At 40.6% G+C, this 109,555-nt stretch overlaps 14 protein-coding genes across 14 annotated transcripts; 12 read left to right on the top strand and 2 right to left on the bottom strand.

The window, feature by feature from the left end:
* Positions 1-4,394: 4,394 nt before the first annotated feature.
* Positions 4,395-8,889, bottom strand: LOC118783053 (extracellular calcium-sensing receptor). The gene is made up of 6 exons (XM_036536723.1): positions 8,741-8,889; positions 8,005-8,290; positions 6,431-7,267; positions 6,076-6,303; positions 5,817-5,940; positions 4,395-5,302 (listed from the first exon to the last, which is right to left on the bottom strand). Exons 1-6 carry the CDS (start codon positions 8,815-8,817, stop codon positions 4,395-4,397), a joined length of 2,460 nt encoding a protein of 819 aa, XP_036392616.1. The 5' UTR covers positions 8,818-8,889.
* A 4,464-nt stretch (positions 8,890-13,353) lies between these two features.
* LOC118783052 (extracellular calcium-sensing receptor-like) lies at positions 13,354-17,386 on the bottom strand. The gene is made up of 6 exons (XM_036536722.1): positions 17,211-17,386; positions 16,695-16,980; positions 15,592-16,401; positions 15,257-15,481; positions 14,476-14,599; positions 13,354-14,270 (listed from the first exon to the last, which is right to left on the bottom strand). Exons 1-6 carry the CDS (start codon positions 17,264-17,266, stop codon positions 13,354-13,356), a joined length of 2,418 nt encoding a protein of 805 aa, XP_036392615.1. The 5' UTR covers positions 17,267-17,386.
* A 9,044-nt stretch (positions 17,387-26,430) lies between these two features.
* Positions 26,431-29,904, top strand: LOC118783054 (extracellular calcium-sensing receptor-like). Its single transcript, XM_036536724.1, has 6 exons — positions 26,431-26,609; positions 26,918-27,206; positions 27,299-28,096; positions 28,213-28,437; positions 28,696-28,819; positions 28,994-29,904. The coding sequence occupies exons 1-6, from the start codon at positions 26,458-26,460 to the stop codon at positions 29,902-29,904; spliced, it is 2,499 nt and encodes an 832-aa protein (XP_036392617.1). The 5' UTR covers positions 26,431-26,457.
* A 1,139-nt stretch (positions 29,905-31,043) lies between these two features.
* On the top strand, positions 31,044-35,412 carry LOC118782693 (extracellular calcium-sensing receptor-like). Its single transcript, XM_036536167.1, has 6 exons — positions 31,044-31,195; positions 31,478-31,769; positions 32,544-33,338; positions 33,437-33,664; positions 34,204-34,327; positions 34,499-35,412. The coding sequence occupies exons 2-6, from the start codon at positions 31,512-31,514 to the stop codon at positions 35,410-35,412; spliced, it is 2,319 nt and encodes a 772-aa protein (XP_036392060.1). The 5' UTR covers positions 31,044-31,195; positions 31,478-31,511.
* A 3,961-nt stretch (positions 35,413-39,373) lies between these two features.
* LOC118782696 (extracellular calcium-sensing receptor-like) lies at positions 39,374-43,116 on the top strand. The gene is made up of 5 exons (XM_036536170.1): positions 39,374-39,658; positions 40,406-41,200; positions 41,299-41,526; positions 41,919-42,042; positions 42,203-43,116. Exons 1-5 carry the CDS (start codon positions 39,401-39,403, stop codon positions 43,114-43,116), a joined length of 2,319 nt encoding a protein of 772 aa, XP_036392063.1. The 5' UTR covers positions 39,374-39,400.
* A 4,146-nt stretch (positions 43,117-47,262) lies between these two features.
* On the top strand, positions 47,263-51,803 carry LOC118782694 (extracellular calcium-sensing receptor-like). Its single transcript, XM_036536168.1, has 6 exons — positions 47,263-47,399; positions 47,687-47,978; positions 48,594-49,388; positions 49,487-49,714; positions 50,576-50,699; positions 50,890-51,803. The coding sequence occupies exons 1-6, from the start codon at positions 47,374-47,376 to the stop codon at positions 51,801-51,803; spliced, it is 2,379 nt and encodes a 792-aa protein (XP_036392061.1). The 5' UTR covers positions 47,263-47,373.
* Positions 51,804-55,180: 3,377 nt separating this feature from the next.
* On the top strand, positions 55,181-59,602 carry LOC118782695 (extracellular calcium-sensing receptor-like). Its single transcript, XM_036536169.1, has 6 exons — positions 55,181-55,317; positions 55,566-55,857; positions 56,538-57,332; positions 57,431-57,658; positions 58,405-58,528; positions 58,689-59,602. The coding sequence occupies exons 1-6, from the start codon at positions 55,292-55,294 to the stop codon at positions 59,600-59,602; spliced, it is 2,379 nt and encodes a 792-aa protein (XP_036392062.1). The 5' UTR covers positions 55,181-55,291.
* A 1,503-nt stretch (positions 59,603-61,105) lies between these two features.
* Positions 61,106-65,649, top strand: LOC118782675 (extracellular calcium-sensing receptor-like). The gene is made up of 6 exons (XM_036536120.1): positions 61,106-61,266; positions 61,553-61,844; positions 62,541-63,335; positions 63,434-63,661; positions 64,464-64,587; positions 64,736-65,649. The coding sequence occupies exons 1-6, from the start codon at positions 61,241-61,243 to the stop codon at positions 65,647-65,649; spliced, it is 2,379 nt and encodes a 792-aa protein (XP_036392013.1). The 5' UTR covers positions 61,106-61,240.
* A 3,463-nt stretch (positions 65,650-69,112) lies between these two features.
* On the top strand, positions 69,113-73,545 carry LOC118782674 (extracellular calcium-sensing receptor-like). The gene is made up of 6 exons (XM_036536119.1): positions 69,113-69,273; positions 69,518-69,809; positions 70,484-71,278; positions 71,377-71,604; positions 72,348-72,471; positions 72,632-73,545. Exons 1-6 carry the CDS (start codon positions 69,248-69,250, stop codon positions 73,543-73,545), a joined length of 2,379 nt encoding a protein of 792 aa, XP_036392012.1. The 5' UTR covers positions 69,113-69,247.
* Positions 73,546-76,217: 2,672 nt separating this feature from the next.
* Positions 76,218-81,286, top strand: LOC118782676 (extracellular calcium-sensing receptor-like). Its single transcript, XM_036536121.1, has 6 exons — positions 76,218-76,354; positions 76,642-76,933; positions 77,849-78,643; positions 78,742-78,969; positions 80,089-80,212; positions 80,373-81,286. Exons 1-6 carry the CDS (start codon positions 76,329-76,331, stop codon positions 81,284-81,286), a joined length of 2,379 nt encoding a protein of 792 aa, XP_036392014.1. The 5' UTR covers positions 76,218-76,328.
* A 2,937-nt stretch (positions 81,287-84,223) lies between these two features.
* On the top strand, positions 84,224-88,609 carry LOC118782677 (extracellular calcium-sensing receptor-like). Its single transcript, XM_036536122.1, has 6 exons — positions 84,224-84,360; positions 84,588-84,879; positions 85,527-86,321; positions 86,420-86,647; positions 87,418-87,541; positions 87,696-88,609. The coding sequence occupies exons 2-6, from the start codon at positions 84,622-84,624 to the stop codon at positions 88,607-88,609; spliced, it is 2,319 nt and encodes a 772-aa protein (XP_036392015.1). The 5' UTR covers positions 84,224-84,360; positions 84,588-84,621.
* A 2,709-nt stretch (positions 88,610-91,318) lies between these two features.
* Positions 91,319-95,170, top strand: LOC118782575 (extracellular calcium-sensing receptor-like). Its single transcript, XM_036535929.1, has 6 exons — positions 91,319-91,521; positions 91,933-92,218; positions 92,459-93,271; positions 93,413-93,643; positions 94,057-94,180; positions 94,269-95,170. The coding sequence occupies exons 1-6, from the start codon at positions 91,319-91,321 to the stop codon at positions 95,168-95,170; spliced, it is 2,559 nt and encodes an 852-aa protein (XP_036391822.1).
* A 1,679-nt stretch (positions 95,171-96,849) lies between these two features.
* LOC118782576 (extracellular calcium-sensing receptor-like) lies at positions 96,850-101,955 on the top strand. Its single transcript, XM_036535930.1, has 6 exons — positions 96,850-96,974; positions 97,203-97,494; positions 97,664-98,473; positions 98,558-98,767; positions 100,759-100,882; positions 101,042-101,955. The coding sequence occupies exons 2-6, from the start codon at positions 97,237-97,239 to the stop codon at positions 101,953-101,955; spliced, it is 2,316 nt and encodes a 771-aa protein (XP_036391823.1). The 5' UTR covers positions 96,850-96,974; positions 97,203-97,236.
* A 3,673-nt stretch (positions 101,956-105,628) lies between these two features.
* LOC118782762 (extracellular calcium-sensing receptor-like) lies at positions 105,629-109,161 on the top strand. The gene is made up of 6 exons (XM_036536308.1): positions 105,629-105,810; positions 105,941-106,232; positions 106,448-107,260; positions 107,383-107,610; positions 107,952-108,075; positions 108,248-109,161. The coding sequence occupies exons 1-6, from the start codon at positions 105,635-105,637 to the stop codon at positions 109,159-109,161; spliced, it is 2,547 nt and encodes an 848-aa protein (XP_036392201.1). The 5' UTR covers positions 105,629-105,634.
* Positions 109,162-109,555: the final 394 nt, after the last annotated feature.

Genomic DNA, 109,555 nt, shown 5'->3' with positions numbered 1-109,555 from the left:
GTCGCCATGAGGACACAACACATCCCCTTGTCTCCGTCTGTGGTTCCCATTTCTGTCTCTTAATGGACGTTATATGATAGAATTACCACTCTGTAGGCTCCAGAAAGAGCGAGCTTGAGTTATCAGCAGCCCTGAGCATTGTCCTGGGGCCTTGCTGACTTTCATCACAGTATCATCCCTGGAGGGGACACAATCGCTCCACTGAGTAGCCCTGAAATGCCCCATTGTCAGCCTCGGCTGCCCTGTCTGGTGAAGCTGCACAGACAGAGAGTGAGCAGCGCCACTCCTCTGCCTGGGCTTTTTGAGACAGGACATGAACAGAGGAAAGAAAGAAAGCTGAGGAGGTGAGAAGCAAGGAAAGAACTGAGGGGAGAAAAGAGAGGTACTGGATATTATCGTCAGGGTGATTTTTAAGCAGGGCGTGAGACAAACTAAAAAGTGCCCCCCCCCCCCCCCCCCCGGGTAATTATTCAATATATTAATTTTGTTAAGCCATTAATTGTCCTAAAATAATTGAAAATAATTGTTAAAAAATGATGTGATGAGATGTGATGTGGTAGCCCTGCGGAGCACATGAACTCAATTTGTTTTCTTGTCATATTGGAACAAAAAAATGAACAAGCTCTTGATTTTTAATATACCAATCCATAAGTTTGTTTTTGATCCAGAAGTTTTTAATTTGCATCTGAGAGGAAAAAAAAAGGAAATATTGAAAGATTATTTAATTGCTCTTGCTTGCGATAAGAAAGTTTTCTCATGCAGTAAAATGATAAGGTTGCATTCTGGAACAAGGTCTGAGAGAAGTAAGCCAAAACTGAATAAAAAGAATATCCTACAGCTATAGAGCACATCTGGGGAGAGACAGACTGGAACCCAGGTCATCCACACCTGACAGGACAGGAACCAGCTGCTGTGTGTACCATGTTATCAGACCATTGTGGACAATACTATAAGGTATACATTGTGGAAGGACACAGGTGTATGAGTATGTGTGTGCTTGCGTACATGTGAAGGTGAACATTTGCGTGTGCCTGTGTACGTGTGTATGAGTGTATGTGTGTTTGTGTCTGTGTGTGTATTTGTGCACGCATCTGTGTATGTATGTGTGTACATTGAGATGTGTGTGAGTATGTGTTTCCATTGAGAAATTATACAAGCTGTCAAGACTTTTTGTGAGCCTCTTGTCTCAGTTTTGATAAACTCTGTTGTATGTTTGTTTTTTAATGTCACATTTATGAGACATTAGCAGGCCAGGCCTATCTTTGCAACGTGGTATGGGGGAAGTCTCAGCCTGTGACTGGTGTCATCTGCTCTTTCCATAGGCCAATGTGCTGCTTTTGAGCGGGGACTGGGAATGCCTCACACTAGGTAGTCAGGAGAAACCAGACCTTTTGTGATTCTTTCGTCTGAGGAGAGGAAGTACAAATCAAGTCTGACAGTCTGAAAAAAATGACCTTGACTTCGTTCACAACAATTGTGACAAGCCCTGTCCTAAGCAACCGTAGTAGGGGGTGTTCAGCCTGGGGTCCTGGTCAAAATGTGAACTACCAATCTAATCATCCCCCCTACAGTTGATTGGCGATGCAGTCACTTGCATTAATGAGTGAGCTTGATTATCTAGATCCCCACTACGGAATAGAATTGAGTTCTAAGTTGACCTTCCTGGTTAAATGAATGTTGAAAAACTGAAAGTGTGATGTAAAGATTTAACAAGGACAAAAAGTTAAAGGTCTATCAATGCCAGTGTGAGAGATTTTTTCAGATGAAAAAATATATAAAATCATTTTGAGTTCTTCCTTTCCCTGCTATGTAAACATGTGATGTTGATCTTTAAGCCTTCCATGTACATTTGAGTGACTGCCTGAACCCTCTCACACTCTATCAATAGACTGCACAAATGGAGTCCATTTATTGCACACATCTGGTCAATGCTGGCACATGGTGACAAGCAAACTCTCAAAACAACAGGCATATAAATAATGTATTTCCACAATGAAGAAAAAGTGCAAGCATTGAAACTGTTTGTTTTTCCCCTGATGGCTTCCGCTGTGCTATGGTAAGCAGTAAGAACAGACATGTTCATGGAGGGTAATGAACATAAAAGTTATTGTGTCCCATTAGCTGAGAATTCATGAGCTGTATCCCCTAAGGCTATTTACAGCTTAACAGCAGTTACTCTGGTACATTACAAATGTGTAAAGGCTGTTGCCTTTCCTCTTTTTTTTCAATTAATACCAAGCCAGCATGTCACCACTGAAGACTTATTTCCATTATTACAATCCATGGAGTCTGATATGTGACACCACCCACTCAGAAAAGCAACGGATGTGCGGAGTGGTAGTATGACATCATTCTGGTGGGCAGGGCCCAGTGTATGTTGTTGTGAGTTGCTAAGAGACAGTGTCTCCTGCAGGTCTGGGCAAGGTCGGCCCGTGAATCATTTTGAGAGTTCTACGGATGAATGTACTGCTGGGGGACAGCTGTGACTATGCCGAGAGCCTCATGGGAGTGTTCCCATCCCAAAGCCACTGAATGGAGGGATGTCCTCTCACTACAGATACTGGCCTCAACTGGGCCTCAAAAAGTGGGCCTCAACTGGAAATCTCTCCCTCCTACAGTCCATAAGAAAGAAAAATGGGGTTTCAGGGGGGTACACCTCTACAGTCACATTCCTGAATGAGTCCTTTTTCAAGGAGGCATATATGATCCCCCTTTTCCTTTACCCTTGGAGTGACCCCAGCTATAAGGGTTGACTGTCAGCTCCCTGCCAAATGTCTGCCTCAGAAATACATTTGCTGCTGGGTGTTATCTCTGTCCTCAAAATCAAACAAAGAATATTATCAAAACAAGCCTGTCTATCCTTCTAAGATGAAAACTGTGACACTAAGTTCATAAATGTATCGTGAAACTTCAGGGGAAAAAGAAGTGCCTTAAGTCAATTCTGCTTGAATAAACAGTGGCCTCTTGAAGGAAAGAAATGATGGATAACTTAGAGAGCAGAGAGTAGAGAGACAGCCTAATCTGTAAAGGTAAAAAAGACATGTATTATTGGATATTTAACTTTCTGTTCATTGGAGGTTCAGCTTTCAACTTTATGTGTATTGGAGGTTCAACTTTCTGTATTATGATCAGACAGCATGTCTGGATGCCATCCTGGTGAAACATTGACATTTTGTTGAACTTCTCCCAAATAGAAAATGCAAGCTTTTTCTCAATATGTCACCTCAGAAAGAACTAATGCACATTCTGAATTTCAAACTGAGATTGAACCCTTGCTTTAACAGTAACAATTGGAAAACATGCACAGCCAGCACACACAGCCAGTGGAAACAAACAACAATGAAAAAAAAAGCAATCGAGTATGCTAGTCATTTCTCGATCATAAACCAGTCAGCGAGCCCATTTTTTCACTTTGTTCATGTAAGACAAATAAACATGTCAAAGGGAATAGTGACATTATGGGGTCAACATTAGAAAGGATGGAATGGGACTGACAGCAGAAGCTACAGCCCTGGACAGAACAGGAACAATATGCATGTCTGATCCCATTCCTGGTGAGAAGCCAGCAAAATAATTTTCATAGATAACAGCTGGAACTAGCAGACCAGCTTATCAAGTGTGGTTAGATAGGCTTGTTTCTGTTTCAGATGCAGACTGTTTTGTAAAGCTTGCTGGCTGGCAAGGAACTGCTAAATATTGAGAGCTAGATAAGGGGTCTCAGATGTTGTGCTGTCCTAGTGAATAGAAAGCATAGTGGTTTCCTTGTAATATCATTCAAATATTACAAAATGTAGGTTTTTATGTTTTGTAAAACAGCATTACATGGCTACTTATCTGAATCCACTATATATATTTTTTTAATGAAAGGGGAGGTTGTGGTAACACAGATATACTTATACAGATATTACACATGTCATGGTACAGAAAGTAGTGAAACAGTCAATAATTTCAGATTATCCTGAGATATACAGCCATGAATGGCAAGGGGAAGTGGAATTCACGCCTAGCCCAAAGTGGCAAAACGTATTGGGTCAATGGTCTGTCACTGTTCTTCTTTCAATGACGGCTCACTGGTGCAACAGTACACCCTGGTGGTAAAACTGTATTAATGCATCTGTAGGCAAATCAGCCTGGTATTGTTGAATTTTTATTTCAAATCTCTGCATATAGCCTCAAATATACTCAGGCATGATGGTGAAAGTACAATAAAATAGTGCAGAAAGTTTAAATTAGCCCTAACTCCTACCTGTATGTTCTTTGAAGTGAAAGGGGTACTCAAAGTGCACACTAGCATTTAGTAATGATCATAATGTGCATCCCTGCCTCATTTTCTTATACTTTATTGGCTTATCATCTGTACTCTCACTGACAATTGAAAATCTTAGACTTGTGAATCACCTTGTTGGCCTTTGGGAGAGGAGGTATTTTTTAGAATTCTTCTCAGGTTGGAAGATGATAATGTAACACTTTGGAGCGAATATACAGAGGAGGACACCAAAACTGGAAGCTAAAATTGCAAATATTTCCACAGCTACAGTGAACTTTCCAGGTGAGCTGACATATGCCGGTACAAAAGTGATCCAGACTGCACAGAATATGAGCATGCTGAATGTGATGAATTTGGCCTCGTTGAAGTTATCGGGCAGTTTCCTGGCCAAGAAGGCGAGGAAAAAGCAGAAGCCGGCCAGGCAGCCGATATACCCCAGCACGCAGCCGAACAGAACCACCGACCCCAGATGGCACTCCAGGATGATTCTGTCCCTGTAGAGCCAGGTGTTCTTCACAGGGTAGGGCGGGGCCCTGGCGAGCCACACCGCGCATACGCCCGCCTGCAGGGCCGCGCAGACGAACACGCCCAGCCGCTGCTGGGTGGGACCGAACCAGCGCGCCACGTTGTTGCCAGGCAGCGTGGCCCGGAAGGCCATCAGCACCACGAGGGTCTTGCTAAGCAGGCAGGAGAGGCAGAGGGCGAAGCTGATGCCGAAGGAGGTGCGGCGCAGCCGGCAGCTCCAGTGCAAGGGCCGGCCCAGGAAGGTGAGTGCGCACAGGAAGCAGAAGGCCAGGGACAGCAGCAGCAGGAAGCTCAGCTCCGAGTTGTTGGCGCGCACGATCGGGGTGTGCCTGTACCTCAGGAAGATGCCTGCCACCGCTGCAGTGCTGACTGCACCTAGGATCGCCATGGCAGCCAGCACCATACCGAACGCCTCGGTGTAGGACAGGAACTCTATCTCCTTGATGATGCAGGTGTCCCGGTTTGCATTAGACCAGAAGTCCTCTGGGCAGGGAATGCACTCCGGCTGGTCTAAGGACAGAGAAGACAGTGTAGAAAAGGCAGATTGACAGATTGACCTCTTAAAAGGCACATTCTATAATTCTGTTGAATTAATATTAATGCAAAGTGATTGGTTAGATATACCATACAGTTTAAAATTAGTCCTGTATGAGCAATAACCAGTTCGTGCATGCTTGGTAAAACCAAATAAACAACATTATTTTCAATTAAGTCAACAATTATATTTTCAAATAGCTCTTGGGTTTTTGCAGAAACTAAAATTAATCATCCCGTCTACAGTGAGAGATGTTAAATAACCGTAAACTACTAATGATTTTTCAGTGAACTCTTGGTGCCCTTTAAGGCAGCAAAAGTAATTCACTGATATACGCTACAGTGCAGCATCCTTATTAAGAATAAACTCAGTGTTCATGTCTGAATATGAGAGTAACAGGAACAGATAGAGGATGATATGTACTAGTATTCTTAGAGGGGACATTTCTGTACCTGTACTCTCAGTGGGTATGTGCGTGACTGCATTTACCTGTGCTGTTGCTGATGGTGCCCTCAGCACAGGGAACACAGTCATAGCAGCACACAGGCTGTCCTGGGCGAGATGCCTTCCTGTAGCCCGTGGGGCAACTATCTGAGCACACCGACACAGGAACCTGCAATAAACCAGGATAGTTGGATCACTGGTCAAAAGTGTACTAACATGCAATGGACTGAGATTTGTACTGTTAAATCACATTGATACAGTGCACTCCTGCAGTTGGACCCTCATCCCCACTTTATACTCTTACCTTTCTGTGCCCCCCATGCCAAACAATGTCCTCCTGGCTAAACTCCAGCTGGTGAAGGGGTGGCAGGGAGGAATCAAAGCGGCCCACTGTCACATACTTCACTGACCCCACTCCATCCTTCTGCCAGTTGATTATGTCATAGGATCCAACCGGGTCACCATTCTCATCAAACTGAACCACGTCACCAAATGTATTGGTGTAGCTCACCTCCTTCAGGTACTGTACAATCTAGAGAAGTGACACAGAAGGTCTGCCACATCACAGCAAAAACCTGCCATCTCTGCCAGCTTATATATATCCAAAGTGTGTATACACACAATATCAGCATTTATTCCTATGCACAGTATGGCATTACCTGCCAGGGCTGCAGGCTGTGTATGTCTGCACAGCTCCTGTTGAGGTGGGTTCCGCTTCCGTTCTGACAGGTCAGCAGGTTATGCAGGGCATGGGCCACAGCATACACAGCCTTGTGCATGTTGTAGGTGACCCTGAGCTGCGACACGTCATTATAGATGCTGACAGTGTCCTGGATCACCTCTGCACCTGTGCAGCTCTTATTGTAAATGGTGAGTTCAGAGGTAGAGGCAGCCGGTGCCGTCGTGTTCAGGGAACACGTAAATTGCAATTCCCAAAATTCTCTGGCAAAGGGGTTGTGGGGCTCGGCCAGTGGTTTGAGGCTTTCGAGGAAGCGCTTCAGCTCTGGCATCTCCGCCCTGCGGATGGCAAAGCCGATGGTGCCGTCCAGGAAGGGGAGGTTCTCCTGGGTGGAAATAAGGGTGGAGGTGACCCAGGCTTCACTGGCCACCCACTGCTTCCCCGTCACGTTCTGACGAGCAATCTCCTGCATGACAGGTTGAATGTCCTCCTCAATAGCGAAGGCGACGATCACGCGGGCGGTGGAGGAGCGTATGGTTTCCACAATCTCCCGCAGCCTGGCACTGGAGGGCAGCTTGGGTATGATCACCCGAAAAGCCACGCACACCCCCAGTTTGATCACCTCAGCTGTGAACATGTCGATGCCCATGCGCCCGTAGTCATCGTCCGCCCCCACGGTGCCCACCCAGGTCCAGCCGAAGTGCCGCACCAGACGGGCCAGGGCGCCAGCCTGGTTCACGTCACTCGGGATTGTGCGGAAGAAATATGGGAACTTACGCTTGTCACTCAGACAGGCGCAGGAAGCAAAATAACTCACCTGCAGCAGGAAGGACAGAAAGCAAATGCACTTTTACAAATCATTTTTGTGGTCAGACATTTCGTAGGTCTCACAAGTATGACATGACAGGTATAAATTCAACAACATTCAACATGAACAAACCAAAAGGGAGAGAGAAACATAAACTGAAAACATATACAGGAAAAACATGGTCACAAAGACAGTCAAAGCAGTATAAAAACTCCTGGAATTATAAATAGAATAATACACCGCAAAAAAGTGCTGCACAGTTTTAGGAAAAAATTCACTCAGAGCTGGAGTGATCCCCAGCTATGCCTGTACTGAAGAAACTCAAGACATTTTAGAATCTTCAAAAAAATTATCTGAAAATTAATGAGGTTAATATTTGCTGGAATATTTGGAGTTTTTTTTTCTTTTAGCAGCTGTTATGCAAGTAAACAACAACTTTTTATGAAAAGACACAAAATCTTGAGACAGAAACATTTTTGTAGATTTTTACATCAATTTCATGTGAATGAAATCCATTAAAAATGAATATAAAGACTTCATGTTCATGACTGGCTTCATGACTTGTCTGAATGACTCATTTGATAATCTAAATAACTTGTTCAGCAAAAGAAAAAGAAAACAAATCTCATTAGCTGTGAATCACAGAGAGCCACAACACAGAGCCACAGGTACAGTCCAGATGTTGCAGTGGGCGCGCTTTTGTATTTTGTCTGTGCCTTGTATGGGTGGTTATTGCATGTTCTCACCAGAGGGACTCTGTAGAGATTGAGCAGGCGGGAGATGGCCATAGACAGCGTGGAGCCGGAGTCCCCGATGATGAGTGGGATGCTGGGAGATACGCACCCCTCTTGGCCTCTCTTCAGGGGCTGAGAGACGACTGACAGGGCCGTCCTCACTGACAGCTGCTCAATCCCACACGTGTCGTACAGCCTGTAGCCCAGTGTAATGTTTGGGAGGAGGGTGGGGTTCCTGTTAATCTCCTCAATGAAGAATATCATAGCCTGGGACCACCGGAACACACGGAGGTTAAACCTGGAAAGAATTTACTGTGCTTTACTTCCACATTTTAGAATAATAATAAAGACATAAAAACTATGAAACAAAACCAAAGGAATTACACAGTCACCAAAAAAATTGTGAAAGAAATCAAAACCATCTCATACTTTAGTAGCTTTTTTTTTGGAGAGACATTCATACATAGGCATCAACTTCTCTATTAATATTTGTCTAAGAAACAAATTTAAGCGAAGTCTTTAGGTCAAAATGTCTTTGAATGCATGTTCCCATTATCTTAATCAGCTCTGTCCAAACTTGACTGGCGCTGTATATCTAGAGTTTTTCCAGCAGTTCTGTCCCATGCACCTCTGGTCACCATTCAGCGCCCAGAGCACTATGCAGCTCTCCACGCTGCAGCACTCACACTGAAACAGCTCTGTGTAAGTGATCTCTCCCCAGTACCATCAGCGGAAGAGATTGTATTACCCTCTGCACTTCCTTGTCCCGGGCCTCTGCTCATATGTGTGCTGCTCCTCCACTCCTTTGGAGTGAATGGGGAACATCCCTGCCAAAACCACGTGGCCGTCCTTGTGGAACACGGCGGTGTCCAGGTCATCCCAGCGCTCGCAGCGCTCCGTCGCAGCGGTCGCTGCCAGGAGCGCGGCACACAAACCGAGCAGCAAGGCGACACCAGGAGGGAAATCCATCTAAACTGGCCCACCTCCCGACTCCAACTCCACATCACGGTCTCATCAGCGGGACTTTATAGGGACTGATTAATGAGAATTCTACCTTCAGGGAAATTAAAACATGAGGGTACACATTGCATACACACACCGCATTGCACATGCACACAGGCACACGTGTACGCACATGCGCACAGGAACACATACACACATACACACATACACACATTCACTTCATTGCAGTTGCACCTGGGCATAAGCACACTTGCACACACACACACACACACACACACACACACACACACACACACACACGCACACAAACATGTGCACATGTGCACAGACACACAGAGACCTTCACTGCCCAGTAAACAGATGGCAGAAAAAAGAACAGGTTGAGAAAAATTGTTGTGTGCAAAATGGAGGCAGAATGCATGGCAGTCTGACTGACTGTGCAGTTTGATCAAAGGATCGAGTTCAGAAGGACAAAACAAGTGTATTTTAATACAATCCAGACAGCACTTGGACTATTTTCGCTTACACATCATGCCATAATTCACATTAATTTTATGAACAGATCATCTAACCTTGAAATGACATTTTCATGTATAGACCTTAGCCTATCAATACTGAGTGGTAAAATGCACTCCTTGGAACTGATTTATTTTTATTCCATTAGAACATAAAGTGGAAAATTAATGACTCTTTTCCTTTTCTCCGCTCAAAAAATTCAAATTCCTGAATACATAAATGCCTCGAGTGCAAACGAATTCCTTGTAAACAATCAAAAACAGTCTATCATTGTGTCAAACATTATTTGTTTTCCATGTATTCACACTTTCACACGCTGAAAGTCTGCAGGTCATTTTTCAATAAAGGCAGTGTTGGCCAGACAGTCACATATCCAGTTTCTCATTTCCTGGCCTCTTTTGGGTTTGTTGGGCAGGCAAACAAATCGTTAAAAACATAGGGCCAGTGGACGTGAGGCTGCAGCGGCACCTTGCTTGGCGCTTTTACGAGTCCCTGCTATTTTCCAGCACATTCACAAGGCCCTGGGCTTTCTTCACACTTACTGAGCCTCACATATTTTTCTCCAAGTCAGAGACAGCCACGACTGTTTAGAGCTGTGCCATGTGTGGCATAATTAGGATATGCCATTATGTGTCATTACATGACATTAGCTCGCTGCTATTGGGCTCAGGCCCTCGGGCTATCTGTTTTTCACTCAACTCTCAGAGGCTCCCGAGGTGCAAAGCCATCACTTTTTTTTCCTCTTTATCCGCAACCAACATTATGAGATGACAAACAACCACGAATAATTCAGCATCGCCTAATAAATCACAAGCGACATGGGGAAAGGGTGGAAAAAGTGGCAGGGTTGTTTGTTGTTGTGGCTCACTGCGGTGGGAAGGAAAGTGTGACACATTGTTTTCATGTGGCGAGACTCTTGGGGCTGAGGTTTTAATTAACAAACGACAGCTGGGCTTTCGGGCTAACCCAGGGGGACCCGATCCTTGCTCCCTCGCTCAGTGAAAGACGCCTGACTTCTGACAGGAGAGACATCAGGGATTCACAGAGCAGGAGAGGACTGAGCCTGCCAAAAGGGGCCCTGCTACTGACCCTGCTACTGACCCTGACCGTTTTTGAGCAGATAAGGACAAAAATATTCATCATTTCATATCAATGCCCATGCCTCTTAGCTGCTGAGAGTGTGCTCACATTGTGAGTGGTGGTAGGGATTGGGCACCCATTTCAACAAGGATAGCAACCTGGTTATAAAATATTGAATAAAGTTTACAAACTGACAGGTGTAAAAAGCCTTATGATATGAGTCAAGTTCACAACATATTAAGCACCATGCTGTAGGGTACAGCTGTAGTGCTTGACCTGGGACTTTCTGGCTAGAAATCCAGTGTCACATCATATCACAGTTCTGTCCATAAATATCATAGTGGATGTGGCTTTACTGCCATCAGCACTAGCTGCATACGTTTTGTCAAGCCAGCAGTGACTCCGCATCACTGGTCACTTTTCAAGGACTCAGCACCTTAGACAATACCTCAGTTTGTCCTTTTTTGGTCATTTACTGGTTTGAAGTGCACATTTAGCTTGCACGCATTAATATTATCAGCTGTTTATTTGCCGAGGCCATTATCACATTCTGTAAACCATCCATGCAGACAGCTGGATCTTTATTGAAGCTAATCACAGTATTTATCTTGTTTAAGGGTTCAGCAGTTGTACCCGCAAAGCTCTTCAAACCCACAATCTCCCAGTCACATGGTCCAGCCCCCTCCACTATGCCATATTGAAGCCACAGGCAAATTAATCACACTCTTTAAGTGATTAGGAATTACAATTGCTACTGACTAACAATTAGAAATATGTGCTGCACTTTATTGGTTTATGTATTTTCTGCTCTAGATGTGGACCTGGAAAGTGTCTGTCAAATATATGTCAATGGAATTTGCGAAGAAAGTTCAGTAAAAGAGTTTTTTTTTCATTCTACATAAAAACCAAGCATATCTTCACCTTTCTGTGTATCCTCCTCCCTACCTCTGCTTATCAGTTTTCAGTTTTCTAGTCCATGAGATCTGTGGGGAAACATGTTCCAGCTGTGACCCCTACTCCAGACTCCCAGCCAAAGACATCAGTATGTTCAGCCCAGTGGCAGCTGAGCTACAACTGAGCTACAAATATGACAAAATATACAAATATAAGGCAGAGAGATTACTCTCATTTCACATTCATCTTGAACCTGTTTTCTCTAGTGTTGCATGGACCTCACATTTACAGCTCATTCCTTTTTCATTGCATATCTTCTAGCCCCCGCTTTGTGCATTTCAGTTAGACCACACATTTTAATTTCTGTGTTACACTTAAAATCATTCTTACTGTCTTATTATTAGTATGACCTGTGTCCATCATAATGAAATGCATTTAATGTGAAAAACTCAGCCTTAACACTATCAGAGACAAGACAAAAGTAAAGAAACATCTGATGATGGGTAGTCCTTGCTATAGCAGGTAAGTTTCATAGTTTAAAGTTAAAAGCACAGTGAGGATTAAATAGCTAGCTGTGTCTCCATGCTGGGCAATTTGTGTCTTATCCACTTATGGTAAGGCTCTCACCTCTTTATAAAAGAAGTTCCTAAAATTCCCATTTGTGCCATTTTAACATTGCGTCCCTCTTAACAATGTGTGAGCAGTATGTATATCATAAACAGACACAAATAACATAATTCAGTAATGAATGGCTGTTATGTAAGTGCACAGTTTGCAGAAAAGACTCAGGGCTGCGCCTAGGGGAAGGTGGAAGGTAAGGTTTGATCAGATGACCTTAGTGATCACAGGTAGGACCACATGTCATTGTAACACATAGTTCTGTCAAGACAATATAATATAGCTTATTCTATTCTACTTCAGACAGAAGTGAGACACAGTTTTTATCTCTGTTTAATTGGATTCAGGACAACTGTGCCCTCCTGTGGTCCAATGGTAGGAATGCAGGGTATGAGAGAACTACTGGTGTTATCCTGCTCCAAATTTATTCCAGCTTTCAAGGAAATTCAAAACTACAGTACCATTGAAGGACATGCATGCTTCTATGACATTTGACAGTGTATTTGCTGAACACCATGTTCAGAGAACCAGATGGTGTTGGTGTGTAAGGAAAGATGTATGTTTGATAAGCGAGCACACAAGCAAGTATTCAGTGATGGTGATTCAAATTCCAGCCACCAAGGAAGTGTGTGCTATAGCATGCTGTATTAGCCACTTAGCTCCCTCAGGGGCAGTGACTGTCAATTACCAGAGCAGACACTGTGACATCCTGATAGTCATACCCCTGGCAGAGGCAGGAGTTGGGGTAGTGTGTCAGCCGAAGACATGTTTCCTCCAGAACAAACACAGGGCTGGTTGAAATGACACAATTCTGGGGAAAAAATACCGATGAGAGCATTGAAATGACTTAAACAAAATCCTTTCAATGCTCTTATCTGTCAGTCTACAGATAAACATATGCATTTTGTCATCTATAGGTATTGCAGAGTACGTGTGTGTATTTATTATTGTGTGAATGTATTCTAATTATCTCTATGAAGTAAGAGTTTATAGTTTTCAAATAACTTAAATCATCTTAAAGTCTCACCATCCCTGACAGGGACCATGCAACATTACAACAAATCTTTAATTATGAAAACACAACTGCCAAACAATGAAGATAGAAATGTAATGTTAATGCAAGGTGTTTATGAAGAGATGCAGACAGGAACATGGTGAAACAATTCTTTATTCTGGAACCACGATTCCACTTTACAGTTGAATATGAGCATTGGTATTGATATAAATCAGTCTGTAGCAAGAAAAAATTGATAATCCATGGCCATATTTAAGACTCACAGAATTACAACCTTAATGTCGCTTCTCTAACACAGATTTAGCCATAAGATGCTTCCTGGTGTTTTTCTCTGGTTTGACTAGTATAATGTAGCATTTTGGGAAAAACAGACAGACCAGGAGTCCAAAGCTGGATGCTAAGATGGCAAAGATCTCCGTGGCCGTGGTGTACTTCCCAGGCGAGCTGACGTAGGCAGGCACGAAGGCGATCCACACGGCGAAGAAGATGAGCATGCTGAAGGTGATGAGCTTGGCCTCGTTGAAGTTGCCCGGCAGCTTCCTAGCCAAGAAGGCCAGCAGGAAGCAGAGGCAGGAGAGCGTGCCGATGTAGCCCAGCACTAGGCAGAAGGCCAGGGCGGAGCCCACGTTGCACAGGAGGATGATACGGGCGCTGTCGCGCGGCATCATCCTCCGCGGGGACGGGGGCGACAGCGCCAGCCACAGGCTGCAGATCAAAACCTGCACCGAGGTGCACAGGAAGATGATGGCCCTCTGCTGGGTCGGGCCGAACCACTTCATCACCCTGCTCCCGGGGAGGGTGGCCCTGAAGGCCATCAGCACCACGATGGTCTTGCCCAGGATGCAGGAGATGCAGAGGACGAAGGCGATGCCGAAGATGCTGTGGCGCAGCATGCAGGACCAGGTGGTGGGCTGGCCGATGAAGGTCAGCGCACACAGGAAGCAGAGCACCAGCGAGCACAGGATCAGGAAGCTCAGCTCTGAGTTGTTGGCCCGGACGATGGGTGTGGTCCTGTAGCAGACGAAGATGACGGCCACGGCCACCGTGCAGCAGGCCCCCAGCAGGGCCACAGCCAGGAGGGTGATGCCCATCGTGTCCCCGTATGACAGGTACTCCACCTGCTTCGGAACGCATTTGTCCCTTTTTGAGTTAGACCAGAACTCTGGCAGGCATTTCAGACACTCTATGGCATCTGGAATTGGGGAAAAAAAAACATTCAGAATACACCTCCCTTCAGACAGAACCTATTGTACCTGGCGTTTCAATGATTTCCTCTTTCAGCCTGACCTCCACTGCAACTCTGTGCTGTATATTCATGTGATGTTCAACAGGGGCATTAATTCAATCAAAAATTGCTGAGAAAACAAGGGCCTTCTTAGAACTGTCTGTGCTCTCACCTGTCTGATTGCTAATCTCCCCAGCTGCACAGACAACGCAGTCAAAGCAGCAGACAGGGAACTGAGGCTTGATGGCCTTGCGGGTTCCGGGGGGGCAGCTGCTGCTGCAGACAGACTCGGGGGCCTGCAGGAGAGAGCACACAAGGGCTGCGCCAGTCAGGGAACAGGGCAGCAGACTAACCTCCACTGAGGACTGACAACCCCTTTCATAGTCAAATACTGTATATTCAACTTCTCATACATTCACACATATACAATCATCCTTGCAGCAAAACATTCAGTTACATGAATTCATCTTTCCTTTTATCAAATCTCACAAATATATACTTTTTTCATACACAGCAAATCTTCTGTCTTTTCTCCTCATATAAAATATTTTTTTCATATTAAGTCTTTTATCACACCTTATAAACATCCATCCATTGTGACATGAAAACTTACCTTTTACTTACACAATATCATACATGCCCTTGCTCCAGATAAACAGATGAATATATTTGATCAAGAGATCAAAAATGAAAACAGCTATATATAGTCAATATAAACATACAAATAAAAAGGTAAAAAATAAATTAAGAATCACAAGACATTACATTATATGGTGCAGATGATACAGGAGAAAGATCTCTTGAACCTCTGTCGAAACTTAATCTGTCTTAGATCCTTTGTAATATCACACAGAATATTTCACACAGTCACAATGACCCTCAGAGTGAATGACCCCAAAAAAGACAGAACTGAAAGAAGACTTGTTTATTTGTAAGGTACATTATAGGCTTACTTGTCTCTGCTGTCCATTCCAGATGATGGCTTTCTCATCAATCTCCAGTTTTTTGCTGAGGGATAGAGTGCCGTCAAATTTACCCACAGTGGCAAACTCCACTGTCCCATTGCCTGTGATCTGCAGGTTTATCAGATCATACATTGCAACAGGGTCCCCATTTTCATCGAATTTTGTCTCCTCTCCAAAACTGGTAAATTCCACCCGCCTTAAGTAATGCAAAAGCTGTGAGGGGAATGGCAGATGGTTTGTAGAGAATGGCTTTGTCATAACAAAACATACTAGGTCTGTGTTAAAATGTGTAAATTAATGCAAGAGACATTGTGTATCTTCACCTGCCATGGCTGGATGCTGGAAGAGTCAAGGCAGGCCTGCCCAGGGTGAGGGCCTTTGTCTGGTTCACATTTAAGCATGGAATTCAGGGCATGAGCAATGGCGTACACTGCCTTATACACATTGTAGGAAATCCTGAGTTGTGTCACGTCTGAGTAGATATTCTTTGTGCTGGCTAGCTGCTCAGCACCAGTGCAAGGGGGCTTGCCACCCCTGCCCCCCTGCAAGGAGCAGCCGAATGTCTCCTCCCAGAACTCAGGCACAAAGGGGTCATCCCCGGCCGTGGAGGGATGCAGGCGCAGCAGAAAGGGCTGCAGCCCCGGGATGTCCACCCTGCGGATGGCAAAGCCCACGGAGCCCTGCAGGATGGGGTGGAAGCGCGGGGCCGTGAGCACAGCCGCGGTGATCCAGGCCTCGCTGGCCAGCCACTGGATCCCTGTCAGGTTCTGCCTCAGCACCTCCCGGAACAGCGCCCCCGCGTCCTGCTCCAGGGCGAACACCAGCACCACCCGTGCCCCCGAGTGCCGGATCCTCTCCACGATGCGGGACATCCTGCCCCTCTCGTGGTTTTTGGGGATGACCTCGTGGAACGCCACACAGGCCCCCAGTTTGCTCACCTCCTCGTTGAATATCTGGACGCCCTGCCGGCCGTAGGCGTCGTCCCCGGCTACTGACCCCACCCAGGTCCAGCCAAAGTGACGCACTAGCAGGGCCAGGGCATCTACCTGAAAGAAGTCACTTGGCATGGTCCTCATGAAGGCAGGGAACTCATCCTTGTTACTCAGACACGCACAACTGGAGAAGTAGCTCACCTTGCAGGATGGGAGGGGAGAAGGTGAATTTAGAGAAGTCTTTCTGCTGTGCCATTATTGCTAACAGTAACTCAACTTCCTTCCTCACTTAAAGCATAATCACTGTAAATCATTTAGTTTTCAAATCTTAGAAATTCAAATTCAACTGAATTGCTACTTTTGGAAATATGGATTAATAGCCATACGAACAGTCTGAACCACTCCAGAGGAAAAGAACAGCAAATATTATGGAGATAAGAACAAACCTATAAAAGAGCATAATTAAAGCTGTATGTGTGCATGGGGCTGCCTACCTGTGGCACATGAAACACTCCCAGGATACGTGCCACAACCAGGGACAGGGTTGAACCACCATCACCGATGACAACGGGCACAGCAGGGCTGCAATTGGGCTCCGCACTTGCCTCGCCCTGCCCACTCATCAGGGACATGGCTGCCCGCAGGGCATGAGCAGGGGTGCTGCACGAATCGTAGATTTTGTACCCCAGTGTCACGTTTGGGAGAAGATGACCATCTTTGTTGATTTCCTCAATTGCGAAAATCATGGTCTGCAGCCACCTGAAGGTTCTGAAGTTAAACCTGAGAACAGGAGAGATCCCAGTGTGTACTGATCACCACAGAGTGCCAAGAGCCCAGAAACATCACTGAAATTGCACCCGAATGCATTCCACTCACTCCGCCAAAGCTCCACAGGTGAAAGAAAACTTGAAAAAACCAAAGCACACACTGCACACTGCGCCCAAGTGAGAGGGGCGAGCTTTGGCCGAGCAAAGCCAGGGGGCGGGGCGGAGACGCAACCTCTCACTCACTCCGTGCAGAGCATGCGGTCGGGCTCGGAGATGAAGGACAGGTCGGGTTCCAGCATGGCGTCGTGGAGGGAGAAGAGCCCCCCCAGGATGATGTCCCCCTGCCTCTCCAGGGCCGGCAGGGGGGCTCGCCTGGAGATGGGCCGGCAGGCGGGCCGTTGCTGCTGCAGGGAGATGGAGAGCAGCGCGGGACAGAGCGCACACAGGATGCCACACCTCTGCATTCTCACAGAGCGCGCATCACCACCGCCCTGCTCACTTGCCAGGGCCTTGCTGGAGGCCCTCTTTATATGAGATGCCCATCTCCCCCCTAGTCCTGCCACACTTCAGCCTTTCTCCCTGAGGGATTTCTAGTGAAGGGAGGTGGAAGGGAAGGGGGGGGATACAGTGGAAACGGAGAGGCTTGCCATCTAACTGCACACGGCGAAAACAGAATCCACTCGCCGCTGCACATCGGATCCTAATGGAAGGAGGCATGCGCTATTTTTACTGCCAAAAGCTTCTGCCTGACTGCGCTAAAGTGGGGGCCTCGCTGAAGCTAAAAAAAGAGAAAGTAGCCACGTGACCTTTCATGTGCCTTCAGACTCGCAGCAGCCAGATGGCATGTGCCCTTCCATTTTCCAGAACGAAAGTATACTATGTTCCCATTCAAAGTATGTATGTGAACAGCGCTTCAAATACAAAAAAAAGAGGGGGGGTGTTCAGTCTTGTAACTGATGTGCACTAACACCTGTGCCATCAGTCAGCCCACAGCTCATCACCTTCCCTCCTGCCCGCTCAGCGTAGGGCAGAAACTGCTCTCAGTAGGGCAGACAAATCTGCGGATTAATGAGTCATTAAGGGCTGCATTGTGTGATAAACGGTGCTTGTGTTTGGGAACAGATCATTACGGCAGCGCTGCAGGCAATGTGAGACTGATGGAAGAGGCAGCCGGGAGCGCCACGCCGCCGTGTGCTGCTGAGCAACTCGTCTCCCCTAATGCCACCCAGAGACTGCGCCTGCCCCTCCCAGGGACCCACAGGAGCCCCTGCTGGAGAGCAAACAGCACACAGTGCCAGCACCTCCGATTCCAGCCACACTCCTGTTCCTTCAGTGTTGCGTGGAGTGACAGCCCAGCACTGACAGCTGCACTCTGTGCATTCAGCATATAATATATGAATAACAGTCTGAAGTTTTCAGAGCGTGAAATCTGTTAAAACATTTACTGTGAGACTTGTTTTTAGATGTACTGCTGCCAAGTTACATTAATGTTGTTGCTTTTATTGAAATATAAAACATAAATTTCATGTCTGTGCTTATTGACTCCCTTGGTGGAGTTCTTTCTCTGTGGCATTCCTTGGTAAAAAGCCACTTCTATGAAAAGTTAAGGGCATGCTCTCCATGCCTGCAATTAAAAATGAATAACTGAATAGATGATGTCTAGAAGTTTGTTATGACGCCAGTCTGTTGAAGCCGACTGCTTATTTGTCTGAGTCATTTTCATACTAACACCACATTCCCATTGCTGGGTGGTTAAGGCCTGTCCAATATTCATCTTGCTCCTTTAGCTACACTGCCCTTCCTTATCTCCAAACCGCCTGTCCCAGCTCCCTTGCTCCTACCCTGGCCCTCTGTCAGAAAGCCACCTACTTGTCATGTCAGGGATGGAGTGCATAAATGCATGATTTAGGCTAAATGGTTGACATCCCTCACACACACACACACACACACACACACACACACACACACACACACTCACACACACAAACATTTTCCTAAACTGCACCTCCATAACTAGACTCATCTGAAAGAGATTTGTTAACCACAGTCTAAGCACACCACAGTGCAAACTTATTAATTAATACTTAACTAAAAGAAGAACAATTATGCAACATTGGCAAAACCCATACATTTTTTTTCAGGTGTAGGTGGTACATCCTTACAGCAGGCTGCCATTTCCAATACATCCAACACACTGTTTGTGATCAGCTTATGAAGGCCTTCCTCCACACACAGTACCTGGGTTTACATGACACTGAGACCCACATGTGTTCTAAACAGTGCTCTTCATTTTAACTTCTAAAAATATAATGTCCTGAAGATCTGAAGGGATTCTATTACACGTATTGATTTAAGCACTGTTTTTATGAACAAATCAATCATACGATTTGTTGTATTAATCATGGCACTTCATGTTGCTCTCAAAACCTGCACTTTTCCTGAACTGTAATTCACTCTGGCTGGGTATTTCTGCTGACTCAAACTCAAGTCAATTTTAACTCACAGAAATCACCTTGCTTTTAAATCAAAAGAACTGTGCTTTTATCTCACATACAGCATTGTGTCTTTAACTCCCTGTTGGATTCCTTGATATATTTTATTTCAGTTTGGTTTATCTGCAAATGATAATGAAACAAATCATAATCCACTGTGAGGCATATCATCATAAAATGTTTTTTTTTTTCACACCATTTAATCCTTCTTCATCAGAAATTGGAATCTCCCTGACCTTCTGATGAGAAAAGAGAGACAGAGCAAAAGTTTAGTAAGTCTTTCCAGAGGAGTACATTATTTTAAAATTGTTATTTAATTCACCAATGGCACAGCTGAGGGGCTCTACAGCTCTGGCCAGAAAAAAAAGAGATAAATTTCACAGGGTCATTTTTACCTCACCAACAACCTCTCTGTACCCCTGATATCATACAAAAACACTGGGACAGCAAGAAAGGGTATTAAAAATGCATCATCTAAAAAAACTCTCAAACTCTCAAAATCATCTGAACTAACTAACAAATATAAGGTAGAACTGAAATACAATTGTGGCACTTACTCTTTTTGTAACGATAACTCATAATCTCTACCACTTGCATCTTATTCCTCCCCTTGAAGATTCATTCTTTTTATCCTGTGCTGCTTGCTTTTCTGGGGGAAATCTTTAATATACTTCAACACATCAATGTTGTCCATGCTTATACCTTGAGATTAAGTAAATAATTCCATTTAACACTGTCATTTTTTAAGTTATTTTGTAGAATTTGCAGCAAAATGTGAAAAAAAAAAAAAAACGTGAAGTCGAGAGACGTGAACCAAAAGATTTTTCTTTTGTCGCTGTCTAAACGGGAAGTTAACACTACTGTTACAGCCAGGCGAAAAAAACAATTAGCCCAGGATCCCCATGGTGCACTGTTTACGAATGTGACTTTAGGCAAAACCACCTGTGGGAAGCGCCTTAATTTGGACTTGCCTGGAGTGACGTTTTAATTAACAGTGAGCCGTGAACCCAGCGAAGCGGGAAGACCTGGTGCAGGGGGGGGGACCGGAGTGGGAGCTCCACCCCAAAACATCCAATTTAGCCGTGGCCTGAGGGAGGCAGGCTCAGGTGCAGCAGATCCAATTTGGCATGCAGAGACAGGTAACTGTTTCTCTCTCAGGTAATGACTTCAGTGACACGGTGTGAGGAGGCACTTAACCTCAGCTGTGATGTTGCATCATAATTAATCTCCCAGACTGAAGGGGAGGGAGGCTGTTGGTTAGTCCCAGTCTGAGGCAGGTGCAGTTCTTCACTCATTAAAACTGTGCTGCATAGCCGCAGGGCCTCAAACACAGCAGTGGTATCTATGGCACACAGGTCCTGTCATCAAAACACAACACTTCATACACTAAAGAGGAGGAAAAAAGCTTTTATGACTTTTATATTCATTTATTTTTTTTAGCTTTTATATCAATTCACTTTCCCTTCTTTTCAGGTTTTATGATACTAGAGAAGCAAGCCTCAGACAGTCAGTCGCTCACATGTAAGGCTTTCTAGCAGGGAAATGGGTCATCTGAGCAGACACACTAACTGCATAGACTGATAATAATTCTTGCATTACTTTAGCAGCTGAGAGACATAAGCTGATTTCAGCAACTTCTTTTGGAAGATGTACTGTAAGACAGTAGTTAGTGGAACAATCTCATTATCAAATGATCTCCCACTTCATCTTTCAGCAGTGATTGGTGAAGCATCAAATTTTGAGCAAAACATTATCAAAAACAACAGGACAGAATTTATAGCATCATTATTTTTATGCAGATGCATATTGTATATTAACAACATATGCTGAATATTGTTACAAACACTGTAGTCCTTAGTAGCAGTGTCAGCTCTGCACCACATGAGGGCTTAGATAGTACATATTTAGAAGGAGTTTAGCCATGATTAAAAAAAAATCAAAATATACTGTACTGCAGTGTGTGTGAATATGATTATGTGACTTCAACTGAATGCAACAATACACTTGCATTCACTTGCAGTTCACAGGTATGGCTAAAACCTCAATCCATCGGAAGATTTGCTGAGGAAAACCAAGTGTCAACAGAGTCTCTCAAAGCCACTATGTGACTTAACACTGTAAACAGTTGCCATAATCTTGTAAGGCAAATTACCATTATATTTTCTTCCATGATACTCAAAAGACAAGCTGAAATTAAGTAGAATAAAGGCACAGTGTTTAGACTTCATGCAGGACACACTGCACAGAAGTGCAGAAGGCCTGAGAAGGAGAAATGGCAGCAACAAGCCTGTAGAGGGTGCTGGAGTCCAGGCATCAGGCATGGGGTCCCTGGAGACCCCTTGTCAGACAGGATCTCCACTCATTTTGCCAGTATGGCAGACAGGGACCAGAATATCCTCGGTCCTTTAATATTATATAGATACATACATATTGTAAGTGTTTCTTCCAAACATTGCAGTTACAATGACTGATTCTGTTTTGTCTTTGGTAGAAAGGTACACAAGAGTAAGGAAGTATCTGTACACTCATTCAACTCATCATCAGTTAACAATCCTCTATAAAAAAAACCCAGACAGTAAATATACAAAAATAATTAAAGAAACGTCTCAGAAGTTGAACGTGTTGTGGGGTGGTGGTGGTTGTGTGTGTCAGGGGGGTCTCCTCCAAACCCCAGATGAACTTGATGGGATTTGGGGATTTGGGGGTTCTGTGGTTTGGGGGATGATGATGAGGGGGCTGAGGGGGATCAGAGACTTTGGGAGTCTGTAGAGACAGCCTGTAAGGATTTATTTCTGCATGGTGAGAGAGCTCGTGGGCACCACGACAACGCACTCGCCCGGAACAAAATCTGACTGGCAGTCCCACACCTCCTAGTCACAGCACAAACACACAAACACCCCTTTAATTAATTTGAAAAAGCTCAGGGTTAAATTAAATTACTCAAGGATGTTACACGACTGCTGTATGAGGCTCTTAAAAACAACAGTAACAAATGCAACACTGTGCAAATGGTTGTGAAATCAAGTGTGATGAATTAATTGTTTATTTTCGTAATGTCAAAAGTATGAGCTAATACCCATGTCCAGATGATGACAGGCCTGCAATACAGACACCAGAAATGGTTTCAAAATTACCCAAATGTCTAATGAATCATGGCAGTCTAGCCTGGAAAGGGCCATTTCAAAGATCTCACGTCATTAAACAATGTGAATGGATTCAGGGTTTCCTCAACAAATTCATTATTTTGAGAAAATGAGATCAAATGAAATGGCAAAAAAATTAAAACCTCTGAAGCCCCCAAGTTGTTCTTCTGTGTGAGTCCGCACCCGGTGGGGACGTGTGACAGCAGTGAACGCCATGCTCCCTCCGATACGTACATCTGACAGAATGATAGAATAGGTGTGCGGTTCCTACTGGGACTGAGGTGGAGGCTGTCCCCATGCACAACCCTGTCGTGACCAGGGACAGAAAAAAAACACTGGTCTGAGAGATAATGTACAAAGCGCGCAGGTCGGGTCTTTGGGCCAGTGTACTACAGACACCCTTTCCCACCATGGCTCTGTTCCTGCTGCTGACTCTGTCCTGTCCTGCATGCGCCAGTCCTCCTCACCCAGCCGGACCCCTGCAGGGCCACCTTGACCCAGGGTTCCAGGTCGATGGAGACCTCATCATCGGGGGAGTTTTCCCTCTGCACTACAGAGCGGAGCTGCTGGATCAGAATGGCACTTGTGAGCGGGAGTCTGCAGAATGTCGGGGGTGAGTTGTGTAGACAGACGCAGGGGTGGGGGGGCTTTCAAAGCCACTGCGGTGGCCTTTTAAAATCTCATGTTTTTGATTCAGCTGTACCTGTTCAGCCTTGAGTCATCCAGTACAGGCACACTTTTGTGGCCTTTTGTGTTGAACAGGTTTAAGCATTACATCACTTGGTTTCTCTTCCTGGGCTGGAAAGGCCTTTTTTCTTTACACATAAAGAGAAGTTTGTTGAGGACCTACTCGAGCAGTCACAGCACACCTGCTGTAGCTGGTCTCAGGTTTCCACAGGCAGGAGCTATAGTCAGAGCAAAAGGCAGGCAGCAAGCTCATTACAGAGCAGGCTTAACAACCCCCCCTCCCCCACTACACACACACACACACATACACACATAGAACTTGCTGCTAATTAGACAGCTTAGTAATTAGGGCTTCTGCCTGGGAGCAGTGCAGACTTGAGATTTGGACTCAGGCAGCTGTTAGGTGAGTGAAAGTGACATGTCCACATAAACACAGGCTTCTAATGCTCCTTTTCAGAATGACACTCCCATACAGACTGCAAATACTAAGACACACACTACGTCTAACCTTTCAGAATGTTCAGCACCAAAGCTGCCTCAACTCAATTTCTAAAATTTGTCTCTAATTCAGTAGTAATACATGTGATGTCCTGGAAGTTTTCATGTGGCTGTTTGCTAGGCAATATTTGACTTCTCTATTGGTGTGGTTTGCAGTCTGGACCCTGGGTGTTCCCCCTGGTCCCTGATGTGCCCTCTCAGCAACGCCACTCTCTGCCACCTGACCTGTAACCTAGCAGCCCTAAGGATCACTCCCATCGCTCCTGAACAGGGCCTCCTCGTCAATGAAAGCCTGCTTGTCGCGCTGACTCTCTATCACACACTGATGGCTAAACTGGTTTTCAGACAGGCAAGTGATTTTCTAATCAGGGTAGGCCTCAAGCCCAGGATCAGCTCCTTGTGAAGTTTTGTATCTTGCATCAGAAGTTGTCACAAAGTTAATAGTTTCAGACAAAACACAAATCAAATGAAAAACAAATTAATAATACCATTAGAAATTATTAATCTAAGCACAAAAAATATGCAAATGAAGATATATAACATTATAACACAATAATTGTTAATAAGAGTATTTATCTCTGATTAATATGTTGTATCTTTTGCAGGTTATATAAAGTGCAGTGACAAGCCGTGAAATCCAAAACATCACTACAATACACGGTGGGCCAAATCAACTTCAGACTTAGCTTACCATAAAGGCTTACTGTGGCTGTGAAGATCTTCACAAGTCTTGCCAGGATTATCATACACAACTGTTCTGACTACTACTGTGTTTGTTTGCTTAGAAATGTTACTTCATTTTATTGAACCACTGGGTAACACTCATCATTAAAATATTAACAGGGAATGCTGAAACAACTTAGAATAGATTATATAATTTATACTTATGATACTTATAGATTTATACTACTATACTATACTATGATTTCATATGTCAGAACATAAATGTATTTGTAAAAGTGTATCCTTTCAAAATTTGTAATGTTGACCTCAATGTCAAAATAAATATTCAACCAGTGTTTCAGCGCTGGAGTCATTTTCAATATATGGTATAAAGCTATTTCCTGCCTCACCATAAATGTTCTGCATTCAAGGAAATTATGTAAATATGAATTTAATTTCAGATACTAAATTCCATGATGTAAAGCCAAGGGGCTACAGGTGTTCTCTGAAAACAAAAAATATGTAGTTCGACAAAGTGGTCATTAATACAAAAGACATTTAAAGGCCGAAAGGAGCATGGACTCAACAAAACATTTCCCCATTTCATTTCCTGTCTTTAGGTTCCTCAGAGAAGTTATACTGGAATGCACACCAAGAACAATATCTAAAGGCATTTCAGCAAATAGTCACAAATCCATTTCCAACACAATACATTAAAGGCATCACAATGTACATTTATAATTCTGGCATTTGTTCTTACCCAGAGTGACTTAGAAAACAAGATATATTTGTGCACATAATGAGGCCATATAACAAACAGTACAGATTCGGAAAATATCGTTAGAGCATTTAAACAAAAATGTCAATGTTTAATACACTGCCACAATGACCACAGTGCCATTACAGTACAAAAAACAGTTAGTTTTCAAAATGTCAACAATATGGTAAAAAGGCTCTTTTCACAGTTTATATCGAGAGACAAAGTCCAGGGCTGGCCATACCCCATAAATTGTCCATCATTCATTATAATTTGGTTAAGGTTTTGCTTAATATTTACTTACTCCTTGGTTACTGCAATGTACTGGTTTCATTAGAAACTCAGAAACTTTAATTGACATAGTTCTCAGTCAGTTAGAAGGCAGATAAGCTTTAATGAGTTCTCAGTGCAAAAGCACACTGTTGCTGTGCAGCTATCAGCAGTTCACTCTGTAGCCCAGGTAGGAAATAACCTGATGAAGGCCCCCAAGAGTTTCTCTGTCTGTCATCATTATTAAATACATTGTTCACTTGGGGGAATAACAGTATAGTGTGCTGGTACATTCATTTCTGCTGAAAGTTGTTTTTACTTAGATAAATGAGACACTGTCCATACCCTGAAACAAACAGGAAGACCCCAAGATCCATCAAAAAATATGAAATATTATATTTCTGATAAATCTCAGTCTTTTTGATTGCAATATGCAGACAGCATGCTGTTTTTCACTTTTCTAAGAACTTGGCTTTACACACCTGCAGAAACTTCATTTATATTACTATGACTGACTGAAACTAAAAGGTTATTTTTACTTTCTAGCATCTTTGGAAATGTATATATGTATGTATGTATGTATGCATTATCTAGTGATCTGGAACCACCATGAAGGCCCAAGGCGCCCTTGAAAAGTGATATAATATTTTCTCAAGTAATGAAATGGAAAGTATAATGTGGAGTAATGCTCCATCAAGCAATAAAATGTAATGCCTTATAACGTTATGTCATGTGATGAAATGGAACACATTGAATTCAGCAGCGAGAAAGCTGAAGGAGTCCTGTTGGGACACTCTGGTAAAGGCTGTCACTGATTGGCTGAAGTTAAAACATCACGCCCTGGTTGCCTATTTGTCTATAAAAAGCTCTGGATTCTTAAATGGTTTCATTTCACAAAGATTCTTTGCTGCCTTTTCGAAGTTTCTGCAATGTTGTTCTGTGCTGTAGTGTTAATCTCCACCATCAGAATAACCGGAGGGATGGATCTATGTCAGATACTGGGAAGCCCAGAATATCCTCTACTTTCCAAGGATGGAGATGTGACTATTGGAGGAGCATTTTCTATACACAGCAAAATCACAGAGCCACTGTTTTCCTTTCAGACAGAACCAGAACCACCAGCCTGTACCAGGTATGCTCCTCTTCCTCTCTGCTCACTTGCACTTTGAAAGATATTCCTTCGGAATGAATCACTTTTCATTACATTTTGATGTTTTATTGAGAAGGGTAGAAATCATACAGTAATCTCAGTACACAAAATAAATGAAAAATGCTTATCTAGTACCAAAAGACATGAAAATGCAAATAAAAGTAAAAATATCAAATTGCATGCATTCAATGTTAACTAACAATAAAAAATTATATAAAAATACAAAATTTTGTTTGCGCATCTGTGTGTCTTATGCAGTATTAATCTAGTCAGTTGTAATTTTCCTCCAGCTTAAACCTCAGAGAATTCCGCTTTGCTCAGACTATGATTTTCGCCATTGAGGAGATTAACAAGAGCAGCAGTTTACTGCCCAATGTGACCATTGGCTACAAGATCTACGACAGCTGCGGCTCTACCCTGTCCTCAATGAGGACAGCAATGGCACTGATGAATGGTCAGGAGCAGATGGAGGAGAAGCCGTGCTCTGGGCATGCAGCCGTGCACGCAATTATAGGAGAATCCGAGTCCTCCACAACCATAGCAATGGCGAGGACTACAGGCCCTTTCCATATTCCAGTGGTAACATATTTCTTCTCGCATCAACTGACAGCAAAGGAAGACATGCGGCATAAAATTATAATTAACTTTTTTCTTTCACTTACTGTTTACAGATCAGTCACTTTGCTACATGTGCATGTCTGAGTAACAGGAAAGAGTTCCCCTCATTCTTCAGAACCATTCCCAGTGACTATTACCAGAGCAGAGCACTGGCTCAGCTGGTGAAGCACTTTGGCTGGACCTGGGTAGGAGCCGTGAGAAGTGACAATGACTATGGGAACAATGGAATGGCAACCTTTGTAGAGGCTGCACAACATGAAGGGGTGTGTATTGAATACTCAGAGGCTATTTTACGCACAAATCCTAGGGAGAAGATTGCCAGGGTTGTTGAGATCATTAAAAAGGCAACTTCAAAGGTTTTGGTGGCCTTCCTGGCCCAGGGTGAGATGGAGGTGCTGCTGGAGGAGGCTTTGAGTCAAAACTTATCAGGGCTACAGTGGGTGGGCAGTGAGTCCTGGATCACAGCCAGACACCTAGCGTCACAGAGAGCATCCTCAGTCATTAGCAGTGCCATCGGCTTCACCATCAAAAAGTCCAAAATACCAGGCCTCCGCGACTTCTTGGTCAAGGTCCATCCATTTCGAAGTCCTGGGAACGCTCTCATTAGTGAGTTCTGGGAGACGGCATTTGGATGCCAGTTCAACCCTCAGACGGGAGATGGCAAGGTCTGCTCAGGCTCAGAGAAACTAACTGAGCTCAGTAACCAGTACACAGATGTCTCAGAGCTGAGGATCTCCAACAATGTGTACAAGGCAGTGTATGCTGTGGCCCACTCTCTTCACAACCTGCTGACATGTGGAACTGCTGCGAATCAGACATGTGCCAGGAAGGAGACCATCGACCCAGGACAGGTGAGTGGATGCTCCAACGAGGGGAAAAAACACATTCCTTACCCTCAGATAATTTTCACTTGACCCAGACTGAACTTTGGCCTGGACATATAATTAATTTGTTGCAATTGATGCAGGTTGTGTATTATCTAAAAGGCGTTAATTTCACTACCAATACTGGCGAGCATGTGTTCTTCAACTATGATGGAGACCCAACAGCAAAATATGAACTCGTCAACTGGCAGCAGAATGGTGGAAAGATTGAGTTTGTGACTGTGGGTTATTATGATGCATCGTTACCCAGCGGACAGCAGTTTTCCATGAATCTTGTCAACATCACTTGGGCCGGTGATCCATTTACTGTGAGTATGAAGTGAGGAAATCTGGGGAGAAATGGGGAATTTCAAGTAAGGCTTGCAAACAATAATACCTATCAGTAGAAAGTCTTTGGTAAAGTTTGGGAAGTATGATTTAGTGTATGAGCAAACAGATGCAGAGCTACATTTCAGAGGCCCAGGTGAGTGTGCTGTGATTGGAAGACTGCTAGGCTGTGCTGTTTTAGAGGCTCAGGTCAGTATGCTGTGAGTGACGGAATGAGAGGTGGTGGTGCTGTGTTCCAGAAGCCCAGGTCGGTGTGCAGTGAGAGCTGTCTTCCAGGTACTCGGCAGGCTGTGATTAAAGGGAAACCTGCCTGCTGCTTCTCCTGTGTCCCCTGTGCCGCTGGGGAAATCAGCAACGCCACTGGTGAGAGACTATTGAAAAAAACATCATCCTGGAACTGTTTAAATGAAAAGAAAAAAAAAGCTGACAAAACAAAATTGTTCCAGTATAATCTTTCATTTAACATCTGAACAACGTATCGTTCAGAGCTGAGCCTATTTGATTATTCATCTGAAAACCTCTTTTGTCTACCTTCAGATTCTGCTGAGTGCACTAAATGTCCACTGGAATACTGGTCAAATGAAGATCGAAGTCATTGTGTCCTAAAGAAAGTGGAGTTCCTTTCATTTGGAGAGACCATGGGCATTGTGTTGACAATATTTTCTTTGCTGGGTGCTTGCTTAACGACAGCAACAGCGCTCGTTTTCTTTCGCTTCAAAGACACTCCCATTGTTAAAGCCAACAACTCTGAGCTCAGTTTCCTGCTGCTCTTTTCATTGAAACTGTGTTTCCTTTGCTCCCTCACCTTCATCGGTCGGCCCTCTGAGTGGTCCTGTATGCTGCGCCACACAGCGTTTGGGATCACCTTTGCTCTTTGCATTTCCTGTGTCCTTGCAAAGACTATAGTGGTTGTGATGGCCTTTAAAGCTGCTGTTCCAGGAGGCAGTATTCCCCAATGCTCTGTGCCCTTGCAAAGGTTAAGCGTGTTCTGCTCCACACTCCCACAGGTGGTAATATGTACACTGTGGGTAACCCTTGCACCTCCAGTTCCATACTCAAACATTGCACACTCCACTGAGAGAATCATTCTGGAGTGTGATGTAGGATCAGCAGTGGGGTTCTGGGCCATATTGGGGTATATTGGACTCCTCTCTGTCCTGTGCTTTGTGCTGGCTTTTCTGGCTCGTAAGCTGCCTGATAACTTCAATGAAGCCAAATTCATCACATTCAGCATGCTCATATTCTGTGCAGTCTGGATCACCTTCATACCAGCTTATGTCAGCTCACCTGGAAAGTTCACTGTAGCTGTGGAAATATTTGCCATTTTAGCATCCAGTTTTGGTTTGATTTTCTGCATTTTTGCCCCGAAATGCTACATTATTTTATTAAAGCCAGAGCATAATACAAGAAAACACATTATGGGTAAGAGGCATGCAAAATCTCAGTAACTGTTAGTCTACTCCTAGAGTTGATTAGATATTATTCTAGCAATTACACAGTAAAAAAATAACCTATGTTCTTTCACATGAAAGATTTTGATTTATAATTAGCATTTGCTGATTTGTTTTTAAAGAGAGCATTACAGTACTAAAATTAGTGCACTCAATAATGAGTTAACATGGATCACAATGCCCCACCAGAATGGAAATATTTGATATAAATCAGTCTTTGGCGGGTGGGTGAGTGCCCAGTTGCATGTATAGCGCAGTACACGAATTAGGACTGTGAAATTTGGACAACTGTACATTAACATCCAAATAATACAATAAGTAAAAATGGAGTTTTAAAGTATAGCACATACATGTTCACTCAAACTGAGATAGTGGGCAATTTATGTAGTCATCTTCTAAGAAAAACATTTAAAAGAAGTAAAGGCTTGGATATTTGTTGAGGGGTAATTGCAAATACACACAAAGGACACCAGAAACAAAAAATTTTATAAGAAGCCTCTGTGACCTTTGCATTTGACATTTGAACTTAAATATCAGGTGGGTTATGGGGAACAGTGTGTTGACCATTTCTGCTATGTCATTAGAATCCAACTATAAACCATGGTGATCATGACATTTTGACCTGGAAATCAGATTGTCTGGACACAGGATTTCTGGACACATTTAGGGAATGTTCTTAAAACTAAATGTACGTAAAAGGAAAAAAAAACAGCATACACCCCTTCAGTTCTGGCACATATAAAATATGAAAATTGTAAAGGTAAAAAAATATTGCAATCAAAACATTGGAGATGTTGTCTTTGAAGCTGATTGTTGCCTGCTTAAAACACAGAACCCCCCCCCCCCCACACACACACACACACTTTCACTCCTCAGTTCATTCAACTGAAATCAAAGTGCTTTGGGTGCTCCCAAGATTGTGTTTAATTTTGCCATTGCCTGTGCTGCCGATGCATTTTGCTCCGCCTTGCTTTTCCTGGGACCCAGTCATGCCTTTGAGAATCATGGATGGATGGAGAATTAAAACTCTGCTGCATTTAAACTGGGCACATCACAGCACTGGATCAGAGACGTACGGCAGGATGGCACTGCAGACCATGCTGCTGGCTGTGACAGTCATCAGGACTGCAGCAGAGACGCCACCATGCAGAATACTGGGGAAGGCAGCCAAGCCGATTTTCTCTCAGCTGGGAGATATCAACATCGGTGGAGTTTTCTCCCTCCACAACAGTCCCTCAGAATTAACCATCCAATTCCAATCCACACCGGAACCTCTACAGTGTTCACGGTGAGGTAAACTAAGAATGACCTTTTCAACAGCTCTTTGTAATAGTAGTTGTATAACAGTACAGTGCTGCTATGGTTCCAACTTTATGTTAAAATTTATGGTGATGTCAATGATTTGTAAAAATGTAATTATGTCAATAACCTTGCTTGTTGTTTACCTGTTAGGCATATAAAGAGTGGATCATTAGAATATATACCATGAGGCTGAAAGTGCATATATGACACTTTGAGATTAACATTTTTCTCACTTTAATCAATGACCAATATAATGTATCATTTCTAGAATCATTCTCAGGGAATTCTGGGTGGCCCAGACCATGATGTTCACCATTGAAGAAATAAACAATAGAACTGACATCCTGCCGGGTGTATCTCTGGGCTATAAGATATATGACACGTGTGTCTTTACAACATTCTCTATACGAACAGCCATGGCTCTGATGAATGGCAATGACGAAACTCTGACTGACACATCTTGCTCCATACCAGCAACAGTACAGGCTATCATTGGAGAGTCTGGGTCTACTAATACCATTGCACTTGCAGCAACTGTGGGACTATTTCAGATTCCAGTGGTGAGTTATTGTGTTAATCCTTTCTATATGCTCTAAGACACAGCTTTATTTGGGAATACTGTAGATGAAAACTGAGCAGCGATGCAAAATAATTTTGCCAAGATTTTGGGCTGTCCTAATCGTATGTTTTCCATTGTGCTGCTGATATTATGAAAATACATGTGTACAATAAACAGATAAAATCTGAATGAAAAAAATTGTCAAAAAATTCATTATTAGCAACAAACCCATTAATTAGTTCACAAATATATTTTGAATAGTAAAAATCATTCAAAACATTTCCAACTGACACAACTAAATACTCTGTGCTGTTCTACTGTAATTAAATATTCATGAAAGATTGTAAAGGGCAGTTTTATGGGCAGATTGCTGTGCTGTGATGAAGTACCTTCATTACAATCAAATACTATGCCACTGAATTTGTCAATAATTGCTTTTCTATAATATAGTAAAATTTGAGATATGTGCATTTCATGAACTGACATTTGTCTAAGCAAGGAAGTTTGAAAGAGAATCAAAGAAAGTGCTTACAGAGCCACAGAGAACACTTTCTCCGAGTATGTATATTCAGAGCAAGCAAATATAGCAATCCATACAGAGAAACAACCATATATACATACGTAAATAAATACATACATACAGTGTACACACAAATACATAAACAGTAACCCCATCTACTCTCATGTACAATCTCAGTGATATTTTAATTTAATTTATTTGTCTCTTGTCATATGAAGTTCTTGTGTATTTTGTATTTTTTCATGTTTTTCACAGATAAGTCACTTTAGTACATGTGCATGTCTGAGCAACAGGAACAAGTTCCCCTCGTTCTTCAGAACCATTCCCAGTGACTATTACCAGAGCAGAGCACTGGCTCAGCTGGTGAAGCACTTTGGCTGGACCTGGGTAGGAGCAGTGAGAAGTGACAGTGACTATGGGAACAATGGAATGGCCACATTTATTGAAGCTGCCCAACAGGAAGGGATCTGCATCGAGTATTCAGAGAAATTCCACAGAACAGAACCAGACAAATTATTGAAGGTTGTAGATGTCATCAAAGGAGGTACAGCAAAAGTAGTGGTGGCATTTCTTGGTCAGGGAGAGATGAGCAAGCTGTTCGAACAGTTAACCATTCAGAACATTACAGGTCTTCAAATGGTTGGCAGTGAGGGCTGGATAACTGCAAGCAATCTAGTGACACCAACCAGTTACAGAATACTGGGCGGCTCTATCGGCTTTGCTGTCAGCCAAGGCAAAATTGATGGCTTGAAAGAATTTGCGTTTAAACTTCACCCCTCCCAATACCCAGGAAACACTGATGTCATAGATTTTTGGGAAGCTGCTTTTCAGTGTTCTCTAACAAATGGAAACAATTCACCTTACAATACCCCCTGCACTGGATCTGAAAGCTTAAATGGACTGAAAAACCAATACACTGATGTAGTAGAGCTGAGAGTATCCAACAATGTTTACAAAGCAGTTTACGCTGTTGCATATTCACTGCATGACCTGCTGGCTTGTACAGCCCATCAAGGCTGTGCAAACAGCCTGAAAACAGAGCCCTGGCAGGTAATTAATGGGCCCCTATTTACATGGTTCATGAACACACCACCATAAACCAGCTCAACATCTCTAATCTCTGCTGAAATCTATTTCTTACTCCACAGGTGCTTGAGGCATTGAAAAAAGTGAATTTCACATTGGGAACTGGGGAGCAGGTCTTCTTTGACAGTAATGGAGACCCAGCAGCCAGATATGAGGTGGTGAACTGGCAGCTTGGTCCTGATGGTGCAGTACAGTTCACAGTGGTTGGCTACTACGATGCCTCCTTACCAGTTGGTCAGCAGTTTGTTTTGAGTCCTGATAGTATGGTTTGGGCCGGAGGCCTACAACAGGTAAGTGTTCATGTACTACAATAAAATGTGACAATTCTCAAAAATTGTACACAAGTGCATTCTCTCTGCACTAAGAAGAGTATATTACAGTTACAAGTAAAAACATCAGACTTGTATGTATATTACTGTATTCTGTTTTGAATTGTGGCAGTGCCTTAAACATCAGGAGTGCTGAAAAGGATAGAAAGCAGCCTCACATAGTAAGCAAACAGAAAATGAAATGCAATGAAACATGAAATATACAATAAAACAACATGCAAAAGTGTATTCATAATTAAATTTGAGTTTCAGGGGGAAAAATGAATAAATAAATACATAAATGAGTCATACGTCCAGCACAGGTTACCAGTGCAAGAATGAGGCTATTTTAGAGCAGTGACTTTTTAGAAGCCTGACATCCATTATATTTGTATGTTTACAGGCATGACCTCAATCAAAAATGAAAGAATCCTTTCAGTAAATTCCTTGTAAACTCATTCCTTGAGTATCAATACTACCCATGAGTTATAAATGACACATATCTATTCTCTGTCATACAGAGACCCAGGTCAGTGTGCAGTGAGAGCTGTCCCCCAGGCACTCGCAAAGCCGTGCAGAGAGGGAGGCCCGTCTGCTGCTATGACTGTGTGCCCTGCGCTGAGGGAGAAATCAGCAATACCACAGGTAATTCAGAGCCAGCACTAACAAGTCTACCCAAAGGCTTTGCCTGTTGTGTTCTTTCTAATACAGTGCAGATGTTCTGTATACCACACTCATAGCCCTGCAATCTGAACAATGCTACATTATTGCTGATATGTGAGTTTTCTAACCATGTCAATCATCATTTTCTTACAGATGCTAATGACTGTATTCAGTGTCCGGAAGAATATTGGTCTAATGCAAAAAGAGATCAATGTGTTTTAAAGACTGTTGAATTCCTCTCTTATGAGGAAGTTATGGGAATAGTGCTTGTCATTTTTTCATTTTTTGGAGTGTGTATAACTTTTCTTGTGGCTGTGCTGTTCTTTATACACAAAGACACTCCCATTGTGAAAGCCAACAACTCTGAGCTCAGTTTCCTGCTGCTCTTTTCATTGAAACTGTGTTTCCTTTGCTCCCTCACCTTCATCGGCCGGCCCTCTGAGTGGTCCTGTATGCTGCGCCACACAGCGTTTGGGATCACCTTTGTCCTCTGCATCTCTTGTGTTCTGGGGAAAACAATAGTGGTGTTAATGGCCTTCAGGGCTACACTTCCAGGCAGTAATGTCATGAAGTGGTTTGGGCCTCTGCAGCAGAGACTCAGCATTTTTGCTTTCACTCTAATTCAGGTCCTTATTTGTATCCTTTGGTTAACAATATCCCCTCCTTTCCCAAACAAGAATATGAAACACTACAAAGAAAAGATCATTCTGGAGTGTGATGTAGGATCAGCAGTGGGGTTCTGGGCTGTGCTGGGCTATATTGGACTCCTCTCTGCCTTGTGCTTTGTGCTGGCTTTTCTGGCTCGTAAGCTGCCTGATAACTTCAATGAAGCCAAATTCATCACATTCAGCATGCTCATATTCTGTGCAGTCTGGATCACCTTTATACCAGCTTATGTCAGCTCACCTGGAAAGTTCACTGTAGCTGTGGAAATATTTGCCATTTTAGCTTCGAGTTTTGGTTTACTATTCTGTATTTTTCTTCCAAAATGTTATATAATATTATTCAAACCAGAACAAAACACAAGGAAACATATAATGGGGAAAACGCACGCCAAGTCTCAATGATTGGCTACATTATCTTCTATTGAAGTGGTTAGGACACTCAACCCATCACCAAAGGATCATGAGATGCCGTCTCACGACAGACAATGCAACTGTAGGTACAATCAGGACTTGGCTGCCTAAACAGGTGTCAGAGCATGTCAAAGAAATAGGAATAGGTCATGAAGTTTGCTTCAGGCCAAAATTAAATAAATAAATTCAACCTTAAATTGCTTCTTGAAATTAATGTTGAAATTAAAAAAAAAAAACATTGAAAAACATTTAAGAACAACAAATGCGAAATAAAGTTGGTTGCTCTCACAGTGACATCTGTTGCTACCATAACCACACAATCACTAGCTAATTAACAAATTTGCTACGGGGTCCATGGATTGCAATTTAGCTAGAAAGCTATCTACCCAGCTACTTAATCTGATAACACAATGGCTATCAAAATTGATCCTTCAATATCTAGCTATACATACCAATAAAATATATCATCTGTAATTTGCACAGAACCTTTGATGCGTTGTATAAACTATATAAACTTGATTGAGGTTTACTTACACACAGTGAGGACAATTAGAAGGTACAACCAGATTTCATTTGGCATTGCACCTTGCTTTTGAATGTCCTGAAAAGGTATCATAGCACAGTATGTCCTACAGCATCACATGAAATTACAACAGCCCTGTGGGAAATCTGTATCAATACATTATTATAGTGCGTGGACCCGATTTTGCCTGAAAAAAGAGGTGCAGTGGGATAACATGTGGTGCACTTGTTTTTAGTTATTTGATGGAAGCTCAATCAGCAAAAATGCCAACAGCACAGAGAAATTATGGTCCCAATAGCACTACTGTTCTGACCAGTGTAGAATGGTGATCAATGATGCTCAAAAATGCAATGGGATAGTACTTTTTAAGGCACAATGTATTAGGCACTTACCCCAAAAATTGTACAGGGGTGTTTTATAAACTCCCTAACTGTCAGTACAATAACAGTTACCTTGTCCTTCCTTGACACCCAGCCATCCCCAGACATGAGGCCTAATTTTCCAATTGACCACCAGCTCTGACCTCACCCATATGAAAATACAAGCACCACTGGTCAATCCATTCATGCCACAGTCAAGGGGTTCATTCATTCCACATCTCAGTATTTTCCAATGTCAACCGTACCATCATGCACATGTTCACCACCAATCCTGGTTGAGCTCTGTGGCCCGCACTACTAAATTGTGCCCACTACACAACGAGAGCATTCTATTTCCTGTCACTGACTCACGCAACTGAGCAAACATCTGAATACTATGAATGTGTTGCTGTTGCTGCTAACTTTTCTAGCTCCTGTGCTAATTGTTAACATTGTCACTGGTCTTGTTAATAAAGAATGAGTATTGCTTCAGAAGAATATATGACACAGTGATAGCACACATGTTAAAATTGCAGGAAATGTCATTTTTCTGCTATCAACAATTATTTATGCAACCTTAAAAACAGCAGAAGCACTGAGCATAGACACTCTGACCACACCAGGATGAAGTTAAGCAATACGCAATTTATGACGCTCAACTATCAGTCCCACACAGGGAGAACATAAAAACAGTGTTCACAATTCCAATAACAGTAGTACAATACAGTATTTGATCAAATTTGATGAATCCTTTACATTTATATTTTGTGATTTAAGTTTGACATCACTTTTTCTCTGGGGGCTTTTGCACCTATCACTACTATTTCAGTCTTTGTTAAGCTAGGGGAAATTTTGTGCCATCCAACCATTAATGTCACAGAGTCTATAGCTGAAGAAGCCATCAGAAGAGCCAGGCAAGAAATGTGATGGGCTATCATTATAAAGTTATGGAAAATTTTCAGTCACTTCAGAGCCAAGATTTGAACAGTATGTTCAGTATTGATTAACACACTGCATTCTATTATAGTAAAACTTACACAGTAATGATCAGAAAAAGCAATCTCATTCATGGAGGTGATATCTATGGAGGGACTTCAAGTAATAACTAGGTCAAGAACGTCTCCATGTTTATGAGTGGTACTTTTAACATGCTGTACAAAGTTCATAGAATTCAGAAGGAAATAAATTCAGTGGTGTCAGTCTTCAGCATTGTCTACATGAAGGTTAAATTCTCCCATAACAATATTCCTATAATAGTTTGAATGAATTGACAGCATTTTTGAGACATGGACAAAAGAACAAACAATGCCCAACTCACAACACCACAGTTCACAGGCCTTCGTGAGAAAGCCACAATATACATGTCATGCTTTATTTAGACTGTGCTACAAGCCATTAATAGTGTTACATAATGTTACTTAAGATAAGCAACAATCCAGAAAGTCAGAAAATCCAGAAAATATTGCATCAAAGTTGAATGTTTTTAAAATAAAATGTATGAGACGAAACAGACTCAAATGAAAATTAGGACTTAGCCCCTTGGCTCTGCCTCATATTGCCAGGCAGAGATTGGTTGCTGCAACCAATGTTCTTGATTATGGTGAATTGTTATATATGAATGCCTCAAGTCAATGTCTTCATATGATGGATACAGTTTATCATGGGGCCTTGAGGTTCATTACTAATTGTAGGGCCCTCACTCATCATTGTACATTATATTCCAAAGTCAATTGGCCTGCTCTGTCTATGCGAAGACTTAGTCATTGGCATGTTTTTATCTATAAGGCCATTTTAGGAAAACTTCCTTCTTATTTATGTAATTATATGTCACAAAAATGTGAAGGCACTTATAGGTTAAGGTCTCAAGCTTTTTTGCCTTTGGCTGTTCCTAAAGTTCGCACCGAGTTTGGCAAGAAGGCTTTCATGTATTCTGCACCCTCTGCCTGGAATAGCCTGCAAAAAGAGTTAAAACTTCAGGACTTGGTCACGCTCAGTGAATTTAAAGCTATTGTTAAGAGTTGGGAAACAGAGTCTATTGGGAATTGCAAATGTTTTTAGCTGAAAATTGATTGCTTTTGCACTTGTAGCACTTTGCACTTTCTACTTGTCCTTTGTCTTTTTGTGTATTTTTAATGCTTATGCTTATTTTTGTTTTGTCTGAAACTTGGTGTGCTGCTTTTCTTGGCCAGGTCTCTCTTGTAAAAGAGATTTTAATCTCAATGGGATAAACCTGGTGAAATGAAGGTTAAATAAAATAAATAAAATAAAATTTGTCAGTTGAACAAACATGTGCTTTCTAAAATTTGTGGAAATAAGCAAGGGCAGAAAGTGGCTACATCCAAGTAATATGGTAAAATATGAGTTTCAGAGCCCATGTCAAAGGTTTGAAATAGAGCATGGCACTACCTCCCCCCATATTAATTTAGTGAACTGAAAAATACCAATAAGAACAGATCTGAGTGTATTTATCTTTGTTGCTGCCTGTGCTGCCGATGCATTTTGCTCCGCCTTGCTTATCCTGGGACCAAGTCATACCTTTGAGGATCATGGATGGATGGAGAATTAAAACTCTGTTGCATTTAAACTGGGCCATCACAGCACTGGATCAGAGACGTACGGCAGGATGGCACTGCAGACCATGCTGCTGGCTGTGACAGTCATCTGGACTGCAGCAGAGACGCCCCCATGCAGAATACTGGGGAAGGCAGCCAAGCCGAGCTTCGTTCAGCTGGGAGACATCAACATTGGTGGGACATTCTCCCTGCACAGCCAACCCCAGCAAGCAAGCTTGCAATTCACAGGAGCACAGAAGCCCGTGGACTGTATACGGTGAGGTGAACTAAGAATTAGCTTTCAACAGTATGTGAAAGTGTAGTGTAATGGCTAGATACAAGACTTTAAAGCCAAAATGCTGCTAACAATATCACAGTAGACTGCTTTTGGTATTTTTTAATTAATGTGAGTGTTAACTCCAGTATTTAAAAGAGGATTTGAGACCATTTGGAAAAATGTTCAAATAATACTTAAAAATAAATTTTTTGCACAATAACGTGTCATTTCTAGAGTTAATTTCAGAGAATATCGGCTGGCCCAGACAATGATCTTCGCCATTGAAGAAATAAACAATAGAACTGACATCCTGCCAGGTGTATCTCTGGGCTATAAGATATATGACACGTGTGCCTCTACAACCATCTCTATACGATCAGCCATGGCTCTGATGAATGGCTATGAGGAAACTCTGAGTGACACATCATGCTCTATACCAGCAGCGGTGCAGGCTATCATTGGAGAATCTGGGTCTACAAACACTATTGCAATTGCAGAATCTGTTGGACTATTTCGAATTCCAGTGGTAAGAATTATTTTATTTTATTAAGAATTATTTCAAACTGAGGGAGTTACTTGGTGACATTTGTGAGTGAAATCCAAAAGCATAATTACTAAATCCAGTGTTTTAGGGTGGCCTAGACAGGTACATTGCAACAGTTAAATGCATGCAAGATAAATCTGTAAATATGAATCTGATAAAACAGCATCAGTCTTAAAAATATAACTTTGACCATTAAAAGTTTCATTAATATAACCAACACACTTGCCCTTGTTCTAATGTACTAAAAACTGAAATTTCTTGAGAGCAGTTTGTTTCACACTGGTATTATCTGACTGAACTTTAATAAAATTACCATATATGTTATTCAATAACATGCCACTGTATGTACCATCCTCATAAATAACCACATTTAAAAATACATTTATCATTTAGCTATGGTGATGAGGATGTTGCTAAGTGCACATCATCACTGAACACATATTTTATTGCAAAAAATGAAAAAACCATGAGGAGCATAGATTATTGGACTGTATTTCAACTTTTTTAATATAATATGACAAAGGTTACAAGCCTCACACTTTTTACTTCCAAATATATATTAATTGATTTTCTATTAATCAATTTATGTAATGTAATAACTTTTTATTTCGATATGAACAAAAGCTGTAGAATTCAGGAAAAAAAATCGTCCTTAAAAATCCATCTTAAATGAATCTAGTTGAAATTACGGATCTATTTACTTGGGATTTTCTTCCATGTTTTTCACAGATCAGTCACTTTGCTACATGTGCATGTCTGAGCAACAGGAATAAGTTCCCCTCGTTCTTCAGAACCATTCCCAGTGACTATTACCAGAGCAGAGCACTGGCTCAGCTGGTGAAGCACTTTGGATGGACCTGGGTAGGAGCAGTGAGAAGTGACAGTGACTATGGGAACAATGGAATGGCCACGTTTCTTAAAGCCGCTCAAGAAGAAGGGATCTGCATTGAATATTCTGAGAAATTCTACAGGACAGAATCAGTCAAATTACTGAAGGTTGTAGATGTTATCAAAAGAGGTACAGCAAAGGTAGTGGTAGCATTTCTCGCTCAGGGAGAGATGACCTATTTATTAGAACAGCTACTCCTTCAGAACATTACTGGTCTCCAAATGATCGGCAGCGAGGCCTGGATAACTGCAAGCAATCTAGTGACACCAGCCAGTTACAGAATACTGGGTGGGTCTATCGGCTTTGCTGTTAGTAAAGCCAAAATTGATGGCTTGAAAGAGTTTGTGTTGAAACTTCACCCTTCACAGAACCCAGAAAATACAGATGTTGTAGATCTCTGGGAAACTGCTTTTCAGTGTTCTCTAACAAATGGAAACAATTCACCTTACAAGACCCCATGCACTGGATCTGAAAGCTTGAGTGAAGTGAACAACCAATACACTGATGTATCAGAACTGAGAATCTCCAACAACGTTTACAAAGCAGTTTACGCTGTTGCATATTCACTGCATGACCTGCTGGCTTGTACAGCCCATCAAGGCTGTTCAAACAGCCTAAAAACAGCACCCTGGCAGGTAATTAATACGCTCCTATTTACATGGTTCATGAACACACCACCATAAACCAGCTCAACATCTCTAATCTCTGCTGAAATCTGTTTCTTACTCCACAGGTACTTGAGGCATTGAAAAAAGTGAATTTCACATTGGAAACTGGGGAGCAGGTCTCCTTTGATAGTAATGGAGACCCAGCAGCCAAATATGAGGTGGTGAACTGGCAGCTTGGTCCTGATGGTGCAGTACAGTTCAAAGCGGTTGGCTACTACGACGCCTCCTTACCGGCTGGTCAGCAGTTTGTATTGAGTCCTGATAGCATGGTTTGGGCAGGAGGCCTACAACAGGTAAGTGTTCATGTACTACCATAAAACATGGCTTGGTGGTAATTCTCAAAAACTGTATAGGAGTGCCTTCTCTCTGATCTCAATGGGCTATATTATAGTTATACCTACATAGTATCTACTACAAAAGTATATCCACCACACAATCAGAATATTTGTGAGTCACAACAATTATAAGGATAATAATGTTATATTTAAAGGTACTGTGGACTCAATCCAGCAACATTTATATCTTATGTTTATGCTGTGCACATAAACTTTCTCTTTTACCTCTAGATCAAGTTTACTGTGCTTGGTGGTAGAGATTATTGACATCATTCCAAACTATCCATACATAATATCATTCGTGAGCACTCAGAGTTATAAATGATACATACGCATTCTCTGTCATACAGAAACCCAGGTCAGTGTGCAGTGAGAGCTGTCCCCCAGGCACTCGCAAAGCCGTGCAGAGAGGGAGGCCCGTCTGCTGCTATGACTGTGTGCCCTGCGCTGAGGGAGAAATCAGCAACACCACAGGTAATTCAGAGCCAGCACTGACAAGTCTATCCAAAGGCTTTGCCTGTTGTGCTCTTCCTATTAGGTAGCAAATGTTCAGTACACTCGATCCATAGAACTGCAGTCTGAGCAATATTGCTATGCTAGTTTTCTAACCATGTCAATCATCATTTTCTTACAGATGCTAATGACTGTATTCAGTGTCTGGAAGAATATTGGTCTAATGCAAAAAGAGATCAATGTGTTTTAAAGGCTGTTGAATTCCTCTCTTATGAAGAAGTCATGGGAATAGTGCTTGTCATTTTTTCATTATTTGGAACATGTGTGACTATACTTGTGGCTGTGCTGTTCTTCATACAAAAGGATACTCCCATTGTAAAAGCCAACAACTCTGAGCTCAGTTTCCTGCTGCTCTTCTCATTGAAACTGTGTTTCCTTTGCTCCCTCACCTTCATTGGACGGCCTTTGGATTGGTCCTGTATGCTGCGCCACACAGCGTTTGGGATCACCTTTGTCCTCTGCATCTCTTGTGTTCTGGGGAAAACAATAGTGGTCTTAATGGCCTTCAGGGCTACACTTCCAGGCAGTAATGTCATGAAATGGTTTGGGCCTCTGCAGCAGAGACTCAGTGTTCTTGCTTTCACTCTCATTCAGGTCCTTATTTGTATACTTTGGTTAACAATATCCCCTCCTTACCCCAATATGAACATGAAGCACTACAAAGAAAAGATCATTCTGGAGTGTGATGTAGGATCAGCAGTGGGGTTCTGGGCTGTGCTGGGTTATATTGGTCTCCTCTCTGCCTTCTGTTTTGTGCTGGCTTTTCTGGCTCGTAAGCTGCCCGATAACTTCAATGAAGCCAAATTCATCACATTCAGCATGCTCATATTCTGTGCCGTCTGGATCACCTTTATACCAGCTTATGTCAGCTCACCTGGAAAGTTCACTGTAGCTGTGGAAATATTTGCCATTTTAGCTTCAAGTTTTGGTTTACTATTCTGTATTTTTCTTCCAAAATGTTATATAATATTATTCAAACCAGAACAAAACACAAGAAAACATGTAATGGGTAAAACGCATGCCAAGTCTCAATGATTTGCTGTATGATTTTCTGTTGAAGGGGATAGGGCACTGGACTCATAAGTTAGGACCAAAGGGTCATGAGATATTGTGCTATCACAGACACTGCTATTCTGCTTATAATGAAGACCTGGATGTCTAAACAGGTGATATATGTCAAAGAAGAAGGAATGTAAGGAGTGCCATCTATGGTTAACATCAAAAAATAAATAACTAAGGAAATCAATAAAGCTGTATTCAGTTATCAGTGAAATGAATCCTCTAACAATGCCTCAAATTATTGCTATTGGTAGATATTTGCTGTCTGCAAATGGGAAGCAAAAGGGAATACATTGTTCACAGAGCTGTGAGAGGTTAGGGAGATAACAGTTAAACATTCAACATTTATTGTATTGTGTATTTATTGTATAATAACTAATCACACCAAATACGCCCTGTACAAAGGAGAAAATGATGATTTTGAGCTAAGGAAGTAGAGAAAGGGCTTCCCTGCATACATCCCACAAACCACAAAAAGTGATAGTTGAAGACCAGCATTCTGAACACAAGCAGCCAATCTGACTCTTTGTTGATGCGCTGTTCTGTAACATGAATCCACAGAAACACCAAAGCAAGATTTGCCTAATTCCCAAGACGAAAAGTGATTAAGAAAAATTAAGATTTAAAACATTTCATCTAAAGTAAAAAAACACTGTCAAAATGATATATTTCACTTTTTTGGTGTCGTTTTGATGAACAATGTTGTACTGCAAATATTATAAACTGTAACAAGCTTTACTGTCTCTACTGGATGTCTTCTCTACTGCAACTGCTGGTTTAATGCATGGTGATATTGGGTACTCCTTCAATAGGTTAGCTGTGAATGCTCTGGCAAATGTGCTTTACTGTAGCAATGGTATTAATTCCAAAAAATGAAGAGATCTGGAGTGCTGTCAGGTGTGGAACATTAGGCAAAAACTATGTGGAAACCATAAAGTGTAACACGGTCAGGCTTTTTGTGAATGGTGACCTAGAGAGATGTGCCTATGTACCCCTGCATCGAACATCAATGTGGTAGCATGGCACATTTATATTTATTTGGCTAGCTTGATAGCATTTTATTGTAAATTGTTTAACTGGATATTACAATTTATCCAATATTCACTGTAAAGAATGACACTAGATACCGATCTGATGTTAGTTACCTAGGTTTTGTCTGTGAGGCACTAATCAGTTATGTCCATATTATTATATGACTGATTACCTAAAAATACAGAACTCTCATTGCAATGCAACTAGATAGCTAGATTTGTTACATGGTTTTTCCTCACTAAAAAGACTTGCCACATGTTATATATGTAGCGGAGAAATTATGTTTCTGTGGAGAAACTCTCAGAGACCTTTGTAACAGTCTTCTGGAAAATGTTTCCAACAAACATACATACTTTTATTCAGTGGAGTGAGTGCTGGTTTAAGATTTACGTCAGATTGAACACAATTTCTTCAAGGTGGCTTGAATATCAACAAAAGAGCAGAAACATAAAACAACACAGCTAGCTAGCTACTTAGATAGCTATATTGCTGTTTTAATATTTTTTCCTGAGCTAATTCACTGAGTTTGTAAAAAGTCAACTGCGATGTGAAAGGCTACATGGCAGGCATCATGGTAGATAGCTCTCACATGCAAGTCAGTCTACAGACTGCAAGTTACTGTAAGTTGTAAGCTGACAGTGTTTTTGAATTGTTAGCACATCAAAGGGTTTACAAAGCCCAAATTGTAAAACCATATAATAAAATAAACAGTCCTAACCTGACTTGTCAGAAATTAATTGAGCTTCCTTGCTAGTTAGTTACTGAAAATGAATGCTTACATTTTGCTGTTCTAAGAGTAGCCAGAACAGCAGGCTTCACTTTCTTCAGCAAAATGGAATGTGCTTGGAAATGCATCCAATAGCAAACAGCTGGTTTTAACATGGCCAGACTGTTTTCTTTTAGGACTCTCCTTCAGACTTTGACTTTGATGGAATCAACTGGTAAATGTGCATTGCAGTGAGCATATTTATTTACATGAGCAAGTGCCTGTAGTATTTCATAGCAATGAACCTTCAATTTAGCATGAATTTCAAAACTAAGCCATGGAGCAAATTGCTTTCCACATTTTGTCACTGATTCTCAGGTGAGAACTTACAGTAAACTTCAAGTTCAAACTCTTCATCTGGTCACATATAACACAAGGAATGTGATAAGAGCTTCAGAGGAGGAGGGAAGAATGGCAGCCAATAGTGGAAAAATATACCCAAAAAAACATAGTCCCTTTAAAAGTGGAATCTGGAATTGGCCCCTTGTCTTGGAGCACAGTAGTATATTTCACACAAAGTTATCAATACATGGAACAGGTCGCCAGGTCATGTAGTTGAGGCAGAGACCCTTGCTGTGTTCAAGTACAGACTTGATGCAGTTTTGGATACTCTTTAAATGTAATGGTGAGTTTAGTTGGGCCGAATGGCCTGTTTTCGTCATAATATGTTCTTATGTTATCAAAAAGCACATTTCAGTGTGAGGAGAAAGCAAGGCAGACTGCTGTGAAGAAAGAATTTGCTACCCCCCTCTCACATGAGAAAAATAATCGCTGGCTTATGTTTTAGTAAGGACATTGTGAGCTATAGGCATTTTATTTAATAAATTGTTAAAATAGCTCTCTTTCACTCAATTTTCTTCACTGTCAAGAACATAAAATAAAATTGTTTAAAATGTTCAACATCGATATCAGCCTGTAGTACTTCATGTTGGGTTGCATAAAGTGTATAAAGCATTAAATAAATGACAAATAGATGGTCACTCATTGCAATGATAGAACACCTAAGCTTGCTTTCTAGGTAGCTATTGTCTCACTTTAATAAGGCGTACTCCCAGTCAATGAAAATCTTAAAATAGCATTGGAGATCCCATTACATCATCATGTTGTGTTCATGACATTAATCCTGCAACCTTATGAGATAGTACAAAGCACCTGATTTAATTTAGTTTGCAAAGAAAGGTCTCATGATTCCTCTACCGGAGAAATCTCAAGTGAACAACACATTGTAATACAATGTTAATGACAGGTAATTGACGTTAGGATCATTTTAAGTTAAAGAAAAGGGCAGTTTGGTAATGTTAAAGGGAGGGACTGTGAGGAATCATCAGATATTTACACCAAAATCCAGGAACCACACCCCATGACATAAATGATGATTTAGGGAGGTACATCATGTGATCAAATTAAACTTTGTGTTGTATTTGCGCCAATCATTAAAAGGTTTCAATATCACAGCTGGAGTAGGTTCTGCCCGGTGGCATGCAAGATGCAGTGAAGGGGGGCCCGAAGCATTAAACACAGCCAAAGACAGACTAATTTATGAGGCACTCTGATGCAGCAAGCCATCTTTGCTGCATGTGTTTAAATTGGAATTAACCTATCAAAAGACTAAGGGTCAATCAAAGTGGTTAGAAAAATTTAAAAAGTTCAACCAACTATACAAGGGAGACACAGGAATTTCACTATGCCACTGGCTACACTTCAAATGAAACTTCAAATGGAATTTGTGCACATGTCATGAGGCTATTAAACACAACTAAAGAATAATGACAAATTCTACAATGAAGTAGAATGCTTTTTATAGACAGAAAGTACAGAAGTGGATAACATCAAATGCATAACAACACACATCACCCTTCATTTTGGTGTGATTCTTTACAATTTCTCACAGTCACAGAATAGATAAGAGAATTTCAAAATCTGTATATATAAGAAGGCCCAAAAGTGATGCATTTTGGTAGAATGAGAATACTGTCTCAGAGCCCATGACAGAGATTTGAAAGGTCAAATCTCTGGTTGACTGACTGGTCCTCCATGTTAGTTTATTAAATTGACAACAGATACAGTACTTTCAAGAGTAATTATGTTTGCCGTTGCTGTTGCCTTTGCATCTAATGCATTTTTTTTTCCTTTCCTTTCCTTCCTTTTCCCGGAACTCAGTCATGCCTTTGAGAATCATGGATGGATGGAGAATTAAAACTCTGCTGCATTTAAACTGGGCACATCACAGCACTGGATCAGAGACGTACGGCAGGATGGCACTGCAGACCATGCTGCTGGCTGTGACAGTCATCTGGACTGCAGCAGAGACGCCACCATGCAGAATACTGGGGAAGGCAGCCAAGCCGAGCTTCTCTCAGCTGGGAGACATCAACATTGGTGGAGTTTTCTCCCCCCACAACAGTCCCTCAGAAAGAACCATCCAATTTCGATCTATGCCAGAGCCCCTGCAGTGCTCACGGTGAGGTAAACTAAGAACAACATTTTTAATGGCTGTTTGTAGTGGTAGTCATTTGACAGTAGGGTGCCTTTGTTGTTGAATCTTCATGTTAAAATGTATGTTAATATTGACGATACATAAAACTGTCACAAATGTAAATTGCCTTACATGTGGTTTGCTTATTGTACAAATGTATGATAACAGCTTAATTTAAATGTTTACCCTTTTACCGAAATGACTCATTTGAATATTGGGCATAAAAGTTTTATTCATTTTTATCAATGTTCACCATCATGTGTCATTTCTAGAATCAATGTCAGGGAATTCTGGGTGGCCCAGACCATGATCTTTGCCATTGAAGAAATAAACAACAGAACTGACATCCTGCCAGGTATATCTCTGGGCTATAAGATCTATGACTCCTGTAGCATGACAATGTTATCAGTAGAATCAGCCATGGCTCTGATGAATGGCTATGAGGAAATTTTGACAGACACATCGTGCTCCATACCAGCGGCAGTGCAGGCTATCATTGGAGAATCTGCATCTACGAACACCATTGCGCTTGCAGAAAGTGTGGGCCTGTTTCAAATTCCAGTGGTGCGTTATTCTAATAATTTTTGTATATTGCAAGATAGCAATTTCTTCAAGAACACTTGTGGATGAAATGTTGGTAGTGAGGAGTAATTTTAGTAGTAATACTGGAGTGAGCTAACTGGATATTTTCCATTTTGTCACTGATGTGAAAAAATACATGTGTGACATACGCATGTTAAGTTTTCATTTAAAAATGTTTAAAAAGTCATTTTTAGCAAACTCCACCAACTGGAGAACTCCACCATTTAACTCCACCCCATTTAAAAATATACTTTGACCAGTAAATATTGTTCAATACCCCCTGCACATATAATACTATATATAAATACATAAATTGTAAGGAGAGTTTTTTGTGAAGATAGTCGCTAATTTTTTATTTTTTAAACTTACATCTTATATCTAAAGTCTACACAATAATGTTTCAGAAAGATTGAAAGAAAAAGTGTTTGCAGAGCCAGAACACTAGCTCTAAGAATATGTATTTACAGTAAATAAATACATTCATAAAATGTAAGCCGGTCTACACTCTTATAACTGGTCAGTGGCATGGCATTGAATTTATTCTACTTTATTTTTTGAAGTTCTGATCTATTATATACTTTTTCATGTTTTTCACAGATCAGTCACTTTGCTACATGTGCATGTCTGAGCAATAGGAAAAGGTTCCCCTCATTCTTCAGAACCATTCCCAGTGACTATTACCAGAGCAGAGCACTGGCTCAGCTGGTGAAGCACTTTGGCTGGACCTGGATAGGAGCAGTGAGAAGTGACAGTGACTATGGGAACAATGGAATGGCCACGTTTATTGAAGCTGCCCAACAGGAAGGGATCTGCATCGAGTATTCAGAGAAATTCCACAGAACAGAAACAGACAAATTACTGAAGGTTGTAGATGTTATCAAAAGAGGTACAGCAAAGGTAGTGGTAGCATTTCTCGCTCAGGGAGAGATGACCAATTTATTAGAACAGCTAATCCTTCAGAACATTAATGGTCTCCAAATGATTGGCAGTGAGGGCTGGATAACTGCAAGCAATCTAGTGACACCAAACAGTTACAGAATACTGGGCGGCTCTATCGGCTTTGCTGTCAGCAAAGTCGAAATTAATGGCTTGAAAGACTTCCTGTTTAAAATTCACCCATCACAAAATCCAGTAAATACTGATGTGATAGATTTCTGGGAAACTGTTTTTCAATGCTCCCTAACAAATGGCAACAATTCACCTTACAATACCCCATGCACTGGATCTGAAAGCTTGAGTGAACTGAAAAACCAATACACTGATATATCAGAACTGAGAATCTCCAATAACGTTTACAAAGCAGTTTACGCTGTTGCATATTCACTGCATGACCTGCTGGCTTGTACAGCCCATCAAGGCTGTTCAAACAGCCTAAAAACAGAACCCTGGCAGGTAATTAATGAGCCCCTATTTACATGGTTCATGAACACACCACCATAAACCAGCTCAACATCTCTAATCTCTGCTGAAATCTGTTTCTTACTCCACAGGTACTTGAGGCACTGAAAAATGTGAACTTTACTTTGGAAACTGGGGAGCAGGTCTCCTTTGATAGTAATGGAGACCCAGCAGCTAAATATGAGGTGGTGAACTGGCAGCTTGGTCCTGATGGTGCAGTACAGTTCAAAGCGGTTGGCTACTATGATGCTTCCTTACCGGCTGGTCAGCAGTTTGTATTGAGTCCTAATAGTATGGTTTGGGCAGGAGGCCTACAACAGGTAAGTGTTCCTTAAAACATGGCTTGATGACACTCAAAATCTGTGTAGGAAGACCTTTTTCTCTGCTCCTGAAAATGGGGGAGTATGTATAAAAATTGCTGTAATTCTCAATGGTTTGTATGAAATTTTTGTTAAACCCCTTGAATTAAAGCTGAAAGTTTGCACTTCACTTCATATCTTGATTGCTTCATTTCAAATGCATTGTGGTCGAGTGCAGAGCCAAAATATTGTTTCACTGTCCAAATTACTTATGGACCTAACTGTATTTAAAAATGATTCTGAACTATGGCAGAGCCTTGAATAAATATAAATTATATAAATATACATAAATTAAAATAATGTTAAATACATCAGTTATTGATATATGTTAGTTAAAAAATTTAAAATTCATATAAATACAGGAGGGGAGACAGTATGTAGTTAGGAAGTAACTTCATACACTAATCAAGCAGAAAATGAAACCAAGACATACAAAAAAACAATATAAAAAAGTGAACACACCACACAATCCAAGTATGTGTGAGCCACAACAATTATAAGCATAAGAATGTTGAAATAATGTTGTAATCTTCAAGGATGAGTTCAAGGGCAAGCTTGCTTACGTTGGAGATTGTTTAATCTGTATGCCTGACGTCAATTACACCTTTAAATTTGCATGTCTAACATCAATGAAGGAATCCTGCTTTCTGTATGCTGCTTGTGGACCCAATCCAGCAACATTCATGTTTTGTTTTTCTTAAGCGCACAGCTCTTTTTCACATTTTCTATATTTGCTGGTAGATATTAATGGCATAATAAGGATCTATGCACTATCTATACACAGTATCATCAATGTGCGCATATCCATTCTCTGTCATACAGAAACCCAGGTCAGTGTGCAGTGAGAGCTGTCCCCCAGGCACTCGCAAAGCCGTGCAGAGAGGGAGGCCCGTCTGCTGCTATGACTGTGTGCCCTGCGCTGAGGGAGAAATCAGCAATACCACAGGTAATTCAGAGCAGGCACTAACAAGTCTACACAGAGACTCTACACAAAGGCTTGCTCATTGGGCTACTTTTATTAGGTAGAAATGTTTCATATACCACACCAAGACTTACAGTTACGTACAGTTTAACTGTACGTTAAACCATATTGTTATACTAGTTTTCTAACCATGTCAATCACCATTTCCTTACAGATGCTAATGACTGTATTCAGTGTCCGGAAGAATATTGGTCTAATGCAAAAAGAGATCAATGTGTATTAAAGGCTTTTGAATTCCTGTCATATGAAGAAGTTATGGGAATAGTGCTTGTCATTTTTTCATTATTTGGAACATGTGTGACTATACTTGTGGCTGTGCTGTTCTTCATACAAAAAGATACTCCCATTGTGAAAGCCAACAACTCTGAGCTCAGTTTCCTGCTGCTCTTCTCATTGAAACTGTGTTTCCTTTGCTCCCTCACCTTCATCGGTCGGCCCTCTGAGTGGTCCTGTATGCTGCGCCACACAGCGTTTGGGATCACCTTTGTCCTCTGCATCTCTTGTGTTCTGGGGAAAACAATAGTGGTCTTAATGGCCTTCAGGGCTACACTTCCAGGCAGTAATGTCATGAAGTGGTTTGGGCCTCTGCAGCAGCGACTCAGCGTTTTTGCTTTCACTCTCATTCAGGTCCTTATTTGTATCCTTTGGTTAACAATATCCCCTCCTTTCCCAAACAAGAATATGAAGCACTACAAAGAAAAGATCATTCTGGAGTGTGATGTAGGATCAGCAGTGGGGTTCTGGGCTGTGCTGGGTTATATTGGTCTCCTCTCTGTCTTGTGCTTTGTGCTGGCTTTTCTGGCTCGTAAGCTGCCTGATAACTTCAATGAAGCCAAATTCATCACATTCAGCATGCTCATATTCTGTGCAGTATGGATCACCTTTATACCAGCTTATGTCAGCTCACCTGGAAAGTTCACTGTAGCTGTGGAAATATTTGCCATTTTAGCTTCAAGTTTTGGTTTACTATTCTGTATTTTTCTTCCAAAATGTTATATAATATTATTCAAACCAGAACAAAACACAAGAAAACATGTAATGGGTAAAACGCATGCCAAGTCTCAATGATTTGCTGTATGATTTTCTGTTGAAGGGGATAGGGCACTGGACTCATAAGTTAGGACCAAAGGGTCATGAGATATTGTGCTATCACAGACACTGCTATTCTGCTTATAATGAAGACCTGGATGTCTAAACAGGTGATATATGTCAAAGAAGAAGGAATGTAAGGAGTGCCATCTATGGTTAACTAATGAAGTCCATAAAGCTGTGCTTAGTACTCACTGCTAAGTACATGGCAGCACATCAGTCAAATGACATCTGACAATGCCATTGCTCAAATTATTTTTGTTGGAAGATATTTGCTGTCTGTAAATGGGAAGCAGAAGGAAATTCATACAGCTGTGTGATATTAGGGAGGTACCTGAAAAACATTCACCATTTATTGTATGATATTTGTAATGTATTATAACTGATCCCATCAAATATTCACTGTACAAAGGGGAAAATGATAGACGCTTTGAGCTAAAGTATAGAAAGGGCTTCCCTGCATAGATCCCACAAACCACCGAAAGTGATAACTGTAGACAAGCATTCTGAACACAAGCAGCCAATGTCGTTCTTTTTTGATGTGCTGTTCTGTAACATGAAATCACAGAAATACCATAGTAAGTTGAGATTGCCTGACTCCCAGCAAGAACACTGACTATGACAAAATATGATTAAAATTACTTGTTTAAAAAAAAATATCATGCCAACATTATCTTATTTCACATTCAATTTTGGTGTTGTTTTCATGAACTATATATATATATATATATATATATATATATATATATATATATATATATATATTGTAGCAAATTTAATAAAGATTATAAGATATCCTAGAGTCTCTACTGCTGGTTCAATGCATGGCAAAATTGGGACTTCTTCAATAGGTACAGTTACCTGTGATTGCTCTGGAAAATATGCTTTACTGTAGCAATGGCATTTACTCCAAAAAAGAAGAGAGCTAGTGTACCATCAACTTTTGTTAGAAACTTAACTGTAAAGTGTGGCACAGTCATCTTTTTTGTTAATGGTGATCTGGGGAGATGTGTTTATGTGTCCCTGCATCAAACACCCAGATGATATCATGCACATTTATATTTCTTTTGCTAGCTTGCTAGCATTTTATTGTAAATTGTTTCACCTGATATGACAGGTTATCCAATATTCACTGCAAAGAATGAAACTAGATAGCTATCTGATGTTAGCCACTGAGGTTTTGTCTGAGGCACTGGCACTGATAGGTGGAACAGGATGTGTATAAGATTCGCTATAACACTAATTTCTTAAAAATACAGAACTCTCATATTGCAATTAAGCTAGATAACTAGCTGTGTTATGTGGTGTTCATTCACTAAAAGAGACCTGCCACATGTTAGCTAGCTAAGTAAATTATGTTGCTGTGGAGAAACTTTCTGACTTTCAATCTTTGTAACACTCTTCTGGAAAATGTTTCTAACAAACATACATACTTTTATTCAGTGGGCTGAGTGCTGCTTTAATAATGTCGGATTGAACACAGCTGTTCAAGATGGCTTGAACGTCAACAAATAGCAAACAAACAGTGAAACAGGAAACAACAAAATTCAGGAAACCACATTTTTCTTATGCTGATTCACTGAGTTTGTAAAAAGGCAACTTCGATGTGAAAAGCTACATGGCAAGCATCATGCTAGCTAGCTCTCACATACAATCTACAGCCAATCTACACACTACAAGTTTGTTTGACAGCTGGAATAAGCTGAGCATTTTTGCATCGTTTGCACACCAAGGATTTTATATAAACACCATGTAATAAAACCATAGAATATAAGAAAGTGCTAACCCGTCTTGTCAGAAATGAATTAGCTTGCTTGCTAGCTAGTTAATTAGAATTAATGCTTAGATCTTATTGTGCACACAGTAGCTTGAGCAGCAGGCTATATTTATTTAGTAAAATGGAATGTGTTTGGAAATGCAACCAGCAGGGAACTGCTGGTTTTAACACAGCCAGATTGTTTTCTTTCAGGGCGCTCCTTCAAATTTGTTTGATAAACTGAACTTCTAGCTGTAACTATGTCTGCTTCAAAGACAGAGTGACTCTTCACCTAGTCACAGATAACACAATGAATGTGACAGGGGCATCAAAGGAGGAGGGATGAATGGCAGCCAACAGCGGAAAAATACAGCCCAAAAAATAATATATGACATCTAACGCATAGGCTCACTTTCTAGGTAGCTATCGTCTCACTTTAATAAGGCATACTCCCAGTCAATGGAAATATTCAATTATCATAGAAGGTCCCATTATATCATCATGTTGTGTTCATTACATTAATCCTGGAACCTGAGAAGATATTACAAAGCACCAAACTGCACCAGAATGTAGTTTGCAACCAAAGGCCTCATGATTCTATGGCAGGAGAAATCTCAAGTGACCAACACATTGTAATACAATGTTAATGACAGGTTATTGATATTAGGATCATTTTAAGTTAAAGAAAAGGGCAGTTTGGTAATGTTAAAGGGAGGGACTGTCAGGAATCGTCAGATATGCACACCAAGATCAAGATGTCATGCAAGATGCAGTAAAGGGGGGCCCGAAGCATTAAACACAGCCAAAGACAGACTAATTTATGAGGCACTCTGATGCAGAAAGCCATCTTTGCTGCATGTGTTTAAATTGGAATTAACCTATCAAAAGACTGTGTAGTTCACTAAGAGTCAATCAAAGTGGTTAGAAAAATTAAAAAAAGTTCAACCAACTATGCAAGGGAGACACAGGAATTCCACTATGCCACTGGCTATACTTCAAATGAAACTTCAAATGGAATTTGTGCACATGTCATGAGGCTACTAAACACAACTAAAGGATAATGACAAATTCTACAATGAGGTAGAATGCTTTGTATAGACAGAAAGTACAGGGGCAGAGAACATCAAAAGCATAACAACATACATCACCCTTAGGTTTGTCATGATTCTTTACAATTTCTCACAGTCACAGAACAGATAAGAGAATTTCAAAATCTGTATATATAAGAAGGCCCAAAAGTGGTCCATTTTGGTAGAATGAGAACACTGTCTCAGAGCCCATGACAGAGATTTGAAAGACATGACTGACAGGTCCTCCATGTTAGTTCATTAAATTGACAACAGATACAGTAGTTAAAAGATTAATTATGTTTGCCGTTGCTGTTGCCTTTGCATCTAATGCATTTTTTTCCCCACTTTCCTTTTCTGGGAACTCAGTCATGCCTTTGAGGATCATGGATGGATGGAGAATTAAAACTCTGCTGCATTTAAACTGGGCGCATCACAGCACTGGATCAGAGACGTACGGCAGGATGGCACTGCAGACCATGCTGCTGGCTGTGACAGTCATCTGGACTGCAGCAGAGACGCCACCATGCAGAATACTGGGGAAGGCAGCCAAGCCAAACTTCTCTCAGCTGGGAGACATCAACCTCGGTGGAGTTTTCTCCCTCCACAAAAGTCCCTCAGAAAGAACCATCCAATTTCGATCTATGCCAGAGCCTCTGCAGTGTTCACAGTGAGTTAATCTAATAATAAAATTTTTAATAGCTGTTTATAGTTGAAGTCATTTGACACATAACATCAATGATACGTAAAAAACTGTATTGAATGTATAATGCTTTGCATGTGATTTGCTTATTGTACAAATACATACTAACAACTTAATTTAAATATTTACCGTTTTACTGAAATAATAGATTTGAATATTGGGCATAAAAGTTTCATTCATTTTTATCAATGAACAACATCATGTGTCATTTCTAGAATCAATGTTAGGGAATTCTGGGTGGCCCAGACCATGATCTTTGCCATTGAAGAAATAAACAACAGAACTGACATCCTGCCAGGTATATTTCTGGGCTATAAGATCTATGACTCCTGTAGCACTACAATGTTAACGGCGGGATCAGCCATGGCTCTGATGAACAGCTATGAGGAAATTCTGACAGATACATCATGCTCCATACCAGCAGCAGTGCAGGCTGTCATTGGAGAATCTGGGTCTACGAACACCATTGCACTTGCAGAAAGTGTGGGATTGTTTCAAATTCCAGTGGTGCGTTATTGTAATAATTATTATACACAGCAAACCAGCAATTTATTCATGAGCACTTGTGCATGAAATCTAGTCAGGCACATTTTGTCTCTGATATAATAAAAACAAAATAGATGTGTACAATTCACATGTAAAGTATTAATTTAAAAACATTTAAAAAAATATTATTAGCAAACTCTACTATGCTACCAATTAGTTTAAAGTATACTTTGACCAGTAAAATATTGTTCAATACATTTTTCATTTTACTTCCTGCTAGGAAAAGTGAAATATCCCCTACACATGTAATGCTATATTAATTAGTGTGATAATAGTTTTTGTGAGGATAGACACTAAATGCAGTAATCTAATTACATTCAAAACCAAGACATTGTATTTGCCTGTGACTGCATCACATAATAGCATCAAATCTGAGATATGTTGTGGATTTTGTAATCTAATATAATATCTAATATCTCAACAAGGATGTCTGAGAAGGATTGAAAGAAAATGTTCTTACAAAGGCAGAATGCTTGGAAGAATATATATTTAGATTGAAAAAAAAAACATAAATAATAAGCCCATCTGAACTGTTGTAATACCTCAGTGAAATGATAATTTAATTTATTCTGTTCTATTAATTTATTCTTTTTTTCATTTGAAGCTCTGATGTATTTCGTATTTTTTCATGTTTTTCACAGATCAGTCACTTTGCTACATGTGCATGCCTGAGCAATAGGAAAAGGTTCCCCTCGTTCTTCAGAACCATTCCCAGTGACTATTACCAGAGCAGAGCGCTGGCTCAGCTGGTGAAGCACTTTGGCTGGACCTGGATAGGAGCAGTGAGAAGTGACAGTGACTATGGGAACAATGGAATGGCCACGTTTATTGAAGCTGCCCAACAGGAAGGGATCTGCATCGAGTATTCAGAGAAATTCCACAGAGCAGAAACAGACAAATTACTGAAGGTTGTTGATGTTATCAAGGGAGGTACGGCAAAAGTGGTGATTGCATTTCTTGCGTTTGGAGAGATGAACAATTTACTGGAACAGCTAACCATTCAGAACATCACTGGTCTTCAACTGATCGGCAGTGAAGCCTGGATAACTGCAAGTAATCTAGTGACACCAGGCATTTATAGAATACTGGGCGGCTCTATCGGCTTTGCTGTCAGCAAAGTTGAAATTAATGGCTTGAAAGAGTTCTTGTTTAAAATTCACCCATCACAAAATCCAGAAAATACCGATGTTGTAGATCTCTGGGAAACTCTTTTTCAGTGTTCTCTAACAAATGGCAACAATTCACCTTACAAGACCCCCTGCACTGGATCTGAAAGCTTGAGTGAACTGAAAAACCAATACACTGATATATCAGAGCTTAGAGTATCCAACAACGTTTACAAAGCAGTTTACGCTGTTGCGCATTCCCTACATGACCTGCTGGCTTGTACAGCCCATCAAGGCTGTGCAAAGAGCCTGAACACAGAGCCCTGGCAGGTAATTAATGAGCCCCTATTTACATGGCTCATAAACACACCACCATAAACCAGCTCAATACCTCTAATCTCTGCTGAAATCTGTTTCTTACTCCACAGGTGCTTCAGGCATTGAAAACAGTGAACTTTACTTTGAAAACTGGAGAGCAGGTCTCCTTTGATAGTAATGGAGACCCAGCAGCCAAATATGAGGTGGTGAACTGGCAGCTTGGTCCTGATGGTGCTGTACAGTTCAAAGCAGTTGGCTACTATGATGCTTCCTTACCGGCTGGTCAGCAGGTTGTATTGAGTCCTGATAGTATGGTTTGGGCAGGAGGCCTACAACAGGTAAGTGTTCATGTACTATATTAAAGCCTGGCTTTGTGACAGTTATCAAAACCTGTAAAATAGGACCTTTCCTCTGCTCTCCATTGGGTATTTTACAGTTAAACCTAGACTTTTTTGACATTTATCTGTATCATTTTGTGTATTTACAATTGATTCCAAACCGCGGCAGAACCTTAAACAAAAATGTCAGTGTTAAATATGTCAGATATTGAGATGTGTTAGTTAATGCATTCAATTCATATAAATCACAGGAGGGGAGACAGGGTGTAGTTAGCAAGCAACTTCACACACTAATCAAGCAGAAAATGAAACCATGACATACAAAAAAAAAAAAAAAAAAACAATATCCAAAAGTGTACCTACCACACAATCAGCATATTTGTGAGTCACATCAATTATAAGAATAAGAATGTGGAAATAATGTTCTAATCTTGAAGGATGAGTTTCAGGGCAGGATTACTTACAGTTGAGACTCTTTAATATGTATGCCTGACATCAAATACACCTCTCAGTTTGCATGCCTCACATCAATGAAGGAATCCTTTCTGTATGCTGCTTGTGGACCCAATCCAGCAACATTTATATCTAATGATTCTGCTGTGCACATAAACTTTCTTTTACCACTAGATCAATGTTACTTTATTTGGTGGTTGAGATTAATGCTATCATTCCAAACTATCCATGCATGCTATCATCCATGAGCACTCAGAGTTATAAATGACACATGTGCATTCTCTGTCATACAGAAACCCAGGTCAGTGTGCAGTGAGAGCTGTCCCCCAGGCACTCGCAAAGCCGTGCAGAGAGGGAGGCCCGTCTGCTGCTACGACTGTGTGCCTTGCGCTGAGGGAGAAATCAGCAATACCACAGGTAATTCAGAGCCAGCACTAACAAGTCTACCCAAAGGCTTTGCCTGTTGTGCTCTTTCTATTAGGTAGAAAATGTTCAGTACACTCGATCCATAGAACTGCAGTCTGAACAATATTGCTATGCTAGTTTTCTAACCATTTCAATCATCATTTTCTTACAGATACTAATGACTGTATTCAGTGTCCGGAAGAATATTGGTCTAATGCAAAAAGAGATCAATGTGTTTTAAAGGCTGTTGAATTCCTCTCTTATGAAGAAGTTATGGGAATAGTGCTAGTCATTTTTTCATTATTTGGAGCAAGCGTGACTATACTTGTGGCTGTGCTGTTCTTCATACAAAAAGATACTCCCATTGTAAAAGCCAACAACTCTGAGCTCAGTTTCCTGCTGCTCTTCTCATTGAAACTGTGTTTCCTTTGCTCCCTCACCTTCATCGGTCGGCCCTCTGAGTGGTCCTGTATGCTGCGCCACACAGCGTTTGGGATCACCTTTGTCCTCTGCATCTCTTGTGTTCTGGGGAAAACAATAGTGGTCTTAATGGCCTTCAGGGCTACACTTCCAGGCAGTAATGTCATGAAGTGGTTTGGGCCTCTGCAGCAGAGACTCAGCGTTTTTGCTTTCACTCTCATTCAGGTCCTTATTTGTATCCTTTGGTTAACAATATCCCCTCCTTTCCCCAATATGAACATGAAGCACTACAAAGAAAAGATCATTCTGGAGTGTGATGTAGGATCAGCAGTGGGGTTCTGGGCTGTCCTGGGCTATATTGGACTCCTCTCTGTCTTGTGCTTTGTGCTGGCTTTTCTGGCTCGTAAGCTGCCTGATAACTTCAATGAAGCCAAATTCATCACATTCAGCATGCTCATATTCTGTGCCGTCTGGATCACCTTTATACCAGCTTATGTCAGCTCACCTGGAAAGTTCACTGTAGCTGTGGAAATATTTGCCATTTTAGCTTCAAGTTTTGGTTTACTATTCTGTATTTTTCTTCCAAAATGTTATATAATATTATTCAAACCAGAACAAAACACAAGAAAACATGTAATGGGTAAAACACATGCCAAGTCTCAATGATTTACTGTATGATTTTCTGCTGAAGGGGCTGGGGCACTGGACTCATAATTTAGTACCAAAGGATCATGAGATACCGTACTATCACAGACACTGCTACTCTGCTTATGATGAAGACCTGGATGTCTAAACAGGTGATATATGTCAAAGAAGAAGGAATGTAAGGAGTGGCATCTATGGTTAACTTAAGAAATAAATAACTAATAAAATTAATAAATCTGTGATCACTGTTCTCTGCTAAGCACATTGCAGTATAATGAATCAAATGAATCATCTAAATTTGCCTCAAATTATTTCTATTGCTGGATATTTTCTGTCTGTAAATGGGAAGCAAAAGGGAATATATTATTCATAGAGCTGTCACGTGTAACAGTAATAGTAAGTAACAGTTAAGCATACAGTTATTAAAAATTCTATCAAATACACCCTGCACAAAGGGTAAAATGATACACACTTTGAGCTAAGGAAGTATAGACAGGGCTTTCCTTCACACATCCCACAAACCACTGAAAGTGACAGCCGTGAACCAGCATTCTCACAAGCAGCCCATCTCGTTCTCTATTGATGTGCTGTTTGGTAACAAGAAACCACAGAAATACCAAACCAAGATGAGATATTTCTTGACTCCTATTTATAACTGTCATTAAAAGGTACTGTATGAATACCACATCTACTGTAGTTTCTGCCTGGTGACATGCAAGATGCAGTGAAGGGGGGCCCGAAGAAGTAAATAAAGCCAAAGACAGACTAATTTATGAGGCACTCTGATGCAGCAACCCATCTTTGCTGCATGTGTTTAAACTGAACTCAGTGTATCATAAGAGTGTGTAGTTCATTAAGGGCCAATCAAAGTGGTTAGGAAAACTAAAGGTTCAACCTGCAAAGGGCCCCCTCCCCAACTATGCAGGTAGGCCCCAGGATTTTACAATGCGCCACTGCTTCTACCTCAGATGAAATGTCAAATGCAACTTCAGATAGAAGTTGTGAATATATCATGATGCTATTAAACACAAATAAAGGAAAATGACAAATTCTGCAATGAAGTAGAATGTTTTTACAGACAGAAAGTATAGAGGTGGATAACATCAAATGCAGAAAAACATACATTAGCTTTAGTTTTGGTGTGATTGTTTAAAATTTCTCATAGTCACAGAATACATAAAACAATTTCAAAATCTGTGTACATAAGAAGGCCCAAAAGTGGTCCATTTTGGTAGAATGAGAACACTGTCTCAGAGCCCATGACAGAGATTTGAAAGACATGACTGACTGGTCTCCATGTTAGTTTATTCAATTTAGTTACAAGAGTAATTATGTTTGCCGTTGCTGTTGCCTTTGCATCCACCTTCCTTTTCCCGGAACTCAGTCATGCCTTTGAGAATCATGGATGGATGGAGAATTAAAACTCTGCTGCATTTAAACTGGGCACATCACAGCACTGGATCAGAGACGTACGGCAGGATGACACTGCAGACCATGCTGCTGGCTGTGACAGTCATCTGGACTGCAGCAGAGACGCCACCATGCAGAATACTGGGGAAGGCAGCCAAGCCAAGCTTCTCTCAGCTGGGAGACATCAACCTCGGTGGAGTTTTCTCCCTCCACAACAGTCCCTCAGAAAGAACCATCCAATTTCGATCTATGCCAGAGCCCCTGCAGTGTTCACGGTGAGGTAAACTAAGAATAACATTTTTAGTAGCTGTTTGTAGTGGTAGTCATTTGACAGTAAGGTGCTGCTTTTGTTAATCTGTATGTTTAAATTTATGGTAATATCAATGATAAGTAAAAATATCATGAATGCAAGTTACCTTATGTCTACTTTGCTTGTAATGCAAAGAAATGATAACATCTTAATTTAAATGCTTACCCTGTTACTTAAATTACACATTTGAATATTGGGCATAAAAGTTTCATTCATTTTTATCAATGATCAACATAATGAATCATTTCCAGAATCAATTTCAGGGAATTCTGGCTTGCTCAGACCATGATCTTTGCCATTGAAGAAATAAACAACAGAACTGACATCCTGCCAGGTATATCTCTGGGCTATAAGATCTATGACTCCTGTAGTGCTACAATGTTAACAGCAGCATCAGCCATGGCTCTGATGAACGGCTATGAGGAAATTTTGACAGACACATCGTGCTCCATACCAGCAGCAGTGCAGGCTATCATTGGAGAATCTGGGTCTACGAACACTATTGCACTTGCAGAAAGTGTGGGCTTGTTTCAAATTCCAGTGGTACGTTATTCTAATAATTTTTGTATACAGAAAGGCAGCAATTTCCTCAAGAACACTTGTGGATCTCTTGGTAATTAGGCAAAATAATTTTCCTAAAAGTTTTGGAGTGTCTGAATTGGATATTTAACATTCTGTCACTGATGTAAAGAAAAAATACATGTGCAAGAGGTGCGTATAAAGTTTTCATTTAAAAATGTTTGAAATGTAATTTTTTAGCAAACTCCACCAACTGGACAACACTAATTCATTTAAAAATATACTTTGACCAGTAAAATATTGTTCAATACCCCCTGCACATGTAATACTATATTCCTCATTGCAAGAAAAGTTTTCTTGTGAAGACTGTTGCTAACTGTAGTAATAATTATTAAAAATTATCTCCTTATATTCAACACCAAGACATTGTATTTACCGGTGACTGCATCACCTAATAGCATCAAATGTGAGATATGTAGTGGATTTTGTAAACTTACATCTTATATCGAATTTCACAGCAAGAATGTGTGAGAAATATTGACACAAAAAGTGTTTACAGAGCCAGTAAATGTTCTCTATATTTAGAGTAAATAAAAACATACTTAACGAGTAAGCCTGTCTACACTCTTGTAACACCTCTGTGGCATGATAATTTAATTCATTCTACATTTTTCACTCGAAGTTCTGATGTATTTTATATTTTTTTCATGTTTTTCACAGATCAGTCACTTTGCCACATGTGCATGCCTGAGCAATAGGAAAAGGTTCCCCTCGTTCTTCAGAACCATTCCCAGTGACTATTACCAGAGCAGAGCACTGGCTCAGCTGGTGAAGCACTTTGGCTGGACCTGGGTAGGAGCAGTGAGAAGTGACAGTGACTATGGGAACAATGGAATGGCCACCTTTATTGAAGCTGCCCAACAGGAAGGGATCTGCATCGAGTATTCAGAGAAATTCCACAGAACAGAACCAGAAAAATTACTGAAGGTTATAGATGTTATCAAGAGAGGTACAGCAAAGGTAGTGCTGGCATTTCTCGCTCAGGGAGAGATGAGCAAGCTGTTTGAACAGTTAACCATTCAGAACATTACAGGTCTCCAAATGATTGGCAGTGAGGGCTGGATAACTGCAAGCAATCTGGTGACACCAACCAGTTACACAATACTGGGCGGCTCTATCGGTTTCGCTGTTCGCCAAGGCAAAATCGATGGCTTGAAAGAATTTGCGTTTAAACTTCACCCCTCCCAATACCCAGGAAACACTGATGTCATAGATTTTTGGGAAGCTGCTTTTCAGTGTTCTCTAACAAATGGCAACAATTCACCTTACAATACCCCCTGCACTGGATCTGAAAGCTTAAATGGAATGAAAAACCAATACACTGATGTATCAGAACTGAGAATCTCAAACAACGTTTACAAAGCAGTTTATGCTGTTGCATATTCGCTGCATGACCTGCTGGCTTGTACAGCTCATCAAGGCTGTTCAAACAGCCTGAACACAGAGCCCTGGAAGGTAATTAATGGGCCCCTATTTACATGGTTCATAAACACACCACAATAAACCAGCTCAACATCTCTAATCTCTGCTGAAATCTGTTTCTTACTCCACAGGTGCTTCAGGCATTGAAAAATGTGAACTTTACTTTGGAAACTGGAGAGCAGGTCTCCTTTGATAGTAATGGAGATCCAGCAGCCAAATATGAGGTGGTGAACTGGCAGCTTGGTCCTGGTGGTGCAGTACAGTTCAAAGCGGTTGGCTACTATGATGCCTCCTTACCAGCTGGTCAGCAGTTTGTTTTGAGTCCTGATAGTATGGTTTGGGCAGGAGGCCTACAGCAGGTAAGTGTAATACATTAAAACATGGCTTGGTGACAGTTCTCAAAACCTGTATAGGAGGACCTTTTCTGTGCTCTCAATGGGCTATATTTTAATTATATCTACATATTTCTGACTTTTATTTGTGTGATTTTGTGTATTTAAAAAATATTCTGAACTGTCGCAGAGCAGAGCATTTTTAGTTATATTTAGTTATATAAATATAACTAAAAATAAAAATAATGTTAAATATGTCAGATATTGATGTGTTAATTAATACATTCATAATTCATATCAGTCATAGGAGGGGAGACATGATGTAGTAGGCAAGTAATTTCATATACTAATCAAGCAGAAAATGAAACCATGACATAAAAAAAAAATATGAAAAAGTGTGATTTGTGAGTGACTTCATGTTATGTAGTGTGTGTGTTACATAATTTGTTATGTTTTTATTAGCATTATTAATTTAAGCTCATCATAGTTTTCACCACTGCATTTGTTATACGCTGTAATGTTAAATCACTGTTTCCTCAAAGGTAATGTTGGCTAGTATTTTTCCACCACACTGGTTTGACCAGTGGCTAATCACACCCGTGTGACTGTATGCGCGAAAGGGTTAAGTCTGCATGCCTCACATCAATGAAGGAATCCTTTCTGTGTGCTGACTGTGGACCTAATTCAGCAACATTCATGTTTTGTGTTTCTGATCTGCACATAATCTTTCCCTTTCACCTCTATTTCACATTTTTTGTATTTGGTATAATTCCAAAGGATCTAAGTGGTCAGAGTTATAAATGACACAAATCCATTCTCTGTCATATAGAAACCCAGGTCAGTGTGCAGTGAGAGCTGCCCCCCCGGCACTCGCAAAGCTGTGCAGAGAGGGAGGCCCATCTGCTGCTATGACTGTGTGCCCTGCGGTGAGGGAGAAATCAGCAACACCACAGGTAATTCAGAGCCAGTACTAACAAGTCTATGCAAAGGCACTACTACTATTGGGTAGAAAATGTTCAGTATACTCCATGCATAGAACTGCAGTCTGAACAATATTGTTATGCTAGTTTTCTAACCATGTCAATCATCATTTCCTTACAGATGCTAATGACTGTATTCAGTGTCCGGAAGAATATTGGTCTAATGCAAAAAGAGATCAATGCGTATTAAAGGCTGTTGAATTCCTCTCTTATGAAGAAGTTATGGGAATAGTGCTTGTCATTTTTTCATTATTTGGAGCATGTGTGACTATACTTGTGGCTGTGCTGTTCTTCAAACAAAAGGACACTCCCATTGTTAAAGCCAACAACTCTGAGCTCAGTTTCCTGCTGCTCTTTTCATTGAAACTGTGTTTCCTTTGCTCCCTCACCTTCATCGGACGGCCTTTGGATTGGTCCTGTATGCTGCGCCACACAGCGTTTGGGATCACCTTTGTCCTCTGCATCTCTTGTGTTCTGGGGAAAACAATAGTGGTCTTAATGGCCTTCAGGGCTACACTTCCAGGCAGTAATGTCATGAAGTGGTTTGGGCCTCTGCAGCAGCGACTCAGCGTTTTTGCTTTCACTCTCATTCAGGTCCTTATTTGTATACTTTGGTTAACAATATCCCCTCCTTACCCCAATATGAACATGAAGCACTACAAAGAAAAGATCATTCTGGAGTGTGATGTAGGATCAGCAGTGGGGTTCTGGGCTGTACTGGGGTATATTGGTCTCCTCTCTGTCTTGTGCTTTGTGCTGGCTTTTCTGGCTCGTAAGCTGCCTGATAACTTCAATGAAGCCAAATTCATCACATTCAGCATGCTCATATTCTGTGCAGTATGGATCACCTTTATACCAGCTTATGTCAGCTCACCTGGAAAGTTCACTGTAGCTGTGGAAATATTTGCCATTTTAGCTTCAAGTTTTGGTTTACTATTCTGTATTTTTCTTCCAAAATGTTATATAATATTATTCAGACCAGAACAAAATACAAGAAAACATGTAATGGGTAAAACGCATGCCAAGTCTCAATGATTTGCTGTATGATTTTCTGCTGAAGGGGATAGGGCACTGGACTCATAAGTTAGGACCAAAGGTCATGAGATACCGTACTATCACAGACACTGCTATTCTGCTTATGATGAAGACCTGGATGTCTAAACAGGTGATATATGTCAAAGAAGAAGGAATGTAAGGAGTGGCATCTATGGTTAACTTAAGAAATAAATAACTAATGAAGTCCATAAAGCTGTGCTCAGTGCTCACTGCTGAGTACATGGCAGCATACCAGTCAAATGAATCATCTAACAATGCCTCAAATTATTTCTGTTGGTAGACATTTGCCATCTGCAAATGGGAAGCAAAAGGGAATACTACTGTATATTCATAGAGCTGTGAGATGTTAGGGAGGTACCGGTTAAAATACAACATTTATTGTATCATATATTTAGTGTATTGTAACTGATCCCATTAAATATGCCCTGTACAAAGGGGAAAACAATAGCCACTTTGAGCTAAGGAAGTACAGAAAGGGCTTCCCTGCATACATCCCACAAACCACCAAAAGTGATAGCTGTAGACCAGCATTCTGAACACAAGCAGTCAATCCCACTCTTTGTTGATGTGCTGTTCTGTAACATGAAATCACAGAAATACCATAGCAAGCTGAGATATTTTCTGACTCTCAGGAAGCACAGTGACAGAGAAAAAAATAAAATTAAAATGACTTGTTTTAAAATAAAAAGAAAAAAACTGTCATGCCAAAATTATCTTATTTCAAATTCAATTTTGGTGTTGCTTTTTTAAACACAGTTTTACTGAGATCTTTCTTCTTTTTAATTACATTCCCAGCTGGGTAATAGTGAAGCACATTTTACAAGTGAAGCACTCACGTATGTATGCGTGTATATATATATATAATAAAGATTATTGCTGGTTAAATGCATGGTCACAATGGGACTTCTTCAATACGTACAGTTAACTGTGATTGCTCCGGAAAATATGCTTTACTGTAGCAATGGTATTAATTCCAAAAAATGAAGAGAGCTAGAATACTGTCAACTTGGGGTAGAAACTTAGTGGGGACCATAAAGTATAGCACGGGCATCTTTTTTGTTAATGGTGATCTGGAGAGATGTGTCTATGTGTCCCTGTGCCAAAACCCGATGATATCATGCGCATTTATATTTCCTTTATATATTATTTATGTCTTTTATTTATATTTCTTTTGCTAGCTTGCTAGCATTTTACTATTTTATTATTAATTGATTAACCTGATATGAGAAGGTATGCAATATTCACTGCAAAGAATGAAACTAGATAGCTGTCTGATGTTAGGCACCCAGATTTTGTCTGCGAGGCACTGATAGCTGGAGCAGGATGTTTATGAAATTCATTATATTACTTATTTCTCTCTACCTCTTGTTCCAATCTGATGACCTCACGGTCTCAGCACAGATCTCTGCCTGTCTCTTAGACATCTCAGCCTGGATGAAGGAGTGCCACCTTCAGCTCAGCATATCTAAAAACTGAGCTAGTCAACTCAGCCAGCCCGTTGAACCAGCACAACATCATCATTCAGCTAGGCTCAACGACAATAACTTCATCCAGATCTGCAAGGAACCTGGGGGCAGTGATTGCTTACCAGCTAAAATTCACTGACCACATTGCTACGAGTACCAGAAAATGCAGTTTCACACTGTACAGCATCAGGAAAATCAGGCCCTAACTATCTGAGTATGCTGAGCAGCTCCTTGTTCAAGCACTGGTCATCTGAAGACTGGACTACTGCAATACTCTCTTCACTGGCCTACCTGCATGCACTATTCAGCTTCTGCAGTTGATACAGAATGTGGCTGCATGTCTGGTTTTCAACCAACCAAAAAGGGCTCACGCTACACCTGTCTTGGTCTCACTCCACTGACTACCTGTAGCTGTCCGCATCATGTTCAAGGCCTTGATGCTTCTGTACAGGGTGACCTACAAAACTGCACTTACCTACCTGAACTCACAGTTGCAACCCTATGTTCCCTCCCAACCGCTACACACTACTACCAAACGGCGCTTGGTGGTCCTGTTGCATCGTGGTGTAAAATCACTGTCCAGGACTTTCTCCACCGTTGTTCCCCAATGGTGAAATGAACTTCAACACTTCAGTTGTTCTGCCAAGCTACTCTCTGTCTTCAAGAAACATCTGAAGACACAACTCTTCCGCTCTCACCTGAGTACCTGAAACACTACCTTCTAAAAGAACTTCTCATGTCTCAAACTGTCTCCTACTAAACTATGAAATAAAATTATATAAAAAAGGAATCTGATAGTTTATTGCACTCATTAGCTTTAGCTGCTAGATTGTAGCTCGTCATGCAAGTGTTTCTAATATTGTTGACTCCGTATGGTTTTGCGCTTATGTTGCATTGTACCTCACTTGTAAGTTGCTTTGGATAAAAGCGTCTGCCTAATGAATAAATATAAATGTAGTTTCCTAAAAATACAGAACTATAATATTGCAATTTACCGAGATAACTAGCTGTGTACCACACATTTCACTGTAAAGACAAAGCAGGGGTAATGACAGCAACTAAATGACAGGCATCCTGTTGGGTTGTATGATAAATTGGATCAAGCATTAAATAAGTGATGACTAGATGATCAAGCATGCAGTGATTGTCCGCCTGAACTTGCTTGCTAGGTAGCTATCTTCTCACTTTAATAAGGGGTAGTCCTGAGCATTGAAAATATTCAATTAGGATAGGAGGTCCCATTATATCATCATGTTGTGTTCATTACATTAATCCTGAAACCTGAAAAGATATTACAAAGCACCAAATTGCACCAAAATGTTTGCAACCAAAGGCCTCATGATTCTATGGCAGGAGAAATCTCGAGTGAACAACACAGTGTAATACAATGTTAATGACAGGTAATTGATGTTAGGCTCATTTTAACTTAAAGAATAGGGAAGTTTGGTAATGTTAAAGGGAGGGACTGTCATGAATCATCAAATATTTACACCAAAATCCAGGAACGACACCCCATGACATAAATGAAAATTTAGGGTGGTACATCATGTGATGAAATTAAACTTTGATTGTGTTGTATTTGCGCCAATCATTAAAAGGTATGAATACCTCAACTGCTGTAGGTTCTGTCTGGTGGTATACCAGAGTGACGGGGGGGGTTGGGGCAAAGCAGTAAATACAGCCAAAGACAGACTAATTTATGAGGCACTCTGATGCAGCAACCCATTCATGCTAGTTTATTCAATTGACAATAGGCAGGTACAAGACTGTGTGTACCTCTACCGTTGCCTCTGCAGCTAATTCAATTTGCTCCACCTTCCTTTTCCGGGAACTCAGTCATGCCTTTGAGAATCATGGATGGATGGAGAATTAAAACTCTGCTGCATTTAAACTGGGCACATCACAGCACTGGATCAGAGACGTACGGCAGGATGGCACTGCAGACCATGCTGCTGGCTGTGACAGTCATCTGGACTGCAGCAGAGACGCCCCCATGCAGAATACTGGGGAAGGCAGCCAAGCCAAGCTTCTCTCAGCTGGGAGACATCAACATTGGTGGAGTTTTCTCCCTCCACAACAGTCCCTCAGAAAGAACCATCCAATTTCAATCTATGCCAGAGCCTCTGCAGTGTTCACGGTGAGGTAATCTAAGAATAAAATTTTTAGTAGCTGTTTGTAGTGGTAGTCATTTGACGCGTAACATCAATGATATGTAAAAACTGTAATGAATGAAAATTGCTTTGCATGCGATTTCCCTATTGTACAAATAAATAACAGCTTCATTTAAATATTTACCGTTTTACTGAAATGATAAATCTGACTGTTGGGCATAAAAGTTTTATTCATTTTTATCAATGGACAACATCATGTGTCATTTCTAGAATCAATGTTAGGGAATTCTGGGTGGCCCAGACCATGATCTTTGCCATTGAAGAAATAAACAACAGAACTGACATCCTGCCAGGTATATCTCTGGGCTATAAGATCTATGACTCCTGTACCACTACAATGTTAACAGCAGCATCAGCCATGGCTCTGATGAACGGCTATGAGGAAATGCTGACAGATACATCGTGCTCCATACCAGCAGCAGTGCAGGCCATCATTGGAGAATCTGACTCTACAGACAGCATTGCACTTGCAGAAAGTGTGGGATTGTTTCAAATTCCAGTGGTGCGTTATTGTAATAATTATTATACACAGCAAATCAGCAATTTATCCAGGAGCATTTTTGCATGAAATCTAGGCAGGCATATTTTGTCTCTGATGTAATAAAAACAAAACGTATGTGTAAATTTCACATGTAAAGCATTAATTTGAAAGTGTTTTTAAAAATCATTATTAGCAAACTCCACCAACCTATCAATTCATTTAAAGTATACTTTGACCAGTAAAATATTGTTCAATACATTTTTCATTTTACTTTCTGCTAGGAAAAGTGAAATATCCCATACGCATGTAATGCTATATTAATTAGTGTGAAGATAGTTTTTTGTGAAGATAGTCACTAAATGCAGTAACCTAATTACATTCAAAACCAAGACATTCTATTTGCCTGTGACTGCATCAAATCTGAGATATGTTGTGGATTTTACAAACTAATACATATCTAATATCTCAACAAGGATGTCTGAGAAGGATTGAAAGAAAATGTTCTTACAGAGACAGAACGCTTCTTTGAAGAATATATATTTAGAGGAAATAAATATATACATAAATAATAAGCCCATCTGAACTGTTGTAATACCTCAGTGACATGATAATTTAATTTATTTGGTTCTATTAATTCATTCTTTTTTCATCTGAAGCTCTGATGTATTTCATATTTTTTTTCATGTTTTTCACAGATCAGTCACTTTGCTACATGTGCATGCCTGAGTAATAGGAAAAGGTTCCCCTCATTCTTCAGAACCATTCCCAGTGACTATTACCAGAGCAGAGCACTGGCTCAGCTGGTGAAGCACTTTGGCTGGACCTGGGTAGGAGCAGTGAGAAGTGACAGTGACTATGGGAACAATGGAATGGCCACCTTTATTGAAGCTGCCCAACAGGAAGGGATCTGCATTGAGTATTCAGAGAAATTCCACAGAGCAGAAACAGACAAATTACTGAAGGTTGTTGATGTTATCAAAAGAGGTACGGCAAAAGTGGTGATTGCATTTCTTGGGTTTGGAGAGATGATCAATTTACTGGAACAGCTAACCATTCACAACATTACTGGTCTTCAAATGATAGGCAGTGAGGCCTGGATAACTGCAAGCAATCTAGTGACACCAACCAGTTACAGAATACTGGGCGGCTCTATCGGCTTTGCTGTCAGCAAAGTTGAAATTAATGGCTTGAAAGAGTTCCTGTTTAAAATTCACCCATCACAAAATCCAGAAAATACCGATGTTGTAGATCTCTGGGAAACTCTTTTTCAATGTTCTCTAACAAATGGAAACAATTCACCTTACAAGACCCCCTGCACTGGATCTGAAAGCTTGAGTGAACTGAAAAACCAATACACTGATATATCAGAGCTGAGAGTATCTAACAACGTTTACAAAGCAGTTTACGCCATTGCGCATTCCCTGCATGACCTGCTGGCTTGTACAGCTCATCAAAGCTGTGTAAAGAGCCTGAACACAGGGCCCTGGCAGGTAATTAATGAGCCCCTATTTACATGGTTCATGAACACACCACCATAAACCAGCTCAACATCTCTAATCTCTGCTGAAATCTGTTTCTTACTCCACAGGTGCTTCAGGCATTGAAAAATGTGAACTTTACTTTAGGAACTGGAGAGCAGGTCTCCTTTGATAGTAATGGAGATCCAGCAGCCAAATATGAGGTGGTGAACTGGCAGCTTGGTCCTGATGGTGCAGTACAGTTCAAAGCAGTTGGCTACTATGATGCTTCCTTACCGGCTGGTCAGCAGGTTGTATTGAGTCCTGATAGTATGGTTTGGGCAGGAGGCCTACAACAGGTAAGTGTTCATGTACTATATTAAAGCCTGGCTTTGTGACAGTTATCAAAACCTGTAAAATAGGACCTTTCCTCTGCTCTCCATTGGGTATTTTACAGTTAAACCTAGACTTTTTTGACATTTATCTGTATCATTTGTGTATTTACAATTGATTACGAACTGTCGCAGAACCTTAAACAAAAATGTCAGTGTTAAATATGTCAGATATTGAGATGTGTTAGTTAATGCATTCAATTCATATAAATCACAGGAGGGGAGACAGGGTGTAGTTAGCAAGCAACTTCACACACTAATCAAGCAGAAAATGAAACCATGACATACAAAAAAAAAAAAAAAAACAATATCCAAAAGTGTACCTACCACACAATCAGCATATTTGTGAGTCACAACAATTATAAGCATAAGAATGTGGAAATGATGTTCTAATCTTGAAGGATGAGTTTCAGAGCAGGATTACTTACAGCTGAGACTCTTTAATCTGTATGCCTGACATCAAATACATCTCTTTGTTTGCATGCCTCACATCAAAGAAGGAATTCTTTCTGTATGCTGCTTGTGGACCCAATCCAGCAACATTTATATCTAATGATTTTGCTGTGCACATAAACTTTCTTTTACCACTAGATCAAGTTGACTTTACTTGCTGGTTGAGATTAATGCCATCATTCCAAACTATCCATAGATGATATCATCCATGAGCACTCAGAGTTATAAATGACACATATGCATTCTCTGTCATACAGAAACCCAGGTCAGTGTGCAGTGAGAGCTGTCCCCCAGGCACTCGCAAAGCCATGCAGAGAGGGAGGCCCGTCTGCTGCTATGACTGTGTGCCCTGTGCTGAGGGAGAAATCAGCAATACCACAGGTAATTCAGAGCCAGCACTAACAAGTCTACCCAAAGGCTTTGCCTGTTATGCTCTTCTTCCTAGGTCACAAATGTTCAGTATACTCCATGCATAGGACTGCAGTCTGAACAATATTGCTATGCTAGTTTTCTAACCACGTCAATCATCATTTTCTTACAGATACTAATGACTGTATTCAGTGTCCGGAAGAATATTGGTCTAATGCAAAAAGAGATCAATGTGTATTAAAGGTTGTTGAATTCCTGTCATATGAAGAAGTCATGGGAATAGTGCTTGTCATTTTTTCATTATTTGGAGCATGTGTGACTATACTTGTGGCTGTGCTGTTCTTCAAACAAAAGGACACTCCCATTGTGAAAGCCAACAACTCTGAGCTCAGTTTCCTGCTGCTCTTTTCATTGAAACTGTGTTTCCTTTGCTCTCTCACCTTCATCGGACGGCCTTTGGATTGGTCCTGTATGCTGCGCCACACAGCGTTTGGGATCACCTTTGTCCTCTGCATCTCTTGTGTTCTGGGGAAAACAATAGTGGTCTTAATGGCCTTCAGGGCTACACTTCCAGGCAGTAATGTCATGAAGTGGTTTGGGCCTCCGCAACAACGATTGAGCGTACTTGCCTTCACTCTCATTCAGGTCATTATTTGTATACTTTGGTTAACAATATCCCCTCCTTTCCCCAATATGAACATGAAGCACTACAAAGAAAAGATCATTCTGGAGTGTGATGTAGGATCAGCAGTGGGGTTCTGGGCTGTGCTGGGTTATATTGGTCTCCTCTCTGCCTTGTGCTTTGTGCTGGCTTTTCTGGCTCGTAAGCTGCCTGATAACTTCAATGAAGCCAAATTCATCACATTCAGCATGCTCATATTCTGTGCAGTATGGATCACCTTTATACCAGCTTATGTCAGCTCACCTGGAAAGTTCACTGTAGCTGTGGAAATATTTGCCATTTTAGCTTCAAGTTTTGGTTTACTATTCTGTATTTTTCTTCCAAAATGTTATATAATATTATTCAGACCAGAACAAAATACAAGAAAACATGTAATGGGTAAAACGCATGCCAAGTCTCAATGATTTGCTGTATGATTATCTGCTGAAGGGGATAGGGCACTGGACTCATAAGTTAGGACCAAAGGGTCATGAGATACCGTACTATCACAGACACTGCTATCCTGCTTATGATGAAGACCTGGATGTCTAAACAGGTGATATATGTCAAAGAAGAAGGAATGCAAGGAGTGGCATCTATGGTTAACTTAAGAAATAAATAACTAATGAAGTCCATAAAGCTGTGCTCAGTGCTCACTGCTGAGTACATGGCAGCATACCAGTCAAGTGAATCATCTAACAATGCCTCTAAGGGTGTATTTTTATATATTTATCTCTTAAATATATTTTTTTTACTTGTATTTTAGTGATTTTGTCTAATCTGCAAACCAAGTTGGGTATATGTAGAAAATCTGACATTAAAATATGTACTTATATTATATTATATTCAACTCATGGAGTTGTTTTTTTATTCTATTACAACTTTAAGTAGGTCTACTGGGAGTTTGGCCTCATCACGTAGGACATCAATAAGGTAACTCCTTAGCAGCTAGCAAACTAGTTTAAATAATGTAAGCTATGCTAATGAACGAATGACACCATTTAAACTCACCTCAACATGTCTTTAACAGTCATTTAACCCACCATGGGCCATAGGAAAGTCACTGTTGCAAACAGTGCAGCGAGCAACACTGTCATTATTTTAGACCCCTATTAGGCAGGGGTACACTTTAGTGTATTCTGGGGTGAAGTGCGTTTCATATTTTGTTTTTTTGGAAAAGTCTGCCATGGCTTTGCAGGACACTAAACAAAACTGAAGGACAATGAAAGAGAAAGAGAGGTCGACTGTAAAGCCCGCCCACAGAGAAAACTGATAGGTCTACTTATGACAAAAAGAGTCCAATCAGGATGCTCTCTCTGTCACTCTCTCGCTACGTCTGTCACTTGCTCTCTCAGTCTCTCTCTCTTGCTCGCTCGCTCTCAAAAAAATAGATTTCCGGGATATTGTATATAATTTGCAGGCGTCAGGGAGCTGCTATCAATATGCGAGAAACTCCCGGAACTTCAGGGAGAGGTGGGATGTCTGTAACAGTGAAGCACAGTTCACATATATAGTCTCTATTGCTAGTTTAATACATGGTCACATTGGGAATTCTTCAGTAGCAATGAAGTAATGGCATTTATTCCAAAAAGTGAAGAGGGATAGTGTACTGTCAAGTGTGAAACTTTTGTTAATGGTGATCTGGAGAGATGTGTCTATGTGTCCCTGCGTCAAACACCCTGATTATATCACACACATTTATATTTCTTTTGCTAGCTTGCTAGCATTTTATTGTTAATTGTTTCACCTGATATGAGAAGATATGCAATATTCACTGCAAGGAATGAAACTAGATAGCTATCTGATGTTAGGCACCCAGATTTTGTCTGTAAGGCGCTGATAGCTGGAACAGGATGTTTATGAAATTCATTATATCACTTATTTTTCTCTACCTCTTGTTCCAATCTGATGACCTCACGGTCTCAGCACAGATCTCTGCCTGTCTCTTAGACATCTCAGCCTGGATGAAGGAGTGCCACCTTCAGCTCAGCATATCTAAAACTGAGCTAGTCAACTCAGCCAGCCCGTTGAACCAGCACAACATCATCATTCAGCTAGGCTCAACGACAGTAACTTCATCCAGGTCTGCAAGGAACCTGGGGGCAGTGATTGCTTACCAGCTAAAATTTACTGACCACATTGCTACGAGTACCAGATCATGCAGTTTCACGCTGTACAACATCCGGTAAATCAGGCCCTAACTATCTGACTAGATGATCAAGCATGCAGTGATTGTCCGCCAGAACTTGCTTGCTAGGTAGCTATCTTCTCACTTTAATAAGATGTAGTCCTGAGCATTGAAAATCTTCAGTTAGCATAGAAGGTCCCATTATATCATCATGTTGTGTTCATTACATTAATCCTGAAACCTGAAAAGATATTACAAAGCACCAAATTGCACCAAAATGTTTGCAACCAAAGGCCTCATGATTCAATGGCAGGAGAAATCTCGAGTGAACAACACAGTGTAATACAATGTTAATGACAGGTAATTGATGTTAGGCTCATTTTAACTTAAAGAATAGGGAAGTTTGGTAATGTTAAAGGGAGGGACTGTCATGAATCATCAAATATTTACACCAAAATCCAGGAACGACACCCCATGACATAAATGAAAATTTAGGGTGGTACATCATGTGATGAAATTAAACTTTGATTGTGTTGTATTTGCGCCAATCATTAAAAGGTATGAATACCTCAACTGCTGTAGGTTCTGTCTGGTGGTATACCAGAGTGAGGGGGGGGGGGGGGGGGGGGGGGCCAAAGCAGTAAATACAGCCAAAGACAGACTAATTTATGAGGCACTCTGATGCAGCAACCCATTCATGCTAGTTTATTCAATTGACAATAGGCAGGTACAAGACTGTGTGTACCTCTACCGTTGCCTCTGCAGCTAATTCAATTTGCTCCACCTTCCTTTTCCGGGAACTCAGTCATGCCTTTGAGAATCATGGATGGATGGAGAATTAAAACTCTGCTGCATTTAAACTGGGCACATCACAGCGCTGGATCAGAGACGTACGGCAGGATGGCACTGCAGACCATGCTGCTGGCTGTGACAGTCATCTGGACTGCAGCAGAGACGCCCCCATGCAGAATACTGGGGAAGGCAGCCAAGCCGAGCTTCTCTCAGCTGGGAGACATCAACATTGGTGGAGTTTTCTTCCTACACAACAGTCCCTCAGAAAGAACCATCCAATTTCGATCTATGCCAGAGCCCCTGCAGTGTTCACGGTGAGGTAAACTAAGAATAACATTTTTAATAGCTGTTTGTAGTGGTAGTCATTTGACAGTAAGGTGCTGTTGTTTTTTAATCTTTATGTTTAAATTTATGGTAAAACGAATGATATGTAAAAATGTCATGGATGTAATTTACCTTACATGTGGTTTGCTTATTATGGAAATAAATAATAACATCTTAATGTAAATGTTTATCCTGTTACTTAAATGACACATTTGAATATTGGGCCTAAACATTTTATTTTGTTTTATCAATGATCAACATAATGTATCATTTCCAGAATCAATTTCAGGGAATTCTGGCTTGCTCAGACCATGATCTTTGCCATTGAAGAAATTAACAACAGAACTGACATCCTGCCAGGTATATCTCTGGGCTATAAGATCTATGACTCCTGTAGCTCTACAACATTATCAATACGATCAGCCATGACTCTGATGAACGGCTATGAGGAAATGCTGACAGACACATCGTGCTCCATACCAGCGGCAGTGCAGGCTATCATTGGAGAATCTGGGTCTACGAACACCATTGCACTTGCAGAAAGTGTGGGCCTGTTTCAAATTCCAGTGGTGCGTTATTCTAATAATTTTCATACACAGCAAGAGAGCAACTTCCTCAAGATCAGTTATGGATGAAATCTTGGTAGCGAGGCAAAGTAATTTTTATAAAGGTTTTGGAATGTCCTAACTGGATATTTAACATTTTCTCACGGATGTAGAAAATACATGTGCAAAATATGCATGTTAAGTGTTAATTTAAATATGTTTAGAAAGTTATTATTAGCTAACTCCATCAGCCTATCAATTCATTTAAAAATAAAGTAAAATATTGTTCAGTACATTTATAATTTTAGTTCAACGTGCAAAAGTGAATACCCCCTGCAAATGTAATACTATATTACTTATTGCAAGGACAGTTTTGGGAAGATAGTCGCTAACTGCAGTAATAACAATGAATAAAAATCTCCAAATTTGACACGTCGTGGTTTTTATAAACGTATATCTTATATCTAAAATCTCAACAAGAATGTTTGAGAAAGACTGACAGAAAAAAGTGGTTACAGAGGCTAAAGTTTCTGTAAATATTTATTTAGAGTAAATAAATACATACATAAAGAGTAAGCCCATCTACACTCTTGTAACACCTCAGTGGCTTGATAATTTAATTTATTCTGCCTTTGCCTTAATTTATTGTGCCTGTGACTGCATCACATAATACCATCAAATCTGAGATATGTTGTGGATTTTGCAAACTAATATCATATCTAATATCTCAACAAGGATGTCTGACAAGGATTGAAAGAAATGTTCTTACAGAGGCAGAACGCTTCTTTGAAGAATATATATATTTAGAGTAAATAAAAATATACATAAATAATAAGCCCATCTAAACTGTTGTAATACCTCAGTGAAATGATAATCTAATTTATTCTTTTTTTCATTTGAAGTTCTGATGTATTTCGTATTTTTTCATGTTTTTCACAGATCAGTCACTTTGCCACATGTGCATGCCTGAGCAATAGGAAAAGGTTCCCCTCATTCTTCAGAACCATTCCCAGTGACTATTACCAGAGCAGAGCACTGGCTCAGCTGGTGAAGCACTTTGGATGGACCTGGGTAGGAGCAGTGAGAAGTGACAGTGACTATGGGAACAATGGAATGGCCACCTTTATTGAAGCTGCCCAACAGGAAGGGATCTGCATCGAGTATTCAGAGAAATTCTACAGAACAGAACCAGATAAATTACTAAAGGTTGTTGATGTTATCAAAAGAGGTACAGCAAAAGTAGTGGTAGCATTTCTTGGTCTTGGAGAGATGATTAATTTACTGGAACAGCTGACCATTCAGAACATTACTGGTCTCCAAATGATCGGCAGTGAGGGCTGGATAACTGCAAGCAATCTAGTGGCACCGACTACTTACAGAATACTGGGCGGCTCTATCGGCTTTGCTGTTAGCAAAGTCAAAATTAATGGCTTGAAAGAGTTTATGTTTAAAATTCACCCCTCACAGAACCCAGGAAACACTGATGTCATAGATTTCTGGGAAGCTGCTTTTCAGTGTTCTCTAACAAATGGAAACAATTCACCTTACAAGACCCCATGCACTGGATCTGAAAGCTTGAGTGAACTGAAAAACCAATACACTGATATATCAGAGCTGAGAATCTCCAACAACGTTTACAAAGCAGTTTACGCTGTTGCGCATTCCCTACATGACCTGCTGGCTTGTACAGCCCATCAAGGCTGTGCAAACAGCCTGAACACAGAACCCTGGCAGGTAATTAATGAGCCCCTATTTACATGGTTCATAAACACACCACAATAAACCAGCTCAACATCTCTAATCTCTGCTGAAATCGGTTTCTTTCTCCACAGGTGCTTCAGGCATTGAAAAAAGTGAATTTCACATTGGAAACTGGGGAGCAGGTCTACTTTGATAGTAATGGAGACCCAGCAGCCAGATATGAGGTGGTAAACTGGCAGCTTGGCCCTGATGGTGCAGTACAGTTCACAGTGGTTGGTTACTACGATGCCTCCTTACCAGCTGGTCAGCAGTTTGTGATGAGTCCTGATAGTATGGTTTGGGCGGGAGGCCAACGACAAGTAAGTGTTCATGTACTACATTTAAACAGGGCTTGGTCTGTCTTTTTGGTAATTCTCAAAAACTGTGTAGGAGTACTTTTTCTCTACTCTCAATGGGTATATTATAGTCATACCTACATATATCTGACTTTTGTCTGTAACATTTTCTATATTTAAATTTGATTCTGAGCTGTGGCGGAGCTTTAAAATTTCAATGTTAAATATGTCAGATATTAATATGTGCTAATTAATACATTCATAATTCATATCAATCATAGGAGGGGAGACAGGATGCACTTAGCAAGCAACTTTATTAACACTAGAAGCGCCGTGCTGGTCTGGCCCACTTATACCTAGACGTGCCGAGTGGCGGTCATTTGACCAAAAAAATAATTAATTCTCTGCACTCGATCAAATTCCAGGACCCTCCTTTCATGACTTTTCCTAGATTTGTGCTAGGTTATCACCTAGCATCTTTGAATTTTCAAAATCACACCGGTACAAGCTAGTTTAAAGCTATTTTGCTCCTATTTGTGCGAAACTACTGCCAGCCTCGCGTTCGGCCATGTTGTTTCCTGCCTTTCAAGGCTGCGATTCTCTTTTCTCGCAGCAGATGTCGCAACGATTCGCTCGTACTAGTTGTCTGTCATTCAGATATGTGAATAAGATTTGTATTAATAGCAGCATAATATGTATAGTTCATATCTATCTATAAAATACTTATACAGCCTGTATATATAATACATCTTACTAATCAAGCAGAAAAGTGTATCCATCTCCAAATCAGAATATTTGTGAGTCAAAACACTTATAAGCATAATGTTGTAATCCTGAAGACTGAGTTAACAGAGCAAGGCTATTTACAGTGGAGACTGTTTAGTCTGTATACCTGACATCAATTACACCTTTAGGTTTGAATGCAATGAGGGTATTCTTTCTGTATGCTGCTTGTGGACCCAATCCAGCAACATTTATGTCTTGTGTCTCTGCTATGCACATAAACCTTCCATTTCACCTCTAGTTCACATTTACTGTATTAGCTGGAAGACATTAATGGCATAATTTCAAACTATCCATACACAGTATCATCCATGAGCACTCAGAGTTATAAATGACACATATGCATTCTCTGTCATACAGAAACCCAGGTCAGTGTGCAGTGAGAGCTGTCCCCCAGGCACTCGCAAAGCTGTGCAGAGAGGGAGGCCCGTCTGCTGCTATGACTGTGTGCCCTGCGCTGAGGGAGAAATCAGCAACACCACAGGTAATTCAGAGCCAGCACTAACAAGTCTACCCAAAGGCTTTGCCTGTTGTGCTCTTCCTATTAGGTAGCAAATGTTCAGTATACTCAATGCATAGAAATGCAGTCTGAACAATATTGTTATGCTAGTTTTCTAACCATGTCAATCATCATTTTCTTACAGATGCTAATGACTGTATTCAGTGTCCGGAAGAATACTGGTCTAATGCAAAAAGAGATCAGTGTGTATTAAAAGTTGTTGAATTCCTTTCTTATGATGAAGTTATGGGAATAGTGCTTGTCATTTTTTCATTATTTGGAGCATGTGTGACTATGCTTGTGGCTGTACTGTTCTTCATAAAAAAGGATACTCCCATTGTAAAAGCCAACAACTCTGAGCTCAGTTTCCTGCTGCTCCTCGCGCTGAAACTGTGTTTCCTTTGCTCGCTCACCTTCATCGGCCGGCCGTCTGAGTGGTCCTGTATGCTGCGCCACACAGCGTTTGGGATCACCTTTGTCCTCTGCATCTCTTGTGTTCTGGGGAAAACAATAGTGGTCTTAATGGCCTTCAGGGCTACACTTCCAGGCAGTAATGTCATGAAGTGGTTTGGGCCACCACAGCAGCGATTGAGCGTACTTGCTTTCACTCTCATACAAGTCCTCATTTGTATTCTTTGGTTAGCAATATCCCCTCCTTTCCCCAATATGAACATGAAGCACTACAAAGAAAAAATCATTCTGGAGTGTGATGTAGGATCAGCAGTGGGGTTCTGGGCTGTGCTGGGTTATATTGGACTCCTCTCTGTCTTGTGCTTTGTGCTGGCTTTTCTGGGCCGTAAGCTGCCTGATAACTTCAATGAAGCCAAATTCATCACATTCAGCATGCTCATATTCTGTGCAGTCTGGATCACCTTCATACCAGCTTATGTCAGCTCACCTGGAAAGTTCACTGTAGCTGTGGAAATATTTGCCATTTTAGCTTCAAGCTTTGGTTTACTATTCTGTATTTTTCTTCCAAAATGTTATATAATATTATTCAAACCAGAACAAAATACAAGAAAACATATCATGGGTAAATCACATGCCAAGTCTCAATGATCAGTTGTATTATTTTCTGCTGAAGGGGCCAGGGCACTAGACTCAAGTCAGAAGGGTTAGGAGATACCGTCCCATGCCAGACACTGCTACTGATGAAGACCTGGATGCCTAAAAAAATGGTAGAGTTTGTCACAGAATTTGCAATGTAATGTTTGTTATATTCTGTTATCTTATTAAATAAATAAATAAATAATGAGGTCCATAAAGCTGTGCTGAGTGCTCACTGCTCAGTTCAGGGCAGGATATCAGCCAAATGAATCATCTAACCATGCGTAAGGTTCTCTCTATTGGTAGAGTTTTGTTTATCTTTAAGCACAGTACAATAGTCACAATGGCGTAAAACCGTATGTAGGTAACACAGCAAACACACCATTAATCAGAGGTCCTCAATTCCTCCAACATGAAGGCGAAGCTGATGTTCGTTTTGCGCTAAGGAAAGACAGAATGAACATTAGGAATCACTGCAAACATCCCACAAATCACCACTAATGAGTGTTGTGGATCAGCCTCCTAAACAAATGGTGGCAATCCTGCTTGATGGTCTGCAACTGATGTGCTGGTCTGCAACACGAAACAACGTGTGCGCGCGCACAGGAAAAAATCAGTTTAATTTAAGATCAAATGGCTGTCGGCATGTACTCAGCTGTTACTTAATGACTGTCTTACATTCAATATTGTTAAATATGGTTTTCAATGAGAATAATAACACAAAACACATCCCCGTTTTTTTCCGTTTGTTTAAAACACTCTGCTGACAGCTCACAATTGAAGTTTATTTAACTAGCTAGACAGTCTTTTGACTGGACCTAACAAGGTATATAATAGCCACTGTTAAAAATGAACAACTATAGACTCCTTTTGGTCTTTACAGATATTGCCGCAGTTCGTGGATGTGTGTACTTACTGGTTTCAAAAGACAGTTAATGTCAATGCGAAGACCGTGATTTCTTCGTGCTAGCAAACTTCGGGACTCTTAGTTTCACTATTACGAATCTGTAGCTAAACTTTAAAAAACTGTCTTACAGATTGTCAGGACATCTAATCTGATTATGTTAATTCTTTATCTACACAAAACCGAGACTGCTAGGTGAACAAACTCTCACTCTCAGTAATGGCACGATAAAGTTGCCATCCCCATGCTCCCTGCCGTGCTGTTAGTGGGTCGATGAGCCTACCAACGAAGAGGTTTAAATTCAATGACCTGACATCTGGTAAAGAAAACGAGCGTGCATACCAGAGCAAAACTAAAAGCATTTGAGACGTTAGATGCCAACAACTACATTGTCTGTGACCATGTGAACGATTTATGATCTTGTTGATAGCTCTGTATTCTGAAGTCGAAGCGCTGCTCAGTCAGCGGAAAGGACACAAAACTACGTGGGTTGTCGTACATAAGACCAACCTTGATAGCGAACATTAGGGCTGGTTAAGTGTTGTCATGGTGCTGCCAAAACGTTAAAACTCGCTTTATGGAAACAACAAATATAACTATTGCTGTCATGGAAGAGAGCTGTTTTAACCCCCAAAGTAACATTAACGTATATGGCATTCTGACGTGTGTGTAGGCCTATTGGTAGCTAGCCAGCTAGCACCAAATTAACTTTTTGACAGACTATTTAAAGTAAGGTTATGGTGGATTAATTAACTTTAGTTGTGACTAATTAGCCGTGTAAGACTACTTACGATTTCCTGTAGCCTATTTTACTTCGATATGATCGTATTCCTTCAGAAGAGGCCACTTGAATATACAGGTAGGCTAACATGCGTTCTGTGCTATGTTGTTGTGCGACATATATGTTATACAATGAGCTGCTAGCCATCTACATTGATCTGCAAAGCAGCATAAGGGCTCTCATACATTTTCACACTGTTCTGGAAAATGTTTGCAGCAGTTTTTTATTGAAACCAGCAGTTATTATTTACGCGAATAAGTGCCTGTTCCATACCAATAAACCATCAATTTAGAGTACTTTTCAAAAGCGAGCAGTCGAACTAAATGTTACCATGTAGAATAATGTTTTGCCACCAGGTAGTATGCAATATGCTTGCCACATTTGCTCCTAGATTTTGTAACAATAAGCTGACCCAAACATATCTTGAAGAACCTTAATTGCTGAATAATATGTGACATATGTTTCTTTTTGCAATTTCTACCAGTAAAGACGATGAATTTCATGTTGAAAACTAATTCCATAGTCACTTTATTTATAGAATGTCGAACTGGCCCTTGGTCTTGAACTGAAGTTGCAAATATGAACAAGAAACCACATTTCACGATGAATAGAAACAGGGGCAAATTGTTGTGATGAAAATTGCAGTTGGTCTGCCCCACTCTCACCTGAGAAGGTGTTGCAGGCTCATGTTCTCGCTCTAATTTTAATAATTTAATTGATAGTTTTAGATATTTTACTGCTCTTATCAGCAGAAAAAAATATGGGAGATGTGAGCAATGTGTATGCAACAAAGTATAACAGCTCTGATTTACTTCCTTTCATTTCTGAAAGCAACAAATGCTTTTTTTTTTTTAACTTCAGCTTGTAGTACATCATGTTGGGTTGCACTATGCATGATATGTGGTGCATTACGGTAGATAAAGCGCACTGTCTCAGAGTCCATGACGGAGATTTGAAACACATGATTGTCTTTTGCCAATATTAGATAATGACATTGAAATCTGATGGCAGCTGGGACAGATCGAGCATGTTTACCTGTGCCGTTGCCAAAGCCATTCCCTCAAAGCCTTTCCCTCAACCTTGCTTATCCTGGGACTCAGTCATGCCTTTGAGGATCATGGATGGATGGAGAATTAAAACTCTGCTGCATTTAAACTGGGCACATCACAGCACTGGATCAGAGATGTACGGCAGGATGGCACTGCAGACCATGCTGCTGGCTGTGACAGTCATCAGGACTGCAGCAGAGACGCCCCCATGCAGAATACTGGGGAAGGCAGCCAAGCCGAGCTTCGTTCAGCTGGGAGACATCAACATTGGCGGGGCTTTCTCCCTGCACGGCAATCCCACCGAAATAACCATCCAATTCCAATCCAAACCGGAGACCCTGAAATGTGCACGGTGAGCTGAAATAAGCATTCATGTTCAACAGCAGTGTGTGGTGTAGTGGTTACAATTTGTGTCAAAGGAAGACTGCACAATCAGATGTAAACTGAGCCTTTACAGCTATACAAGTGGATGGCGGGTATGCCTAAAAATCTTACCTTGGATAAGTTTCTCTCCTAAGAATAAAATACAGCTTTTTTAATGCAATTTAAAGTGTCAACATAATAACATGTCATTTCTAGAATTAATTTCAGGGAGTTCCGGCTGGCCCAGACCATGATCTTTGCCATTGAAGAAATAAACAACAGAACTGACATCCTGCCAGGTGTATCTCTGGGCTATAAAATATATGACACCTGTGCCTCTACAACCATCTCTATACGATCAGCCATGGCTCTGATGAACGGCTATGAGGAAATGCTGACGGACACATCATGCTCCATACCAGCAGCAGTGCAGGCTGTCATTGGAGAATCTGGGTCTACAAACACTATTGCAATTGCAGCATCTGTTGGACTATTTCAAATTCCTGTGGTGAGAATAATTTTACTTCTTTCACCAGACTGAAAAACATAGCAGCAATTAATTTGTTGAATTAAAGTATCTTCATCAAGCCAAAGGATTGGAAGTGGTCTATGCAGTGATATTCCATCATGACAAAGACAAGATGGAAAAATGAATATGTAAAATTTGGAAAAAAAAAAAGCTCACAATTGCAGTGATATCTATAAATCCATTGTACATCAGTTATTCTTAGAACAGAATTAATTTAAATTGCATTTTTCACGTTAAAAAGTAATGGTTAGTTGTATATACTTTGTCTTAAAACCAGCCTAATTGAATAGCCCCTGTCCCTTTTCTGCTACACTGAGAAATTGATTACTGATAGTAGTTGTCTGGTAGTTATGATGGTAGTTTTCTGCAGTTATTTGCATGAAATGGGCTCATTTTCAATATGCTAATAATTATGCCAGAAGTGACATTTTAGAAAAAGTTCAGTCTGGTGGATCTAGTGAACTGACATGTGCCAGACTGTTTTCTTCTGTGTAACAAATTTTAATTTCTTTGAGATGCATATGCATATATTATACCCATCAACTCTCAAGTGACTCCGCACGAATATTTTTTATTCCATTTATTTTTTAATTCATTTTGGATATTTATTTTTAATGTCTCCACAGATCAGTCACTTTGCTACGTGTGCATGTCTGAGTAACAGGAAAGAGTTCCCCTCATTCTTCAGAACCATTCCCAGTGACTATTACCAGAGCAGAGCACTGGCTCAGCTGGTGAAGCACTTTGGCTGGACCTGGATAGGAGCAGTGAGAAGTGACAGTGACTATGGGAACAATGGAATGGCCACATTTGTTAAAGCTGCTCAACAAGAAGGGATCTGCATCGAGTACTCAGAGAAATTCCACAGGACAGAACCAGACAAATTACTGAAGGTTGTTGATGTTATCAAAAGAGGTACAGCAATGGTAGTGATAGCATTTGTGGCCCAGCTAGATATGAACAGTTTATTAGAACAGCTAATCCTTCAGAACATTACTGGTCTCCAAATGATTGGCAGTGAGGGCTGGATAACTGCAAGCAATCTAGTGACACCAAACAGTTATAGAATACTGGGTGGCTCTATCGGCTTTGCTGTCAGCAAAGGTAGAATTAATGGCTTGAAAGATTTTGTGTTGAAACTTCATCCCTCACAGAACCCAGAAAATACAGATGTTGTAGATTTCTGGGAAACTGCTTTTCAGTGTTCTCTAACAAATGGCAACAATTCACCTTACAAGACCCCATGCACTGGATCTGAAAGCTTGAGTGAACTGAAAAACCAATACACTGATGTATCAGAACTGAGAATCTCCAACAACGTTTACAAAGCAGTTTACGCTGTTGCATATTCACTGCATGACCTGCTGGCTTGTACAGCCCATCAAGGCTGTTCAAACAGCCTAAACACAGAGCCCTGGCAGGTAATTAATGGGCCCCTATTTACATGGTTCATGAACACACCACTATAAACCAGCTCAACATCTCTAATCTCTGCCGAAATCTATTTCTTCCTCCACAGGTACTTGAGGCATTGAAAAAGATACATTTTACCTTGGAAACTGGGGAGCAGGTCTCCTTTGATAGTAATGGAGACCCAGCAGCCAGATACGAGGTGGTGAACTGGCAGCGTGGTCCTGATGGTGCAGTACAGTTCACAGTAGTTGGCATTTATGATGCCACTCTGCCAGCTGGTCAGCAGTTTAAGATGAGTCCTGTTAGCATGGTTTGGGCTGGTGGACAACAACAGGTAAGTAAAAATGATTAAGCAAAACAGATAATAATAAAAAAGACACTGCAACAGACAGGAGTTTTAGCCAGCCATTTGAAAATAAAGATATGTACAGATTACAATGCTGCGAGCAGTTTACAGAAACTGAACACAGAAACATTTTAATTAGACAATAAATGCTGGGTCTAATTATTGCAGGTAATAAACTGAAAATGTTTTACTGCATACTATAGGACTATAAGCATTTTACATTCACAAACTTAATATGAGCCTTATTACTCTTGTGAATCTTCAGAGGTAATGAGAATAGCTCTGCATTACATTAAGTTAGCAGAAGGCTATAAAGTATTATAAATTTGTCTGTCATAAGTCAATAATGTTAAAAGGGCAAGAACTGACTATTTTAAAACAGTGACTACAGTGTAATAATACCATCTTTGTTGACGTGCCCGCCATTGCTTAAAACTGTTATGTCTATATGCTTGATATGAACTGAAAGTTTAAGGAAATCGGAAAAAGGAAACATTTCTGTAAACTCCTCGTGGATTCAATCCAAATGAAACATTTACAGCGGAAGTAAAATGTCTGTTACAGGTGTTGCATCTAGTTCAATTTTCCATTCTTTGATGTTTAATATTGGCAGCATTCTTATACAGCAACCATACAACAATATTTCTGTTCACAATATTTTGTTACATATTAATGGCAACATTACCAACTGTCTATATACTATATCATATCATATACACTATATCTTACAGATGACATCTCAATTCTCTGTCATACAGAAACCCAGGTCAGTGTGCAGTGAGAGCTGTCCCCCAGGCACTCGCAAAGCCGTGCAGAGAGGGAGGCCCGTCTGCTGCTATGACTGTGTTCCCTGCGCTGAGGGAGAAATCAGCAATACCACAGGTAATTCAGAGCCTGCACTAACAAGTCTACCCAAAGGCTTTGCCTGTTGTGCTCTTTCTAATACAATGCAGATGTTCTGTATACCACAATCTGAACAATGCTATATTATTGCTATGTGAGTTTTCTAACTCTGTCAATCGTCATTTTCTTACAGATGCTAATGACTGTATTCAGTGTTTGGAAGAATACTGGTCAAATGCTAAAAGAGATCAGTGTGTCTTAAAGGTTGTTGAATTCCTGTCGTTTGAAGAAATAATGGGAATAGTGCTTGTCATTTTTTCATTATTCGGTGTGTTTGTAACTTTCCTTGTGGCTGTGCTGTTCTTCATACAAAAGGACACTCCCATTGTAAAAGCCAACAACTCTGAGCTCAGTTTCCTGCTGCTCTTTTCATTGAAACTGTGTTTCCTTTGCTCCCTCACCTTCATCGGTCGGCCCTCTGAGTGGTCCTGTATGCTGCGCCACACAGCGTTTGGGATCACCTTTGTCCTCTGCATCTCTTGTGTTCTGGGGAAAACAATAGTGGTCTTAATGGCCTTCAGGGCTACACTTCCAGGCAGTAATGTCATGAAGTGGTTTGGGCCTCCGCAGCAGCGACTCAGCGTTTTTGCTTTCACTCTCATCCAGGTCATTATTTGTATCCTGTGGTTAACAATATCCCCTCCTTTCCCCCACAAGAATATGAAGCACTACAAAGAAAAGATCATTCTGGAGTGTGATGTAGGATCAGCAGTGGGGTTCTGGGCTGTGCTGGGGTATATTGGTCTCCTCTCTGTCTTGTGCTTTGTGCTGGCTTTTCTGGCTCGTAAGCTGCCTGATAACTTCAATGAAGCCAAATTCATCACATTCAGCATGCTCATATTCTGTGCCGTCTGGATCACCTTTTTACCTGCTTATGTCAGCTCACCTGGAAAGTTCACTGTAGCTGTGGAAATATTTGCCATTTTAGCTTCCAGTTTTGGTTTGCTTTTTTGTATTTTTGCACCCAAGTGTTATATTATTCTTTTAAAGCCTGAGTTAAATTCAAGAAAGCATGTGATGGGTAAGGTTCCCTCAAAATCACTTTGAATAATTACGTACAAATATGAGAAATAAAGAGTCTGTCGAAGTATGCATTTATTTTCAACTGAAGTACGTTTCCACGCTTGACAGAATGTTGAATACATGTTCTTAGTTTGCAAGTAATTGGAAAGGAAGCAAGTGAAGCACAGCTGTCCCTCAGAGATGGCTTGTGTTTCCTGTGTTGTTTGTGGGCCCCCTCCTATCATCCCCACCTTCATGACATCTTCCCTCTAATGCACAGGCTGTGGCACTTGCCATTTGTGCTTCACCATTTCTTGATAATAGGAGGACTGCCAACATTGAATACATCTAACAGTCAATGGTATATTTTACACTGTTCTCATAAAATTCATTTAAAAAACCACTGTTCTAACAAGCACATTACATTAATGTTGGTTTTGTACTATAAGAGCTAAAACGCTATTGTTCTGACAGAGCAATGCCTACTGTCACAATAATGACTCTAATGTTGTTGCATTTTAAACAGACCTATATGCTCAAATGTAATTTGGCTAATTGGCAGATTAGGTGGGGAGAGAGCAAAATGACTGTACAAGTAGCACTATTTTGTCCTGACAAGGGGTTGGATCATTTAAGACTATTCTTATTCTAGTTTTGAGCAGTCATTGTGTCTCACTGTGGCATTAACTACAAGTGGGAAATTATTTCTCCCCATGTTTGCCATTTACCCTGTTGCTAAAGTGCATACTGCAACATATCTTTCATTATGATTAAATGTAAAAGAAGGAATCACATGCCTGGACCTCAGACAAGAGACATCAGCTACACCTGTAAAAGGCACACAACGTCATCTACACCTAACTGCAAGTATATTAAAAAATGAAAGAAATTTCTTTATTAAAAAAAAAAAAAAAATACATGAACAAAGAATAACACAAAGTGTGTGTGCTGTACAGACTTTGAGGCAGTCTGAGGGACACTGCTGCAAAATAAGAGGAACGGAAAAGACAAAGGGTTAGAAAACCCATTTACAATAAAAAGGCAAACAAGTCCATCAGACTTGTTTGCAGCCATCAGATCCCTGGATGCGTGTCCCAAACTATAATCTTTAAGCAAGTTCATTAGCGACTTGTAAACTGGTAGCTAGCTAACATTAACTAGCTATTGCAGTCAAAGACAGAAGGGAACAGTGCTCAAGGAGATGAAAACTGAAAATGAATGGAACAAAATCATTGCTTAAAAGTTAATGTAAATGTAATGTGTTCTTGTAAATATATATAATGAATTATTTATGTTAAACTATAATGTATAGCAACACAAAATGTTAGTGTTTATGCAAATAGCTACGCATAGGTGCACAAACTTTTACAAACCTTTAACATCTAAAAACATTAGTGATATTTAAGATTTATGTATAGTCCATCAGCTAAAATGCAGTATAATACCTTCATGATCAAATCACGACTGCAAAAATGCATTTAGATTAAGAACTCACTCACTAGTCTAGTTTAGAAGACAGCATTTCACGTTTAACATTATTTTGCTACCAAAATTGAAAGCACAACACCAACTTCGAGTACCAGCAAATCACTGGTACTTGACTGCCAGTTTTCCCACTTTCTAATGGAATGTTGTAAAATACATAAAAATAACATTGGACAACTTCCATAGGGAAGAACCTTCTCAGTACGACATAATGAAAACTATGCCTATTTCAAATTAACTCCAATTTACAATGGAGACAGTTACCTAACCTGCCAAACCAAACGTGTCTGTCCAGTCCACTTGGATAAGACAAGCCACAGATAGCCCAGTGAGGACAAGACATTAGTTTATTGACCAGATCAAGTCCCCTCTGGTCTCACATGGACCACAGCAGAGGAAGAAATGAATCTAACTAGCAAACGTTCCCTCTTTTTTGATAAGTATGGAGGCACTTCAGTGGAGAGTGGCTCATTAAAAGGATATAAATTAACAAACTGTTGATAGCTTTTAGTTTGGTACTCTATTTGGAAAAAAATAGTGTTTTCAATGTTTTTGTTTTCACTGCATACTTATTTCTTGGCTTGTCATCAATACCCCTGATGGCAAGTAATAAGCTATGAGTTCAAACAGTGAGGTGCAAGAGTTGCCAATACATGACAAGTTAAAAATGAAGTCATTATTTGATTAGGGTAAGAATATAACACATTTCATAGAGTACGTAATTACATGGTTCTGGAATTTCAAAAACTAAAATGTGAAAGTTGACTCTAAAATTAGCTAAGACAAATTAGTTTTTACTGTTGTTTTTTCTGTTTCTAAAGAATTGCCTTGGAAAAATTCTACTCCCTGCTGCCAAACCCCTACATACTTATTAAAAATTTCCCAGATTATCTGATGTTATTAATTTTAAACTTAACAGGGTGCACATGTACAACTGAGGAGAACGCGAAAAAATGGTACATCTTTAGCCAGATGGATGGTCAGCAAGATGGAGTTGTGAATCTAATGAGGGTTTAAGGAGGAGCGGATGTGACTGAACCCCGTGTCCATGAGGAGTTGGTGAGGTTGTCTCACATGTGATAGCAGCTGTGCTGTTGCTGATTGCTACTGGCAGGCAGAGGCTCTGGCTCACCTCTGGGAGAAAGTGACACAGAGAGGAGGCACTGCTCCATGTCAGCCTCTGCTCAAGTGATCAGTATGGTCCTATATAAGAGATATGGACTATGCAGCGGTGGCACTGGACACTGTGAGGATCAGACAGTCACAGAGATGCTGTTGCTTGCAGACATCCTGTTGCTTGTCTTGTTTGCTGGAGCCGGGACGCCCATCTGTCGACCATATGGAATGCAAGATCTTTCACATTTTTCTAAAGAGGGTGACATCATAATAGGAGGCATTTTTTCATTTCACCAAAATCCAGTAAGTGTGGATCCAACACTTCAGGTCAACCCAGGAAATATTCAATGTGAAGGGTAAGCCAGAACTGAAATAATATGTGATAAAATAGTGGACATTATCATTTTATATATATATATATATATTACATATTTTTTCAGTAATTGACATGAATCATCCATGCACCTTAGCGGAGACCTTCCAAATGTCTGAAATGAGATTTATTTATTTGTAGACTAAATTATTGTGAATTGTGAACATTGTATTACATTTGCATATGATTTTTACATTTTGCTTTCAGTTGTCATTGCAGGGGAGTTATCTGGGATCCTTGTTGTGAGAACACTACAAAAAAGGCTGGTTTGATTTGATTTTAGGATACTTTTTCCTTTGATTTTTTTCCTCTGCTTAGTTGCCACAGACAGAAAGCCTCTTTTCGTACATCAAATAACAAAACTGACAGAATAAAGTTCATTTTCCCCTGGCAGGCTGGATCCAGGAGAACTGCAATACGCTCAAACGATGATCTTCGCCATTGAAGAGATTAACAACCACTCAGAGATTCTCCCTGGCATTTCATTGGGCTACAGGATATATGACTCCTGTCCAAGCATTCCTCTTTCTGTAAGGGCATCCCTGGCTCTCATGAATGGGTATGAGGATGGTTCAAAGAGCTGTGTCAAACCTTCAACCGTCCATGCCATAATAGGAGAGACAACATCAACTTCAACCATAGGTATTGCAAGAACTGTGGGACCATTCCACATACCTGTGGTGAGTGTATGTATGCATGTGTGTGTCTGTTTGTGTACTGTATGTATGTGACTGAATGGATGTAGACGTGTTTGTGTGTATGCTTGCGTATGGTGTCTGTGTAAGAGTGTGTACCTGCATGATAGCTGTGTGAGATGAATCTGACAGATATCTTAGAATTTAGATACTCCCCTCCTTTTGGGGAGCTCTTCCTGTAAACTTTAAATAAAAGTGAACACTGTCTTGTCTTTGTTGTTTCAGCTCAGTCATTCAGCCACCTGTGCATGTCTCAGTAACAGAAAGGAGTACCCCACTTTCTTCAGAACCATTCCTAATGACTACTACCAGAGCAGAGCCCTAGCAAAGTTGGTCAAACACTTTGGGTGGACCTGGGTTGGTGCTATCAGAACCAACAGTGACTATGGCAACAACGGAATGGCTACATTTCTAAAAGCAGCCAAGAGTGAGGGTGTCTGTGTAGAGTACTCAGTGGCCATCTACAGAACAGATCCTCGGAATAAATTTCTGGAGGTGGTGGAGCTCATTAAGAAATCAACTTCAAAAGTGATTGTTGCTTTTGCAGATGGCACAGACTTGGACATCCTCATCAAAGAACTCTTCCTGCAGAACGTGACAGGTTTTCAGTGGGTGGGCAGCGAAGGCTGGATCACATACAGGTACATTGCCTCTCCGGTAAGCTATGCTGTGGTGGGAGGGGCCATTGGCTTTGCTGTCCCAAACGCACACATACCAGGGCTGAAGGAGTTTATCATGAACACCCGTCCATCGACCGTGCCTGGTAACATGGGCTTGGTGGAGCTCTGGGAGAGTGTTTTCAGCTGTACTTTAACGCCTCACAAGGACACCAACATGAAGCCCTGCACTGGGGCGGAGTCTCTGCAGGGAACAAGCACCCGCTACACAGATGTAACAGATGCCAGCCTTCTGAACAATGTGTACAAGGCTGTGTACGCTGTGGCCCACTCACTGCACAGTCTCATCAGGTGCAAGCCAGGGCAAGGACCGTTCCTGAACAATACCTGTGCAGACAAAACCAATATAGAACCTTGGCAGGTTGTATGACCCTGACATTGTCTAAAACTATAACTTTGAAATTGATAAACTTCAATAATTATTAACGCAATTAGTATCATGTCCATACAATACAAATCATTGATGCACTGTTAACTGCTCAATGTTTTATTTTTTTTCCAGCTGCTCCATTATTTGACCCAGGTCAACTTCACAACTAAACATGGGGAGATGATTAATTTTGATGAACAGGGCGACCCAGCAGCGAGGTATGCTCTGGTCAACTGGCAACTCAGTCCACAGGGTGAAATTTTGTTCGAGATGGTTGGACTTTATGACGCCTCTCTGCCAGAGGGGCAGCAGTTTTTGATGAATGAAGATGTTGCGGCTGTCTGGGCAGGAGGTCGGCGAGAGGTGAGCCACTGTGCTGATGTGCTGTAGACTTTTACTGTGGTTATCTACTAAAGTTAGGAGTGACAGTGTAGCATAGTGGTAAGGAGCAGGACTTGTAATCAAAAGGTTGCTGGTTTGATTCCATACTGGGGTACAACTGCTGTACCCTTGAGCAAGGTACTTACCACAGAACTGCCTCAGTATATATCCAGCTGTATAAATGGGTAACGTAAAAAAATTGTAACCTATGTAGGTCGCTCTTATTATGGGTGTCTGCTAAATGGCAATAATGTAATGTAAACAGCAATGGAAATACAAAGAAAGCACTCAGGAACATAGCCTTTCCTTTCTGTGTTCAAATGTTGCACCTGTGTAGATGTTCTTTTATTGGCTGCTTGTGTAGTGAAATCCTGCTCAGCATGACTGTGTTACAGGTGCCTACCTCAATCTGCAGTGAAAGCTGTCTTCCTGGGACACGGAGGGCCTTCGTGAAAGGAAAACCCATTTGCTGTTTTGATTGCATTCCTTGTGCAGATGGCGAGTTCAGCAATACTACCAGTGAGCTTCTGAAAGTTTCGCCTATACATAAATACTGACAATGCTTCTGTGCAGCAGTTGAACATTTAAAAATAATTCTCTTTTCCAGATGCATTGACATGTGTTCCATGCCCTCCGGAATACAAGTCAAATGAAGAAAGAAATCGTTGCAATTTGAAAAGCATTGAATTCCTGACCTATGATGAACTGATGGGGATACTGTTGGTGGCATTCTCTGTAATTGGAGGTTGTCTTACTATCACAATAGGCATAATATTCTTTGTACATAAAGACACACCCATTGTGAAAGCCAACAACTCTGAGCTCAGTTTCCTGCTGCTCTTCTCATTGAAACTGTGTTTCCTTTGCTCCCTCACCTTCATTGGTCGGCCCTCTGAGTGGTCCTGTATGCTGCGCCACACAGCATTTGGGATCACCTTTGTCCTCTGCATCTCTTGTGTTCTGGGGAAGACAATAGTGGTCTTAATGGCCTTCAGGGCTACACTTCCAGGCAGTAATGTCATGAAGTGGTTTGGGCCTCTGCAGCAGCGATTGAGCGTTCTTGCTTTCACTCTCATTCAGGTCCTTATTTGTATCCTTTGGTTAACAATATCCCCTCCTTTCCCCAATAAGAATATGCAGCACTACAAAGAAAAGATCATTCTGGAGTGTGATGTAGGATCAGCAGTGGGGTTCTGGGCTGTGCTGGGTTATATTGGTCTCCTCTCTGTCCTGTGCTTTGTGCTGGCTTTTCTGGCTCGTAAGCTGCCTGATAACTTCAATGAAGCCAAATTCATCACATTCAGCATGCTCATATTCTGTGCCGTCTGGATTACTTTTATACCAGCTTATGTCAGCTCACCTGGAAAGTTTACTGTAGCTGTGGAAATATTTGCAATTTTAGCATCCAGCTATGGAATGCTTTTTTGTATTTTCTTTCCGAAATGTTACATTATTTTACTGAAACCAGAGAAAAACACCAAAAAACATTTGATGGGCAAAACAAAATGAAATGAAGAGTTCTTAGATGTATTTAAGTCCTTACTTAATGAAGAGAATATGATATGATTTCCATTATTATAGATTTTATAAAAGACTTGGGGTTGTAGTCATGACAGGTGAAGTTTGTATCATTGAGCTCATAAACTTCAAAAAGCAGTCAGCTGTGAGAAAAAAATGTCTTTGTGATGTCATTTTTTATTACTTCCCATCATACTTAATCACAATATATTAATTGATAAATAAAGGTTTTACAGCCATCTGTCTTTCACTTCATTTTCCATTATATACTGTGAAATCTTCATTTAAAAGAGGGTGAATTAATAAATATAATGGGTTCAAGCACTCATCCGATCAGTCAGAGAATACTGCAACTAAACATGTTATCACATTGAACAATGCAGTTATTGGGGAGATTTAAAATCCACACTGAAAAAAAATATATGGAAAATCCTACAGCTATAGTCATATGAATGAAGTCTTTTTATAATTCTAGAAAATCATGACCATTTGCTGTGTCAATATTTCAGTATTTCAGCAGTTTTCATGCTATACATTAGTGTGTATGCCTCATCACGCCGTACAGTCGGTGTGCAGAATGAGAGCAGAGGCTGTGCTGAGATTAATTGGGGGAGCAGCAGGTCTTCATTCTCAGGGGAGACCTGCTGTGTCTGATCTGGGACTCCAGCCTGACTGTAGCCTGAGAGACAGACACTGCGGTGTACCACAGACTCACACTGCACCAGTGCAGGGGGAGGAGATTCAGAGGGCATTGATAATTTTTTGTATCATGTTTGCTCACTGCTCAATTATTCATTTGGGTAATTCAAGAAAAACTTACAGTCTACACATTTAACAAGATTTGCTGAAACCTGTCAGACAGCAGTTTTTCCCTTGAGGTTTGAGGGGGAAAAAAAACTTAACACTAACGCTAATTAAACTGATTACAGTATGCTACTTTCTGTCCAGAAGTCTGCATACCCAGAATGTATTAATGGCCTGTTGGTTGACTGTCCAAAACACATTTTGGGGCTTTTTATTTTTCCAAGGAAAGTATAATTTTCAAGTGTGTCTTCACACCTCTTAAGGACAATACTCCTACCTTGTGTATTGGTAATATTCAATGCCTAAATACTGTGCAGAGAAGCTCAATTCAGTGCTGAAATCTGAGAAACAAAGATTAGGATGGCACATGAACTTCTTAAAAAAACTTAAAATGTAGAACAGTCACTCCTAAAAAAAACAAAACAAAAGAAAGTCATGTTACATTGACACAGCTTTAGTTGGGTGTTTTAGAGGAAGGGTATGTAAATATCCACACAATCTCAATTTCAAGTCTTCACAGGAGTGCTTCAGAACACTTAATTAATATTACAAAGACCTGAATCAATACTGCTTGCTAATTATCTGTGATAATTAGCCTCTTTTGTCTCTCTGCCTACAACAGATGGGCAGGTGTACAGGGAAAACCAAGCTGTTGAGATTTTGAGGTGGGGAGAGCATCTTGGATGCTCCAGTCCCAAAGAGAAATCCCACTTGCTATAAAGAGAGCCCAAACCGTAAAGTGGGAGATATTCTGTTTAGAGCTGGCTTCCCTAACGTGTTGCAGGATGGCACTGTGGATGGCATTGCTGCTTATGGCTGGCATTGCTGCAGTGGTGTCAACACCAGCCTGCTGGCGGCATGGTCAGGCAGCTCCACCGCAGCTATCTGCAGATGCTGATATCGTCATCGGAGGGGTATTCTCCATCCACAGAAGCACTGAGGACAAGGTGCATCTATTCACCTCCAAACCTCTGCCTCCATCATGTGTCAGGTTTGTGATCCAAGGAAAAATGCATGTTCATAAATATACAATCCAAATTTTTGGATATTTTTTGGAAATTATTCATTTAAAAGCTCTGTTCATACAAAATAAATTATTTCATTTTTATCCTTTAATATAATGTCAGCTATGTTAGAAACTCCAAATGTTTTGTCTTGACTGGCAGCTTATTTGAGTCTTTGTCTGTGATATAAAATATTTCGCATAATGTTTTCCCAGGTTGAACTTCAGAGAATTTCAGTTTGCTCAGACCATGATCTTTGCCATTGAGGAAATAAACAACAGAACAGACCTGCTCCCCGGTGTGTCTCTAGGATACAAGATATATGATGCCTGTGGCTCCATACCTTTGGCTATACGGTCAGCCATGGCTCTGATGAACGGCTATGAGGAAATGCTGACTGACACATCGTGCTCCATACCAGCAGCAGTACAGGCTATCATTGGAGAGTCTGGCTCCTCACCTACTATTGCTTTATCATCTGTAGTTGGACTTTTTCACATTCCTTTGGTGAGAAATCCTGACTTTGACCTATTCTTGTTGTTACAGTGATATGATAATGACAGGAATGACCAAATTCAGAATAAAAATCAATGTAAGACAAACGTAGTTTTACTTCAAAGTTTACAAGTCGATGTGATTATTGTTTTTTGCTTTTTCTCCCAATCTTACTGTGTAGATCAGTCACTTTGCTACATGTGCATGTCTGAGCGATAGGAACAGGTTTCCCACATTCTTCAGAACCATTCCCAGTGACTATTACCAGAGCAGAGCACTGGCTCAGCTGGTGAAGCACTTTGGCTGGACCTGGGTGGGAACAGTGAGAAGTGACAGTGACTATGGAAACAACGGAATGGCCACATTTGTTGAAGCCGCTCAACAGGAAGGGATCTGCATCGAGTATTCCACGGCCTTCTACAGAACCGACCCCAGAGAGAAAATCCTTCAGGCCGTGGAGGTAATAAAAAAGGGCACTGCAAAAGTGCTCGTGGCCTTTCTGGCTCTAGGTGACATCATCCCTCTGCTGCAGGAGCTGGCTCTGCAGAATGTGACGGGGCTCCAGTGGGTGGGCAGTGAGTCCTGGATCACCTCCAGCAACCTGGCAGACAACCAGGATTACAGGTTCCTGACAGGCTCTGTGGGGTTTGCTATTGGTAAAACCAAACTGGATGGCCTGGAGGAGTTCTTGATCAATGTCCACCCATCTCGCGCCCAAGGTAACGCTCTAGTGAAGGAGTTTTGGGAAACAGCTTTTGGATGTTCGTTTGAGAAAAGCAGTAATTCGGCAGGAGGAACTCTGTGCACGGGATCCGAGAGCTTGAGTAAACTGAAAAATGACTACACTGATGTTTCAGAGCTGAGAATAACCAACAAAGTATATACAGCAGTTTATGCTGTTGCCCACTCTCTACATAACCTTTTAGCAGACCGTTCAAAGTTTCACTCCTCGACTAACAGCAACCACACCCAGGACATTAGTCCACAGCAGGTACAGTAAGCGTTAACTTCTCATGTAACAATGACAGCAGCTTCATGACCTAACATGGCAAATAAAACCTTTTTGTCTTAACAGGTGCTTCAGTATCTGAGAAAGGCAAACTTCATGACAAAAACTGGTGAGCAGGTCTCCTTTGATTCCAATGGAGATCCTGTGGCACGATACGAGCTGGTAAACTGGGGGCTTACTGACAGAGGAACGTTGCAGTTTAAGGCAGTGGGCCTCTACGATGCTTCCTTACCTCCAGAGGAGCGCTTTATAATGAACCAGGGCAGCATGGTTTGGGCTGGAGGTCAACCTCAGGTAGGGATGAACATATAATAATGCTTTTAAGTAAAGCATAGTAATGTCAAATATGTATGCCTCATACAGAACAAATACACCTATATATTAAAACGCTCTGTCATTCTCATTTTGATGTTGTGTGCTGTATTCAAAGGAAAAAGAAACAGTGGTATATTTAAGTGCTCTCCATAAAAATCTGACACAAAAGTTATTTGCTTCCCAAAACAGTGATATTGTCTCTTGTGGAAGTTTTCCCTTCATCTTAGCAAAAGCAAGCTTTGCATGCCAGTATTATTACAAACTACGTGTTAATGAATAAGAAAATGCAGTTTGCAAAGTAAACTTCAGTCTTATCTGTCACATTTCTTTCATTATCTAATTTGAAGCCCTATGCCTCTGAAAAGACGAAAAAGTGTAACAGATTTAACTTGCTGACTAATGATCCCAGGTGTAGATGATCTTATTTGAAGCTTACAGTTTTTCTGTGGATTTTGCCAGTTATGTAGTAATTTCCTTTACTTACAATATTCCAACTGCGCATTGATGACATTGAAATAAAGGGAAGCAAACACTTTTGAACTATTTTTCAATATGGTGAATTCATATGCAGTATTCATTTGTGTGCATGCACGTGTGCTTGCGCACATGTATTTGTGTGTGTGTGTGTGTGTCAGGCTTGCTAGCTAAAACAGTTTGGTCCACTGCTAACTGCTCTCACTTGAAATTTGTTGGAGCCAAATAACCAGCTAGAATGAAAAATCTAATTAGTTTATCTATTAGTTTAGGTAGCATTGCTGTTTAATCATGAATAATCCCCTTCTCATAGATTTTTTTATTATTAAGTTGGGAATAAATTTAAGTTAGAGTAACTAGCCAGCTAGCTAACTGTTTTCTGTAAAATCATAGTTAACATGAGCCAGCCAGCTAGCTATATCAGACCAGCCAGATATCTGGTAATTTTCAACACGTAAAAGTCCAACCATCTGCCAGCAGACTAGCAATTGACAGTGGCTGGTAGCTCTGGTTACCGGTAGGCCAAAGAGCCGGGGGGGTAAATTTGCTTGCAAAAATGTTGCAGAGGATCTGCAAAGCAGCTGGCACCGCAGCATATATGCAACACTGCCTCTGCATCTCTGCCTTTAGAGGCAAGAAAAATTATGTCTGTGAGTGGGAATTGGAGAGCTCACTACAGAGCTAGTGGAGGCCAAATTCTTATTGACATAATCAATGCTCTACCAACTAACAATCAAAGAAAAATGGTGTCTAGTATCACCACTGCCTTGGAGGAGAGTGAAATGGGACAGTTCTTTCATTCTTGTACAATTACTGGAAATTTAATAATACATTATAAAATAAAACATGTGTCCCAGACATAAACATGATGTTGCATGACATCTTAGCCTGCTACCAGGACCTACGGACACTCCCTTGTCTGTCTGATGCTCAAGGTGAAATCTCTCAAAAGTATGGACAAACTTTTATCCAATAAATATGCTAACTTCCCTGTCCTGGAATAAAAACCAGAGTATCATGAGACTGTGACCATTATAATGGGAAATGTAAAGGTTGGCTTGTTGATGACATTCTTTTCTCAATGATTGGTTTAGTCTTGGAAACAGAAGGCAAAAAAGAAGGTTGAACATGGTTCTGACTAACATAAATAGCTAGCAAATCTTTGTCAGGTGTAGTTTTCAAGTAGTTAGACAAACAATTTGTGTTTTAAGAATAAAATCGACATTTCTAGAAGAAGTGTGAAGCAGAACATTCTTTTAGGCATGTGTAAAGAAACAAAACTCACTCTCTCCACTAGTCAACTAATCACTACAGCCCTAATACTGTATATATCATACATGTGATTTGTTCTAAGTATGTTGTGTTGTCACAGCAAATGCCTTGTGTTTTTACAATAAAGTTTCTCAAAGAAGCAGACATATCCAGTTCAATGCTGCAATTTAAAACCGTGACGCTTGACAGCATTCTCTGTCGTACAGAAACCCAGGTCAGTGTGCAGTGAGAGCTGTCCCCCAGGCACTCGCAAAGCCGTGCAGAGAGGGAGGCCCATCTGCTGCTATGACTGTGTGTCCTGCGCTGAGGGAGAAATCAGTAATACTACAGGTAAGGAAACTCTGGGGTTTGAATTTTGAAGATATCCTTCCTACATTTTCAATGTACAATGACAGAATGAGATAATGCCAGGAAAAACAATGTCTTTAATTATAAAAGAATAATACTTCTATTTTCTATAAAATAATAATAATTCTAATTTCCTTTCAGATTCTAATGACTGCATTCCTTGTGATGTGGAATATTGGTCAAATGAAGAAAGAGACAGATGTGTATTAAAAAGAGTTGAATTCCTGTCTTATGAAGAAGTTATGGGAATAGTGCTAGTCATTTTTTCATTATTTGGAGCATGTGTGACTATACTTGTGGCTGTGCTGTTCTTCAGATACAGACAGACTCCAATTGTGAAAGCCAACAACTCTGAGCTCAGTTTCCTGCTGCTCTTTTCATTGAAACTGTGTTTCCTTTGCTCCCTCACCTTCATCGGTCGGCCCTCTGAGTGGTCCTGTATGCTGCGCCACACAGCGTTTGGAATCACCTTTGTCCTCTGCATCTCTTGTGTTCTGGGGAAAACAATAGTGGTCTTAATGGCCTTCAGGGCTACACTTCCAGGCAGTAATGTCATGAAGTGGTTTGGGCCTCTGCAGCAGAGACTCAGCGTTTTTGCTTTCACTCTCATTCAGGTCCTTATTTGTATCCTTTGGTTAACAATATCCCCTCCTTTCCCCAATAAGAATATGCAGCACTACAAAGAAAAGATCATTCTGGAGTGTGATGTAGGATCAGCAGTGGGGTTCTGGGCTGTGCTGGGTTATATTGGTCTCCTCTCTGCCTTGTGCTTTGTGCTGGCTTTTCTGGCTCGTAAGCTGCCCGATAACTTCAATGAAGCCAAATTCATCACATTCAGCATGCTCATATTCTGTGCAGTCTGGATCACTTTTATACCAGCTTATGTCAGCTCTCCTGGAAAGTTCACTGTAGCTGTAGAAATATTTGCCATTTTAGCTTCCAGTTTTGGCTTACTGTTCTGTATTTTTGCCCCCAAGTGTTACATCATTGTACTAAAGCCTGAGCAAAATACAAAGAAAAACATGATGGGGAAAATATCATCAAAGGCCCTCTAAATTCCCTTACCATATCGTCAAAGAATGGGTCAATAATTTGTCTCTTCATTCTATTTGCCAATACAGAAATAAAATAACAATTTTCTATCAATTTTCTCTGATTTTTAACTTTGAGTCATTTCTTATTATTTTTAAATTAATTAATCTATTTATCTATTTATATAGAAAATAATATATTAAAACTTCTTTGAATATTTATGTCCACAGCAGAACAAATAATCTGTGAGGCAGGCCTAGGTCTGATTTCACCTCCCTCTTTTTCTAAACCTCCCTATTTTACTGGTCACCGTAAAATGCAATATCACTGGAATAAATAATTATTTGCATTGGAAAGATTTCAGTCACACTTTATATTATATGTACCTTTATAAGACCAATATGTAACATCCTCATAAGAATGACCACTCCGTAAAGCATCCATGAACACCTGTAGCGTTTTATGATGGCTTACAGTATGATATACCACGTTTTCACGCTCATGGTTTAATTTATTACATAACATCTTCTATACTGCATCACCTTATTTCATGAAGAACTGCAGTAACTTATGAATACTATGCAAATTGTCATTCTTGTGAAGGTTTAGATTTACTTTATGAATGCCTAATTATCTTGCACTTCACAAAAAGCATGGGCAAGATTTCAGAGGATGACAACATACTGCAAATATTATTTCCCCATATTTTCCCTATTACTCTCCAGTGTGTGTTTACTCATGTTCTCAGTTACTAGTCTCTGACTCGGGGACACTAAATGGTCCCTGTCTCCAAAGGTGTGCATTCCATCCTGAGACAAATGCAATCCTTTCAGATATATTTCTGGCAGCCCCCCACCATCACACACTTATACCTTCACTCTGTTTCCCACAGGTCCTGCAGGGGGCTGCCTCCCCCATCTACTCAAGACCACACACATTGGACTACCTCTGCCCCTGTCCTGCATGCTGTGGACATGCATTGTATACTGTCTGTTTAAGAACAGCCTTGATTTCATTCATTTAACTACATTGGAAAAACATCAGTTTTCACTCTTGCCTCAGTCAATGTCAACTATGTAACTTTATATGTACAAATGTAATACTTATTACTTCAATTTCTGAAATTTATTGACAAAGTAAAAGACAAATTTGTAACTATTGTAACTATATAACATGTGACCAACTGAACTGTTTCTGAAGGAGATGCCAATTAAGTTTGTCACCACATCACAGACATGGTGTTCCTCGTAATAAAGACACTTGACAATCTATACTATTCTTGACCCCTCACCAGTAATTATTACTATTATATAGCAGTGTCTTAATCCCAGGGAATTTACACTTGCACACCTTAAATTTTATGTCATTCTTTTATGATGCTGGACATTGACTAAAGCAGTTCAGGTTCAATGTCATGTACAAAGGTACAATGACAGTGCACCACCTCTGAACTGCTCTAGTTAAAGGTTAACTTTTCTGACTAATAATAAATACAACAATACCACTACACTGTATACATTAACAATTTTTGATCTTTTGTAAACATTTAAAAAGTCTTTTCAAACCTGCATGGTAGAACTGTGTTTCTCACATATAGTCCCTTCATATTTATTCATATGATGAATGATACAGGGTCTAAGTCCATGACATCCCCTAACATAACAGATATATATATATATATATATATATATATATATATATATATATATATATATATATATATATTTGACAGTAGCATTGCACAGAGAAATTTATATTGTTCACAAATAATTGATTTTATCCAAGAAAACATGATGGTCACATTTAGTCATACAGTCATTTTCTTTAATACATTCTAAACAAATACAAACAAAATAAACATTCTCCTTTTTGGAAGTTCAGTAGAAGCCTTGGAAACTATAAACAGGCTTCCTTTCTGAAGAAATTCCTTAGTAGCATACATTATGGTTAAGACCAGACAGCTCTTCAAAAACTGCAGTTACTGACCTCCACAGGCTGGGATAAGAGTATAAGATAATTCACAAATACATTTTTCCACTGTATTGTAAATTATTATGAAATTGAAGGCTGATGGTTCAGTAGCAAGCCTGCCAAGAAGATGCTGGAAGTATTTCTTGTTACCACAGGCTATGAGACAAATTATTCAAGAGAACATTGTAAAGGCAACAGTTGCTCTCTCATCTCTCAAAAACAGTTTGTATCTTCAGGACACAAAGTGTCAAAAAGTTCCATTCAAAATGCCTTTAATGAATGTAGAATTCATGGCAAAGAAGAAGCCTAATCTACTTGCAAACCACAAAATCACTTTGAATTTGGTATACTACATCTGAATAACAATTGGAAGCATATGTCATGGTTAGACAAAATGGAAATTTTTTTGGACAAGCTCATCAGCAAAATCTTTTGTACTAAGGGTGAAGGTTATGTTGAGAAAAAAATAACTCAGCAATGTCCATTGTGAAATATTGTGAAGACAGAATATTATGTTTTGGGGCTGTTTGTACCTTGGGGTCTGGTAGCCTATGTTAAGAATAAGTCATACAATGTTCTCTCTTCCATAATGCTCAAACTCGGCTAAAAATGGCCGTTTTAGCATGACAGCTATCCAAAGTGTTCACTCAGATCTAAAAGGATAGTGAACTGTGCGTATCTGTTCTCAGCTGGCCATCTCAATCTACAGACCCCAGTCAGATTGAATATTTGTAGTTTGAACTACACACAAATGAAAACAATAAATATGAAGAACCAAGAGCTGCCTATTTTGCTACGAGAAATGGTCAAAAACCCCAACTAAGAAGCACCATAAGCACTATGGGTGTATATTTGTATAATTCATACCAAAGGAGGATTTTAAAAACACTAACTACACTGTGTGTGGGTATGAATAAATGTGATCACATTTTCTTGAATAAAATTCATCATTTGTGAACATTATGATTTTGTTCTGTGTAATGCCATCAATATTAAACTATAATTTTTCAAACAATTTTAGGTGAAGAAACAATCCAATATAAACACTCTTCTGTGATATCATGTACTTTGTTCCTATATATTCAGATGTATGAATAAATACAGAGGGCACCATCTTTATAAACAAAGCAATGAGCATTGCATTTATAATAGAAATGTATAATCTCTGACAAAATTAAAAGGACATTTGCTGGTTAAAAGTAACATCAAAAATAACTCCCACAAACATAACTCCTAGTAACTGTTCAACAACCATGTCAGCATTATAAGTGTTAAAAAAATAACACAGAAATGGATAGGGAGCGCTACCATCAAGAATTAATTATCAGCGTACAACTTGCATTAAAGCACTGGTACTGCCACTTTAACTGAAACATGTGAGATCATGTCCCTAGGTTATATGATAAAATGCTTATTTTTTGTCTTTCCAGTTGGTCTCCTGTATGGAAGGAGACTAAAAACATCTGCCAGATATACAACACATTTTACGGTAATCACGATCTTAATGGCAGACCAGGAATCAATTTGGCACCTCCTTCAGTTGAAGCCCGACCCTGCTCTAAGTTTACCGCTGAGGATTAGGGCTTTGGAGAGACACCCTGTATAAATATGAGGCAGTTATACAGCTGTCAGACTGAATGCAAGCAAATTCAGCACATTTGTGTTAGGCCAGGCATGCTGCATACACAGGAACATCAAAAGAGGTGGTTGGGAGTTCTGCTTTTGCCATTGATGACTGCATTGATCAGGGCAGAGGACCCTGTGTGTAAACTACTAGGGGAGCCTGAGCACCCACAGCTGTCGAAGGATGGAGATATCATGATTGGAGGCATTTTCCCATTTCACAGCAGCTGGGAAGACAGGCAGCTGTCGTATACAGGGGTCCCACAACCTCTACAATGTACCAGGTACGTTAACGCTATTTGTGTGAAGTTGTAATCATAATCAAAACTGATTTACTTCTAAAGATGAAAGAACATGTAAAGGAAAGATGCTTTATGATCTAATCCACACATTGTTTTTATCATGTTAATATAGTTTAAATCTTAGAGCATTCCAGTTTGCCCAGTCAATGATCTTTGCCATAGAGGAGATCAACAACAACACAGATTTGCTGCCTGGCATCTCTCTCGGCTACAAGATTTATGACTCCTGCGGTTCTACTGCCACAGCTGTGAGAGCAGGACTTGCACTCGCTAATGGGTACCAGGATGCAACCTCCACTGCACCCTGTTCTAGAACAGCTACAGTTCAGACAATCATTGGGGAGACCTCCTCCTCACCCACTGTCGCCATATCAACATCCATCGGACCTTTTCACATACCAGTGGTAGGCAAGTGTAATCACTAAACATAATGAAGTAACACTTTCAATTAAAGTAACACTTTTAGTTAGCAGTACTGTTTCTATAATGGGAAAAGGCAGTTTCATGCATGTGCTAGTTCATGATAATCTCTATAGGGTTCAGCAATTGTTTTTCTTTAATCATGAAAAATGCAGGTTTTATGAATGTTCTGGTTCATGATGCATCAATCTTTTCCCAGATTAGTCACTTTGCGACATGTGCATGTCTCAGTGACAAAACCAAACATCCGTCATTTCTTAGAACCATTCCCAGTGACTATTACCAGAGCAGAGCACTGGCCAAACTGGTGAAGCACTTTGGCTGGACCTGGGTCGGCGCTTTATGCAGTGACAATGACTATGGAAGAAATGGGATTGCTGCCTTTCTGAAGGCTGCCCAACAGCAGGGAGTCTGTATTGAATATTCAGAACCTGTTTTCAGAACTTATTCAAAAGAAAAATTTCTGAGATTGATAGAGATTATAAAGAAGTCCACATCAAAGGTGATTGTGGCATTTCTCTCCCACCTGGACATGGATGTGCTGCTGCAGGAGTTAGCCCACCACAACGTCACGGGCTACCAGTGGATCGGCAGCGAATCCTGGATCTCTGACTCCTACATAGCCAAAGTGGAGGGTCATCATGTCCTCAGTGGAGCGATTGGCTTTTCCATTGCTAAAGCCACGGTGACAGGCCTGAAGGACTTCCTGCTGGATGTTCTACCGCTCAATTCATCTGGCAATGTTATTTTCACAAAGTTCTGGGAAACGCTTTTTGGTTGCAAATTTCCCAGTGAGAATTCAAACAATCACAAAGTGTGTACAGGCACTGAGGATTTGAATGGGGTAGATAGCACATACACTGATTTATCTCTGATGCAAATCTTTAGCAATGTGTATAAAGGAGTGTATGCTGTGGCTCATGCACTCCATGAGATTTTCACCTGCAGCAAGGACTATCATCTGTCCAACACAGAGACGTGTGTCAACAATGGACTACCAGAACCACAGAAGGTAGGTTACAAGTATTCAAATATATAATTAAATGAAATAACAGTTGTGTAAATATTTCATTTCTTAACATCATTACATTTATATATAGAATGAAAACAAATTTTTGCCTGGTTTGTGTGCAGCTCTTACAGCATTTGAAAAAAGTGCGCTTCAAAACCAAGGATGGTGAAGAGGTTTATTTTGATGAAAATGGAGACCCTGCAGCAAAGTATGAGTTAGTGAACTGGCAGGAGAACAGCAAGGGCCAGATTGAGTTTGTCACAGTCGGACTCTATGATGCCTCTGTTCCTGCCAATGAACGCTTAATGCTAAGTAATGTGTCCATTGTGTGGGCTCAAAACAAAAAACAGGTGAGTTGTTAGGTGAACAGGTGAGTAAAATTAATTCAAACACACCCTCCACGGATTCCTAAATTAGAAGGCCACCATTCTTGAAATGGTAAGGATTTGTGTAATCTAACAAAAATCATATGGCATATATCAAAAGTTAAAGCCTTGTGAAACTTAGAAAACAATGTTCTATATGCAAAATTGTCTTTCTTGATTAATTGTATTCCGAAGAAATTTTAATAAAATGTACATTCATAGGATTTGTACACAAAGGTATCATAATGTCTGTTGAATAGCTGCAGTAACTGGAATGCACTTCTCTGATGTAATCCAATGGCAAGTATGTTTCTGCTGCACCAAAGGTTCCTGTTTCAGTGTGCAGTGAGAGCTGTCGCCCAGGCACTCGTAAAGCCGTGCAGAGAGGAAAACCCATCTGCTGCTATGACTGTGTGCCCTGCCCTGAGGGAAAAATCAGCAATGACACAGGTAATGAAAAGCTTGCAAGCCTGTGGGGAAGTACATGTAAAATGCATTCAAAAGCTGCTGAAATATGTATAATAACATGATGGAACTGGAAACTATTTTTTTCAGTAGTACAATAAAAATACATGATTAATTAATCACTAACAGTTTGTCATACCCTTGTTTTTTATTCTAGACTCTATCCTGTGTGTGCAGTGTCATTCAGAATACTGGTCAAATAAGAACAGAGATGAATGTATCCCAAAGGAAACAGAATATTTGTCCTACGAGGAAATTATGGGAATATTGCTCACAGCCATCTCATTACTTGGAACTTGCATAACCACTATTGTGGTAATTATTTTCTTCAGATACAGAAAGACCCCTATTGTGAAAGCCAACAACTCTGAGCTCAGTTTCCTGCTGCTCTTCTCATTGAAACTGTGCTTCCTTTGCTCCCTCACCTTCATTGGTCGGCCCTCTGAGTGGTCCTGTATGCTGCGCCACACAGCGTTTGGGATCACCTTTGTCCTCTGCATTTCTTGTGTTCTGGGGAAAACAATAGTGGTCTTAATGGCCTTCAGGGCTACACTTCCAGGCAGTAATGTCATGAAGTGGTTTGGGCCTCTGCAGCAGAGACTCAGTGTTCTTGCTTTCACTCTCATTCAGGTCCTTATTTGTATCCTGTGGTTAACAATATCCCCTCCTTTCCCCAACAAGAATATGAAGCACTACAAAGAAAAGATCATTCTGGAGTGTGATGTAGGATCAGCAGTGGGGTTCTGGGCTGTGCTGGGCTATATTGGTCTCCTCTCTGCCTTCTGTTTTGTGTTAGCTTTTCTGGCTCGTAAGCTGCCTGATAACTTCAATGAAGCCAAATTCATCACATTCAGCATGCTCATATTCTGTGCTGTCTGGATCACCTTTTTACCTGCTTATGTCAGCTCACCTGGAAAGTTCACTGTAGCTGTGGAAATATTTGCCATTTTAGCCTCCAGTTTTGGTTTGCTCTTCTGTATCTTTATGCCAAAATGTTACATTATTTTACTGAAACCAGAGAAGAACACAAAAAAGAACTTGATGGGTAAAATGCCTTCAAAATCCCTTTGAAATCCATATTATATTTAATAGCTGCACAGGTAAGATTGAACACACTGCATAAAAATGTGTGTTCCTATTTAGTAGTCAGACTTACCAAATACAGTTTCAAATCTGCTATATTATGTCAGTTTAGATTAGTATATAAATACATATTATTAAGTCAAAGAGAAATATGCATAATAGTTGTTATGTAGGAAAAGACAAAGTGTAAAACTGACAACAGACAGATTTCAAATTAAATCTGTGATGGCATTTTTAACAGTATTCATGTAGCATTAAAACTATTGTGGACATAAATGTATAGCTGAACAATCCTATACAACAATGCAGGTAGTATGATAAAAGATCAGAGCCAAGCATTAAAAGCCATTCTCCTTCCTTCTCTGGCCCTCCTTGGAGGGGC

Source organism: Megalops cyprinoides, chromosome 9 (assembly GCF_013368585.1).
Source record: "Megalops cyprinoides isolate fMegCyp1 chromosome 9, fMegCyp1.pri, whole genome shotgun sequence".
Classification (NCBI taxonomy): domain Eukaryota; kingdom Metazoa; phylum Chordata; class Actinopteri; order Elopiformes; family Megalopidae; genus Megalops; species Megalops cyprinoides.
Note: the sequence above shows the minus strand (reverse complement) of the source record. Positions and strands in the feature narration are given on the sequence as shown.

What these genes read in the sequence shown, in the direction of transcription:
- LOC118782575 (XM_036535929.1), top strand. Translation starts at nt 91,319, where the DNA reads ATGCTGTTGCTTGCAGACATCCTGTTGCTTGTCTTGTTTGCTGGAGCC. An exon ending in GGAAATATTCAATGTGAAGG is followed by an intron (nt 91,522 to 91,932) that starts GTAAGCCAGAAC and finishes TTCCCCTGGCAG; the next exon opens with GCTGGATCCAGGAGAACTGC. An exon ending in GGGCAGGAGGTCGGCGAGAG is followed by an intron (nt 93,644 to 94,056) that starts GTGAGCCACTGT and finishes ACTGTGTTACAG; the next exon opens with GTGCCTACCTCAATCTGCAG.
- LOC118782676 (XM_036536121.1), top strand. Translation starts at nt 76,329, where the DNA reads ATGCCAGAGCCCCTGCAGTGTTCACG. An exon ending in GAGCCCCTGCAGTGTTCACG is followed by an intron (nt 76,355 to 76,641) that starts GTGAGGTAAACT and finishes TATCATTTCCAG; the next exon opens with AATCAATTTCAGGGAATTCT. An exon ending in GGGCGGGAGGCCAACGACAA is followed by an intron (nt 78,970 to 80,088) that starts GTAAGTGTTCAT and finishes TCTGTCATACAG; the next exon opens with AAACCCAGGTCAGTGTGCAG.
- LOC118782674 (XM_036536119.1), top strand. Translation starts at nt 69,248, where the DNA reads ATGCCAGAGCCTCTGCAGTGTTCACG. An exon ending in GAGCCTCTGCAGTGTTCACG is followed by an intron (nt 69,274 to 69,517) that starts GTGAGGTAATCT and finishes TGTCATTTCTAG; the next exon opens with AATCAATGTTAGGGAATTCT. An exon ending in AGAAATCAGCAATACCACAG is followed by an intron (nt 72,472 to 72,631) that starts GTAATTCAGAGC and finishes ATTTTCTTACAG; the next exon opens with ATACTAATGACTGTATTCAG.
- LOC118782576 (XM_036535930.1), top strand. Translation starts at nt 97,237, where the DNA reads ATGATCTTTGCCATTGAGGAAATAAACAACAGAACAGACCTGCTCCCC. An exon ending in AGGACATTAGTCCACAGCAG is followed by an intron (nt 98,474 to 98,557) that starts GTACAGTAAGCG and finishes TTGTCTTAACAG; the next exon opens with GTGCTTCAGTATCTGAGAAA. An exon ending in ACCAGGGCAGCATGGTTTGG is followed by an intron (nt 98,768 to 100,758) that starts GCTGGAGGTCAA and finishes TCTGTCGTACAG; the next exon opens with AAACCCAGGTCAGTGTGCAG.
- LOC118782693 (XM_036536167.1), top strand. Translation starts at nt 31,512, where the DNA reads ATGATGTTCACCATTGAAGAAATAAACAATAGAACTGACATCCTGCCG. An exon ending in GACTATTTCAGATTCCAGTG is followed by an intron (nt 31,770 to 32,543) that starts GTGAGTTATTGT and finishes TGTTTTTCACAG; the next exon opens with ATAAGTCACTTTAGTACATG. An exon ending in TGAAAACAGAGCCCTGGCAG is followed by an intron (nt 33,339 to 33,436) that starts GTAATTAATGGG and finishes CTTACTCCACAG; the next exon opens with GTGCTTGAGGCATTGAAAAA.
- LOC118783054 (XM_036536724.1), top strand. Translation starts at nt 26,458, where the DNA reads ATGGATCTATGTCAGATACTGGGAAGCCCAGAATATCCTCTACTTTCC. An exon ending in GCCCTTTCCATATTCCAGTG is followed by an intron (nt 27,207 to 27,298) that starts GTAACATATTTC and finishes TACTGTTTACAG; the next exon opens with ATCAGTCACTTTGCTACATG. An exon ending in AGACCATCGACCCAGGACAG is followed by an intron (nt 28,097 to 28,212) that starts GTGAGTGGATGC and finishes CAATTGATGCAG; the next exon opens with GTTGTGTATTATCTAAAAGG.
- LOC118782677 (XM_036536122.1), top strand. Translation starts at nt 84,622, where the DNA reads ATGATCTTTGCCATTGAAGAAATAAACAACAGAACTGACATCCTGCCA. An exon ending in TAAACACAGAGCCCTGGCAG is followed by an intron (nt 86,322 to 86,419) that starts GTAATTAATGGG and finishes CTTCCTCCACAG; the next exon opens with GTACTTGAGGCATTGAAAAA. An exon ending in GGGCTGGTGGACAACAACAG is followed by an intron (nt 86,648 to 87,417) that starts GTAAGTAAAAAT and finishes TCTGTCATACAG; the next exon opens with AAACCCAGGTCAGTGTGCAG.
- LOC118782675 (XM_036536120.1), top strand. Translation starts at nt 61,241, where the DNA reads ATGCCAGAGCCCCTGCAGTGTTCACG. An exon ending in GCTTGTTTCAAATTCCAGTG is followed by an intron (nt 61,845 to 62,540) that starts GTACGTTATTCT and finishes TGTTTTTCACAG; the next exon opens with ATCAGTCACTTTGCCACATG. An exon ending in GGGCAGGAGGCCTACAGCAG is followed by an intron (nt 63,662 to 64,463) that starts GTAAGTGTAATA and finishes TCTGTCATATAG; the next exon opens with AAACCCAGGTCAGTGTGCAG.
- LOC118782696 (XM_036536170.1), top strand. Translation starts at nt 39,401, where the DNA reads ATGATCTTCGCCATTGAAGAAATAAACAATAGAACTGACATCCTGCCA. An exon ending in GACTATTTCGAATTCCAGTG is followed by an intron (nt 39,659 to 40,405) that starts GTAAGAATTATT and finishes TGTTTTTCACAG; the next exon opens with ATCAGTCACTTTGCTACATG. An exon ending in GGGCAGGAGGCCTACAACAG is followed by an intron (nt 41,527 to 41,918) that starts GTAAGTGTTCAT and finishes TCTGTCATACAG; the next exon opens with AAACCCAGGTCAGTGTGCAG.
- LOC118782694 (XM_036536168.1), top strand. Translation starts at nt 47,374, where the DNA reads ATGCCAGAGCCCCTGCAGTGCTCACG. An exon ending in GCCTGTTTCAAATTCCAGTG is followed by an intron (nt 47,979 to 48,593) that starts GTGCGTTATTCT and finishes TGTTTTTCACAG; the next exon opens with ATCAGTCACTTTGCTACATG. An exon ending in AGAAATCAGCAATACCACAG is followed by an intron (nt 50,700 to 50,889) that starts GTAATTCAGAGC and finishes ATTTCCTTACAG; the next exon opens with ATGCTAATGACTGTATTCAG.
- LOC118782695 (XM_036536169.1), top strand. Translation starts at nt 55,292, where the DNA reads ATGCCAGAGCCTCTGCAGTGTTCACA. An exon ending in GATTGTTTCAAATTCCAGTG is followed by an intron (nt 55,858 to 56,537) that starts GTGCGTTATTGT and finishes TGTTTTTCACAG; the next exon opens with ATCAGTCACTTTGCTACATG. An exon ending in TGAACACAGAGCCCTGGCAG is followed by an intron (nt 57,333 to 57,430) that starts GTAATTAATGAG and finishes CTTACTCCACAG; the next exon opens with GTGCTTCAGGCATTGAAAAC.
- LOC118783052 (XM_036536722.1), bottom strand. Translation starts at nt 17,266, where the DNA reads ATGCTGGAACCCGACCTGTCCTTCATCTCCGAGCCCGACCGCATGCTC. An exon ending in CCAGCATCCAGCCATGGCAG is followed by an intron (nt 15,482 to 15,591) that starts GTGAAGATACAC and finishes TTCCCCTCACAG; the next exon opens with CTTTTGCATTACTTAAGGCG. An exon ending in GGAATGGACAGCAGAGACAA is followed by an intron (nt 14,600 to 15,256) that starts GTAAGCCTATAA and finishes TCTCTCCTGCAG; the next exon opens with GCCCCCGAGTCTGTCTGCAG.
- LOC118782762 (XM_036536308.1), top strand. Translation starts at nt 105,635, where the DNA reads ATGACTGCATTGATCAGGGCAGAGGACCCTGTGTGTAAACTACTAGGG. An exon ending in CAACCTCTACAATGTACCAG is followed by an intron (nt 105,811 to 105,940) that starts GTACGTTAACGC and finishes ATGTTAATATAG; the next exon opens with TTTAAATCTTAGAGCATTCC. An exon ending in GACTACCAGAACCACAGAAG is followed by an intron (nt 107,261 to 107,382) that starts GTAGGTTACAAG and finishes GTTTGTGTGCAG; the next exon opens with CTCTTACAGCATTTGAAAAA.
- LOC118783053 (XM_036536723.1), bottom strand. Translation starts at nt 8,817, where the DNA reads ATGTTCCCCATTCACTCCAAAGGAGTGGAGGAGCAGCACACATATGAG. An exon ending in ATCTCTACAGAGTCCCTCTG is followed by an intron (nt 7,268 to 8,004) that starts GTGAGAACATGC and finishes TTCCTGCTGCAG; the next exon opens with GTGAGTTATTTTGCTTCCTG. An exon ending in ACAGCCTGCAGCCCTGGCAG is followed by an intron (nt 6,304 to 6,430) that starts GTAATGCCATAC and finishes TCACTTCTCTAG; the next exon opens with ATTGTACAGTACCTGAAGGA.